The following is a 144,179-nucleotide window of genomic DNA, read 5'->3' as shown; positions in this document are numbered from 1 at the left end:
CTGGAAAAGCACTCTTTTCACAGATGGCCCAAGTCCACTACACTAGATTAGAAGAGGAATTTAAGAACTAGAGAGGGAGGCATGACCACAGGGAAAGATAATTCCATCATGATGTTGTCTGTGCGGGTCGACTTCACTTTTCATTCAACAGATATTAATAAGGATCTTGTTAGGAAATATAGAAAGTGCAAAGGGAACAGGTCACATCTGTGCTCAGGTGGGCTTGCTTGGTTAACAATGCCCTTTATCATCATGAATGTGATTGTAGTTGGAGGTTATAATGAAGAACATCTTGTTCTTGCATGAACGCATTTTCCCAGAGTCCAGTGAATTCTTTATAACACAAGATCCCATTGTTATTATGTCATGTTAGAGATATTTACTTTGGGAGGTGTTTAGCATCTTTGGAGCCATCAGAATGTTTGGGGAGTGGTTTCTTCAAGTGCCTAAGCATTAGGATCCATTTCAGGAAAGGGTAAGAGTTCGGGGTGTTTTATTTATTTATATGCTCAAACTTGGCAATTTATTTCTATCCTAAGGCTTTTTGTTAATATGGTATTTTCCCAGATCATTTTAGAAATTTCTATGAGGCATGCCCATTAAAACTGAATCTTACTTCCTCGGCGGCTAGATAAAGTATTAAGTTTAAGTATCAGTTACTTGGGTTTACCAAATGACACTCCTGGCAATGCAGGAGATGTAAGAGATGTAAATTCAAACCCTAGGTCAAGAAGATCCCCTGGAGAAGGGAATGGCTACCCACTCCAGTATTCTTGTCTGGAGAACTCCAGGGACAGGAGAGTCTGATGGTCTACAGCCAATGGGGTCACAAAGGGTTGGACATGACTAAAGTGACTTGGTGTGCATGCCTGTCAGTTACTTTTACAGCCTTCTCAGCTTTTATTCTAATGTAATCTTAAAATGAACATGGATTCAGAAGCTCATAGGCTAAAGTAACTGACAAAGAGAAATTGCAGGATGGTCTGCATAGACCATTTGTGGGTTTTCAGAAGAACTGGATGTTAATCACTTCACAAGTTGACCTGAAAGAGAAAACATCAGCAAATGTGCATACAAAGCATTTTGGGGGTCTTTTTCTATTTTATTTATTTTTTAGGTTTATTTTTGGCTGTTTCACATGGCATGTGGGATCTTAGTTCCCTGACCAGGGATTGAATCTGTCCCCCTGCAATGGATGTGTCTTAACCACTGGGCTGCCAAGGAAGTCCCACTTTGCTATTTTAAATAATTCTCTGAAAAATTATTCTAGGCTTCCTAATGACAAGTGGTCTTTATCAGTCTTGACTGTATTTTTCAATTATTTGGCATTTTGAACAAATACCTCACTTTCCATTATGTTATATTTGTTTAATTTAATTCAATAAACATTTTAAACTTCTACTTGTACCCTTTTTAACTGAGAATGTTATCCCAAGGGCCGTGTGCTGGAAAGTCTAACTAGCTAAAAAGCAAAAACTGCAAGGCAGTTTCTAGAGTCTAAATTTTACACAGGAGTCAGTTTAAACATTTTTTTGGGGTGAAAATTACTAATATTATATGATAGATTTGAATGTAAAATTTACTTAAATTTTTAAGATAAAGCACAGCTTCAAAGAAATTTTATCCTAAAGCAATATGGAGGCACATACTCCTTTGCTCTGAGTAATACCTGGGGGGAAATGTGAGAATGTTCTATGCAAGACAAGGAATTAGTCCCATAGCCCTGAGAAGTGCAAAGAGTCATTTTCCTTTTATTCATGGAGCTTATCATTAGGAGGCAGAAAATACATTCACAGTGAACACAAACAAACTGTAAAAAGACATGAGGGAAGACCAATATAAGTGCCATGTAGGTATGAAAGTTTGAAAAGGCCTGGAAATTCTAACAGAATTCCAACAGGTAGAATGTTGTTGCTGCTCAGTTGCTCAGTTGCGTTTGACTCTTTGAGACCCCGTGGGCTGCAGCACACCAGGCTTCCCTGTCCTCCACTGTCTCCTGGAATTTGCTCAAGCTCACGTCCATTGAGTCAATGATGCCATCCAACCATCTCATCCTCTGTGGCCCCCTTCTCCTCCTGCCCTTAATCTTTCCCAGCATCAGGGTCTTTTCCAATGAGTCAGCTCTTTGAATCAGATGGCCCAAGTATTGGTAGAATGTGGGGGAGGCGGGGGGGGGGCATTCCCAGTGAAGGGATCAGCCTGTGCAAAGGCCCAGAGGCATGAACCAGGATGGCAGATTTAGGAACAAGAAAATGTGTCACTCAGCTGGAATGTAAGTACAGGACACAGGAAAGAAGGTGTATTTAAACTTATGCTTAAGTGTATTTTTTCTGTGTTATTTCAGATAAACTAACATCCAGTCTTTAAAGGACTCTTCCTGGGAAGAAATAACTTTGTAAAGGAAAAATAATGACCCCCCATGTACCTGCAAAATGATTGGCTTTTTATTGTATTATTATTATTATTATTATTGCCCATGCCACATCCCAGCATGTGGGATCTTAGTTCCCTAATCAGGGATCGAACCCTCAACCCTTACCTTGGAGGCTCAGAGTCCTAAACACTGGACCACCAGGGTAGCCTCTGGATTTTTTAATTCATTTAGATAGGGTACAGCTGCATATTATCACTTTTATGACAGGGTAGGTGAGCATGTTTGTTTTTTTCATTTACCCACAGAAGGATTTTTCTTTTTGATTTCTGAATACAATGATATAGTGCCTACCATTGCCATGCGGAGTGCTAGAGCTAACTGCAAAGGATGTCTCTTTCCTCTAAAAAACAAAAAAATAGAAAACCTTCTCTGAAAGAAGACTGAGCAAGTCTGCTATCTTCCTTTTTACCAATACATCTCATCATTAAGTGCACAGGAAAACCTAGTTACCATGGGGCCACCAATGACAGACAATAGTTTCCAATATTCTCACAAACTTGGAAAAAAGCAAATAAATCACACTATTTAACTCAATATCCATGTTTCTTCCCAAGAGTTGGAGGATTCCCCGAGTGGCCTTCCCTTCCTTTTGCCCTCACTCAGAAATGTAACCTTTGTTTCCTACAAATAATATTGAGAAAGTTTATACATTGTGAAAAGCCAGGAATAATGGTCACATTTAAAACTTCTCTTCAGAGTGAAAAGAACAGCTGCTGAGATGGAAAATTATTTCAGTGTTGAGAAGAATATTAACACTGACCCATAGTAAGGTCATAGAATGACATAGAAAGCAAAATAAATTGGGACCTTGTCAGAAGAATTCCATGCTGCCTGAGACAGATTGAGAGGGATGAGGTACAAAAACTGACCAGGCCAGAGGACAGTGTGTATGAAGTGTGATGTGTCCTTGTTATGGTCACCATGGCCAACAGCTATGTCGTACCAGCTCCCTGGGGTCAGGAACTGAATTTTTCCAATGCTCTCAGAAATATCAGGCTCGAGTGATATGAAAAACAAAAAGCCAAGGAAATCCTTTTAAGTGACAATGTCAATTTGTTAGTCCAGAGAACCATGGTCAGGACAATCCCTGGTCCTACATTTCTGCCACAGGAGCACCCCCTTTGCCACCAGGATCTGGGGAGGATCAGAAGGCTACTTGGTGAGCATAGGACTGGAACAAAGGAAGGTGGCAGTCAGAAGGCGGAGTTGCTCAGGTCTCAGCACAGCCTCACAGAGGAAATGGTCTCTGCTGCTTGGGAGGAAGTGCCATAGTGATGGGTGGATGGACTGGGGAGTCAGATCTGGGTTTCGGCTCAGCCCAGCCATTTACCAACAATCGCCCCTGGAGAGTTAGGCAGCCTCTTTATTATTCTAGTTTATTTATGCTTAATTGGAGTCAGTCAGTTCAGTTCAGTCTCTCAGTCGTGTCTGACTCTTTGTGACCCCATGAATCGCAGCACGCCAGGCCTCCCTGTCCATCACCAACTCCCGGAGTCCACCCAAACCCATGTCCATCGAGTCGGTGATGCCATCCAGCCATCTCATCCTCTGTCGTCCCCTTCTCCTCCTGCCCCCAATCCCTCCCAGCATCAGGGTCTTTTCCAATGAGTCAGCTCTTCGCATGAGGTGGCCATAATTGCTTTATAATATTGTGTTAGTTTCTGCTGTACAATGAACTGAATCAGCTATACATATAAATATATTCCTTCCCTCTGGACTTCCATCCCTCCCATCTAAGTCATCACAGAGCAATAAGCTGAGCTTCCTGTGCTTCATAGCATATATTAATACAATAGCCAAGACAAGGGAGCAATGTAAATATCCATCGACAGATGAATGAATAAAGAAGATGTGATATATTCATCACTTCAGTTCAGTCTCTCAGTCGGGTCTGACTCTTTGTGACCCCATGGACAGGCAGCATGCCAGGCTTCCCTGTCTATCAGCAACTCCTAGAGCTTGCTCAAACTCATGTCCATTGAGTCGGTGATGCCATCCAACCATCTCATCCTCTGTCGTCCCCTTCTCCTCCTGCCTTCAGTCTTTCCCAGCATCAGGGCCTTTTCCAATGAGTCAGTTCTTCACATCAGGTGGCCAAATTATCACAGTTTCAGCTTCAGCATCAGTCCTGATATATTCATACAATGGAATATTACTTAGCCATAAAAAGGAATAAAATTGGGTCATTTGTAGAGACATGGATGGGCCTAGAGTCTGTCATATAGAGTGAAGTTAAGTCAGAAAGAAAAAAACAAATATTGCTTATTAATACATATATGTGGAATCTACAAAAATGGTACAAATGAACATATTTCCAGGGCAGGAATAATTAAGTAGATGTAGAGAATGAACATGTGGCCACAGGGGGAGAAGAAAGGGTGGGATGAACTGGGAGATTAAGATTGACATATATACACCACCATGTATAAAATAGATAGTTAGGCAGCTTCTCTTAAAGCTGCAGTTTCATCTGTGAAATGTTACATAGATAGTAGTGATTGATATTAATAACTCTTAGTGAGCACTCTGGATCTGGCTGTGTGCCCACCGCTCTGCAGACTTCTCTCAACCAACAACAAGCCTCAGAGGTGACTGATGAGGAAACCAAGGCCCTGCTGCTCCCTGCAGACACAGTGACAGGCCAGCCCCACTGTGACAGCTTTTAGAATTGTCACATTTCATGGTGAAGGGCTTGCTACTTCTGCAGGTTTCTCCTGGCTCCCAGGGGAGAAGTGGGTAAACTTCCCTCTGTTCCCTCTGATCCCTTGACTCCTGGGGGCCCCTGGGGTCTAGAAGGGAAGCAGGAATCCTAGTTATGTGATGCCAAGGGAGGAGGGGGGCCAGTGGGATCTTCCAATCTAGCTTGGGCTCCTTGTCTCCTAAAATATCAAAAATCAAACATTCATCACACCGACACATACAATTTTTTTTCTGTCCCACCCTTCAAGTCTCCATGTTGCCCATGAGAATGGTTTATATTTCTCTCTCTTTTTTTAATTGGAGAATAATTGCTTTACAGGGGCTTTCCTGGTGGCTGAGACAGTAAAGAATCTGCCTGCAATGCAGGAGACCCAGGTTTGATCCCTGGATCTGAAAGATCCCCTGGAGAAGGAAATGGTGACCCACGCCAGTATTCTTCCCTGGGAAATTCCAAGGACAGAGGAGCCTGGTGGGCTACAGTCCATGAAGTTGTAAAGTGTTGGACACTACTGAGCGACAACTAACACTTTTTTTTTGCTTTACAATGTTGTATCGGTTCCTGCCGTACAAAAACATGAATCAGCCTGAAATATCCATATACCCACTCCGTCCTGAACCTCCATCCGCTCCCCCACCCCTCCCCATAGGCCGTCACGGAGCACTGGGTTGAGCTCCTTATGTTATGCAGCAACTTCCCACTAGCTATTTTACATATGGTAATGTATGTGTTTTATTGTTGGTCTCTCAATTCATTGAACCCTCTTCTTCCCCCACTGTGTCCTCAAGTCTGTTCTCTATGCCTGTGTCTCTATTTCCACCCTGGAAATCAGTCTATCAGTATCATTTTTCTAAATTTCATCATATATGCATTAATATATGACATCTGTTTTTCTCTGCCTGACTTACTTCACTCTGTATAACAGGATATATATTCACCAATCTCAGTTCAACTGACTTGAATTTCATTCCACTCAGATTGTTACTGATATTACTCATGGCTGAGTAATATTCTAATATACACATATACATGTATGTATATACCACATATATATATATACCACAAATTGTTTATTCATTCATCTGTTGATGGACATATAGGCTGCTTCCTTGTCCTGGATGTTTTAAATAGTGCTTCAATGAAAACTGGGCACCTGTGTCTTTGAATTATGCTTTTCTCAGGGTATATGCCCAATAGTGGAATTGCTGGGTCATATGGCAGTTTTATTCCTAGTTTTTTTTAAAGAATCTCCATCCTGTTCTCCATAGTCACTGTACCAATTTACATTCCCACCAACAGTGCAGGAGGTTTCCCAAAGCAAGGGATTAATCTCCAAAATGTACAAGCAGCTCATGCAGCTCAATATTAGAAAAACAAACAACACAATCAAAAAATGGGCAGAAGACCTAAACAGATATTTCTCCAAAGAAGACATCCAGATGACCAATAAACACATGAAAAGATGCTCAATATCACTCATTAATAGAGAAATGCAAATCAAAACTACAATGAGACAAAAAAATAAATAAATAAACTATAATGAGATATCACCTCACACCAGCCAGAATGGCCATCATCAGAAAATCTACAAACAATAAATGCTGTAGAAGATGTGGAGAAAAGAGAACCCTTATATTTCTTATATTTAAATAATTTTACCCTTAGTTTGTGTAATACTTTTGACTTTGATTTGTTGACTGCATTCGTTCCTTCCTCCCCTCAGGTGCATTCTTATGCGTCCACTCACTGGCCAGCCCTGAATGGGGTTGTGCCCCAAGCACCCTTCTTCTTTGCTTCCTCCCCTGGCTACAGAAGACACTTGAATACAATTATATTTCATCCACTTCACCCAACCCACAGGAATTCTTTACTGAGTGGCCAGAATAACTGCATTTGCCAGATCACGTGTTTTTCTTCTATGGGCAGGGTGGAAAGAACACTGTCAAGGTCTTTAGAAATGTGTATCACACATCCAGAGAAGGGTATACCTGGCCAAGCTGGCATTCAGTCAAGCGAGCTTCTGACCTGGCCTTCCCACCTAGGGTACCAGAATCTGAAGGGTAATTATCACTCATTATAGAATACAGGTTTGATTATCATTCAGATATGGCAAGGTCAGCAGATTGAGACAAGTGCCATGGAAGAGAGAGTTTGTTAAACTCATAGACTCTAAGAGGAGAGGACATGCCATGTCATGAGGGGTCGCACGGGAATGCACCAGGTTAAATCAGGAGAAGCGGGTGCCAGGGGAAATGTGGGCAAGAGCCTTTATTTTAGTTCCTATGAGAAGAAACTGGTGAGGCGAGCTGAACTGGCTTAGGATTCACTAGTTGGGATATCAGCAGACTCTGGGGGTATAGGGGTCATCTCGGGTTGTCTGTCACCTGACCATGAGGTGATTAAGGCAGGTGGATAGTGGCCCAGAGTGTGAGACCCTGATAAAAGAGGTACTTGAAGGGCATGGGCTCTGGATTGGCTGGTTTCCTTAGGAAAGGTGCATTCATTCACAAGTGAGTTGTTTGCTATCTCTGAGCAGTCCCAGCAGGGTCAGCAAGGTCTCAAGATGTCAAAGCATCAGGAAAGCAAAGGTCTGGTTAATACACCTACTGAGATCAGTCAGATATAGACTTTGGTACTAGAGATGCTCATTAACGCAACCCTGCATGGAGATGACAAAAGGAGTAATTGAGGATAACTTACTGAAGACCATATGGAATAAGAAGTATAAACACATTACTCTGAATTAGCTTGGGCATGATTCTTCACTACAAACGGTAAGCACTGTGCACAGTGGTATTTATAATAACTTCCAGCGTGGTCTCATGGAGAATTCCTAGAACCCTTAGGGGCATGGCTAGAGGAGGTGTTCAGCCTTCTGTCTGATTTACCTCAGTCCTGATATTTCTTCATCTGCTGACCCTCTCTTTTATGACTCTCACTGTCCTGTGGGAATGCTCATTTTTTAATATTCTTCATAGCTAATTTCACAACTCTTTATTCTCTTGATCTGTAACCATTGAAAATTTAGATTTTAGGAAGGCAAATTTTCTCCAGTTGTATTTCTACAACTTTGTCAATCTGTCATTAACTAAAAAATTTTCTTTCAGGACTCTCTCATGAAAGGCCCATTGACAGTTGCTTACATGAGAATCATGCGGATATGCAGTTAGAATTTCATTGGTTTTTTTGCTAAGAGATTTTTCATCTAATATTTGATCATGAAATGAAGTAACACTTTCTTCATAATTGAGTGCATCTGTTCATTCATTGTCCCTTCAAGTTTTCTGTCTCATGTTTAGGTTTAATCCATTTGAAGTCCACCCTGACTGGGTTTCTCCCCAAAGTTCCATTCAGACTATCTGGTTTGGAATTTTTTTGGGTTTCCTGCATCTGAAAATTTGAGTCTTTCCACAATTTTGAAAATTTTGAGTATCTTTTTGGATATTTCCTTTCCTCTATGATATTCTCTTTTTCTAAAACTCTGGATTGAATATAGTTAAAACTTCTTACTAGAGATCTTCTTTTCATATCTATTGATCTTGCTAATTTAATTGAGTAACTTCTTCAGATCTATTTAGCTTCCAGTTCATAAATCTCCTTTATCTGTGGAGTTTCTCATTTCAATAATTATATATTTCTTTATTTTCCAAAAATTTTTTTTTTTTTTTACCCTACCCAGTCATTTTGTAAGTCTCTTTGTCCCACTCATGTTCTCAATACTTTTCACTTTACTTTAAGCATAGTAATATTTTATTTTACATTCCAGTATCAAATATCTCCAATACCAAACCTCTACTTCTGCAGTTTGCTGTTTCTGCTAAATCTTGATTATGGTAGCTTATTTCTTCTTGCATTTTAGAGTTTTTTTAATGAACCCATGTTTCCTGGAATGGCTTCCGAAAGGATTTTTGTGTGTGTTGGGTTTGCAGCTCTTGCAGTAGAGAACAATACCATCTCCCACTATTGTGACCTTGTTTGGACCGGCTGGTCAGAGCTAATGCTCACCTCTGGACTGGTTCACAGTCCCTCTGCACACCTCTATTCCATGAAGGTTATCTGGTCACAGCATCCCTGGGAGAGATAACTTTCAATGTGGCACCTCCGCAGTGACTGAAATCTCAACGGCCAAGGAGGAAAATCGAGGAAAAGGGAATTAACATTTGTTAGGAGATTATTGTATGACAAGATCCAAATTGGGTAGTTTTTTATTTAAAGCTTTTTTGTTGTTGCTGTGGACCACTTTTAAAGTCTTTATTGCATTTGTTACAATATTGCTATTGTTGTCTTTTATGTTCTGGTTTTTGGGCTTCAGTGTTTATGAAGTCTTAGCTCCCGGACCAGGAATTAAACACACACCCTTTGTGTTGGAGGTCTTAACACTGCCTGCGTGCATGCTGTGCTTCGTCTTTTTGACCTCATGGACTGTAGCCCGCCAGGCTCCTCTGTCCATGGGATTCTCCAGGCAAGAATATTGGAGTGGGTTGCCATGCCCTCCTCCAGGGGATCTTCATGACCCAGGGATTGAACCCATGTCTCCTGTGGCTCTTGCATTGCAAGTGGATTCTTTACCACTGAGCCACCTGGGAAGCCTTGTCTTAACCACTGGACCACCCCAAATTGGTTGCCTATGTTTAATCTGTCTTACAATCTGGAAAATAGCTACCAATATCTCACATTTTGAACCCTATACTCCTAGCACTTGCTAAGTGACTCAAACAACCAGGAAAGACTAGAGATAACTGGTCTCCTGAAAACGCTGGCCCTCTTAGGTACCATCTTGTTTTGATTCATAATTTTGGAATGAATTCCTACACAAATTTAGTCTCTAGGGTTATAAACCCAAGCTTCTCCTAAATCCATGTGGATCTGAATACTACCCTCTCTAGCAGAATGTTCCAAGTGATGTGGTAACATAGATTCCAGCTTTGCTATAGAACACAGGTTTATTATATCCTTGGGATGGTGCCAAAAGTTTGGCTTCACTTCCAAAGGGACTGTGTTTATCTACAGTGATTAAAAAGTATTCCTTGATATTTTTGAGAAATGTCCTAGCACTATTTCAAAACCTTCCTAATCCAGGTAGATCAATCCTCCTGTGTACAAACTATCGATATTTCCATAGGATAGTTTCCATATGGATCGTCCGCACATTAACATATTAAAGCAGTATTTAAAATGAAATATTTTGCTTAAACGGAGAGGTGTTAAAAACAAAGACCAGCTGTTGTGCCTATGAACTTGGTAAAGAAACAGCTGGAATCAATATAGCATTTGGACACATGGCTGAAGATGTGTTCTGTGTGAGGAATACGCCCTTGGGGGGAAAAAGCCTTTGCCTTTGTGTGCAACTGAAGTAGAAAATAGAACAGAACCTTGAAAGCCAGGGACTTTCTTCAGTTACATGACAGAAGTGAAGAGTGAAAGCTTTAAACATTATTGATTACAAGGCAGCCATGATAAACCATGGAGTTTTAATTAAATCTTGCTCACTGGCAGTGAAAGCCCAGTCCCAGATTTGTGCTAAGTTTTAGGAACTGAGTATTAATAGAGTCTCGAAGGGAACCTTAGTGGCCTGCACATAGTAGATTTGTGCTGTTCAGGTTGATAGCAGTTGCCACGTGTGGCTGTTGACATTTAACTTAATTTAAATGAAATACAGTTTAATGTTCAGTTCCTTGGTCTTTCTAGACACTTTCAAGTGCTCAGTAGTCACAGGTGGCCACTACGTTGAGCGGTGAACATTTTCCTCATGATGGAAAGTTTCTTTAGACCGAACTGTATTAGGCATTCAAGAAATAAATTAAATTTGATACACAAATTGAATGAGCAAATGAATGCCCAGAGTTCAAGAGGGGAAAAAAGGTACCACTTTGGTAAAAAGTTGAACCGGTCCTCTTGTGTGCTGTATGTGTTCAGTCATATCTGACTCTTTGCAGCCCCACGGACTGTAGCCCGCCAGGCTCCTCTGTCCATGGAATTCTCCCGGCAAGAACACAGAAGTGGTTGCCATGTCCTCCTCTAAGGGATCTTCCCGACCCAGGGATCGAAACTGTGTGGATTGCCTCTCTTGCCTTGGAAGGTGGATTCTTTACCACTAGTGCCCCCTGGGAAGTTCCCAGTCTTCTTAAATTTTTATTTTAAAATATTTATTGGGGGTGTGGGTGGGAAGAGAACTCTGGTGAAGTGATAGAACAACCTTTAAAGAGTATAATTGGGGCTTCCCTGGAGGTCCAATGGGTATGGCTCTGTGCTTCCAATGCAAGGGATGCAGGTTGGATCCCTGGCTGGGTAACTAAGATGTACATGGCTCAAAAAATATTTTTTTTAAAGTATAGTGTCATCATCCCATTAGATATAGCTTAGGCTTGTGGCAAATTTCTCCTCTGAAATCTTCAGTAAAGTCTGTTTTGTTCAAGGCCTCTGCGGGTGGGGACTGTTTTGAGTTGCTCAGTAAAGGGGCTCTATTTCATAGGAGGGTCAGCAGGGTGTAGAATAGAAGCTCGAAATGAGGAAGGAGGAGCCAAGAGGTTTGAGGGAGTCTTGTATTCACCAAGAATAGACGGGAATCTTAGGGACAGATCTGAAATTCCACAAGCCGAAACTGGGTTCAAGCCAATCTTGCCTGTAACTAAATTACCCTGACTGATGTCTAAGCTGCACTTTGATATACTGTATCGGGATTGACAAGCCCAGTCTGACCCACCATCTGTATCTGTAAAGCCCGCCAGCTAAGAAGCTTTTTTTATACTTTTTAATGATTATAAACAAAAAAAGGATATTTTATCACACATGAGAATAGTGTGTAATTCAAATTCCCAAGTTCATAAAAAGTTTTGTTGAAGCACAGCCATGTCATTTGTTTACATATATATTGTCTATTGCTGATTTCATGCTCCAGTGGCAGAGTTGAGTGGTCTCAATTGAGACCACAGGGCATGCAAAGCTTAAAATACTTGTGCCCTGGCCCTTTATAGAAAAAGTTAGTCAACCTCGTCCTGTATGATCAATAGTGAGAAAAGGGATCTGTCTACCAGACCTCGCAAAACGCGGAGGCCAGGAATGGGTGTCACCAAAACATGGCTGTCTCATGGGGAACCTGAATGAAAGAGAAGTTTTTAAAAGATTAGAAATGGTGAGAGGCGTAGAGAGTTACTGAACTGGGAAAAAACTCTCCATCAAATGTAAACTGCTGGACTTTTATTGATAAGGATAGCAGGAAACTAGGCACATAAAGAGAAGACTGTGACCAATGAATCGGCTAGCCTTTCTGAGGCCCAGTTCAACAGCAGGCAAATATCCATCTATGAGACAGTAGAGTCCAGCACCAGAGGCTGCCACTTGTTTGGTCAAGAGGTGCCTCTCTAGTGCCTCCCATGGTAAGGCCCTGTGCTAAAGTCAACAGGGAGGAAGGATAGGAAGCCTGAATGTTGGCCCCTGTTCCCCCCCAAAATATGTAATCTCCTTGGGGAGATAAGAAAATATATTGGATTATTGCTGATAATCAAGTGACAAATGAGAAATTTGGGAAACAAATGACGGAACCATTCAGAAAGCAATGAGCTACAGATCAGCAGGAGTAGTCAAGAAAGCCCTCCTAGAGAATTCTCTGAGGGTCTGGTGGTAAGGAATCTATTTTGCAAAGCAGGGGACAAGGGTTTGACCCCTGGATAGGGAACTAAGATCTCACAAGCCATGGAGCAACTAACCCCAAGCACCACAACTAGAGAGCCTGTGTGTCGCATAGGAAGATCCCTCATGATGCAACTAAGACCAAAAAGCAGTCAGATAAATAAATAGATTAAAAAAGAAAAAGCCCTTCTAAAGAAGGAAGGAAGGAACTAGGTTGGAGCTTGAAGGCTGGTTAGGCGGAGGGGAGGGGAACAAATTCTGGACGGGGAAATTGATGAGCAATGGCTTGGCATTGTGGGGAGAAAGGCACCCTTCCCCAAATGGGGAGATCAACCAGGCTGAAGCACATCAGTCTGATGGGGAGAAGCCAGAGACAGGGGAGTAGGGTAGGGACTGGGGTTTGGGAAAGTTTTCGAAAGCCAGGATGAAGGGTTTCCCAGATTGATAATGGAGAAACCTAGTTTGTCTAAGTAAAAAGGAAGAAAAAGAAACTAGCATTCTTCAAAGCTATAGCACAGAGAAGAGTTATATAAACATAAAGAAAACAGACAAGTCTAGTAGGCTAGATATTCTAGTAGATATTCTAGAATATCTAGTAGAAGAGAGATGAGTGGTAAACAAGACTGTGTGTCTCAGGTTTTACAAGCTGGGAAAGTGTCCTAATGGACACAACATCTAGAGCTTCTGAAGACAAAATATAACAGGAGTCCATGAATAGGGACTTCCCTGGTTGATCCAGGGATTAAGAATCTGCCTTGCAACGCAGGGCACGCTGGTTCGATCCCTGGTTGGGAAACTAAGATCCCACACACCACAGAGCAACTAAGCCCACACGCCACAACTACTGAGCCCCTGCACTCTGGAGCTCAAGCATCACAACTAGAGAGTCCTTGCACCCCAGCAAAGATCCCATTTGCAGCACTAAGAAATGACGCAGCCAAATAAATAAGTCAACATTTAAAAAAAAAAAAAAGACAACTTCGTCTGCCGCCTCAGTGAGCCCTGATTTGAGCAGTTCAGACAGGCTTGGGATGAATGACCCAAAAGTCATGTTCGTCTGACATGGAGGTTCTTGCCAACACTGGCCATAAATGCACTTATTGTTTGTATGAGAACAAAGGCAAAAGAGTTTGCATGAGACTAAGAAAAAGAATACCATAAATAAAAATTATTTATTCCATGATTAAGATGGCTCCTTATAGATATGAAATGGAAGGTAATCAGTTATCAGATTGACCTTGTATACTTGAGGAAACTGGCTTGGAGAAAATTTAAAACTTTAGACTACTATTTTTTGATGAACAGAATTAATTATTTCTATGTAAAAGTAGATTTAATGTGATAGTGAGAAAACATAAACTATCCAGTTTTATATTTAAAAAGGTGTCCAAAACATCTAAATCTTCTGTTAATTAATTCACAACTATATAAGTAACTAGAATGGACAGGAATTGACAGGACTGATATTGAAACATGTTTCTAGCTAGACTAATTTCTGTAAAATAGGTTGATTATATTGTGAAATGAACTAAATTATATTAAGAATTAAAGGGTATCATGATCTAATTTTGCATGATTTATGTCTACCAACAGGGAAGATAAAGAGTTAAACCTGAAAATAAAATGTAACTGGTTTATCGTAAAAGCTTTTACATTTTTCCATTTAAAAAATAACTTCTGGATTAAATTCTTCCTTTTACATTGTAATGTGATTCTTTAGGCAATTAGAATTAGATTTTAAAGCTCGAGGAAATGCTTCCAAAAGGAAAGGAAAAACAAAACTTCAAAAGACAAATTGCCAGCTCAGAAAAAAATCATGTGTGTACCTTTTAAATGAAAATAAAGCACATTTCAATGTCTGGTTTCTTAAAAGGTTATTTTAAAAATCTTGAAGTTCAGGTCAGTTCCTGTCATGAATACTAATGAATGGTGAAAACTTATTTCAGATGCTCTCTCCAACTCCATAAATTTAACAATGGTGCAACGTCAAAATAAAAGAATATTTTTCTCATCTGCTGGGAGAACTACCTCCTGAACCTTAATTAGAGGGTGATGCATAAAACATTTTGCTAACATATTTGGAGCTGAGATACTGTCCAGGGAACATACATTAAAATAAAGGGAGAACTTATTTTGTGTAATGATTACTCTTGATTATTACATGTCTTTTTCTTCTTTGCTTAAAAGTGAATTGCTTTGAGGAAAATATATGTATGTTTTTTCACTTAAAAAAATTTTTATTTTGTATTGGAGTACATTGTTGTTGTTCAGTCACTAAGTCGTGTCCAACTCTTTGTGACCCCATGGGCTGTACCAGGCCAGGATTTCTGCCCTTCTCTAACTCCCGGAGCTTGCTCAAACTCATGTCCATCAAGTCAGTGATGCCATCCAGCCATCTTATCCTCTGTCATCACCTTCACTTCTTGCCCTCAATCTTTCCCAGCACTGGGGTCTTTTCCAATGAATCAGCTCTTCACATCAGGTGGTCAAAGTACTGGAGCTTCAGCTTCAGCATCAGTCCTTCCAATGAGTATTCAGGGTTGATTTCCTTTAAGATTGACTGATTTGATTTCCTCACAGTCCAAGGGACTCTTAAGAGTCTTCTCCAGCACTGTAATTCCAAAATCTAATTCTTGGACACTCAGCCTTTCCTATGGTCCAAATCTCACATCCACACATGACTACTGGAAAAACCATAGCCTTGACTATACGGACTTTTGTCTGCAAAGTGATGTCTCCGCTTTTTAATACGCCGCCTAGGTTTGTCATATCTTTCCTTCCAAGGAGCAAGTGTCTTTTAATTTCATGGCTGCAGTCACACTGTAGTGGATGTACAACATTGTGCTAGTTTCAGATGTACAGCAAATGATTTAGTTATTCATTTTCATCATAAAGAAATGTTTATTTTAAAGAGTAAATTAGGAGACTTAAGGTAAATACAACCAAGTTCACTGTTTATGGGGCAAAGATGTACTTAGAGATGAAATTTAAATGTAAAACACATAGATAACTTATCTAAGACTCACTTTTTTGCTATGGAAAAAAAAAAAAAAAGAATAAAGATGTCCCATCTTTGTTTTCAAGTAAATACTCTTTGGAACCCAAATTAAGGAGTACAGAGGTAGAAACCAGGGCATTTGGCACAACTGGCTGACACGACCTAGCTCAGCGCAGAGCAGGGGTGGCCCCTGAGACAGCTGACTGTGAACTTGTGTCAGGGAGGTTCCACTTACACTGACAGAATGCAGAATTCAACAGACTAGAACTGTCCCTATCAGAGACTTGAACAATCTCTAGACTAGTAACAAAATAAGGGTTTCCAGTAGATAGGCCATCCGCAGATAATATAACACACAGTCCACACAGCCTGGGAGTCTTGCCTTCTCCAGCGACAGCTCTTGTAAACAAGTGTCTGCAGGTTCAGAGCACCATCTTGGACCCTCAGCCTCACAGCGATATAGCATAACAGGAAGCTGTTGTTCTTCTGGGACAACAGGCTAATCTTATCAGGCTGAACTGATGGGGATTTTCTTCTAGTGTTCAGAGGTGCATTCAAATTTTATGGAGTTTTTATAAGATTAGGTATGAAAATAAACATTGGTTAGGGTGAGGAAAGGGGCTTCCCAGGTGGCACTAGTGGTAAAGAACCTGCCTGCCAGTGCAGGAGATGGAAGAGACACAGGTTCAATTCCTTGGTTGGGAAGATCCCCTGGAGGAGGGCATGGCCACCCACTCCAGTATTCTTGCCTGGAGAATCCCATGGACAAGGGGAGCCTGGTGGGCTATAGTCTGTAGGGTTGCACAGAGTCAGACTGAAGTGACTTGGCATGCAGAGTGAGGAAAGATAACACCTAAAATTATGAAATAAAAAAGACTGACAAGTACCAACATTCCCAAATGCAAAAAGAAGCATGTCTCTTATAATTAAGTCCCTAATATATCTAGCATTTTTTACTATATATTCCTTGATCACTTCATAAGAAAAGTAAAATTATTTTTATATCCAGTTTTCTGGAGACAAAACCATTCATTCTTCCCTCTGACAGACTTGATTGAACTTTTAAGAAATTGTTGATGGCTTAGGGAAGTTTATTGGAACTTCACATCTCATTATTGTTAATGGATTGTATGTTTTTAGGGAATTCCTTCCATGTATGTATTGTAAGATTTCAGGGCATTTCAATTTTTTTTTAATACAGTGAATAATCTTAAATACTATTTGAAATAAAAGTGTCAATTGGGGAACAGATAAAGCTATAGAATTACTAAGTTGGAAAAGGCATATTCTTGACCAAAGCAGAAAACATTGTGGGACTTCCCTGGTGGTCCAGTGGTTAGGAATTTGCCTGCCAATGCAGGGGACACAGGCTGGATCCCTGATCCACGAAGATCCCACATGCCTTGAAGCAGCTAAGCCTGGGAGCCACAACTACTGAGCCCGAGCTCTAGAGCCTGCGCTTGGCAAGGAAAATGTTGTGACATTCTGCACTGTTTCTGAGCAGTTATTTCACAAAGTGCCTGTAGCTTTCACATGAGAAAGAAACTTCCACGCCATTCAAACCACTGTAACCAGGGCTTTGTCTATTAGTTGCAGCCCAAACTATCCTTAACTGAGAGAGGGGAGTATCAGGATCCCCTGGAGAGGTTTCCAAGTGACTCCTCCTCCGTTCTGCTGTCCTCCTATGCTGGGAGGGGCAGAGTGTGAGGCCTTCTGCTGGAGAGAAGGAGAAGGAGAGAGAAGACTTGGTGTATTTCAGCTGTCTACTGCACTGGAACAGGCCACACTAAAGCTTAGTGGATTAAAATAGTCATTTCTTACTTTCTGTGATGGTGTGAGACAGATTGGCTTGGCTGCCCACATAGTGATTATATGGGTAAGATGCATTTAACCAGGCCCTTAGCTCAAACTGGAACACCCAAGATGTCTTTACTCGTGTCTGGACCTCAGGTGGTGCTGGCTGGTTCTCACCACGTGGTCTGCCATTATTCAGTAACTTAGACTAAGCTTCCAGCTTCCCAGGTGTCTCAGTGGTAAAGAACCCGCCTGCCAATGCAGGAGACACGGGTCTGATCCCTGGGTCGGGAAGATCCCCTGGAGAAGGAAATGGCCACCCACTCCATTATTCTTGGCTGGGAAATCCCATGGACAGCGCCTGGTGGTCTATAGTCAATGGGGTTGCAGAGTCAGACATGACTTAGTGACCAAATAACAACAGAGTAAGCTTCTTTACACAAGAGCTAGAGCCCACAAGAGCAAAAGCAGACTTTGGAAAACCTGGGATTAAAGCAGCATCACTCCCACCACGTTGTGATGGTCGAAGCAACTCACTGAGCCTGCCTGGATTCCAAGGCTGGGGAAACGGGCTCTGCCTCTTGGTGGGGCAAGAGGTCTGCAGGTACAAGAGCAGAAAATGTGTTAGCAGCCATCTTTGTAGACAGCCTATGTGCAAAGAGATGGGTAAAGAAGTAAAATGATTTCTAAGAGGACCAAAAAGTAGGATGGAATGGAACCTATCCTCTTGGTACCAAGAATGCAACACCTCTGTCAGATTTCAGCCATTCGGTCATTTTAGCTATCAATCACTTGTCCCTACCGAAAATGGATAGTGCTTGGAAAAGGTATGCTGCTTGCTTTCCTGGGTGGACCACCCAGGATGGAGTAACCGCTGGGACGATATTCCAAGGTCTAGTTTCAAACTAAAGCTTTTCAAACACATCACACACAAATACACACACACACACACACACAGATTGCAAAACTCAGATTGCCAACTTATTAACTTGAAATTAGAAAACAGCTGCTAAGTAATTTAGCATATTGTGTTTTGTGATCAGGAAATTTTTCTTAAGAAGTTGGACAATCTACTTGAAAATATAAATTCTTTCCAGAGGTTGTAAAAAGAGAACTGAAGTCAGAATGGAGGAATTAGATTGTCTTACTATGGTATCTGCTTCTATAAGGCTTGAAGGAAGTACCTGCCAAGTGGGCAATTGCCTAGATCTCCGCTGGTTAAATTCAACCTGTGGTCTGTTTGTGTATGAACTTTGAGCTAAGAATGAAAGTGTTATAAAGAAAAACAGAGAAAAATACAACAGAGACCACATGTGACCAGTGAAGCTTAAGATACATTTTCTGTGGTCCTCTACAGAGACAGCACACCAAGCCCTGAGCTGGACAGTTATTTGACAAAAGAAACCCTCTGTTTCTCCTTGAACAGTTTAGGAACTGGATGTCACAACCCAATAATGGGCTGAAATTAAGTTACTGAGTAGATATCAGGGCTGAATGCAATAGACTTGTGGTATGTTTTGAATATTTTAGTTTAAATCTAATAGCTAAGTAGAAGTTTTCTGTTTTTTTTTTTTATTGCAATGTTTGAGACTGAGATGAATACAATTCTTTGTTACAAAATAGCATTCCACTCATGCTCCATTTTAATTTCCCAACTTCTGTTGATGCTAACATATCTAGATGAAGCAATGATGGTGATGATGATATACTATTTGTATGCTAAAGAATGAAAATGTAAAATGTCACACTTAAGAGCTTTATGACCCAGTCATTCAGAGAGACCATCCCTGAACTGGTTATTTGTCAAGATGGAACAAAGTGATCTCAAGCTCGAAAAAAAAGAAATCAGGGCTGAAATGTTATGGATGGGATGAATTGTGTCCTCCAAATTTATATGTTGGGGTCCTAACCCCTAGGACCGCAGAATGTGACTGTGTTTGGACACAGGTCTTTAAAGAGGGAATTAAGCTAAAATGAGGCCATTCTGGTGGGTCCCAATCCAATATGACTGATGTCTTTATAAGAAAAGGGAATTTGAATACAGACACATACAGAGAAAAGGCCATGTGAGGACACAAGGAAAAGACAGCTACCTATTAGCCAAGCAGAGAGGCCTCGGAAGAAACCAACCCTACTGACACCTTGATCTTGGACATTTAGACTTCAGCACTGTGAGAAAATAGATTTCCATTGTTCAAGCCATGCAGTGTGTGATATACTGTGTTATAGCAGCCCCGGAAAACAAATACAGAGAACTTTAGGAATATGCAATAGATTGCATGGAAAATCTTAGGGAACCTCTCTATATTGAACGTGTTGTTGTTGTTTAGTCGCTAAGTCATGTCTAACTCTTTGCAATCCCATGGACTGCAGCCCACCGGGCTCCTCTATCCACGGGATTTCCCAGGCAAGAATACTGGAGTGGGTTGCTATTTCCTCCTCCAGGGGAATCTTCCTGACCAGGGACTGAACCTGTTTCTCCTGAATTGCAGGTAGATTCTTTACCACTTGGTCAACTGAGAAGCCGACTGAAAGAGTAAATATTGTTTAATATAGCTATGGGGAGTGAGTGGCGAGAGCCACAGATTGGACACCCCAGTCCTGGGGTTCTATACAAGAGAGAAGAGCCCCCCTGGGTGGTTGGAGGACCACGGGGACTAATAGGAGGAGTGAGGAGAGCCTGGAGTCTGCTAGTGAGGAGCACCGGTGTGCTGGCCTGCCTCCAGGCAGGGTGAAGAGAGGTCTGCTCCAGGGTTGCTGTGTCTCCTGTGACCACCTCGGCGAGTACCCCCAGCCCAAGCCAAGCAAACACTCCAGCCCCGCTCACCCTCTGCCACACTGTTGCCCCCGTGCTGGGATGGCCACAACCAGGAGAAAACTCAAACAAATACAGAAGCAACTTGGTCCCGGGGCAGAGCCTGGGTGGGGCGGTGGTGGCCACTGTTGGCCCTTACTCAAGCAGCTCCTCAGAAGCCCAGATCTCCGACAGTGTCTGCTCTATCACAGCTCATCTCCTCAAAGAGGCCGGAAGTCTATGCGGGCCCCTCCTGTCGTGGCTTGAGGCTTCACAATAGGGCTGGAGAGGCAGGGGATGGTGGTCTCCGTGAGGGATAAAGGGGACTTGAACCCAAGCTGCATCTGAGCAGAGTGAGGGACACAGTCGCAGGTGAATGCACAGGCAGCTCACCAGAGACAGCCTGGACCTCCGTCTGCGGCTGACACGGGCCAAGAGCTCGCTCAGGCCCCACTTGCTTCAGCGCTCTGGAGTAGGGGTCCCAGTGTGGGCAGAGAAGAAAACACACACTTAAAAGCAAATAAAGCCAGCTTGGGCCTGACCTTCAGGGCTTCTGCTCCAGTAAGGTGGGATCAGCTCCTGCCTCTATTGAGGCAGTGACAGCAACTGAGCAGATGGAATGTCCCACCTCATATCCAGCTCCAGCTCAAGCACCTCCATCTCCAAGCTCATCCCCTCCCAAGGAGATGGCTGCCAGCAACCCCCCGACAAAAAGACACGCCCTGGCATTTAAGTCAGAGTAAGCTCCCCTCTCCCAATAGCACTGGGCATGTGCAGTCTGTGTAAGGATGTTCCCACATAAGAACACTCCCTCCTGACTATAATACGTGACTGTTTCACCTAAATGCCTAGAGGCAGAGAAAGTTAAGCAAAATGAAAAGGCAAGGGAACTACTCTGAACTGAATGAGCAAGAGAAAAATCCCTGAAAAAAATAAATAATGATCTAGAAATAAACAGTTCGCCAGATCAAGAATTCAAAGTATTGGTAGTAAAAATATCACTACCAATATTTTTTGGGAAAAGAGTAGATGTACACAATGAAAATTGTAATAAGGAACTAGAAAATATAAAAGAGACCCAATCATAAGTGAAGAATTCAATAGCTGATATCAAAATCACTAGAAGGACTATCTAGCAGAATGAGTGATAGAGAAAAATGCTTAACTGACCTAGAAAACACAGTAATGGAATTCGTCAAATCAGAACACCAAAAAGAAAAACAAATTTTTAAAAAATTAAAGTAGTTTATTAAGAGATCTCTGGAATAATACTAAGTGTATCAACATTCACCCATGGGGTCGCAAAGAGACAGTCACAACTGAGCACACACACAGACACATCAACATTCACATTATAGGGGTCCCAGAAGGAGAAGAGAGAGAAGAGGATTGAAAATGTATTTGAGGAAACTATGGTTTCCCAACAGAGAAGGCAATGGCACCCCACTCCAGTACTCTTGCCTGGAAAATCCCATGGATGGAGGAGCCTGGTGGGCTGCAGCCCATGGGGTCGCTAAGAGTCGGACACGACTGGGTGACTTCACTTTCACTTTTCACTTTCACACATTGGAGAAGGAAATGGCAACCCACTCCAGTGTTCTTGCCTAGAGAATCCCAGGGATGGGGGAGCCTGGTGGGCTGCCATCTATGGGGTCGCACAGAGTCAGACACGACCGAAGTGACTTAGCAGCAGCAGCAGCAGCGTGGCTTCCCAAACCTGAAGAAGGAAATGGACATTCAGGTACAGGAAGCACAGAGTCCCAAACAAGATGAACCCAAATAGAGCCACACCAAGACATATCATAATTAAAACAGCAAAGGTTAAAGAAAAAGAGAAGATTCTAAAGGAAGCAAGAGAAAAACAAAAGGCTTATACAATGGAATCCCCATAAGTCTATCAGCTGATTTCTCTACAGAAAAACCTACAATCTAGGATACTGTATCCAGCAAGATTATCATTTAGAATAGAAGAAATAAAGAATTTTACAGATAAGCAAAAACTAAGAGTTCATCAATACTAAACCAACACTAAAAGAAATGTTAAAGGTCTTCTCTAAGTGGAAAAGAAGTAAGAATTCATATAAAGGGAAAAATCCAAAAAAAAAGACAAAAATATAATAAGGACTGAAAATCAACCACTTACATAAGCCAATATGAAGCTTAAAAGACAAAAACTTGTAAAAATAACTATAATAAACAAGGGATAAACATGAAGATGCAACATACAACATCAAAAATACAAAATGTGGGAGGGGGAGTAAAAATGTAGCTCTTTTAGAATGTATCTGAACTTAAATGACTACCAGTTTAAAACAAGTGGGTACAGTTATCAGTTCAGTTCAGTTCAGTTCAGTTGCTCAGTCATGTCCGACTCTTTGCAACCCCATGAACCACAGCACACTAGGCCTCCCTGTCCATCACCAACTCCCGGAGTCCACCCAAACCCATGTCCATCTAGTCTATGATGCCATCCAACCATATCATCCTCTGTCATCCCCTTCTCCTCCTGCCTTCAATCTTTCCCAGCATCAGGGTCTTTTCCAATGAGTCAGCTCTTCGCATCAGGTGGCCAAAGTATTGGAGTTTCAGCTTCAACATCAGTCCTTCCAATGAACACCCAGGACTGATATCCTTTAGGATGGACTGGCTGGATCTCCTTGCAGTCCAAGGGACTCTCAAGAGTCTTCTCCAACAGGTACAGTTATAAGTCAGCATATATGAACCTCATGGGAAATATGTATCAAAAACCCATAATAGACACACAAAGATAGAGAGAAAGGAACACATTGTGTAGCATAAACAGCCAATGGGGAAGCTATTAGTTAAATAGGACAGTGGCAGGCCTATTTCCATAACATTGTGCTATTGATGAAATAGCACAAAATTGAAGAAAGTCTTAATAACCACAGTTTAAAAGAGTCACCCATCTTGACTGCTTATTTCCAACACTCTTCTCTGCTTTCTTTCTGTAAAGATCATCACAGAGCCTCTGATCCCTCTGATTTCCATTTTCTCCATTTTTCTTCTCATCTCTGGGCTCTCCATGCTTCAGTTGGCTCTTACAAGAATTTTGCTGAGGCACCCCGCTTTTCAAGTGGCTTGTCTGTCTCCACAAGAGTCCTTAAAATCATACCTGCTATGACAAGTCCCCTTGCCCTAAATTAGATTTTTTCAGTGACTTCCCTCTATGCATCCTATTTCATTTCTGTTCACTTTCCCCTAATTTCAGCAATTCATTCCCACATTTTTTTGGCATATAAATAATTAAGAAGCTCACCGAAATTTCCAAAATGTCAAATCTAAAGGATACTTGAGTGTTTGTCTGATCTGACTTTTCCTATTGAATCCTTTCTCCTGGCTTTCCTACTTCCCCGGGTGATCCTTTGTTTTCGGTTCTCCAGGATTTTCTAAACATCACAGACACTGTGTTGTCTGATGGTGAATTTAAGCAATTGAGTGTTTCACCTCCTTCTCAGATTCACAGTCGCCAAAGGCAGCACCACTGTCTCCCCTGTTTTAACTGCCTCCACCAATCAAGTCAGAAAATGTGGGTATCACCATCTCTCTCCCCAACAGCTAATAAGACATCTACGTGGCCATGGCCCTTGCCCAAGCCCTTATGATCCCTGAGTTACCTTTCTCCCAGCCTCTATTCTTTCCAACATCACCTCTCCCTTCACTCCATCTTCTCCTCTCACTGCCAGCTCTATGGTTTTCTGAAAATGTAAATATGATTCTTTGACATTCTTGCTTTCAACCCTTCAATGTCTTCAGATCTCTACAGCAGTGCTTCTCAAACATCAGTATGACTCAGTCACCCAGGAGCTTGTTAAAATGTGACTTTGATGGGGTGGGGACATAGCCGGCTTCCTGCGCTGCTATAGCTCCTTGGATTACACTTTGAGTAGAAAGAGTTCCAAGTTCATGTCCAAATCCCATAGCCCCTTCAGTCTGGTTCCTGCTTGACATGACATCTGTGACTCCTGACGTTGCCCAGGAACTACCTGTCAAACCTTAGTCACTTCAAACCTTCATTCCACCTCGATCCAGGGACCCTCAGAGTTTCTAGATACATTTCCCATTTCTTTTGTCAGCCAGTGAAATAAGCACCAGCTGGGGATTAGTCCATATTCAAAAGATAAAAATCAGATAAAATTTCCATAATAGCAGGGCAATACATGTTTTACAAGCTCTTTAGTGTGAAATGGTTCAATAATATCACATTTGTTTCAAATTTCTTAGCAATTCACCTTTGGGTCTTTACCACAGTAATCTTTTTTTTTTCTTAATGAAAATCTCACTAAAATTTTCATGAGGCTAGTGGTAAGAGAACAGAACTATATTGAATCTTATGAAAAATATATTATACATCTTCCTCTAGATATTGTCTTTAATATTTTCGTGAGATGATCAATTGCTTATCTTCATTCTAGCTTTATAGCTTCTTTTGCTTTTATCATTAAAAGTGTCTAATAAAAAGGTAGATTAAAATACATTCGGCTGCTTGACCAGAGTTGAACATACTTTCCTAACACCGTGAATGTTGGGAAGCAACGTTTTTTTAAAGTTTTTATTGGAGTATAGTTGATTTACATTGTTGTGTTAGGTTCAAGTGTATAGCAAAGTGATTCAGTTATATATTCATACATATATATATATACATATATACACACATGTGCATGTGAGTGCTAAGTCACTTCAATTGTGTCTTACTCCGTGCGACCCTATGAACTGTAGCCTGCCAGGCTTCTCTGTCCATGGGATTCTTCAGACAAGAATACTAGAGTGGGTTGCCATGCCCTCCCCCAGGGGATCTTCGACCCAGGGACTGAACCTTATGTCTCCTGCATTGGCAGACAGGTTCTTTACCACAAGCGCCACCTGGGAAGCTTATATTCTTTTTCATTATAAGTTATTATAAGATATTGAGTGTAGTTCCCTGTGCATTACAGTATGTCCTTATTAGTTATCTATTTTATATATAGTAGTGTATATGTGTTAATCCCAACCTCCTAATTTATGTGAGAAAAAATGAACTTCCTTGTTCCTTGAGCCCAGAACAGAACCTACCATAGGAAAAAAATCTCACATCACCTAGTTGAGCCGTTAGGTTCAGCCTCATCTCTTCCCAAGTCCAGCAACACAACCCAACACTTTATTAGTTGTGAAAACTGCTGAGCTGTCTTTACACTCATCTGTACTTTTGCATATGCTATTTGATCTGCTTAAAATTCCCTTTCTCACTTCTGTAGCTAACTCATCCTGATCTTTCAGAACAAGGTCAAATGTCACTCGGATCAGGAAGCTTGAGCTGCTGGCCTTAGCTGAGCTAGCTTCTTACTGAGTTACCTATGAGGACCACCATTTGTCATGTGGAAAATCTGATGTGTCTGCATGATCCCAGTCCCCACTCCATTAGAGGCAGAGACCTCAGATCTCCTGCCTCTGCTGGCGGTGTTGAATCACATGGTGCTTGTGGTAGACAGAAGAATGCCCTCTCCTCTCAGAGAGAGATATTCATATCTTTATCTCTTGCACCAGCTTTCCATTGATTAAAGGGACTTTGCAAATGGAATTCATGATCTTGAAATGGAGTTTTTCCTAGACTATTATCTGCATGGGTCCAATGTAGCCGCAAGGATCCTTCTAAGAGGAAAGATGTGTCAGAGTCAGAGAAAGAGACATGAGGTTGAGTGATGCAGCCTGGAGCTAAGGCCTGTGCAAGCTGAAAAAAGCAAAAAAAAATCTCCAAAAGCCAACAGAAAGGAATGCCAACACCTAGATTTTGGTGGGTGAGACCCGTTTTGGATTTCTGACCTTCTGAACTCTAATACGAACTTCCCAGGTTGTGCTAGTGGTAAAGAACCTGCCTGCCAATGCAGAAGACTCACGAGACATAGGTTCGACCCCTGGGTTGGGAAGGTTCTCTGGAGGAAGGCATGGCAACACATTCTGGTATTCTTGCCTGGAGAATCCCTGGACAGAGGAGCCTGATGGGCTACAGTCCAGATCGCAAAGAGTCAGACATGACTGAAGCTGCTTAGCACACATGCATGAACTTTTTGAAAATCAGATTTTCAACATTATAGATGGTGGTCCTCATAGGTAACTCAGTAAGAAGCTAGCCCAGCTAAGAGTCTGATTTGGTCATCAGACTTTCCGGGCAGCCCAATGGTTAAGACTCTGTGCTTCCAATACAAAGCAAGGGGCACAGGTTCAATTTCTAATTAGGGAACTAAGATCCTACATGCTGCTCCCATATGCCAGCACAGTGCTGCCAAAAAAAAAAAAAAAAGTGTTTGTGTTATTTTAAGCCACTACATTTGGGTGATTTGCTAGAGCAGCAAAAGGAAACTAATACAGTGCTCAATTAATGTTCTTTCACAGAATGCAGGAATAGAAAAATGCCTCTGGGCTCATCTCCTCTCTCTGTGCTCTTTCTGTCTCCTCTTTCTCCCTGAGCTGCAGGTAAAGCTGTAGATGATGGCTCTAGGACCTTAGCAAGATACCTTTCATATGCATAGGTTTACTGCACCCTCCTATCACTATCCCCTCCCCCATCCCTGGCCCCGCACCCACCGAGTTCTGTTGGTCCAGCTGGGGCAGGGCTGGGAGGGGAATAATGAAGGGCTTAGGTAACACACTGTCACTCCACCAGAATGCAAAGTCCCGCTTCATTAAATATTTTCTGTCACCTAGTGGTGCAGGGCGCTGTGGTTAGTGCTGTAGAAAATCTTTGTTTTCTAGTTTAAGATTCTCCAGCACTCCTTGAGAACTGCAACAAGGTAAATTCAATCACATCACTACTGTTGATCCTTCGCCCTCCACCGGGTCTCTCCTGGCTCCCCTTCTTCCCCAGGATCACAGGACAGCTTACCTCCTTGGAGAACCTAGGTTTCTCTACCTACTTAGGTTAATCTTCTGAAATACTGCAAAAATTATCCCCCCTTAGACCTTTATTTCCAATGTAAGGCATGTAAATATATACTGAAAAAGACCTTTTTTGAAAGGTAGCTTTCCTTTTCACAGCTATCTTCATAAATCTTAATTGCAATGGTGATGCTTCAAATCAACAGCGACGAAGTCCACTCTGTAACTTGCATTCAGCCATCAGGCCTCTAGGTGTCGCCACCACCCAAGTCCTGTTAGAGGGCGCTGGCCCTGCACAGAGGAGCTCAGCGTTCAGTATCATTTCGAAATTATTCAGGAAAAAAAAAATGCATAAAATATACATTATATATACTATACATACAATGTGTGGGTTTCCCTGGTGGCTCAGATGGTAAAGAATCTGCCTGCAACATGGGAGACCTGGGTTAGACCCCTGGGTTGGGAAGATCCCCTAGAGATGGGAATGGCACCCACTCCAGTATTCTTGCCTGGAGGATTCCAGAGAAGCCTGGCGGGCTACAGTCCATGGAGCCACAAAGAGTCGGACATAACTGAGCAACTAACACTTTCAATATACAATGTATATGTTTGCACCTATATCATACATATAGCATATTTTTTTGGCCTAGATCTTATGTACATTTAAAGAACATTGGCATTTTCCTCCACCCCATTCCAGCTAGTTTTCTGAGCAAAATTCAAATAAGAGAATAAAAGTGGTACAGTGGTAAAGAATCCATCTGCCAATGCAGGAGACTCAAGAGACACGGGTTTGATCCCTGGGTCAGGAAGATCCCCTGGAGGAGAAAATGGCAACCCGCTCTAGTATTCTTGCCTGGAGAATGCCATGGACAGAGGAGCCTGGCAGGCTGCAGTCCATGGGGTCGCAAAGAGTTGGACATGACTGAGCACATACACACACAAGAAAGTAAATGATGTACCTGGCTACTTTTAAATTTTATTCTTTTGTTCTGTCTTCCACATGAGCACTGGAACATCCTGGATTTTGTTTGACTATCAAAATATTCATTAAAGATCCACCCAGTTCTACAGATACACACAAAAATTTGTTCATTTCATATAACACGGTCAGCATTTTCCCTTCCTTTGGATTCTCATCTGTTTTCGGAGACTACTTGTGAGCTGGTTTTCAGAGCAAGTGTAAAACAGCAAATGTGAAAGAAGGGAGGCACTTAGAGTTCTAAAAATACTCCACAATGTCACGAGTTAATCATTAATGTTCGGTTCTTTCCCAATCTGAAATTTTAAGCTTATAAATGTATGTACATGGTATGTGGAATCTGAAATAAGAATGCTGGGTGGGTGAATTCAGAAGGGTTCAGAAGAGTTGCAAGTCTGCCTTCCAATTCTGCTCTTCTGTGATCTTAAGAAGGTTTTCTCTAAGTAGCCACTTCAATTTGAAAACATATGACAAACTTTCACAAAAATGATCAGTTCAGTTTTTCTACTTTCCCTCTTTATGCTAAACTTGCCTCCTTTGTTCCCGAGTCTTTATTTACACCATGGCAGGGCTATGGCTTATGTGGTTTTGCTGGTCACTCTCACCCTAGGATTTCTCTTGCTCCTGACTCTGTAATTATTGCATTTTTTTTCTAATAGCTGATGTAGGTCACATTTCATAGGCTAGGCCAAGACAAATAATTAGAAAGAACATTGTGTTTAAAGATATTTCTTGCCTATCCTTTTTTTTTAAAACTAAGTTTTGGTAGAACTAAAAACTGAGACAAACCTCCATCAAGACATGTATGTATGTATGTGTATACATGTGCACACGCACACACATGCACGCATGTGCATGCACATAGACATAAATAAATCCACATCTTACATTTCAGATTTAGACAGCCATTTTCTGAGAACTTTGAATATAACCAAAGCTATTGTTAGGCAAAGAACTTCGACTGTAATCAAGGTTATTGTAAGACAAGAGAACATGCTGTTTTTATCATCCACCTCCTTGTTCTACCCAAGAAAAATACTGAACAGCAGTGAGCTCATATTAAGGCCTCTGTCTAGTTACGGCTCAACTGGCAGATTTCTGTCAGGCTTCTAAAAGCAATTCACATTGATTTCTGACTTTGGAGCTAAAATTAATAAGGAGCCCAGGAAGGCCAGGGTTTTTCCTTGAACAGAGAAACAACCCAAAGGCTATGTTGGTGAATGAATTGGCTGTGCTCATGAAGTCTTGTTGTTTTAAAGTGTGTATATAAAAGAATAGCAACCAAATTGAAAAGGTGGGGGCAAACTACTACATATAGAATAGATAAGCAACAAAGTCCCACTGTGTAACACAGGGAGTTCAATATCCTGTGACAACCCATAGTGGAAAAGAAAATGAAAAAAGAGTGTATGCATATCTATAACCAAATCAGTTTGCTGCACAGCAGAAATTAACACAACACTGTAAATCAGCTAAACCTCAATAAAATAAATATTTTTAAAAATTGAGAAAGTGAATAATTACACAATGAAAGGATCAAATTTGGGTCTGCTTCCATTGTGAGTCAACAGTAACTCTTCTACTTGACTTCTGGGGAAATTAGAATGTTCACTTAACTAATACTTTTGTAAAGTAATAAGGTTTCAAACCTCCCTGGCATACCTAATAACAGCTGACAAGTCTGGGCTTGTGAGTAAAGGAAATTAATTCCCGGAACTAACACCAATGTTACCACTGATTTACTGACATCTATGAAATCTACACCATAGAACCTAAGAATTAAGAGTGCAGAGGCTGCCCAGGGCAGCTCCTCAGCACCCCAGAAATCTTTTCTACAGGTCGGCTTTGTACACCAACAGTGACATCAACATGGTAAGCTCCTAAGACAACAGAGCCACACCGGAAGTTACTTTGCTATTCCCAACAAAGTCCAGAACGGTGCTGGTACTCTGAATATCTGTTACTCCTGATTTAGTAAATATGGCTTGATGGCACACAAACCCCTCCAATACAGTTGAGAAACTGAATCCAAAGACAAGCATTCCAGCAGCAAGCTGAGAAAGGCACAGGGAAGGAACAGAGAATCCTGGACAGGTCATCTCGTGAAGCCAATTACTTTCTCAGTAAAATTAATTTTTCTCTCACTTCAGGCTCACTTAAAAGTTAATAAAGGAAGGCTATCTGGCAGGATAATCTATCTTTCCTTTACCCATCCGCTTAATCACTAGCCACCACGGACTGCAAGTCTGGGAAAGCGCCTAATCATTGGATTTAATTGGACCTGGCACCTACCGTTTCCTAATAACTTTTTCTGCCTTGTCTTCCATTAGAGGTAGATCTTTTAGCGTGAGTAAATAGGTCAGACTTTACAGAGAGTCTTTCAATTTTCTGTTCACCACAGGAGTAAATTAAAAACAAAAAAAGAAAGAGCCATAAGCTGTGTCCTTTATGCAAGTATTGGGTTCTTGGTATTTATTGTTAGGGAATTCAAGAGAAATTCTAGTGCTAGGCCAAGATCAATGCTCTAAAAATAGGTTGATGTATATCCTCTAAAGAACTGATTACATGAAGAGTCACTTCTAGAAACTTTAAATATATTCCTCAGCATGTTTTTTTTCTTTTAAATTAAATTTCAACAGCTTTATAAAACTGAGAACCACAAAGTAAGGATGACTGGAAATCAAGGTCACATCCTGAGCTTCACATCTTCCTGTAACATTTGTGCTTGTGACAAGACGCTCACCAGCTTAATTAGCAACTGAGTGGCCAGCTTTCCAAATCTGACAGCCAGGCCTCAAGTACTGTTTGGGATGCAAATTTCCACTTAAATTACCAAATTACTTCACAAAACACGGATCGTCCTTTGTTCTTAACGAACATGTGTAATTCCAGATGAGATGTTATGACAAAGAGAATCCTTTTATGATATGTGCCAGCCATCACTGTATTGTGGCTTAGCTCCAGATTCACCTGCCAACACACGTTCTGTAAGGATGGACAGAACTCCTGTAAGCATCTTCCCATACAGTGAGCACGATGTTCCACTTGTTCAGACAGAAGGTGCTGGAGGGACAGTGCAGGAGGAAGGGGGTGCCCCTGTGAGGCTGCAACATGGTGGGTCAGTGGGCTGGGTCTGATGGTGCTGCTTTAACTCCGGGTCCTAGGACATGTGGTGTCTCAGGGAACTGGTAGTTCTGGCCTGGCCATGCTCACCTGGCACCCCCACCCCCATCCCAGCCCCACGCAGATGGAGGTGTTTGCTTCCTGTTGCCAAGCAACTGTAGGTCTGTCCTGCCCAGGGAAACCTGTTAACTTCTCTGCCAACCGGTAGACTGTAAATATAACTTTTCCAACAAACTCTGAAGCCCGACCTCCCTTCCTCCGAAGTTTGTCCTTCCTTGGGCGTTCTCCCTCAGCCACAGGGTAAAATGCAGTTTTCTCATATCTGAGAGTCACCCTTTCATCAAAGTGTAATAATTCTTGACGTTTAACTTCCCTTGCTTAAATCACCATGTGGTGTGTATCTTCTGATTGGCCACAGTCTGATACAACACATTTCCCACTTCACAACCAGTAATTGTCAGCAGAAAAGACACAAGGCATCAAAGTTACTAGTGACACAGTAAGGAAAAAATTCAACTTTTCAGTACATGGTCATACACTTAATTATCAAATACACCATTAACACAAGCTAATAAGCCATGTATTTCATGTGACTGTAGGGTAAACTATTACATAACAAATTTACTATATACAAGTAAAAAAGAGGATATATATGTAATTCCTCTCTCTTAATACAAAGCTGACCCAGATCAAATAATATAAGACAAAAAAAAATGAAAAAAGCAGCTTTTGAGATACTAAAAAGTACACATTTGTGCTCCTAGATAAGGTACAAAGAGCGCTGTGCTGTGCTGAGTCGTGTCCGACTCTTAGCGACCCCGTGGACCATAGCCCACCAGGCTCCTCAGTCCAAGGATTCTCCAGGCAAGAATATAGGAGTGGGTTGCCACTTCCTCTTCCAGGATATCTTCCCAACCCATGGATCAAACCCACATCTCCTGCATTGCAGGCAGATTCTTTACTGCTGAGCGACCAGGGAAGCCGGTACGAAGAGCACTATATCATACAAATGTAAATATCTATACAGGTACCAGTGTAGGTATCAACAAACTCCACGTGATAGTTTTAATACAAACGATATGGATCTGGTTTAATAACATCATGTTTCAGTTTGACTGGTGATCATGCCATTTCTGAAATAGGATAGGGCATATTCTGTCCTTTCTCAGATGTTGACGAGGAAAAAGATACAGAGGAGCCTGGCAGGCTACAGTCCATAGGGTCATAAAGAGTCAGACAGGACTGAAGCAACTTAGCAGGCATGCAAAGGGCTATTTGCAATGAGAATGACTAATACACAATTTTCAGTAACACTGGAGAAAACTTAAAATCCATTGTCTGTTAAAATGACCCATATTTAGGAAGATAGCCCTCTCCCCGGACAGACACTGGTACCACTGAAATTCCCCTCATTCACTTGTCATTCTGCCTGCACTACCTGATTGCAGCAATAGCTGCCTATTCTCACTGCAGATGTAACTGTTTATGCTTTGTGACTCGAGTAAAGCTGTCCCTAGAGGACTGGGTCACTCTGGAATGGTCTCACTAAGAGGCCGCCTGTTCACTGAATGAGTCCATGATAGGAAAAAGGTTGGGCTTCCCTGGTAGCTCAGTGGTAAAGAATCTGTCTGCAATGCAGGAGATGCAGGAAATGTGGGTTTGATTCCTGGGTCAGAAACATCCCCTGGAGGGCATGGCAACCCACTCCAGTATTCTTGCTGAGAAAAATCCCATGGACAGAGGAGCCTGGCGGGCTACAGCCCATGGGGTCACAAAGAGTCGGACAAGACTGAGCATGCAAGCACAGGAAAGAGGTTGCTTGCTGTCATTATTCAGAAACGACCCACCAGTCTGAACGCTATAGTCATTTTACCTGGTGAACACGTAACCGTAACATTCTCTGTGCCCAGTCATTTTACAACTAGGATGGAGATCCCGTCATATCTGATTTCTCACTTATGACTGGGATACAGTAGAATAAATATTTCTTAGGCATGTAAAACAGTACAGGAAGGGAAGCAGCTGTCTGAGTCCTTCCTTCTGGTTGCCAATCTGGGGAGTAAAAATATTGCTGTTGTCATCACTTCTGTTCCCTGTACGTGTTGGTTAGGATGTGGCTAGGAACGGATTGTTTAAGACTGGTTTACCATAAAGACAGGCAGGGAGAGAGAAAAAGACAAGTCTGAGCAAGGGGAAGAGAGTCAGTGCTGAAACGCTGGTCTTCCTGCCCCAGTTCTGTAGCTCAGAGTGCTCTCTGAACCTAACCGTGGGCTGTCCTGGAGCCCAGGATCTTTATTTCAACCTCGTGGTACTATTAACACAAGACATGAAATGGTTTGACAGGGAGACAATTAAGAGAAAAATATGATCTCAGCTGAACAGATGGGACAACAGTACCAATAAGCTAAATAAAATCAGCATGAAAAATGTGTCTATCATTTATCTCAGACAAGTTGTTCCAGCCATTTGTGCTCAGTCCTTCAGTCATGTGCGACTCTTTGTGACCCCATGGACTGTAGCCCACCAGGCTCCACTGTCCATGGGATTTCCCAGGTAAGAACACTGGAGGGGGTTGCCATGCCCTTCTCCAGGGGATCTTCCCGACCCAGGAATCGAACCCTTGTCTCTTGCATCTCCTACATTGGCGGGTTGGTTCTTTACCACTTCGCCACCAGGGAAGCCCAGAGACTAAATCCTAAGTGAGGTAGCTCATTAGAATGGCAAACCAAGAGCCCCAGAGCAGCACGGATGTATGGCATCTCTTGGCTGGCAAGGACTATATTACAATCTTTCCCTTAGTTCAGAGAAGGGTCCTAAACAAAATAATCTGAAGAAACATTCTTCCACGTAATGAGTACTGTTACCATCAATTCTTTTCCCAACAAAAATAATACATGTTTTCCCCCAAACTATTTTGCTAGGAGAGCAACAACAACAACAACAAAAGGTTAAAAATTCTGGGCATGAAAAGGAAGCTATTCTCCCTTAATACTCACATTCTGTTTTAATCTTTGGCAATGAGATCAGAATGAAACGTTTAAAAAGCAGATGATCCATATATTCTTCTGAGCTCAAATAAGTTTTACAGATACAGAGAATATTTTAGGAAATCTAGGACAAAAATCCTATTAATATTCACCACTGTTCTGCAGATTATAGATGTGATCTGTGATTCATTAAATTCCCTCCTTTCAAAAAAAAAAAACAACACAAAAGTGCCACCATGACTTAGCTCATAGGCGTGAATTGATTCAACAGGGGACATCAACGTGATATAATAAAGGAAGAGGCTGGACACAGAGAGATGTCCATGTTGCAAGACACACACATTACTCTTTTGTTCTAGAAAAAAACCCAAAAACCTCTGCCTTGAATGGTTCAAGCTAGAGGGACAGAAAAACCAAATGAGAAAAGCATTTATCTTGGCAGCATATTAGAAAATTATATTCCAGAAGATGTTCACACTTCCTTTCATATTATAAATAAAGGAGATATTTTGCCAAAACTAAAAAACCCATTTAAGGTCTTTCTTTATTGTAAATTCAGGTAAAGAACAGTACTGTCCAAGAGAACTGTTAACAAGCCACATACGTAATTGAAAATTTTCTAGTGGCCACATTAAAAAAAGGTGAAATCAGTTTTTAACATTTAATTTAAACCAATATGTCCAAAATATTATCATTTAAAATGTAATCGATATAAAAATTAAGATATTTTATTTCTTCATAAGTCTTCAAAGTATGAACCATATTTTAAATTCACAGCACATAACAAAGTCAGCCAAGTACATTTCAAGTGCCCAATAATTCTATATGGCTTGCTGGAACCACACTGAGCCGCTGTTCTGTACTATTGAGCTTTCATTTCCATTACATTAATGATGATAGATATTTGCACTAGAACTTTTTCAGTGGAAAGTCTGGTGACAGTGAAGTTTATGATTATAGAACCCAAAAGGATGTATATTACAAGAGTGTGGACTGCTGTTTTAATAAAAAAAAAAAAAAGGTCTAAATCTTTGTGCCGTTCATTGTAAGCAGTACCAAGTTTTCGGTTAGTATGCTTTCAAATGCCAGGGTCCTTGGCCTAAGAAAAACACTGCCCCCTGATTAGCAGGGGCCTCAGAAGACTGCACTGTACTTTCTTGTTCTTATACCTGCCAACCAGATATGAAAACATTCACATCACTTTGCTGACAAAGGTCCATATAGTCAAAGCTATGGTTTTTCCAGTAGCCATGTACAGAGGTGAGAGTTGGACCACAGAGAAGGCCGAGTACAAAAGAACTGATGCTTTCAAACTCTGGTGCTGGAGAATATTCTTGACAGTCCCTTGGACTGCAAAGAGATCCAACCAGTCAATCGTAAAGGAAATCAGTCCTGAATATTCATTGGAAGGACTGATGCTGAAGTTCCAATACTTTGGCTCTCTGATGCAAAGAGCTGATTCATAGGAAAAGACCCTGATGCTAGGTTAAGATTGAGGGCAGGAGGAGAAGGGGGCAACAGAGAATGAGATGGTTGGATGGCATCACTGACACAATGGACATGAGTTTGAACAAACTCCGGGAGATAGTGAAGGACAGGGAAACCAGGCGTGCTGCAGTCCATGGAGTCACAGACTTGGACATGACTTAGTGACTGAACAATAACAATCACAACATACTGGGTTTATTCACACGATGGTGATATTTCATTCAGTTTAAGAACTATTTAATTATGAGTATAGGTTCAATACCATCTCCTTAAACTCAAAAAAATCATTCTGGTGGAGAAGGGGTGAAGAGGAAAAGAATAGCTTTACTCCTTTGCTGGGCAAAGAGGGTCTTAACAGGCTAATGTCTTCAAAACTGTGTGCCCCACAAAAAAATTATTTAAATGTCCTTTTAAGTATAACATCATTTTGGCCTATTGCTGTAAGCCTATTCTATATTGACATACAAAGGAATTGTGCATAAATAAACATGCAATGTACATAAAGGTTTTCTTTGGTTTTACTCTGCAGCAAGAAAACAAATCACATTAATTTCCTACCAAATAACTGGCATTGATGAGCCTTAAAATTACCTCAAAGAAGGAACACTTTGAGAGCATATTTGTGTGTGTGTGTGTGTGTGTGTGTGTGTGTGTGTGTGCGCTCACTTGTTAGGTCGTATCCAACTCTTTGTGACCCATTAGAGTGTAGCCCATCGGGCTCCTCTGTCCATGGGACTTTTCAGGCAAGAATACGGGAGTGGGTAACCATTTCCTCCTCCAGGACATAGAGAGGTTTCCAAGGTACATCTTCTCTAGGCTAAGATGCTGAGGAGGTGAAAATTAGCACATAACACATAATTTACACATTTAACTTTATTTCCTCCAAATAGAATAAAGGTTCACATGCTTTTTTCATAATTCTGGAAACAGTTTCAGAAGAATTTTTACTCTAAATATGGTTTCTACTTTAATAGTTAAGCATTTACCAATAAAACTAGAAAGAACTTTCAAAATTTAATTAAAGACACACACACACACACACACACACACACATGAAAAAAATGGTAGAAGACCTAAAAGGGATTCTCAGGAAGAAACAGGAATTTCCATAGTAAAACATATTTGTCATATTAGTAATCAAATAAATGAAACCACAAGATACCATTTTACACTCCTCAGCTTGGCAAAATGTTGAGTCTGATAATCGTAAACCCTGGTGAGATCGCGAGTACCAGAAATTCTAGTACTCCAGTAGGATTGCCAGTAGGTACCATTACTTTGGAAAACAACTTAGCCTTGTCTATTTAGGTTAATGATGCACTTTATGGCATGTGTAATATAGCAATTCCATTCAAGGTTTACATCTACATGTGTATGTGCCCCAGAAATCACAAGAATGTTCATAGCAACATTTCCTTTTCTATTTCAAAGAAAGGTGTTTCCACATGGAGAAGGGAAAAACTGTGATATATTTATACAGTGAACTAATACTTAGCAGTGAAAATAAACAAAATAGGGTACTTGCTCGGAGAAGGCAATGGCACCCACTCCAGTACTCTTGCCTGGAAAATCCCATGGATGGAGGAGCCTGGTGGGCTGCAGTCCATGGGGTCGCCAAGAGTCAGACACGACTGAGCGACCTCACTTTCACTTTTCACTTTCATGCATTGGAGAAGGAAATGGCAACCCACTCCAGTCTTCTTGCCTGGAGAATCCCAGGGACGGGGGAGCCTGGTGGGCTGCTGTCTATGGGGTCGCACAGAGTCGGACACGACTGAAGCGACTTAGCAGCAGCAGCAGGGTACTTGCTTCAAAATGATTATGCCCAAAAGCAATGAACATCAAAACGAAGGCGGCAGAAGAATACAGTTTAATTCCATTCATTCAAGATATGTACATTTAGGTATCTACACAAAGGTAAAATAAAAAAGAACAGAAAGGTTACGATCAGCACAGCATTCAGGATGGCCTCCCACTATTAAACGGGGATAGGACAGGGTCAGGGAAAAACCACAGGGTGCCACACAGGAATGGCAGGAAGCTGCTGGCAGACACTACCGGGTTTGTGTATTTTTCTTTATTTGTCAGCGTGTATATATCACACACGTGTGTGTGTGTGTGTGTGTGTGGGCGCGCGTGCATGCTGATTCCACTGCAGGTATGAGAGAACTTAAAAAACCAGAATGGCTGAAACATACAAAGAAAAAGACTATACACCACGTTTCAGACGAACCATCACCTAGAACCCTGAACTTACCTGTCTCCCGAATCACCACCCGCTGTCCTTGCTGTCCTCTGTTTCTCTCCTCCTGAGGCCTGAGACTATTGTCCTGCTCAAACAGTCCCCCTCAGGTTCTAGGGGCGCAACACATACTGATTAGCCAGATGACCAAACTAACCCGGCCTGCACCGCCAGAACACTAGCAAGTGTGAAAATCTGGGTTACAAGTAGGCGGGGATTTTACTTGGCTTCCCTGGTTTCACAATTTAGCACATTTCTGGAAACTGACGGCCTGTTCTCTTTATCTCCTCCTTTGCTGCCTCCCTCGTCTTGGTGTCTAAAGCTAGAAACAGTTCAGTGATGCGCTTAACTTCAGACGCTACCTTCAGAAATGTCTTCTGCCTTCAGAGGTGGCTGTAGCAAACGGAGTCCTGCTATTACAGGTTGTGGCTACACTACTTTTTCTTTTCTCTTTTTTTTTTTTTTGCACAGAATTAGGAAAGCGGTGGAGAAGGAATGGCAACCCACTCCAGTATTCTTGCCTGGAAAATCCCTGGACAGAGGAGCCTGGCGGGCTACAGTCCATGGGGTTGCAAGAGTTGGACATGACTTAGCGACTAAACCAACCAACCAACAGAAGAGAATGCACAGCCCAGCGCTTCAGCGTACTCAGGAAACCAGTGTCAGGTATTTGAACCAAGCAAGGGGTGAGTGATTTAACACCATTCTTGGTCCTGGTCACTGAGATGATTCTGCAGTCACCTCCAATACACACACACACACACACACACACACGATTCTGCAGTCACCTCCAATACACACACACACACACACACACACACACACACACACACACACACATGTAAGTGTCTCTCTGAGTGGTCAATGAGTCATATGCATTTTTACAACTAATCTACAGCTTTCAATACGGGTTGAGCAGCCCAATTAAATAGGAAGGTTCAAACAAACACAAAAGTAAAATTAGAAAAGGTATAAGACATGGTAGGGAATAAAAACTCCATTTTCAGACTGTGTGTTTTCTGGAATTTATTCCTCTTTAATGCTGAATATAAAATCTGAGATTTCACCAATGCCTTTAGAGACAAATGCATACAAATAGAAATCTAAAAACAATAATTTTGCAGATCAAAGTGGGTCTTGACACTTTAGAAAAGATATTAAATGAAAAGCATCTGTAGAAAAAGCAAAACCCTATATAGCGGAATCAAATTAAAAAAACAAACAAAACAAAACAGCAAGAGGTTTTGGTACCCTTTAACAACAGAGAACAAATAAGTTTAGTTCATTATTAAATTCATGTAATATAAAAACATCTACGTGGGAGTGTTGGATAAATCTATAAAACAGAAACAAATCTAAAATATATTAGAGCCTGAGAGAAAAAAAAAATCTTCCTTTTCTCCTCTTTGATTTTAATAGAACCAGAATCTGGAAAAACAAGTACTTCCCCAAATAAATTTTCTTCTGGTCTGCATATACCAAGCAGGATGGCACTCTGTATTTTGTCTAATTTTAAAAAGGCATAATCTGATTTTTAGCAGCACATTTCCTTTGCTCCAACAAGCCTGCTATAGGAAAGAAAAATTCTGTCTTGAAATGCTCCTGATATAATATCTATGTCTACAATTCCCATCCACTTCTTTCCTAGGTGATTATCCAGATCTAAAGGCAGCTAGATAAAGAAGGGATGAAGAAAATCATTATGTGTTTGGAATTCAGCTGGTAAAACACCACAAGTAAGGGCATGATATTATCTGAACACAGTGTGGCTCAGGTAAGCCCAGACAGCTACCATCTGGACTCCGCAGAGCCTGGATACCACGGGAAATACCACACAACGTGCTTCTAAGCTCACTCGTAACAAGCACAATACCAGCTCAAGCTGGTCTCTCCTATTTCTTTGCTGATCAAAGAAAAAAAAGTACAGGTGAGGGTAGATGGTGTGCAACTGTCATAATAATTTAGCTCTCCTATTCATCTAGTCTGCTTAGGAGAATCTACTACAATCAGAGTAATTCAAAGGTTTTGAGACAAACAAGTCTGAGTAGCTTTCTTGGTCTGGCAAGTATTGTATTGATCCTATGACCCCAGAATTTAACTCCCAAAGACTCACTCTTACCAAGTTGCTTCTTGGTACTCACTGGCAAGAGCAGACAAAATGTAAGTTAGATCACGGTAACATTAATGTTTTAAACTGCTGTATCTTAAAAAGAAATACTAAGTCTTATCAGACTTTAACACAATACCCAGTTCAAAAACAATTTCCTGGATAGTCCCTGGGATTTATCGAGTGGAATGTGACCTGGATTGTATTTAATGCCAACTAAGCAGTCATACTCATGATTTCACAGAGAGAAAACTGTGGATTATGTGTCTGTTCCAGTCAAGTAGGAATCAGTGGAATGCGTTCCTTCTGGTTGTAGTTCTGGACTGCAAACCTCAGGCTGGGGATGTCAGCTTTAGCATTCAACAGGTTCTTAAGAAGAGTCCACATTTAGCAAGTTGGAGGGAGAGAGAACACAGGTGATAGGAATGCAATTCTTTTGTTCTTTTCCTTTCTTACAAACTTCCTGCTCACAATCTAAAGGGCAGGTCCACCATCAGGATGCTGAGAATAGCAGAATATCTTACACAGTCCTCTGAGAGCTTATCCTATGCAAGACTATTCCTGGGTTTGGCAACTAAAAACTCTTAAGAAGTGTGAGCAGGGACAAGGATGCAGTAAAAGGAACCTCTGCCTTCATGAAGCAGACAGGTTCAGTATTCATCTGCATCCACTTCAAAGGGAGCAGAGACTTCACATGCTGTGTACTATCCAGAGTGAATCTCTGACAGCCTCTTTCTTGTACATACTCTGTTCTGAAAAATCACTGGTGCTCATACATGGAATAAGAACATGTACCTACATTACTCTGAAAATCTGGGACTGAGCACTGGCCAGAAATATGAGTTGGCAGAGTGAGAGGACCAGTGAAAAGTAACACAGGAAAAAAAAATTAAAATGTATAGCAATATTAGTTATTTTTTTAATATGCTTCATCAAGGGTTCCCAAAATACATCTAACCAAGATCTTCCTTTCTCAAAAAATATAATCCTTTCACAAAATATATAAGCAGCTACTAGTTAGGGGAGCTGCATTCAAAAATATATGTGCACTTATGCATACTAAGTTGCTAGAGCTGAAATACCTTCAGATATGAGTCAAGATAATGTCCCCTATAAATTTACTATCTAATTAGTGCACCTCTTGAAATATACCTTTTATGCAATCTTATGCATTAAGTGAGACTTGCCCCTTGCAAGAGATAAAGAAGCATGTATTTTTCAAAATAGCAATTCTTTTCATCCCTATAACTCGGTTCTGATCATATACGGTAATCAAGTATGATTTCTGGACACATCAGGAGGAGCTTGGAGGATTTAGAGGGGTAAGAATTCCCATCACCAAAAGGAGGCTAGAGCATCTAACTTTTTCTACAGTTATGACAAAGCACTGGAATATTTGTGATTCTGCAGCCAAGACCTTCAGCCCTTTGTCAACCAACATTGCTATTTTTCTTTCTGATCAAAATATTCTAAAAGCCTGGCAGACTAATTCCAAGGATTTCACCTAGGTAGTTAGAAGAGAAGCAGGTTTGAGCAATCCTGGCATCAACTACAAACCAGGGCAGACCCAGTATTTTCTCTCTGATGGTGCCACCCGCTTATCACTCAGTCATTCAGGAAGCACACCTCGAACAGGTGACAGTTCCTCTGGGTAAACTGAGGCAACTGCAGGTAACTCTGAAAATAAGGAAAAAACCCACCACAGTCCTGATTTGGTTTAAAGCAATCATGCAATCCCATTAGACACAAGTCTTCCCCAAACACCTTTTCCATGGCAAGCAAAGTTACTGATAACGCATGTGGCTTCTGTCACAGTGATGCATTAGGTAAGCAGGTGTGCGCCAAGTACCAGAGGGGACTCTGAAATGCATCTCCATCTCTTCCACTTGTCTTCGCTAAGGTTCTGCCTATTTATTTTAAAAAAAAAGAAAGAAAGAAAGCTAGTTATTGTATTACATGGACAAGAAAATTTACCCTGGCAAGTGATCTATATTATTTATTCATTTAATTTATTTATTGGCCGCACCATGCAGCACGTGGGATCTTAGTTCCCCAACCAGGGGTTGAACCCCCAGCCCCTGCACTGGGAGCATGGAGTCTTAACCACTGGACCCTGGCAGTGATATCTGAAATGTCAGGGAACAGAGGGGCTGGGAATCACAATAAATCACCCTCATGTGATGGGTAAGAGTGAATCCTAGGTTTCAGGATCAGAGCCCAGATTTACGTCACATGCACCTGACCTGCCAAATAGAAAAGGGGAAAGGAAGCCACCTGTTTTCAACACTGATGAAACACCTCTTGCACCTGGGTGAGTGGGGTGGGGGGCAGTTACCGCCTCACTCAGGGGCCCCGCAGAGGATAACCCGAGGGGAACATCACCACACCTATTGGTGAACAGCTGATACTCGGTCCCCCAAGAGCCACCATGACCCAACCGCTGGGGGCTGACCCCCGGTGTGGGCAGGGGGAGGGAGCTCTGAGAGGAGCCCTGTGTTGGTTCAGTGCCCAGGGTTTACGTGGTTACATGTTTTCAGTATCAGCCCTGAATTGGGGAGATCCAAAAGCAGAAACTTCCATTTCCGGCTCTGTTTTGAGTCTATTATGAGAATGAGGTTGATGATTTCCTTTGAAAATTATTCATGAAAAGGTCTTTTCTTGTAGGGAGGTACCACAGTGAGCTCCAGACATCCATAGGAGGGTGTGCCTCCACTCCCCCACTCCCAACCAGGGTTTGGACAATTCAAGGACTAGAGAAATGTGGGAAATCAGTATTTTAAGTATCAGCAATTCACCTGAATTCTTTAAAAACGTACATGCAGCAGAGTGTCAGTAGATATAAGGATGTTTCTGGGCACTACTAAGAATACAAAAAGTTGGAAGCAAACTTGGTGTTCAACGTATTCATTATTATGCAGGGCACATTGGCTCCGGATGTGTCTGTCCTGCGTGGATGTTTTTTTTCTTTAATGTAATTAAATTTTATTCTGAAGCATGACTATATATCATCCCATTATACACACACACACGTATCATACAGGATGGTGCAGGCCACCATTCTGTGACCTTCTACCGTCCTGTATCCCGTCCACTCTGAACACGGACCAGTGTCTACATCTGGGTGCTGAATGTTCTTTTCCTATTGAGCGTCTCTCCCCTCACTGTTCCACAGAGCAATCAGATGCTAATGGAGTCTTTATGTCCCCCCGGCTGGGCTAGCTCGCCCTGTCTTTCATGTGCTTGTGCTGCAGAGAGGGTAGGAAAGAAGATAGGAAAGGAGGCTCCATCGTATAGCATATTACACCCATGAAGGCTCCATCTAGGCCTTAAGAGTGTAGACTGTATAATGAATTACTACCAAGGTACAAAATAAATGCGGATTCCCAAGTGGCTCAGTAGTAAACAATCCGCCAGCCAACGCAGGGGACACGGGTTTGATCCTGCGTCAGGAAGATCCCCTGGAGGAGAAAATGGCAACCCACTCCAGCATTCTTGCCAGAAAAGTCCCAAGGACAGGAGCATGGAGGGCTACAGTCCTTGGGATCGCAGAGAGGGGCATGACTGAGCACACATAAAATAAATAACTAGAAAGGGGGGAGATGCTGATTTGCTCTTAAAGACACTTGTACCTCTCTCCTACAAAACTGAAGTGTGAGTTGCTATTAACGCTTAAGGCTTTGAATGGTTCATGAGGGTAGCACGTACACTGCACCACAGGCTTCCGCCTGGGCTCCACGGCCTCTTGCTCACGTGTGACTCACTCAGGAGTCTGAAAATGGGGGTCGGAATGGGTGGGGATGCCCAGAGCCCTCACTGCTGATGGGATGGTCTCCTGAAATCAAGCAAACCTCAGTGGCATCAAAACCAACCTTGGGACTTCCCTAGTGGTCCCAGTGGTTAAGACGCCAAGCTCCCAATGCAGGGGGCACGGGTGTGATCCCTGGTTAGGAACAGAGATCCCACATGCTGAGCAGCCAAAAATAAACAAATGAACTCTATGCCTGTGGTAATAGTTACACAGCCCTGTAAATATACCAAAAATCGCTGAATTCTGAAAACAAGTGAAATGTACGGTATGCAAATTATAAATCCATTAAAACATTTAAAACATAAGACCAACTTTAATCCCATGACCACAAGTTATGGGAGAAGGCATATTTTACAGATCATAGGTTTCCTAAAAAATTTCTAAGAGAATATAAAGATTTTCAAAGAGTAAAAAAAGTCAGCCCGCAGAATCTCAAAGGAATCTACATCTTCGGGGAAAATGAGAACAAAGATGGCAAGCACACAGTATTTTTCAAAGATGTTTGCACAGACACTGTCCACGGGATTTATGCATCCATGAGACTGCTCTTATCCCAGTTTTTTCCAGTTCTTTGAAGATAAATCTGGATTGTTTAATATCTTTGTATGAAACACATTATAAAAATACTTTCATTTTCCCAAGTATTCCAGTGTTCCATCTTTATAAAAATAGTTTTAAGAGCCTTTAAATATTTCATGTGTGGGTTTTGCCTCTGTTTAAAACATGTGCACATAAACCACCCACCACCATCTGTGGACTTACTGATGTATAACAAAGCACAATTTCACATTGGCGAGCAACTACAGGTGCTGCGGTGTAATTTATATTATTGATAGTCTCTGCCTTCCTCCCACAGGTGTTCCAGAAATGGTACAGATCCCGGGTGGCCTCAAAAGACCTATTACTTATAGACATCAAAGTTCCCAGTAATGCTGCTTCATTTCAACTCAGTGTTAAAAATAGAGGCTTTAGAATTCAGTCTCAATTTGAAATACAGTCAAAACCTCCATTGCCATGTACATAAAGACTGCAAGGACATACATCAAAAATGTTTATGTGGTCTTCTCTGGTGACTTTTTATTTTCTATTTTATACATTTGCATTTTCCCAATTTTTTAAAATGAGTCTAGGCTATTTTCATAATCAGAAAAAAAAGTATTTTTTAAAGGGGAAATAACACTAAAAAAATTACCTCATTTAACAAAGAAACGGTATTTTTTATTTTGAAAATGAATTTATGTGCTTTACAAAGTTACAATAATATATATCATCTATAGTTCTAAATGTTAGAAAAGCTTGAGGCTTTTACATTTTCTAAAAGACATTTGACACAATAAAGTGGCTTCAAAAACACTTGAACTAGTTTAGGAATTACCCTTTTTCAACGTTGACCATTTGTTACTGCAAATCATGCCCCTTCCAATGTAAATGACTTAAATAGGAGAAGACCTGAAAAGCATGGCTTTGATTCTTTTTCAAAAAAGGTAAAGTAATGTGAGCTTGCACTTTAAAGTAAGAAGCACCTATGATTTTTTGCTACCTTAAGTTTTTCTTAGAAGAAAGAAGTCCAAATTATGAATAAATTGAATTTTAAATAAAGATAAATTCTAATGTACAGCAACAGTTAAAAATGAGAAAGAAAGAAAGCCACATCTTTATGTGGCTTTACCCTGGGCAGTCCTAACTGCACCAAGAAAGCAAAAGCTGAAAATCTGGAGGACTAGCTGCACACTCCTTTCCCCTCAATCCCTAAGAACAACTCAAGAAAGATACATTTTAAAACAAGAGAAGATTAACCTACCTTTGACGCCAACTGTGATTTCAGGCCTAAGAATGAAAAGACTGTGTTGCTCTCCTTGGATTCAAAAAAACTGTCATAATCCTAGAAAAAGGAGAAGGAGAAAATAAACAAAGCAAACGATCATATTTGTACTTGGTGCTTTTGACAAAGTCTTTATGTCAATAAAAAATGTACCGCTGTTCCATCCAGGCCAGGGAAAAACTACATAAATCTACTGGATTTGCTCTGTTTGAGTCTCAACGTATGAGCATCATGATGAAGGCAACACATTTTTAATCCAAAGCCTGTGACAGGAATTAAAATGTAAACCATCGACAACAGAAAGGAAGTCAGAACATGCTCACTCGCGTGTCAAACTAACATTTATTTGTGTGGAGTCACTCTGACCCAAGATTTTTACTTAAGCATTTCAATCTGGAAAGCAGCCTCCCAATTCCACTCTTGCTATTTTCTTATCTGGGGCTTAAAAAAAAAAAATCACTGTGTAAACAGAAAAGTTGTAAAGGTTGCCGTGTGTCAATGTGTGTGCTTCTATTCTGCTTTTGAAGTTTCTCCACATTCTTTGAGACTATGTCTTCAGAGAGAGAAAAAAAAAAGATCAAGTAAAACCTCAAGGAGGAAATATTCTCTCTAACATTTATCTTTGCCTCAGACACAGAATCACTTTTCTCTTCCCACTTTTGAGAGAGAGGCCATCAAGGGGTTCTGGCCAAAGTTTTCATCACTTGTTTTCTTTTCCAAAGTCTGCGTGTATAATAAATACTACACAGTTGCTAAGCGGATGTGAAGGGGTGGCGGGGGGGGGGGGTCTTAAAATCTGACAGAAGTCCCTTGGGTCACTTTACGCAGAGGATAAACATCGCAAGCAGACAACGATGAGCATCAGTGGTAGGCATGTGCTTTGGGTTCACTGTCTTATCATCAGCACATCATTCAAAGGTGATTTCATAATTTTTAATGGGAGAGGTTTTTGCAAAATTATTTATTTCATTTTCAGTTGTGCTGGGTCTTTCCTGCTGCACACGGGCTTCTTTCTCTAGTAGCAGCATGCGAGGGCTCCTCTTTGTTGCGGTGCACAGCTTTCTCATTGCAGAACACAGACTCTAGGTCGCTTGGACTTCAATAGCTGTGGTGCATGTGCTTAGCTGCTCCACCGCACGTGGCATCTTCCTGGAATGGAGAGGGAACTCGTCCTCCCCAACCCCACTGCATTCTGCGCCCCCCCCACTGCCCCGCAACCTGCGCCCCACACTGGCGAGGATTCTTAACCACCGGACCACCAGGGAAGTCCAGCATATCACTTAATCCCACCACCAGGTTAGAAACTGGCTCAGAGCAAAGAATTACGGTACCCAAGCTCGACAGCTGATGCGTAAGAGGACTGAGATTTGGGCCCAAGTTTCATTGCTGCTGAAATCAATGCTTTTTGTATTCTACGAGGCTTCTTGCCCAAGAAGAAACCAGGTAAGGGGCACCCTGTATATGAGTCACTGAGCCCTAATGAAGTCACTGCTGAGCTGGGTCAATGGCATTACAAATACTTCTGAAACCTGTCTAGGAATCTAAATGAGAGTCGATGACTCAAGAGTTGAGATCTGCTTCTTGCAAAGCAGGCCTCGGTGGATGAAAAATCTTTTAAATGACTTGCCTTTGCATAGAGACTCTGTTGTCCAAGTGTTTTAGTAAGTTGCGTCTCGTCTGGCTTGAAGGCAGCTTGATTTTTTTGTGCCCAGTCATCCCAGCCCCAGGGATGCGTGCACAGCTCCTTCTGTAGTTCTTGGAGAGCAGTCACTCCTGCTGTCATTTCGGATCAGCCCTGAGGCTAGTCACCCCCAAAGAGCGGCCTTCCCTGACCATGCCAAGAAGGAGCAACACTTCTGAAGAGGGAGACTCTTCAGCAAATACTTCTTCAGCAAACACTTCCTTGGAAAGTGGAGTTTTAAGCTGAAATTTTTTTAGAATGAATAGGACTAGATAAGAGAAGGGCTGGGATAGGAGCCTTTGGGACAGGAAATAACACCAGGGAAGAGCAAAGCTGGCAGATATGACCGGGGTCAGCATGTGCCAGACTTTGGAATGCAAGAGAAAGATTCTGAATTTTACCTTAAGTACAAAAGGAAATCATGTGCAGGTTCTAAGCAAGGGAGCAAGCAGAATGATCTACATAGTTGAAGCTCCCTACAAACAAAACTTCAAGCTGTGAACTTTCAAAGATGTGAATGTATGCTTGCATGTCCAATCATGTAAGTTCACACGTCTGGTGTACACTGTCCTGAGTGTGCATTCTCTCCAACTGGCTGAGCTTTTGTGTACTCACGTGTGCTTTTGCGTACAGAGTACAGTAAGGACAGTATCTTTATTCCAAGCACAGGATGCTGGAAGCAAGCATAAAGGCAGCGGTACACAGCTGACTGTCTTAGCTGGGTACCTAGGCTAACTTCGTTGGATTCATGAACAAAATGGACTTACGAACGTGCTCTCAGAACAGAACTTGTTCATATGTAGGGGACTTACTGTATTTCCTTTAAGAAAACCCCCGTGTCAAGCCTGTGGAGAGTGGCTCAGAGGGAGGGAGGGAAGCAGGGAGAAGTGAGGCGCTCACTGTGGGGATTCAGGTAAGAGACGGAGGCAGTCTGAACCAGAACAATCGTAACAGGGATGGACAAAGTGGAAGGAGGAGACAGGGAGGAGGAATGGATTGTGCTCAATTGGGGAACTGGCGTAGGGGTTTAGGGAGAATTATGAATTAAAGCAGCTCTCGTACAACTGATCAAACAAACAATCTGGTTAAAAAATGGGCAGAAGACCTGAACAAACGTTTTTCCAAAGACATAACAGATGGCCAACAGATACCTGAAAAGGTGCTCAACACTGATCATCATCAGGGAAATGTGAATCAAAACTACATGAGATATCACCTCACACCCATCAGAATGGCTATTATCAAAAAGACCACAAACAAAAAGCGTTGTCTAGGATGTGGAAAGAAAGGGAACCCTCGAATACTACTGTGGAGAATGTAAAATGGAGCAAGCACCATGGAAAACAGGATGAAGATTCCTCAAAAAATTAAAAATACAACTACCATATGATCCAGCAATTCTACTCTCAGGTATATATTCGAAGAAGACAAAGACTTTAACTCAAAAAGATTTATACATCTCCATGTCCACTGCAGCACTATTTACAATAGTCAAGATTTAACAGCAACTTAAGTGGCCATCAACAGATGAATGAATAAAGAAGATGTGGTACATATATACAATGGAATAGCACTTAGTCATAAAAAAGGAAGAAATTTTCTTCATTGGACTTGGAGGGTATTATGTCTAGTGAAATAAGACAGAGCAAGACAAATACTGTTCGATATCACTTACATATGGAATCTGAAAAATAAAACAGACTGTGAAGTGTGAAAGTCATTCAATCATATCCAACTCTCTGTGAACCCGTGGACTGTAACCCACCAGGCTTCTCTGTTCATGGGATTCTCCAGGAAAGAATACTGGAGTGAGTTGCCATTCCCTTCTCTAGGGGGTCTTCTTGACCGAGGGATTGAACCTAGGTCTCCTGCATTGCAGGAAGATTCTTAACTGTCTGAGCCACCAAGGAAGCCCAAAACAGACTAGTGATTGTAACAAAAAAGAAAGACTCACAGATATAGAGACAAAAACCAGTGGGAGAGAAAGGAGAGACAAGATATGGGTAGGGGATAGAGGGGTACAAAATACTATGTATGAAATAAATGAGCTATAAGGATATATCGTATACCACAGGAAATAGAGCCAATATTTTATAATAACTGTAAATGAAGTACAGATATTACTTTGCCAACAAAGGTTCATTTAGTCAAGGTCATGGTTTTTCCAGTAGTCATGTATGGATGTGAGAGTTGGACTATAAAGAAAGCTGAGCACCAAAGAATTGATGCTTTTGAACTGTGGTGTTGGAGAAGACTCTTGAGAGTCCCTTGGACTGCAAGGAGATCCAACCAGGCCATCCTAAAGGAAATCAGTCCTGGGTGTTCATTGGAAGGACTGATGTTGAAGCTGAAACTGCAATACTTTGGCCACCGGATGCAAAGAGCTGACTCATTTGAAAAGACCCTGATGCTGGGAAAGACTGAGGGCTGGAGGAGAAGGGGACGACAGAGGATGAGATGTTTGGATGGCATCAATGACTCAATGGACATGACTTTGGGTAATCTCCGGGAGTTGGAGAGGCCTCAGGGAGGCCTAGCGTGCTGCAGTCCATGGGGTCATAAAGAGTCGGATAAGACTAAGCGACTAAATTGACTGAACTGATAAATGGAGTAGAACCTTTAAAAATTGTGAATCACGGTTGTATGCCTGAAACATACAATATTGTAAAACCCATACCTCAATAAAAAACAATTTTTTTGAAAAAAAGAAGGTCTGACCTTTGTGACTTAAGGGGAAAGACCAGAGGAAAAAAAGCAGGTTTGGGGATAAGGTTGAAGTTGACTTTCAAAATGTTAAATTTGAGAAACTGTATGAGACACTGAGTAAAGAAGATCTCGGTGGAGCACTGGGAAGTTTCAAATGACTCTAGGTATTACAGATTTCATAGAATTTTTTTTTCATGGAAAACTTTTAATAAATATTATATCTCAATTTGATGTAGAATTTACACAAAATTCTATGAAGTGAAAATGTTGTTACTGATATTCTTTGTAACAAAGTAGGTCTAAATAGTTGAGTAGCATTTCATTGGCCCTGGTTCAGGAAATAATCCTGTTTGACACATACTTTCTCTACCTGATCATGTGTCGCTTATATTCAGTGTGGTAACAGGAGGACGAGAGCTAACCTACATCCAGCTTGTCGCATCCTTTTAAATATCTACCATGTGAAAACTGGTGGACTCGTTTCTCTCCACACCATATTCTGTCACTACTTGATCTAAATTCTTTTCCTTATGGAACCTCACTCAAAGCCATGGTTCTAATTAAATTGAGATTCCCTAGCTCTGATTCTCCTCTCCGTTCTGATTCCAAGTAAGCAACTGTTCAAAGACTCTTTAAAAAAAATTTTTTTAATTTAAAATATACTTATTTATTATAAATTAGATTATTTATTTTATAAAATAAATATATTTTATTAAAATACATTTATAAATTTATTTATAGAAATAAATTTTGGGGTCTTGGTTGTGTGGGCTCTAGTTGTAGTGTGTAAGTGTCTTGTTACAGAGCATGGACTCCAAAGCACAGGTTTGAATAGTCGTGGCTCATGGGCTGAGCCACACTGTGGCATGTGTTGTCTTCCCAAACCACGGATCAAACTGGTGTCCCCTGCATCGCAAGGCAGATTCTTAACCACTGGACCAGCGGGGAAGCCCTGTTCATAGACTCTTAGACATAATGGTTCTAAACAGCATGCTCTTCAAGCTCTTCCTTCCATCCCACAAGCCGCATCTCTCAGAAGAGTGGCATCGCCATCTAACAGGCTCTACCAGTCAGAAATCAAGGCGTCAGAGAGCTCCGCTCTTCCCTCAACCAATAACTATCTTACATATCCTTTCAACCTCTCTATTTTTCTACATCAGTCTCATTGCCCTAAGTCAAGCTAGACATCTGCAACAGCACCTCAACACACCAACCGTCCTCTAGTCTAACCTATCCTCCCAGTCATTCTCAAGTGAGGATGCACTCATCCTTTAAAACTGTAAGCCGGCGCTCAGCTCAGCGCTCTGTGGTAACCTAGCGGGGTGTGATGGGGTGGGTGGAGGGGAGGGAGGTTCATGAGGGAGGGTATATATGTAGACATGGAGCTGATTCACTTCACTGTACAACAGAAACCAACACAATCTTGTAAAGCAACTATACCCCCGATTAAAAGGGGAAAACCGCAAACAAACAAGCAAATGCCAATTTGATCATACCACCCTCCACTTAAGTCCTCTCCTTCAAGACTTATTGCTCCTTGGGGAGACGAGGGGATTGTATGCGAGTTGTGTGACAGCTGTTTTAATTCTTAACTCTCCCTAACCTTCTACATCAGTTCCACAATTGAGTATGATCAACTCTTCCTCCAAAATGTATCTCCAGTCTATCCATTCCTGTCTTCATTACAACGGCTCTGGTTCTACCTGCACCAAAGCAACGTCTGTCACACCTTCGTTTCTGGGAAATTGAGTGGTACATACAATCAGACAACCTACTATCTTAAGTCATGACCACGACCAACTCATTTAACTTCCTCAGACGGCTTCTTACTTCTGTATCAGACACGACCAAAGCCCCTTGAAGCTTCAGAACTCGATAAAATGATGGCACATTCAGTGAAGCTGCTCTTAAAAGGGCTGTTAGCTGTTGTCCAGATGTGAAGTCTAATCCATGTACTCCAGTTCCTAGAGATACCTGTTTGAAGAGTTACCCCTCTCTGAACAGGAAACAGATTTAATAGAACAGGTAAGGGAAAGGCCAAAAGTGAGAGAGAGAGAAAAGAATTGAGGACTAGTGACTTTGTTATCAAAATGTTATCCCTGCTCTTGAATTCACAAAGACCTTTTTACCTGGTTCTACCTAATGAATAATCTCTGATGTCAGTGTGAAAACAGAGGAATGAAGAAAAACTAATAATATAAAAAATGAAAAATGAGAAACAGTACCTGACTCAATCTCTACAGATGTAGTGTGAATTTTCTTTAAAGACCAAAGTGCTAACATGAAAATATAGTGCATGCAAAAGCTTATTAAAAGGCAAGTTACAACAAGACTTAATGTTTAATTCAGGTTTCAGTGTTTATATTAAAAACCTTATTCTTAAAATGATTCCAGTTCTCCACATCACAAAACTGGAAATAAAGTCAACTCTCACAAGCGAGTTTCATACATAATAAAACAAGACAGACTATGTACACAGAGAAAAATATGTAACATTATAAACAACCCATTTAACCACACTGAACCAAAACTATTCTTAACAGGAGGTGATCTTAAAATTTCTAATACTATTTTACTCTTAAAAATTAGATCAGTCATCAACAAAGAACAGTCATCAACCAAAGTTACTTAGAAATGTCAGACATTTAGAAATCTCAGAAAGGCAACATTACTTATCTATATAAAAAATTCTCTTAAACTGTATTTCTGTTATAAAAGTTACAACCATTACTTTTAGTTTATGAACCTTTAACATATCACACTCTGGCCAGAGGGCTTCTGACCTGAATATTAAATCGAATGCTCCCAACAGTTTAGAAATTGTCACCTAAGGTAATTAATTCCTTCTGGCGTGATGAATACAAAATTTGGCAAATAACTTTAAAAGCAAAATAATCCAAAGGAAACTATTTATAAAAGTCAATGTGAGAACAGTACCTGACACACACCAGGCAAAGAGGGTGATGAGCTGTGTCTGTTAATAAATGACCAACAGATCATGTTTTAGGTAATCTCATGCTAGTAATGTAATTTGAGTAAGTTCTATTTCTATTCTAAGTTACTTATAGATTTTAAATCATTATGTAAAAAATGTATCTCCTGACATATAAAAGCTTTTGAGTACTCTGATGAATCTCAAATTGTAAGAAGTTATTTTCTCTGTCATGTTGAGACAAAGAGTAAGTGATTGATAATTTAAAATCTAGACCTTCTTAATACCTTCTTTTAGAGATAATAAACTAAACAGTATGATCTAATTTGAGTAAAACAGTATTAGAAATTTTAAAATCACCTCCTACTAAGATAGAAGTTCTTATATTATGGCCTTAGGCATTCCCCAATAAAAGAGAAAGATTGGCTTTCTTAACAAAATTCATTTCTATTTAAAAGAAAACACACTAGGGCATATGCTGCAAAAGTTAAAAGCACCGCATTTTTAAAACTCACTATAAAGTTTCTAAATGGGCTTGCTGAATTTCTTATACTCAAAAACACTCTCTATAAAGTGTTTGTAAATACACATCTGCAAACTGCACATTATAAGACAATCCCTGTGACTAAAGAATATAATAATCAGTTAATATCACCTCTGGAGAAAAACACAAGTACATAAAGCATATACAAGGGAAAAAAACCCATTCAGTTTCAGAAGCTGGTACATTTAAAACAAAGGCTGAAAAATTCACTCTGCTTCTAGTGCCAGCTACTCAGGAAAAGAAAAAAATTCTGGGCTATAAAGATATCAGCATAACTGAGCACTGTTACAAATGGGATATTTATCTAAACGGTGCAATTTTAAGAATAGAGCTTAAACAGCTGTTAAGAAAAAGGGGGGGGGGGAAGCTTCCATTACCTATACTTGGGTTTGCTTTTCAAGTGAAAACCAATGTTAGAGACATTTATAAGCTCATGATAAAATCTACAACAGGTAGAGCTCACAATAGTTTCATTCATCCACAGAGCTTACTTAAGAACATTACCCGTTCACCATGGTTAGACTATTATGGACTGGACAAGCATTTGAGACAAAGGCCTTAAAGTTCTTTGCCCTTTAAGCGTTCCCTAAGAGCATGGCCAGGAAAACCCGCAGCAGCCACTCTGCAAAGCGGTATCGCTTCCCACGCTAAGTCGATGACAATTTTGTGACAAACCCATATTATTTCTACACGCCAAGGGCCTCTCCAAACAGATGACCACAGGGAACAGAAACAACACGTGGCCCGCAAGCAAACAGTGGCAGCAACCACCTCTAAATGAGCCAAAGAGAATGTGGTTTACCCCAAAGAAGAAATTCTTTTAAAACATTCTTGCTAAGACGACAAGAGTTACTGCTGCTGCAAATGCACACAGACTCCTTCCTGAAATTTCTTTCAAGTCTGAGAGTAGCCTCTGAGCAGAATGTCTTCATTCAGTGGTGAAGGACCATTAATGCTATAGTCTATTTTGCGAAATCTTGATATAGAAGGAAAAAAATAGTTGGCGGCTCCAATCCCGGTAGGACAGGCAAGATGCAATTGTCTAAAATAGCTTTACTCAACAACTTAGGCCAAATACCAAAAATATGAATAAGTCCAAAGCTGAAGATTTAAGATTCCTAACTTATGTTTAACATTTCTGACCGCTCTGATACAAGAGGGCAGAGCAAGCAAATACATCTACCCAAGTGCCCACTGAAACTGGGTGGGAAAAAACTTTGTGCTAAACATAGCAAAGGCAACCGGCAATAAAAGTTTAATAAATACCCAGGGGAGTCAGTGCAAAGGCTAAAGTCAGTTATGAGAATCTCTCATTAATAAAGTCATTCCTCTTTAAGCCTCAGGAATTTAATAAAATAGGATTATATACCCTCCACTACAACTGCTCACACAACTAAACAGTTCCGTAGAGAATAATATGTCTAAAACAGTGTAAATGTGACATATTTACATAGTATAGAATAGTTATCACAGGTATAGAAGACAATGTCACTGTTCCAAACTTAAGCAATGCCATATGTGTGTACCCACACGTGTGTGTATGTGTGTGCATGCGTTTGTAAATCAAAATGGGGGAGAAATGAGAGAAGCTATATGAATTCCAATTTCTCATCCTCTAAAGAAAAAAGCAAATACTGTCCAATTTAAAATCAAGAATACTAGTATCTCTACTATCTAGAACATAGGGAGAAACATATGAGAGAAACACATGAGACAAACATATTTCCATGTTTCTCTATATCTCTCTGTTTTCAGAGAGGTGATAACTTCAAATCACAAAGCAGCACATCTCATAAAAGAGGCTCTATCTTGGGAATCTGGGGGAGACTGACCTTTCACCATGGACCCTCCTGTTGACAGACTTTATTATCTTAACACTGATATTAACATGGTCTTAGTGCTTTACAGTTTTGTTTTCATTAACTTCGTAGGCTCAGAAAAGAGGAAAAATTTAACAAAAGGAAAACCGCCAGTTTGGATATCTATTAAGATACACTGCTATGCATACAACTGGGGTGCCCCGAATGGATGGAGATGTTCAACATTCAGAGCACAAGCCATCATTCTCATGAAAGACACGTCCCAGGGATGTGTCACTGTAGAATATTGAGACGAACATCTCAGTGAGGTGAAAATGGGAGATTAAACATTTATAGAGAGAATAAAACACAGGGTTATACAGAAGAGATAAAACTGCAAAGAATATCTAATTAAAATGCTATGTTTCTGGGCATCCAGTAATAAAGAGGGATTGATGTCACCCTTTCCCACCACCCTCTGGTATCTGTGAGGATGTTGCATTAGATCATTTACAGTAGAACATTTGAAGAAGATTCCCCTCGATTAGATCTCTGATCTTTTAGACAGAAAACCTTGGAATACAATTTTCAAATTCAGATTGAAAGGTTTCTAAGAAAATTCTACCTGCGGGGCAGGTGAGCTTCTAACAGAGGTGATTTCCCCAATAGAGTTCATTGTAAAATTTATAAGATGGTTCAATAAACTTGCTTTTGAGATATCTGGCTTTGAGTTTTATTAATAAACAGGAATGCAAAATGCTCAGGACCTTGACAAGGTTAGCAACAGACTGGGTTAGCTACCTGCTTGAGTGAAAACATCTGTGGAGCTATTCACCCATTTCTAGAACCAACTTTTGTTAAAATGTTCTATGTTCCTAGTGTTCTTGTAGGTACCAGGTACTAAGATAAAATATGCCATGGAGTCTGCTGAGGGTGAGCACAAGGAACTCAGAGACCGGTTGAAGGCAAGTCATGAAAAAAAATTCTACGAGCTGAAGGTCACATTGAGAGTAATGAGGCAGGTTTGGGCACGACGCGGGGGATAGGGAATAACCAGCGTCCTAGTTAATTAGAGAGAGTCAACAAGGCCCATCTGAACTGAGCTTTGAAAGAGAAACAGGACAGAATTTTGTAGGAGGTAAAAATCACAGAACTTGTTAATTAAAAGAGTATAGAGATGAGGAAAATGGGTGTGGGGTGACTTTGAGGGCTTTGCCTAGGACCTAGATAAATAACATCCATGGATGTTGTAGCCCTGAACCTATATAAACAACATCCATACTTTATAGAGACAGACCCCATCTCTTGTGGATGATGAAAACTGGACTTTAACTTTCCTTTTTATTTTTCTTACTAACTCTAACAAAAATCCTATTAACTCATAGTTACTGCAGACAATTGGACTTCAACAGGGGCCAAGCTGCTCTCCATCACCATGTTCTACGCCATTCTGCCAGACAGTATGCTTAATTTTCCTGAAGGAGACTTGAAAAGCTAATTCTCTGTTTCTCCAACGAGACCAGGACTGAACTCTAGGAAGCACAGGGAAATGTGAGTGGGTCATGGAGGGGCCCAGGAGCTAGGAGACCAGTATGGTCGGCCAGTTACAGACTGTTGTTTCAAGTGGCTGGAAGCAAACTGAACACCCCGTGGCAGGTGGGAGGACAGGTGACGACTAACTAAGTTCTAATAACCCTTCTAATAATCTTCCCAACCCAGGGATCGAACCGGGGTCTCTTGCATTATAGGCAGATTCTTCATCGTCTGAGCCACCAGTGAAGCCCTCTAATAATCCATACAAGGAAATAATATGCAACATCTAAAAAACTAAGTTTGCAATGACATGGAAGCTCTTTTTGTTGGAGAAACAAAGCAGCGCACAGAATGCTCATTCACGGTCCTGGACCCACTTCCCTGCAGATGCCAGTTCAGTTCAATCGCTCAGTCAATGGCAACCCCACGGACTGCAACACGCCAGGCCTCCCTGTCCATCACCAACTCCTGGAGTCTACTCAAACTCATGTCCATTGAGTCGGTGATGCCATCCAGCCATCTCATCCTCTGTCATCCCCTTCTCCTCCTGCCCCCAATCCCTCCCAGCATCAGGGTCTTTTTCAATGAGTCAACTCTTCACATGAGGTGGCCCAAAGTATTGGAGTTTCAGCTTCAGCATCAGTCCTTCCAATGAACACCCAGGACTGATCTCCTTTAGGATGGACTGGTTGGATCGCCTTGCAGTCCAAGGGACTCTCAAAAGTCTTCTCCAACACCACAGTTTAAAAGCATCAATTCTTTAGTGCTCAGCCTTCTTTATAGTCCAACTCTCACATCCATACATGACCACTGGAAAAACCACAGCCTTGACTAGACAGACCTTTGTTGGCAAAGTAATGTCTCTGCCTTTTTAATATGCTGTCTAGATTGGTCAGGGATGACTATATATATGTACGTGTGTAATCTTTTTTAAAATAAAATTACAGGTATGAGGTAGGGATTTGTAAAACTAATAATTAAAGGAGTTGATTCTTCAGTTTGAGAAAAGATTCTAAAACACACTTAAAATATATCACCCAGAGACGATCTTTTCAAAAGTTACACAAACACTGCACTTGGGAACGATACAGCTGTGTACATTTAGGTATTCTAGTGTGCTTCTGAGCCTTTACCCATAGTTAGAAAATGCTGACATATCTCGTTTCCTTTCACACCTAACACAGAAAAGGGTAGGAGATGCCACAGAGAACCACTGCTGGTCATTTAGCATTTCTGTGCCTCCTGAAGTCTATCCTAGCTGTCCTCTACTTTCAGACTCCAAGTAACCAAGGTCATATGGGGAAAGGCAGTCATAGCTGTCCCTCAAATCATTACTTAAAACTAGTCAATAGCATTAATGTAATCTTATTTGGTGAGCAATACACCCAATGCTTAGGTACAAATTTAATATTTTCCAAGTAAGATCTAAAAGTGCAAAAAAAGTAATTCAATAGTTTTAAAATAATAGATAATTTTATAGGTTGCCTCACAGAAATTAATCAAAAGTTAATTTTTCTATAAAAGTCTGCTATCTGTCTCTTAGCTGAACTGCCCTCTCTTCATTAGACAGGACACTACATGAGTAGTTCCAGCCACAGATTCCACGTCATTTCATCTTCACCCCACTTCACCCACAACCCAATTCTAAGTACTGGCATCCTTAGCCAAACACATAGGAGAAAGCAATGGCAACCCACTCCAGTACTCTTGCCTAGAAAATCCCATGGGCAGAGGAGCCTGGTGGGCTGCAGTCCATGGGGTCGCCAAGAGTCGGACATGACTGAGTGACTTCACTTTCACTTTTCACTTTCATGCATTGGAGAAGGAAATGGCAACCCACTCCAGTCTTCTTGCCTGGAGCATCCCAGGGACGGGGGAGCCTGGTGGGCTGCCGTCTAAGGGGTTGCACAGAGTCGGACACGACTGAAGCGACTTAGCAGCAGCAGCAACAGCAGCAGCCAAACACATATCTGCTCATCTCAATTACATGAATGGTCATTGTATCTTTCCCCGCTAGATGGCGAATCCACAAACTGGTTAACATGACCCCAAGTCAAATAAAATTTGGCTACATTCCCATTTCAAACTCCCAACTTTTTAATAAAATGAAAGAATTAATAAACTTATTTAGCAAAGTTGCAGGACAAAAAAGAAAACAACATATAAAATTCACTTGTGTCTCGACACACTAATAATCAACAATTGGAAAAGGGTGTTAAGAAAATAATCCTATTTATAATAGCACTAAAAAAAAACCCACTTAGGAATTAACCTAACCAAGAGGTAAGAGACTTGAACACTAAAAACTACAAAACATTGCTTAAAGAAATGAACAGAGACATGTAAAATGGAATCCCATGTGCATAGATTGAAAGACTTATTATTATCAAGATGTCAGTGCTGCCCAAAGCAATCTAAAGATCCAACATTTCCATATCAAAATTCTAATGGCTTTTTTTTGCAGAAATAAGAAAAAAATTCTAAAATTCATACAGAATCTCAAGCCAAAATAAGTTTGAAGACAAAGTTAAAGAAATCACACTTCCCAATTTCAAGACATATCACAAAGTTACAGTAATCAAAACAGTGTGGTACTTGCATAAAGACAGACATATAGACCAGTGAAACAGAATAAAATCCAAAATATAAATAAATAAATAAGCCCTCACATATACAGTCAAATGATCTTGAACAAAAGCATCAAGATCACTCCATGGGAAAAGCACAGTGTCATCAATAAATGGTATTAGGAAAACTAGATAATAACATGCAAAAGAATGAAGCTAGACCCTTATCTTATACCATATAAAAAAATCAGCAGGAAAAAAAAAAAAGAATTACAGACCTAAACATAAGACCCCCAAACTACAAAATTTCTAAAAGAAAAAATACTGAAAAAGCTTCATAACACTGCATTTGGCAAGTAATGGTTTCCTGAGTATGACTCCAAAAGCCCAGGCAACAGAAACAAAAACAGACAAATGAGTCAATATCAAACAAAAGTTTGTTCATCAAAAGATACAATCAAGAAAAGTGAAAGACAACCTAAGAATGGGAGAAAATTTTTGCAGATTATATATCTGATAGGAGGTTAATATTCAGAATATACAAAGAATTTCTACACAGTGACAAAAAGTCAAATAACCCAATTAAAAACTGGGCAAAGGACTTGAATAGACATTTCTCCAAAGACAATATACAAACAGAAAACAAAAGTATTGGAGACGTTCAACATCACTAATCATCAAAGAAATGCAAATCAAAACCACAATGAGGTATCACCTCACACCCATTGGGATGGCTACTCTCAACAACAACAAAAAAGAACACCAAAAATCCAAAGAACAGAAAATAGCAAGTGTTGATGGGGATATGGAAAAGTTAGAACTTTTGTGCACTACTGATGGGATTATAATATAAAATGGTCCAACCACTGTGAAAAACAGTTTGGCAGTTCCTCAAAAAATTAAAAACAGAATTAGCATATGATATGCAGCAATTCCACTTTTATGTATGTATCCCGAAGAACTGAAAACAGTACCTTGAAGAGATATTGCAAACCCATGTTCATGCAGCACTATTCACAACAGCCAAGAGGTAGAAGCAACCCAATGTTCATCATGGATGAGTAGAAAAGCAAAATGTGATATACACGTACAGTAGAAGCCCCTCAAAATTCATACATTAGGTGTGTAGAGCCCTCTTGGATGAGATTACAGCTCCATTAACCCCTTCACTACAAGACGATACTATAGTAAGTTGGCAATCTGCAACCCAGAAGAGGGCCTTCACCAAAACCCAACCCCAGTGTAACCCTGATCTTCCAACATCCAAAACTCTGGGAAATAAATTTCTGTTGTTAGTAAGCTACCCAGTCTGTTGTATTTTGTTACAGCAGTCTTAATGGATGAAGACATAGATGGTGGATGAACCGTGAGGACACTGTGCTCTGTCCTCTGACATAGCAGAAAGGACCCACACTGTATGATTTCACTTCCGGAGGTCTCTAAGGTGGTCGAATTCAATAGATATATAAAGTAGAACGATGGTTATCAGGGGCTACGGGAGGGGACAAACAGGTGTATTTAATGGGTATAAGAATCTCAGTTCTGCCAGATGAAAAATCCTGGGGACCTGTTTCATAGCATTGTGAATATACATAATATTACTCAACTGTACCCTTAAAAGTGGTTAAGACAGTAAATTTGGGGGTCTTCCTGGTGGTCCAGTGGTGAACACTTTGTGCATCCACTGCAGGAGGCGAAGGTTCAGTCCCTGGTTGGGGAACTAAAATCCCACATGCCGAGTGGAGCAACCAAAAAAAAAGTATATTTAATGATAAATATTTTTAAGAAAAAAAAATATATAAAGAAATCCCAATCTTTTATTATTATTTTTTTCTTCCTTCTAAATAGGGAGGGAGAAAAGAAATGGGAGGAAATGTTTTCATTGTGTGCAGATGTGTGCATTTTCATTTCTGGTGCATTCCACACATGCCGGTTCCACAGACGGAGAACAGAATTTAAACCTTGAACATGAGGATCTGAGATTTCTAAAATGAGAAAAGCCTACATGTCAGGATGTTGACCTTTAGGATTTCATTTCCAGAGAAGAATCCTGCTCATGGTAGGACATTTCACGGAAATAGCAAGAGCAATCAATCTGGGTTAATAAGTGCTCTTGCCCACAAACAACTGAAATAGACACTGGCAACTTAAAAGGAAAGAAATGTACAAAGGTATGGGGGGAACTCACAGAATCCATATTAGGGCTGGAGATCCAGTTTAGAAAAGAGGAGGAATTTCCATGTCTGGGAAGCCAACACCACATCCAGGCCACACCCCGGGATCAGCTTCCTTAAGACGCCAAACATACAGTGTCCAGCCACCAGCCTACACCTGGCCCCGTCACTCCCTGCTACTGAGCCACCTCCAACTGCTGCTATTTCTGCATCATTTCCTTGATGTCCAAATCCAGGGCGCTTTCATTTGGTGGGAAATCTCAAATGCTAAAGGCAGGATTTTCAAAAACTAAAGGAGAGAGAGGGCAATTGTCCACACTGGTGAGCAAACAGCTTAGCAGCTATGAATGTCTCACAGGCCTAGCTCGTCCAGTTTAAAACAAAGTAGTAAAATTTCCAGCCAATTCAGGAAACAGGAGAATCTTGGTGCTTACTGGATCCTGTCATTTGCAATACAGCAGGTTTCCACAGGTTATCCACCCAGATAAGACCACTCATAAACTGTCCCTGGGCAAAGAAAGGGGCACAGAAGCAGGTGGTTTGAATGAAGCCATGGTTCACCGCCCCCTGATTCTTTTGTTTTTGTCAAAGTTGAATTTACTGGACCTTGATAAAAGCAGACACTGTCTTCAAAACTGCTGCCAGAACTGACTATAAAGACAGAACGCACACACAACATTGCTGTCACCACCACTGTGGGAATGACTCTGCTCAAGCAGAGAAGATGCCATTCATCCGGCACAGTTAATAAATATGGAAGCCTCTAGCCAGCTGCCAGCCTACCTGAAAAAAAATTCCATAAACTCCATAGGGCAAAGGTATACAGAGATTTAGAAAGTCATAAAGAAGTGAAGATAAAGAAAAGAAATTAACTTTATTTCACTTCCCATTCCTTTTTATTCTTTAAACACATTCCTCTACGCAAAAGGGCCCTGAAGACTTTGGCTTTTATGGTGACAAAGCAAAGATGTCTCTACCTCCCTCCTCTTAATAGGGCTATGAAACAACAAGGATTAAAAACAGCTCCACTTTTAAAATAAAACTAGGAGACGCTGATAGTCCTGAACCACATAAGCAGCAAGTGGGTAGAGAAATGCAGAGACAAGTAGAGAGCAGAGGATGGTCACACTTCAGGGTCTGAAGAGGCAACATCAACAAGAAGTAAGCTGCATTATTATATAAGAATAGAGGTTACTATTTTTGTGGATTTTTTTGTGTCATGATCACATATTTTATTAGGGGAAGTATATGGTAACCAAGGGTGTATCCCACTCACGATTACAGAGTCTAGAAAATGGATCAATAATTTTGTGCCTGCAGACCACAATGAGATAAGTTGAAAATCTGTAAACTGTACAATTCAAAATAAAACTGCTAGGGACTTCCCTGGTAATGCAGTGGCTAAGACTCATACTCTGATGCAGGGGGCCCAGGTTTGATCCTTGGTCAGGGAACTAGATCCCACATACATGCCACAACTAAGAGTTTCCACATGCCACACATACCATAACGAAGATGGAAGATCTCGCATGTGGCAACTGAGACCCAGTGCAGCCAAATTTATAAGTAAATATTAAAAAATAAAAGAAAGCTATTAGTTAAATAGTGCAAGAAAACTTAAAACAAAAATCCAGTGGTTTTGCTGAATTCTGTTCCTCAGATTCTATTCCTCAGATTCTGCAGCTGTTAAAATGCCTTTATTCTAGTCTTGTAATTGAGTGGTAATTTGGCTGGGTATAAAATTTTAGGAGTACTTTAGAAACAGTCACAAATATCCTGGGAAGTAAAATAGATACTATCATCCTTTGTGTAAAGATGAGAAAATTGAGGTATAAAGAGATGTGACTTTCAAAGGCGTCAAGCCAACACAAAGCGGTTCTAGAACTCAAATCAGTGTCTAGCACCAGGTTCAATTCTCTCTTCATGACATGCAAAGATGCCGGGCACAATCTTTATGGCTTTATGTTTCAACATTTCATTCTCTCTCATGTTCATGGACACCCATTTCCTTTTGAGCCACCAAAAGCACTGTTACCCCGTTTCTCCATTCTAGTGACAACCCAGTTCTTTATTTCACCTTAAGTACCTCCACACTGTAGCCCCTCCTCCTTCTCCAAGCCATCCTTAAAGAAGTGCAATGCAGGTCTCAAAATAAACACTGACTTACATACTTAGAGCTCTGGCAGAAAGCAAATCCTAACTACTCATTAGAGAAATTTCTCAAAAAATTTTTTTAACCTAAGGAATAAGAAGGAAAATAGACAATTAGTCGAAAACGCCTTCATTTTCTCAATGCCACATACAGCAAGAAGGCATCTGATATATTTTAGCTGTTCATAATGACCCAGAAGAGCCTAGCAGGCTCTTGGGGTCGCAAGAGTCGGACATGACTTAGCGGCTGAACCACCATCACCAATGATCCATCTGGTTCATGATAATCAAAAAGCAAAACGCTGACTTATAATCAGGTATTAACAGTTTTAGAGAAATAAATATTTAAGAACATACCCTTTTCATTCTGTCCCCAAAAATGTATGAATCAAAAAATATGCTTTAAAATGTAGAACACAATAAACACGCATATACACAGCTTCTCTTCCCATCCCCTTGTCTCAAAGCAAACAGGAAGACATAGTCTGTGACCTTGGACTCACACGCCCACTTAACTTCACTATTAGTTTTGTGGACCTGAATAGGTACTAGGTGAGGAGGTCACAGTCTGCACTGAAAAACCCCAACTGCACCCCAGGCAAAGAAATGATGTGGTAACAATCTAGCTACTTACTCCACAGTATTGGTCATCATTAAATATCTGAGGTGGCAGAGGGTTGCCCTGAGCAGGCTTCTTCTCCGGGGGGATGTTCTTATACATCCATTGCCTCTGCTCTTCTGACATTGTGATGTCCACCTCCTCAAACTCTATCTTGTTGGCTTCCAGAAATCTAACCACATCCTGCTGTTTCTTCTTTATCTGCAGAGAGAAGACAAATACATAAGGAGAAACGCTTCTCTGAAACCATATGTACAAGTTTCCCATATGAACTAGATTTGATTGCTCACTGCCAAAGGCCACCTAGCCACCCCTCCCAAAAACAGAGTTGATTTTTGCAGACCCCACACACCACCCACTCCCTGGTTATCAAAAGGATGGCTAAGCAAGCCCTGACACAGTGATTTCTACACAGAATTCTGGGGCACATCTCAGACGGTCTGGGAGGGACAGACTAGGTCTGAGGTGCGAGATTCACTTAGCTTTCTGGGAGCCATAACCACTCCCCCTCCCACCCCTCGAAGTTGACAGGTACAGTCACAAAGACTCCCTGTGCCCCCAACCATTTGAAAACCACATATAGCCCATCTGAGATGTTGACACTTCACTGATTCCTGGGAGCGGCCACATTTTTATTCCCCTCAGCAGCCTCTTTCAGATATTCCACAGCTGTAGCCACTGTCATGAAAGCATCCTTTCATCAAATCACAAGAGGAGAAATGTTCTCCACTTCTAAGGTGAGAGTCAACACCAAGGAACACCTTACTTTGAACTCCCTTTCTTAACCCTTCTTGTTTCTCTGACCTTTATGTTTCCTTCCAGTCACTAGGGGTCAGGTATGCCCTTGAAGAGCTGCAAACACCTGTGCAGGTTTTCCAACTGTTACAAATCTTTGTCATTTAAGGTATGTATTAACTAAGATGGGGTAACAATATTCAGTATCTTCAACACAGCATATAAGACATGAGCAAACAGACGTGCTTTTTCCAAATGATTCTGGGAAATATGCACAAAAAACAAACAAGGGGATTCCCGAGCAGTCCAGTGGTTAGGACTCCATGTCCTCACTGCTGAGGATGCAGGTTTGATCCCTGGTTGGGGAACTAAGATCCTGCAAAGCTGAGATGCAGCCTTAAAAAAAAAGAAAAAAAAGAAAAAAAAAAAACACCTTAAGAGGTGAAGTAAATGTTATAATGGCTAAAGGAAAGAATCATTTTTGAGAAGTTAAGCAGCTAGAAAGACCTCTCAACACACAAAAAATAAAATGCTGAAGAACAAACCTTCACATACCGATAGCCCCCACCAATCCCTCCCCAGCCCTATCCCACCAATCCAACTCCTCCCCCAAGGCTTCGGTGACATGTTTCTCTGAGGTGGAGGTCTGTTAAATGCCAGGAGGACAGAGGCATTGGGAGGCCCATACCTTATATACGGAAACCCAGATCACTGGGTTCAAGTCTATGAATGAATAAGGAGATGGCATAATTAGTACAGACAGAGATCAAAGGCTGACAAAATATGACGTCTCTAAGCTCAATATTATAAAAGGAGAGAATTACCATGTGGTTGTAAATCCAAGTTGAAAATGCCATTATCTCAATTTCTTGAATTAAGCCATTTCTCAAGTCTGAAAAAGTTAACTTTTCCTCCTCACTCATACTATTTCAGAATATATGTTACTTTGTAACTCCAATGTGCAAAACGTTATCAGCCATCCTACTTAATTTTCCCTTACAACCCTACCAGGTAGAGTTCATCATCCCTGAGGTTGAAAGTGTTCACCTATTTTGATCAAAGTCCTAGTGGGTGTTCTCAAGACAATCATGTCATTGTCCTAAAATCCTTGTTCAGTGGACCCCCACTGATCTTTGTAGAACAAACAAAAAGTTACCTACAATTCTACTATCCAACAGTCACTGCCAAAATCTAAACAGAGAAATGGGTCTGGATTTAACGCCCCTGTTTGGAGCTCCTGCTGCTGCTGCTAAGTCACTTCAGTTGTGTCCGACTCTGTGCAACCCCATAGACGGCAGCCCACCAGGCTCCCCCGTCCCTGGGATTCTCGGGGCAAGAACACTGGCGTGGGTTGCCATTTCCTTCTCCAATGCATGAAAGTGAAAAGTGAAAGTGAAGTTGCTCAGTCGTGTCCGACTCTTCACGACCCCATGGACTGCAGCCTACCAGGCTCCTCCACCCATGGCATTTTCCAGGCAAGAGTACTGGAGTGGGTCGCCACTGCCTCCTCCGTCAATCACTCATAAGTGTGATCAAAAATGAAACTTATCTTGGTTTTCCATATACATGATACGGGCTTCCCTGGTGGCTCAGATGGTAAAGAAACTGCCTGCAATGCAGGAGACCTGGGTTCGATTCCTGGCTCGGGAAAATCCTCTGGAGGAGAAAATGGCGACCCACTCCAGTATTCTCACCTGGAGAATCCCATGGACAGAGAAGCCTGGCGGGCTACAGTCCATGGGATCACAAGAGTCAGACACAACTTAGCAACTAAGCCACCACCACCTCAATACTATTTTAGGACAAAGCCCTATGAATGAAAGCCAGGTGAAAGGGTAAAGACGTTTTTCAGATTCCTGAAGGACTCAAGCTAAAAATGTCTTTCAACACAGTCATCTCAATTTACATTCCTCAAATTACATTCTTCAATGTACATTAGCAATGTCTAGGAGTGTCCATGTCTCAACATCCCTCTTCCTTAAAACCAGGATCTGCAAGCTGTATTGAGGAATACTAAAATTCAGATGGCACGGGGTGATGGATGTTAACTAAACTTACTGTGGTGATCAACTCGCAGTGTATACATACATCAAACCATTATGCTATACACCTTAAGCTTATACAGTGTGGTATGTCAATTATACCTTAATAAAACTGGTGGGAAAATGGTCATTACTCTAAGAAGAAAATTCAGATGCATCATTATATCCTATCAACCTTCAGGAAGCAAAGGACGGGTCATCACTCACACTGGCAATGGCTGATGGTAGCACCAGGAGCTAACTGCAATTATATCTGTATTTTAAGAGAAAATCAGGAGAGGCATGACCAGGTTAATGTGCAAAGAGACCACTTTAACACTATGCATCTTAGAAAGAAATAAGGAGGGACTTTCCTTGCGGTCTAGTGGTTAAGACTCCACACTCCCAATGCAAGGGGCATGGGTTCTATCCCTGGTTAGGGAACTAAGATCCTGCATGCCATATGGTGCCACCAAATCATAAAACACCTGGATACTTTCTAAACCATTTTTTTAATCAATAAAAAAAGAGGAGAAATTCTGTATGTACTATTGACACTGCTACGAAAAGTTTCCCAAGATTTATAAGTGAAAAAAAAAAAAAAGCAGATTTGTTTGTACACTAAGCACTTTTTTAAAAAATAGAAAAAAAATAGGAACGTATCTATATTTACTTGTATTTTCATTTCTTAGAAAAATGGCTGAAGGTTATATAAGAAACGAACAAAAGTGGTGACCCAGGGAGCAGGGCATGAAAGAGGGGGAGACTGAGAGCAAGAGTTAGCCCTCCATGGATGTACATTTCTTTGAAAAATGTGAATGCATCTATATTCACAAGATTAAATACAACAAATTAATTTGAGAGCGAAAGAACGTCCCATAGAAAACAACCTGAAGGGGGATGGTAGTCCAGGTCCATAGAGAACTGGGGCACTTTACATAAATCATGCTTCCTAACAGGGTGTGAAGCCGGACTCTGAGCATTTTGTTGCTTGCTGGCCTCCTTGACTCTTTATATGTATTAAAAAAAAGGAGGAAAAAAAAGAGCTCTAAATCCTGGTTTCTTCATTTACTGGGTGAGTTTGAGCCAAGTTACCTCTCTATGCCTCAGTTTTTCCATCTTTAAAATGGGAATAATAGTATTACCTACTTCACTGGATCACTGTAAGGGTTATACTTAAATGATGTATAGATTACAATACTGCCTGGCACATAACGTCTAATGTTCCCAATTATTATTGTTGAGTTTGCTATTTGACATCACATAAAAAAAAATCTTTTAGAATGCAGTATCAGTTTTTAAAAAGTTCACTTTTTTGAGACAAGGTGAATCGAAATCTATTTTGCTTTAACAAAATTTTAAAAAAGAACTAAGGTCACAGAAAACTGATACGATAGCAAATCAACCAAATAAACAAAAGGGAGAGACTTACCCCAGAGAAGGAAGTTTCAAGGGGATGTTTGATTATAATATTAGCCGCAGGAAGGAAGATGAGTCACGGCATTAGGGCTGATTTTGAGATTTATCAGGTGAATGTGGTGGGAACAGTGGGAGGCTAGGGATGAGCGGCAGGGACGGGCAGGACCCGGGAGAGGCTGGGGTACCAGGTAATGGAAAGGCTGTTCCCACAAGGCAACAGGAAGCCATCAAGGGCACTGTACATACTGGCATAAACCCAGGGTTCAGATAACAATAACACACACCATCACTTCCTTGACAAAGAGCTTTCTTCTTTACTTCAACTGTCCTGGAACAAAATACACCTTACAATTAATATTAAATGAAACTGGGGAGGGAAACTTGTGAAAGAGAACAAGTAAATTGTGGGGCGTCTGTCACTTCCTTCACCCCCGTGTCAATTTAGCCTTGTAGCTGTTTTTGTTTTTTTAACAAAAACACAAGCCATGGCAGATAATGCTAGTTATTTACCCAGTAGCTAATCTCCCATTCTTTCTTAATAACCAAAGACTGATTTTATTTAAGAAAGCAATGTGGGGAAAAAAAAAAAAGAAAGAAAGCAATGTGCTCAGCTACAAAAACTTGTTGACTCCAACTCCTCCGTAGCTAGGGGCAATCACAGAACACAGTGCTGCCCAGGGAGATGTGAGGTGGCCACTCCTTGGAAAGGCTCCACTTAATGAATGAAAAGACCAAGCCCATTTTGCACCTATTCATTGGAAGGACTGTTGCTGAAGCAGAAGCTCCAATACTTTGGCCACCTGATGCGAACCAACTCACTGGAAAAGACCCTGATGCTGGGAAAAGAGTGAAGGCAAAAGGAGAGGGGGTAGCAGAAGATAAGATGGTTACATAGCATCACTGACTCAGTGGACATGAACATGAGCTAGCCCTGGGAGATACTGGAGGACGGAGGAGCCTGTAGAGCTACAGTCCATGGGGTTGCAAAGAGTTGGACGACTTAGTGACTGAACAACAACAACTTCTTTCTCTCCTGCAGAAATGCACCCGTGGTGCCTGGAGGTACAGAAACTATTTGGCAAATGTGAAAACCAATGCCTTATGCAAAAATGGTGGTGGTCAAGCAGAAGAACAGAAACCTGAGTCCTTGGTATTTTACAGCTGCCACACTAGTCTTATGCAGCCCAAGCTAACCTTTCACTATTAGACAAATAAATCCATAATTAGTTAAGCCACTCTGTAACAACTTTTCTACAGCTTGCATCCCAGTGCAATGCTGTTTGGTAAAACTCTTAATTGCTCCATAAAATGTCTTCGGCAATACTGTGGTATGATGGGTTGAAAATAAAAGTTACTATTGCAGAGCAGAGTCTAGAAATAACAGCTGTAAGGCATAAATTTCACATAAGTGAAATGAGTATCTGTCACTAGATGAATGGATGAATTTTCCTTTTCTTCATAAAGCAACAACAAAGCTGTTGGACCTAAAATAGCAAGATATCTACAGAAGCAGGAAAGTTGCATTTCACCTTATCATTAACCAAACACCATCACATGTCATCCAAAGCAATGAAAGGGAAGTTGTTCTTGTTCAGCCACTCAGTCATGTCCGACACTTTGTGACCCCATGGACTGCAGCACACCAGGCTTCCCTGTCCATCACCAACTCCTGGAGCTTGCTCAAACGCATGTTCATTTAGTCGGTGATGCCATCCAACCATCTTATCCTCTGTTGTCCCCTTCTCCTGCCTCAATCTTTCCCAGAATCAGGGTCTTTTCTAATGAGCTGGCTCTTCGTATCACGTGGGCAAATTACACTGTTAAATCTCTCAGGCTTTAACATAGGGAAGCCCTCAGGCCAATTCTAGCCCACAAAAACAATCTTTTAAGTGGTTGAAAAAAAGCCAAAAGAATAATGGTATTTCATGACATGTGAAAATTCTATGAGATACCAATTTCAGTGTCTATAAATATAGTTGTAGGCACCTTCCTGGGGGTCCTGTGGTTAAAACTCCACACTTCCAGGTCAGGGGCCGCAGGTTTGATCCCTGGTTGGGAGCTAAGATCCTACACGCCCTGAAGTATGACCAAAAAAAAAAAAAAAAAGTAAAAAAAAAAAAAATTGTATCGGAAGACAACTACATCCATTCATTTACATACTCTCCAAGGCTGCTTTCCACCCTAGAAAAATTAACATAGTTGAGCTTTAAAAACAGAGGCTGTATGTATGGTTCCCAGGTGGCTAGGTGGTAAAGAAGCCACCTGCCAATGTAGGAAATGCAAGTTCGATCCCTGGGTTGGAAAGATGCCCCCTCGAGAAGGAAATGGCAATGCTCTCCAGTGTTCTTGCCTGGAAAATTCCATGGACAGAAGCACCTAGTGGGCTACAGTCCACTAGGGTCACAAAGAGTCAGACACAGCTGAGCACGTGGGCACATCGTGTGGTTCCCAAAGCCTGAGGTATTTCCCAACTGCCCTTTTCAGAAAAAGTCTGCCAGCTCTGCACTAGGTCACAGATCCTCATTTCTGGTGCAAAGCTCACTTTCTCGGGGAGGCCTTCCCTGACCACGTTGATTTTGTATTTTCCCCAGCCCCCACCGTGCCCCCACCGTGCCCCCACCAACCCCACAACCCCCTACTCTTCCTTCAATGCTTTATTTTTCACCATAGCACTTAGCATCTGATGTATCAGTCCATTTTACACATGTGTTTGTCTACCTCTTCCTATCAGAATACACATTCCACCGGGTCAGGGTGTTTTGCCTGCTGTTGCGTTCACTGCTGTATCCCCAGGTCTAGAATGTTATCTGGCACAGAGAAGACACTCGTTAAGTGGTTAATGGACAGCCAGGACTTTCACTGATTCATTCATCATGAGGATGAGATACCTCAGGTACCACCCTCTTTGGAGAGCCCTCTCCAGCTTCCTCAGCTGAAGTTTTATTAGTTACATTTATTACAGTTTTATTTATCTGTTTACTTGTTTTTATGCTCACTTCTCCCTCCACAGTGTCAGCTCTCTTTAAGCACACGGCCTGGTGCACAGGAGGCGCTCAGAAAATATTAACTGAGTGGATGATTAAAGAGTTATTGCCCCAGTGCTGAACGTCAAAGCTTTTCAGGTGACATTCAAGAGATCACAATGAATTGATAATTTAATCTAGGAACAAATGGAATTGAAGTTTAACCAAACAGGAATGTAGATCAAACACCAATATTTTTCAATGAAAAATATTTTTCAATTCAGCTAAAGCTGAATGACTTTTAAAAGGTCTCCCATGCTACTTGGAAATGGAAACAGTCTAAATAATTCAGAAGAATCTCTGGACCCTGAATGTGAAAAAGGCGTCCCTTCTAATGTTGACACTGACCTTGAAGAAGGAAGTTGGATGTGATTCTATGTTTAAATAAATGCTACAGTCAGTTAATTTTAAAAACTGCAAGTGCATTATGTATCATAGTATTTTGTTTCACCCAAATGTTTTTTTGTTGTTGTTGTTATATAAGATTGCTGATAGATTCTTCCCTGCTGGTCCAGCGGTTAAGAATCCACCTTGCCAATGCAGGGTATACAGGTTCGATCCCTGGGCCGGAAAGTCTGCATATGCTGCTGAGCAGCTAAGTCCAAGCACCACATCTACTGAGCCCACAATAGATGGGCTTACAATTACTGAAGCCTGCATGCCTAGAGCCTATACGCCACAGCAAAAGTCACTACAACGAGAAGCCCGCACACTGACGCCAGAGAGCAGCTCCCACTCGACGCAACTAGAGAAAGTCCATGCACAGCAACAAAGACCCAGAGCAGCCAAAAATAAACAAACATATTTTTTTCTTTATATATATATTTATGTGTATTTTATTGAAGTACAGCTGACTTACAATGTCCCAGGTGCACAGCTAGGTGATTCAGTTATACAAATACACATATATTATTTTTGAAATTATTTTCCATCATCAGTTATTACAAGACATTGACTATAGTTCCCTGTGCTATACAGTAAACCTTTGCTGCTTGTTGCATATCTATTTTTTTAATTAAAATTTTAGCACTCTATTCATATTAAGTCAAACAAATGAATCAAAATGTCATAAATTTTTTAGTTAGGCAAAAATTTGTAAGTTTTAAAAAATATATATACTATACATATTATATATATATATATATATATATATACACACACACACACACACACAAAAGCTTTTCTATTACGGTTGATAAAGGCTTGAGAAAGAACATTAAAAAAAAATGAAGAGATGGAGAAACTGGAAAACATAAACTAAATGAAATGGGAGCACTGAACATGAAATAGAAGTAGTGAAACCAACTAGATAAAAGTGAAACATCATCATATAGTCCAGTTGTTTTTATTTTTATTTTATTTTTTTTATCAGGCAGTTGTTTTTAAACACAACTGCTCACTAGAAGCATATCTGGAGCTCTGGAGAACATTTTTTAAAAGGTGTGTTGGTGTTATCTGCTAGTTGATGGCAACTGAAAACTAACCAATATGTGGGTATTTCCCTGACCCTGCTTCCAACTACCACCATAGAATTCTATCAATAGCACCCCCCCAACCCCTTTCCCCCACGTGTCTCCCGGAACTCTGAAGCGAGCTCCTCTCTGTTTCAAAGCAGCCTTCTTGGCCACTGCATTGGTAAGTGCTGCGCCCTGAAGGTGTCACCCCCAAACTCCTATGTTGAAACCTCACCCCTAAAGATGACAGCATCGGAAGATGAGGTTCACGGGAGGTAACCAAGTGATGAGGATGGAGTGCTCTTATCGAGGAGGCCCGGGAGCTCTCCTGCCCCTGGCCAAATGTGAGGACACAGCCAAGACGACAGTCTGCTCCCTGGAATTGGGATTCCCCAGCAGCCAACCATGCTGACACCCTGTTCTTAGACTCCCAGCCTCCAGACAGTGAGAAACTTCTGTTGGTGAGGAGGCACCCAGTCTGTGGTATTTTCTTAGAGTAGCCTGGATGGACTAAGACAAGAAACCTTTCACCCTTTCAACTCCGGAGCCCCGCAGGACCCAGAATCTCAAGCTCTCAAGTCCTGACGACCCACCCCTGGTGATACGGTGTCTGGGCTGGGGCTGCTGAATCTGCTGACGTGGCATGAATGCTCAATGACTCGTGGACATCCTAGTGAAGATGCTGGTAGCTTCCACTGGCAACCTCCTGACTCCAGGATCCCTAGGGTTAGGATCAGAGGCCAGGCTCAATAAATAACACCGCATTTGACTTACACTTAGCCCTCTTCTGAGGCACTGGCTTGTAAGTAAACTTGCACTCCTCCACTCTCTCTTCGTGTAGAATTAGTTCCCTCCCAGAAGGCTGCCAGTTAACTTACATAATTAAGCAGCCCCTGCCAGATTCCTTCCAGACGTGCCTAGTCATGTTTGAATTCCAGGCTGAACACAGCCAAGGCTATATGCTGGGATCTTGGGAGTCTACTAGTAAATAAAGATATTATCAATTAGAATAAGATAGGGCTTTTTGTTTCTTGGGGTTTTTTTTTTTGGTTTTTTTTTTTTTGCTTTTTAACTAAGATTTAATGTGAGCAACTGTGGGAAAGCAAGTTTACAGAAAAAGCACACACATATGAAATAACGCCATCTGCAACAACATGGATGGACCCAGAGACTGTCATTCTGAGTGAAGTCAGACGGAAAGAAACAAATATTTTATAACACTTACATGTAGAATCTAAAAAAAAAAGGTACAAATGAGCTCACTTATAAAACAGAAAGACTCACAGACATAGAAAACAAACATTCCCCAAAGGGGAAGAGGGCGGGAGATAAACTAGGAATTTGGAAGGAACATAGACACACTACTATACATAAAATACATAAACAACAAATACCTACTTTATAGCATAGGGAATACTCAATATTTTGTAATAATCTATAAGGGAAAAGGGGCCTCTCTGGTGGCTCAAGACAGTAAAGAATCTGCCTGCAATGCAGGAGACCTGGGTTCGATCCCTGGGTCGGAAAGATCCCCTGGAGAAGGGAATGTCAACCCATTCCAGTACCCTTGCCTGGAGAAGTCCATGGACAGAGGAGCCTGTGGGCTACAGTCCACGGGGTCACAGAGAGTTGGACACAACTGAGCAACTGACATACATACACACATACGGGAGAGGAATTTGAAAAAGAACACGTGTATTTATACACATCTCAATCACTTTGCCTACACTTGAAACTAACACAACACTGTAAATCAAATATACTTCAATGAAGAAATTAAAAAAGAAAAAAGACAAAGCACAGATGGAAGACAAGGAAAAACTCGAGGAAAAATAAGTATTTTAGAGTTAGACTGTCCTGGTTTTAACCCTGCCCCTGTCAGCTGAGGAGCCTTGCTGATATTATTAAGCTTCTCTTTCAGCCCTAGTTTTCATATCTGTCAAATAGACTCAGTATCTTTTTTCATAGGTTTATTGGGAGGATTAAGTAAGAAAAGAGCTAAACAGTATTTTTGCCTGAGACATCCCATGGACTGGGGAGCCTGGTGGGTGATGGTCCACAGGGTCTCCAAGAGTGGGACAGGACTGGAGCAACTTAGCGTGCAAACAGTAACAGGCACTCCTCAATTATTTCATTCATTCAAGCATATTAACTTTTCTTCCTTTACCCTAGATACAGCCTTTGGCAAAAAATACAAAGTAACTTCTGAGAACTTTCAAAGGGTTTAGGAATCCGATGCAACAGTTCTTCATTTCACCTCCTTCTGTACTTCAAATACACAGATTTCTTTCTTTTGACTTGAGGCAGATGTAAGGCTGGTTAGGGCCTTTCATGTCTCTCACGAGGAAAAAGTCAAACGCAGGCAGAGGAAGGACAGAGAAGACATACTTACCTATAACTTGATGAGACCTACAGAGACGGGGCTGGACTAAACTAGGAAGCAGAGGGGGCATGAAGACAACTCCTCCTTCCAATCAAAAAGGCAGGAATGGGCTGATGATCCTTCCCTGGTCAGAGACCCAGGAACTTTCCTGGGATTAAGTAGGGTGCCTCAAAGATCAATCATTTCGTGGCAAATTCTTTAACTAATACCACACCCTGGGACTCACTAGGCACTATGTTCCCATAAGGAGGATGCAAATGGCAGACGCTAGTTACCCCAAAGCTATCCTCTACTTCTCCCATGAAGCCTGGAAAGTGAAACCCCGGGTTCCCAGTCATCCTTGCAGCTGGGCAGCCACAGGACCCAGAGGCCACAGCTGAGCAGGGGCCGAAGTCCACGGGGCAGGGCTTCTGAACAAGGCTCTGCTTTCCTGCTGTAGCTGCCCTTCCTTCCTCTTCTTGCTCAAAACCACGGCCTGAGGGCTGGAAGTGCAGGGGCCACCTTCCCACTGTAGGGCAACAGGCGTCAGGAAAATGCCAAGAGAATCCCAGAAACACAGGTCTGAACAAATCAGTCTCCTGATTTATCAACAGAGACCAAAACACCTGCTCATTTAAGCTCGCGTTACTCAGGTTTTACCTTCAGACACACATACTCCTTCCTAAAACAGCCACTGGTACGTTTCCTTCATGGAGAGCAGGGCAGGGGTGCAGACTACACCCCAACAAGCCATCAACTCACTGGCAACATGCAAATGCTATTTAACTCCACATGCGATTACACATGAATGGCTGTGTCTCTGGTGTCTATTTCAGTCTGTCTTACTAGAAAGCAAATACCAGGTCACCACGCCAGAGATAACGAGAGAGGCTGTCCTGCAAGAGATTGAAACTTGAGTTTCAGGGAATCAGAGTGTCAGAAAGGGGAACTGTGAACCACAGGGCAATTTTTGAAAGAATCACTATTATATGTTGTAAATTAAAGCAACACATTTTCAATGATGGAAAAGATCATGCTTTTTCATCGTGTATCATTAGCAAACTCCCTGGTACTTACTTATGAGGCACTCCATATGTTTGCATTAAACAAATAAACATTACTGAGCTTGAATAAATACTGTTAACATACTTTCTTTTTAACCAGTAAATATTTTGGATCCTGTTTCCTTGCATTGGCTTCTTTCCCCCATGTTTATAATGTTAAGTCATCTTTTTAATTAAAAAAAAAAAAAAAAATCCATAGTATCATCCTGAAGTAATTATTTTTCATGTTACTTTCCAAGGATTCAACATTCATAAATAGACTTTATATGACTGCCCTAATAACATATATACTTGGGGTAGAATGTTTCAGATGTATTACAAAAATTTTCTGCTTTTATAATCTTCACAGTTGTCTTACTGCATGATGGATTCTATTATTTACTCTAATATTTAGAATATTATCCTACCATTGGAAATTTAAGTATATACTAGAGATATTTTTCTTTTATATGAAAAAAATGTTCTAAATGGGCTGACATTTTTCATGGTGATAATGATATCAACAGTAAGCTACCTAACATATTAAACCACAAGAGTCATTCAGACGTACAAACAGACCCTCTTCTTTCTTTATTTGTTCCTTCAAAGTAAAGATGATACTTTTATCAAGTAACTGTTTCACAAAATGGATTTTAGGAAATGTTTGATATTTTTATTTTGTTACTGTAAACAAAGCTTGTCATCTATAAAAACAGTCACTATGAAAACCTAGAAACATAACTTTCTAATCTACTAAGTCTTTCAAATGAAACATTTCAGTGCTTTTTTAAGTGTAGAAATTTAACAATATCTTTCAATTAGTTTTCAGGAACAACTAAAAGATATCAGGGAAGACAGTAAGATTTTAATGAGAAAATGTTTACCACTTCTGCACTACTGATGGATGGGATCAGAAAAATGATCATCACTGTCCTTTAATTCTAATGATGCTTATCCTCCATTTGCATCAACATATTTTTAGGAGTTACAATTGCTGGACTTCCCTGGTGGTCCAGTGGTTAAGAATTCACTTGCCAATGCAGGGGACATGAGTGCGATCCCGGGTTCGGGGAGATCCCACATGTCTCAGGGCAACTAAGCCGGTACCACAGCTACGGAGCTGGCGCTCTAAAGCTTGCGTTCCGCAGCAAGAGAAGCCACTGCAATGAGAAGCCCATGCACCACAACCAGAGAAAGTCCTTGCACAGGAATGAAGACTCAGCCAAAAATAAATAGCTAATTTAAAAAAAAAAGTGACAACTGTTAAAAGCAGACTTTCAAATTGTAGTACTGATCTTTAGTTCTCTCATTAAGAAAAAAAATTTTTGATGAAAGATTTTTATCATTAAAAATAAAATTAAGAATGCGATTTTAACTATATCCCATTATTCTATAACTATAGTCGCTTTAACTGACACTTAAAAATGCATGTACTTTATTAGTATAGTAATGTACACATAAAATTCATTTAAAATACATACATATTGGGCAAATACGCTCAAAGAATTTTTTATCATTTGGATATGTGATCAAAAAACTTTGCAGACCACTGTACTAGAGAACCGTGGGGACCACGAGAAACGTGAGTGTGCAAAATCAGAGGATATTACATTATTTTCTTTTGTACTATAAAATAATATGTCTAAACAGCTTCCAAGTCAGAAAGCAAATCTCTTTTCCAAACATTTGATAAACATTAAATTATATTATGCTAATTTTTTAGGGTCTTATTTCTTAAACTATGTTTGAAGGTCAGCTTATAAATTTCTATCTAGCAAAACCAGCAAAAATGGAGGGAGGTGAATCCTACCATATTCTCTAAAAGTTCAGAAAACTAACCAGAGTTTCATTGTAAACATATAAATATACTATCCTGCTAATATATTTTCTGTTAAGACAACTGAGACATGATAATAAATCTAGAGGCAGGAAAGACAGGAATATAAGCACATACTAATATAGCTGAATCAGGCAATACATGCTTGAATCATCACAACGTCTTACAATGTCCTTTATAATCTACTTGCTCTTTACACTACTATTTTGAAGACATCAAACATTTCCACAACTTCAACTAGCCCCTCTATGGAAACCACATCTAAAATCTGCATTTCAAAATCGGCTTTTCATGATGGCCAACCCACAGTTCCAAAGCCTTTCTCAAAATGTATACTTACAACAAAGATGATAAAACCTTGTTGTCACAAGATTTACCTACCAATCTACCTCCTCCTAACTTCTTTCTGTTTAGGATAGGTCACTGTGCTGATGACTTGGCATGATCAAAGACCTGCTTGTCAGTCCGACACTTAAATTAACTACCTTCCTAAATGACAGCCTCTCTCACACTCTCTCCTCTCTTTATTTTTATTGAAATATAGTTGCTTTACAACATTGTGTTATTTTCTGCTGTATAGCAGAGTGAATCTGTTATATGTATACACATATCCACTCTTTTTTAGATTTCCTTCCCACTTAGGTCACCAGAGAGCAGTGAGCAGACTTCTCTGTGCGATACGGCTGGTTCTCAACAGTTTTCTATTTTACATTAATACACAGCAGCGTGTGTATGTCGATCCCCGTCTCCCAACTGGTCCCATCACCCCCCTCCTCCCCTTGGCATCCGTAAGTTTGTTCTCTACATCTGTGTCTCCATTTCTGTTTTGCAAATAGGTTCCTATGTACTATTTTTCTAGATTCCACATACAAACGACGTTACACAGTATTTGTTTTTCTCTTTCTAGGAAGAGTATCTCCGAGTTCAGTGTGGCAGTAATAGAATAGGAATGGCGTAGAAAAGGTACTGGAAGAGTGCCTCTGAGGGGTCCTGGTTCATCTGTGACTTCTTCCTTGAGGGTTAGAACATCTGATGATGATGTCAAGGGCAGTGGCCTGATCCTCACTTGGGCCACTTAACTTTGATTTATGTTCTAGTTCTGGATAACCAGCAAGGGATTGGATCTGTGTCACCTTGAGCAAGTTACTTCTTCTATCAAAGCCTCCGTTTCCTTATTGGTAAAATGCAGATCAAAATTTAGGGCACACAGTGGCAATGAAAATTTAAATGATGCAATCAATACTCACAGTTCTTAAGCCATAGCAGGCACCCACTGAAAAACCTCAGCACACTTAGTTACTATTATTGCTGCTCTTTTTTTAAGGCTATTTTGCTTTATCTATTTATTTTGGCTGTGCCCTGTGGCAGGTGCGATCTTAGCTCCCTGACCTGGGATCGAACCCGTGCTCCCTGCATGGGCAGCGCAGTCTCAATCACTGAACTGCTAGGGCCAAGGCCACAAACCCCATTAGCTGTTCTGTTCTTCGGTAAGTGTACGCTCTCACTAGTTACTGAGGACACAACACCATTCATTCAGTGAGTCCCTCATCTGTTCCTTCCAGAAGGGCATTCTGAGGGTTGAGCAGGTGCGAGGCACTTTACTAGGCTTACGGGGGACGCACCTGCCTCTGCCTTCCTTCAGCTCGCCCCCCAAGGAAGCTGGGACTTACAGGGAGTCACCAGTCAGAGCGCTGACGGTGCCTGAACCATAAAACTACGTAATGCAGAGAGGACTGATGACAGGAATGTTCATGTCTGAGAGACAGGGAAGTCACTGTGGCTTATCCATGAGTTAACTTGAATTTCATGCTAACTGAAACAGCCTGTTTATGGTCTATCAAATATACACTGTACATCTGCTCTAATTATTCAGAGAAAAGGACATACTGACCAAAAGTAAAGACTGCCCGTGTTAAAAATAAAGATTAAATGCCTCTCTTCCTGGGATGACAATGCTGGTCCTCCGTGGAGGATAAGACTCCCTTCCCAGGGACCAAGGCCATGCTGACTTGCGGTAAACTTGTTGGACTGTTCTTTTTTTGAAACCTTGAAGAAATGTATCCCTGACTTGTTTAATGTTCTTTGTTTTGACAGGAAATAAAACTGCGCTGAAAACCCTGCTTCTCTGGAGCAGTTTAGCAGAATCGCCTGGGAAGCAGGCTTCTAGGCTAGTCCTCAGTTCGGCTCAAATAAAACTGCTTTCTAGTCTTACAGTTGATTCTTATATTGATTATTTCTGTCAACAGGATCCACTCCCTGGGAATATGAAGTGAAGTGAAGTCGCTCAGTCGTGTTTGACTCTGTGAGACCCCATGGACTGTAGCCTACAAGGCTCCTCTGCCCACGGGATTTTCCAGGCAAGAGTACTGGCGTGGGTTGCCATTTCCTTCTCCAGGGGATCTTTCCAGCCCAGGGATCGAACCCGGGTCTCCCGCATTGAATATACCCACTGGTAAAAATGCGTTTCTCTTTAGATGCAAGCGTGCCTGTTGTCACACTAGCATAGATTCTGTGAGGCTGTATTCTCTTGCTGACACATGCTCCCATCCCGGGAAGCAGGCTAGGGCCGCGTGAAGGTGATGAGGGCAGGAAGGGGTCTCCTTGGGCGTCCCTGCCCAGAGCTCATCACAGCAGAATGCGGCTCAACTGCCCTGGCCAGACTCACCAAACCCAGGAACAGGCAGGTGCCATTCCTTGTTGTCTGCTCACAGGAAAACCCTTTTTGACTTTCCCATCTCTACTGCATACAGGGACTGAGAAAACAGAATGCGAGAATTAAAACTAGAAAGTGGGGGCGGGAGGAGAGGGAAGGATTGGGAACTTGGGGTCAGGAGATGCGAACTATCATATAGAGAGTGGATTAACAACAAGGTCCCACTACGTAGCACTGGGAACTATATTCAATATCCTGTGATAAAGCAGAATGAAAAAGAATGTAAAAAAGAACGTGTAAGTATACGTATAACTGAATCACTTGGCTATATAGCAGAAATTACCACAACACTGTAAATTAACTAGACTTAAAAAAAATAAACTAAAAAAAAAAAAAACGAGAAAGTGGAATGGAGAGAACCACAAATATCAGACAGGTAAAGAGTCATCAACAAATGTCTCCAGAGCTGTCCTCTAAGACTAAAAGTCCATCCTGGCACATTTTTAAACTGATAACCAATATCAATTTAAACACCTGCTTATCTGGAGTCATACTCAGTTTTAGGAATGAAGATTAAGATCAAGAAGTTAAGATGAAATTAAATCCAATCACTTCATTTAGTTGCCTGACTGAAACTTTGGCGGGTGTTGGAGTTTATGGTCTACAGTTCTTCAGTTTAAAGAAATATTTCAAAGAGAGGTTCCTGCTGCCCTGAGGCTGGCAAAATGACTGTTCCCATGAACTTGAATCTAATCTGTCACTAATGAAAATTTATGTATTTTCTGATTGGGAACTGGTATTCTCAGAATAGCTTTGTTGTTGTTCAGTTGCTAAGCCGTGTCCAACTCTGTGACCCCATGGACTGCAGCCTGCCAGGCTCCTCTGTCCATGGGACTTCCCAGGCAAGAATACTGGAGTGGGTGGCCATTTCAGAATAGCTTGGGCAAGTCCTTTCACACTCCACATCATAGGTTACTGAAACAACATTTGCTTCTAATTCTTGGTATAATTTTAAAAGATAGACTAGTAGGATCATGTGAAAACCAAATTATAATGGAAAAGGTAAAGGAGTCAATAAAATCTGCTACCTCAACTTTTAAAGATCTTATGTTTCAAAACCACACTTTATTTAATTCCATGTGAGCACTCATTCGTGTTAAAAGACAATCACTGTCTGTCTCAGCCTTCCTCTCTCAGTCCTCCATCACAAGTTATGATGGACATAAGATCTTTCAGCCTCCTAGAAACCATGAAGTCACCTCCTTCTTCTCTTTGCTTGTTCCTTTGCTTTTTCTTACAGCTGCTGAAGACTCTACCACTCCCTTCATCTTGTCGATTTCCCCCACTTCCACAGTGCTTAAGTTGCTCTCAGCCTCATCCCTGGGGTTTTACTGTCTTACCCACGCCCATCCAAAAGCCCCTGAGAATGTTCTTCTCAAGCACATATTACCACCTCTCCAGACTTCACAATTTCTCACTGGCTCTTGACTTAAAATAAATTTTCAGACAGTTCTACTGTCTCCTGCCCCTAGATTCCCTGGCCTCTCAGCAGCCATGCCCTGTTTGCATCTCACCTTCAGAATCCTGGATCACATCCCTAACAGCTAAACACCTCATCTCATCCCAGAGGCTCTTCCAGAATTGACCAGAACCTCAGATCTCTTCTCTCCACTCCTCAGACACTCCGATCTCTTCTCTCTAAACTGTGGAAATTCACCTCGTATGCTTGCAAAGACACACACCTGAGTCCAAACACCATGGTTACACCTTTATTTTCTAACTTCTCAGATATTATTTTCATATATATACACAATAGTATTAATATTATGGTTCTAGATGTGTAGGCGTGTCTCCCAAGAGTATTTTCTGCATAGTATGCACTCAGATGTCATCTGATACATTGTCCCCAAGGGTTGCTTGAAAGAGTAGATTCCAGGGGGAGGAAAGGAAACTAAGATTTACCCACATATTAGAAAACTAGAAAATTCAGAACATCCAGTGATGGTACCAACACCCACACATCTGCCCAACCCAGAACCTGGATTCTATCTTTGACTCTACCCCGATGATACAATTAATCATCAAGTTTCTGCTTTCGAATTTTTTCTTGAATCCATCCATGTTTCTCCATTTTCACCCCCACTTGTCCACACCAAGCTATCATCTCTGGTCTTCCTATATCTTCTTGTAGCCAGATTTCCCCCGAAGCTACTTTTTACACAGGAGCTAAAATGAGACTTTAAAATTTTTTATTTATTTTTTAAAAATGTTTTGTTTTTATATAATTTAAAAGGTTACTTTCCATTTACAGTTACTACAAAATACTGGCTATATTGCCCATTTTGTACAAATAATGTATAGAGTTAGTTGCTTAGTTGTGCCCAACTCTACAACTCCACGGACTACAACATGCCAGGTTCCTCTGTCCATGGAATTCTCCAGGCAAGAATGTTGCCAAACATCCTTTTTAAAATGAAATTTTTTAAAAAGCATAAACCTAATGGCTTTATACCTGTGTTTAAGAACCTTCCAGAAACTTCCCATTATCCTTGAGATGAAGGTAGAAATCTCTGCCCAGGCCCACAAGGCCCACCTCTCTAGCTCCCCCACCCCTCGGGAGCCCTGGCTCTCCAACCCTAGGTACGCTTGAGTCACCTGGAGGGTTTGTCCTGGAAGACTGCAAAGTTTCTGATTTGTTAACACTTGGGTGGGGCTCAATAATTTGCATTTCAGAGACCTCCCTGATGATCCAGTGGCTAAGATACTCCCAATGCAGGAAGTCCAGAGTTCAAATCCTGGTCAGGGAATTCTACTCCACATGCTGCAACTAAGATCCTGCATGCTGCAATTAAGACCCAGTAGAGCCAAAGAAATAAATATTTTTTAAAAAAGAATTTGCACTTCATATCCATCAATGAACGAAGTATTGATACTCACCACAACATTGAAGAACCTTGAAAACATTATGCTAAAGTAAAAAAAAAAAAAAGCTAGTCATAAAGGATCATATATTGTATGAAGTGAAGTGAAGTCGCTCAGTCGTGTCTGACTCTTTGCGACCCCATGGACTGTAGCCTACCAGGATCCTCAGTCCATGGGATTTTCCAGGCAAGAATACTGGAGTGGGTTGCCATTTCCTTCTCCATATATTGTATAACTCCATTTAAATAAAATGTCCAGAGAAACAGACTAATCTATGGACAGAAAGTAAATGAGTGGTTGTCCAGGGCTGGAGTGAGGAGGATGAGGACATGGCAGGTGTGGGTAAGGGGTGTGGGACTGGCATTCGTGGTCCCAACTTCTCCATGCAATCAATCACCTCATCTTTCCTACACTTACATCCTCACCACACTGATAACCCTTGCTTCCCATACCTGGAATGCCCTCTTACCTTCTCAACAGTGAATTCCTATCCCCTACAAAGCTCTACTGCAAGCCCACCTCTCTCACACAGTCCACCCCAGTCCAGAATATTCTCCACTTACTTCCCCTGAACTTCCAGAGAACATGACCCACATTCATTGTGTGTCTAAGAGCTACTGGGTCCTGTCGAGTCAAGGAACGTTCAATCCTGGAGGGGAGGGAACTTATGCTACGTCTCTTTGACTTTAAAGTACCTTGCACGCTGCCTCGGTAAATGGTGAAGTTGCAGAAACAATGGACGTGAAATTGCCAACGCCTAGATGACTGTGATCCTGAAATGAGTCATTTACTCTACACCTATTCAATGACCCGTCAACCTACGTTTTTGATGAAATAATTAAACAGAAACACAGGTTAGTTAAGTAATTTACCCAGTAGACAGGGCCAGAATCCACATCTCCTAATAAGCAGCCCCACATCCATTTCCCCACTCTGGCAAGTGATTTTTGTTGTGTAGTTGCCAAGTTGTGTCTGACTCTTTTGCGGCCCCATGGACTGTAGCCTGCTGGGCTCCTCTGTCCATGGAATTCTCCAGGCAAGAATACTGGAGCAGGTTACCATTTTCTTCTCCAGGGGATCTACCCAACCTGTAGATCAAACGCCCGTCTCCCACAAGGCAGGTGGATTCTTCACTGCTGAGCCACCAGGAAGTCCTGCCAAGTAACTTATGTCCAGGAATTGGGAAACTGAGAATTCTTGTCCCAGACTATTATCCCAAATGAAAATACAAAGCCTTGAGCTCAATGCATTATTTCAAGCAACTAGTTTCAAGTAAGGAAGCAGTTAATATTAAAAAATTATGCATTCTGGAAACACACAATGCACCATGAGTCAGGGATGCAAAATAAAGAAGGGAAGAAAAAAAAACCCATGAACACTTTAGATCTTAAAATTATCAGATATGGAATATAAGTAAGTGCAATATGTTCAAAGAAATAAAAGAGGGGTAATTTAAAAGTAAGTGGCAGAAGGGGGTGGGGTGGGGGAAGGAAGGATTGGGAGTCTGGGATTAGCAAATGCAAACTATTATATATAGACTCTGGATAAACAACAAGGTACTACTATATAGCCCAGCGAACCATATTGAATATCCTATGATTAACCATAATGGGAAAGAATATGAAAAAGAATTTATATATATATATATATAACTGAATCACTACTGGGCAGCAGTAACACATTGTAGATCAACTACACTTCAATAAAACTTAAGAAAAAAAGTTCAAGCAGCAGGTGGAATTTCAAAGCAAACTAAAGTTCTTCAAAGCTTCTTGGGAAGACATAAGCAAAGGACCACAGCCATAGGCTAAACAATCAGCCTTCACAACCCCACACCCACACCCTCCACGTGTCTAAACAGGAATCCAAATTACGAGCAGAGAGGCACATACCCACCAACACCACTATTAAAACAGCGCCAAGGGCACAGACCTTTCTCCACTCACAGAAAATGCACATTCGCCAAAACAACATTCTCCTTTCTTTCCTTAAGGAATGGCCTTAAGCAGTGGCTGCTGCTGCTGCTAAGTCACTTCAGTCGTGTCCGACTCTGTGCGACCCCATAGACGGCAGCCCACCAGGCTCCCCCATCCCTGGGATTCTCCAGGCAAGAGTACTGCAGTGGGTTGCTATTGCCTTCTCCGTAAGCACTGGCAAATTATCACAAAAAATACTTTGTGCCAAAGACACTAAATTGTTTACAAATCCCAAGAGGGAAAGACACACAAAAGGTGAACACCAAATCTAAAATATATCAATGAAAGTTTCAAAATCATGGTCCCAGGGCGAGCAACTAGAAAAGGTTTCTAAGTGGGAATCATCAGATGACTGAAGACTAAACCCAGAGACAGGCCAAATGACAAACACCCTCCTAAACATCACTCCTGTCTCAAAAATATCCACTGGTTCCCTCCGCCGAGATCCACTGCACTTGGGGTGGAGGCTTTCCAGGCATTCATTCATTCAGTCATCCTGAAAATACTGAGTTATCAGGTCTAAGATGTGGCAAGCACCCTGTGAGGGCTCAGGAACCAGTCCAACTCCATGGTCCACATGGGCCGAATCTAGCCCATCTTATTTCACACTGTGCATCCTAAGTCCAGTCTGGTCAGAGTCACGATGCTTCTAGAGCGTCAGCGGTCAAGGACCACTCTGCTATTGTTCTTACTGTTTTACTGTTCCCATACTTCAACCTTCCAATGTTTTTTAATGTTCTGAAATTGTCAAAAAGTGAATTTCTAGAAAAATGAAATGATTTAAAAAAATACAAAACAGAAGCCTAAAGTTTTCGTGATTATATTCAAAAAACCATAAAGTTAATTCTGTAAACTTGCCACAGAGGTTGCTAAATATTTACCCTTGACCGCAGTACTTATATCAGGAGTAAGGTCCAATCCACAGATGCTACTCTGAGCAGGTTGCTCCAAGACTGACTGGGTTTGGGGGTGGGGGGATGGGGTTGAGGGAGAAATAAATTAGGAGTTCTGGATTAACATATACACACTGTTACATACAAAACAGATAAGCAACAAGGACCTACTGCACAGCATGAGACACTAGCCTCGATATCTTGCAATAATCTATAATGGAAAAGAATCTGAAAAAAATAATATATATACATATATATAAACTAAATCATTTTGTTGTACACTTGAAACTAACACAATATTTTAAATTCACTATACTCAAATAAATAAATCAAAACAAAAAATTGACTGGCTCTTTCATAATGGCACGTGGTAACTAAATCATCTCCCAGTAGTCCACAGTTCTTATCCAAGTTCTATTTATTCTTCAAGATTCAGCCCTAAACCCACACTGCGCTCAACTATGCCTACCCAGTGGCTCAAAGCTGGGGCAACTCTGTCCCCCAGGAAACAGTGGTCAGTATCTGCAGACGTTTCTGGTTGTCACAACTAAGGGATACAACTGGCATTTGGGAGGCAAAGGCCAGGGGTGCTACTAAACATCCTCTGATGTACGGGACAGCCCCCCAAAATATCAACAGTGATGACGCTGAGGAATCTGACTGCCCTCCCAGATCGTCTCCTAACCAAACTCCCATTGTACCCACGGTCACCAGCAACCTAGAATTTAATGATATACAGCCTGGCACTGTTTATAACAGCTGTGTGTGTGTGTCTCTTCCCCTAACTTTACTGTAAATTCCTCTGGAGGATGAAGACCATGTGTGTATCGCATCTGCGTCCCCCATAGGACTCAGGAGAATGACGCCAGTGAGCTGCTCATCACATACCTGTTAGCTGATCTGTCTCCTTTCCCACCTGCTTGATGCAATATATATGGCTCTAACTAATTTCTTAATTTCTCTATCAACTCATACATTAAACTACTTTTACTCTGCATTTTAGCAAAAAAACAAAAACAAAAAACAAAAAACTTGTGTTACTTAGCAATGTGAAACCATAAAAAACATGAGCAAAAACCTGGACTGAAAGATGTGGGTGGTTTGATGCTATTGTTTTTACATTCCCTGTCAAGATTACATGTTTATTTCCTCAAAGGAAAAAGTCAGCCAAGTACAAAATACCAACTTAGAATGCCACTATTTTGCAAGAGTTATCTACAAAAATTATATACTACTGTCCTCACACACATTTCCTGTTAATTAGAGGATACTTTGTAGAAAAAGCTGCTCCAGCAGAACTTGCTATAATAGTCCAAATCCTCTGCAGTAAGGAGGAAATCCTGCTGACGATGGTATTTTCCACCAAGTATGACAGAGCTGCAGCCAAAAGCCAAGCCTTTGTCAATGGCCAGGGTACTACACTGCAACAGTGTTTTTGCGACACGGTCTTCCCATTTCTATGTCAGTCTATCCTCAGATGTGCATACAGAGATCCTAAGAGGTAATCTAGAAATGACAACTATTCACATTTGACAAAGAGTATGGGGACAGTAGACTGTTCTCACAATTACATTTTATGGGAGATCACACAATGAGCTCACATTTCCATAGTGGGCACACACTGATGCCCCAGAGACATTCTGCGCATTCTCACCCACATCCCATGGGCCAGGTCCCATCAGCATTCTCCTCCCTCGGTGGGCTACTAAGCCATGCCAAGGCACCCTCTCTGCTGAAAACTCCAACTATCAAACTTCATTCACGGGTTTCCTGGGTGGGTGGCTCAATCAGTAAACAACTGGCTTGCAATGCAAGAGACCTGGGTTCGATCCCTGGGTCGGGAAGATCCTCGGGAGAAGGAAATGACAACCTACTCCAGTATTGCCTGGAGAATCCCATGGACAGTGGAGCCTGGCAGGCTACCATCCATGGGGTTGAAAGAGCTGGACATGACTTAGCGATTAAACCACCACCAATTTCATTCAGTTGGACACTCTGTTCTGTTTAGATCCCCAAAAAACCACGAGGAGCTTTTGAAGTCTGCTCGAATCTCTAGAGGCACTCCACCCTTCCCACAGATGACCCTGATTCCTGCAGCCTAGATGAGATAAAGTCTGTCTGGAAGAATGTCTCCAAATTCTTAAAGAATGTCCTCAAATTTCTATCTTCAACCACATCATTTCTGAATTCTGTCTTGACTCCAAAGAGTCAGTGGAAGAAATTAACAAAGAACTAGAAATTAACACAACCTTGTAAATCAACTACGAAAGTGAAAAGGCAAAGTGTTAGTCTCTTCATGATGTCGGACTTCTTGCAGCCCCATGAACTATACCCCGCCAGTCTCCTCTGTCCATGGAATTTCCCAGGCAAGAAAACTGGGGTGGGTTGCCATTCCTTTATTCAGGGGATCTTCCTCACTCAGGGATCGAATCCAGACCTCCTGCATTATGGGTAGACTCTTTCCATCGGAGCCATCAGGGAAGCTCAAGTAAAAAAATATTATAACTGAAAAAAAAAAAATTTAGTGAGAGGGCAGAGGATTGCAGCACAAAGGAAAACCACATTCTCTAAAAGGTCAAGGGGCCATAGTTCACTGGACAGGCTTTACAAGACCTTGTGCAGACTTGGCAAGGTTATAAACGTTGCCATGGGAACTAGGATAGCACAGGTGACAAAACAAGACCTCCAATTTGATGCGGTGCATAGTCACTGGGGTGAGAGGAGAGAGTCAGGGCTTGTCAACAAGCAACTTCTTTACGAAACTAGCAGTAACACAGGGGTGCCCACAGGGTCAGGACAGCCGAAAGGCAGGTGCTCCGTGGGCAAAGTACTGGGGATGAACTGGCATACTACAGCTAATGTGTGGATGGGTACAAAAGCGCAGCATGAGAACTACAAAAAAGAAGGAATATAAAATAAATGGCTCCAAGGATGATAAGGAAAAAGAGTCAACGTCTATAATATTGAAAGACAGAAAAGTGGGAGGCAAAGAGCAGGTGCCATATGGGTACAGAGTCAACAGTAAGCAAGTCACCTTCTCTTGGGATTGGAGAGTGAGGTTTTCTGTATAAGTGAAACTCAGCCCCTTAAGCACAAATGTATAACTATCTTTTTCCAAGTGTGCAAGTACTAAGGTGCTTCAGTCATGTCTGACTCTTTGAGACTCCATGGACTGTAGCCCACCAGGCTCCTCTGTCCATGGGATTCTCCAGGCAAGAATACTGGAGTGGGTTGCCATTTCCTACTTCAGGGGATCTTCCTGACCCAGGGATCAAACCCGGGTCTCCTGCATTGCAGGCAGATTCTTTACCATCTGAGCTACAAGGGAAGCAGTAAAGAATCCAGCTGCAATGCAGGAGATGCAAGTTCAATTGCTGGGCAGGAAGATCCCCTGGAAAAGGAAACAGCAACCCACTCCAGGATTCTTACCTGGTAATAATCATGGACAGAGGAATCTGCCAGGCTACAGTCCACTGGGTCGCAAAGAGTCAGGCACGACTTAGCGACTAAACAACAACCAAAGTTACTTTCTCCTGGGATTGGAGCCTGAGGGTTTCTATATAACTGAAACTCGGCTCTTTAAGCACAAATTTATTACTATCTTAAGCCACTTTTATTTTAGACATCTTTCTGAAATGCACCACACGCGTTCCTGCCTTGTTCAGCAGGATACATCAAGTCAAAATATGCCAACTCCGATTTGATCTCTCCTGGACTGAGCGTTATCCTGCTGACCCATTTTTGTCCTTTGATGTGGTGCGCTGACATCTGCCGAGCCTACTTACATGTCAGAGCCTGCTGGCTTATTTTATGCCAAACAGAACCCAAAGCTGTGCTTCTGGAATTGTCCATGTCTGGCCTTCAGAAGGTGACTCCCCTTCTCAGAGCTTCCCCTGGTGAACCCCGCCCCCGACCCCGAGGGGCCAGGACTGCAGGACCCCAATGCATTCCCAGTCGTCTGGGAGAGGGCAGCCCCCCAACCGGCGGATTGGAGACCAGCCAACTGCCTCTCAGAGGTCTCCCTGCTTCCTCCCGAATGCAGATTCCAGAATCCTGGTATTGGGATAAGAGAAGTAATACTGTAATAAAATTATCCCTAATGACGTGGATTCTTCACTCCATCTATTTAAGAAGCAGTGAAATGAATCACACCCCCTCGCAGCCTTTCTGTTTTCCAACCAGACTTTCATCTACCTACTCCACGCCAGACCCCCACTGGCAAGGTCACCAACTCTTATTAGCTTTCCTGTCTGATGTGGAAGCTACAGAAACAATATTTCTTGCCCATGTTGTTCAATAAATACAACATGCCAAGTTCTCTGACAGGAAACGTGTGTGTGCACACTCAGTCATGTCCAACTCTGCAAGCCCACGGATTGTAAGACAAGAATACTGGAGTGGGTAGCCATGCCCTCCTCCAGGGAATCTTCCTGATCCAGGGACTGAACCCGAGTCTCTTAAGTCTCCTGCATTGGGAGGTGAGTTCTTTGCCACTAGCGCTACCTGGGAAGCTATGACAGGAAGTGTGGGGGGAATAAAAAGATGACTAGAAAACCGCACATGAGAAGGAAGGAGACATATGGGAAATCTCTACTTGCTATTCACTTTTGCTGCAAATCTAAAATTGCTCTTAAGAAAATAACGCTATAAAAGCACTTGTAAAACATAAATATTTTCCTTAAAAAAAAAAAATGAGTAGAACCTGACCTCAGCGAATTTAGAACTTAAGAGTTCAAATCTGGGTACAAATTCATCTGGGTACAAAACCACTGTAACCAAATGTGAAATGGGCTTCCCGGTGGTGCAAGCAGTAAACAATCTGCCTGCCAATACAGGAGATGCAAGAGTCTAGGATTCGATCCCTGGGTTGGGAAGATCCCCTGAAGTGGGAAATGGCTACTAGTACTGGCTCTAGTATTCTTGCCCAGAAAATTCCGTGGACAGAGGAGCCTGGCGGGCCACAGTCCACGGGGTCACAAAGAGTTGGACACGACTGAGCACCCATGCACACGGGTTACACGTGTGGAGGCCGCAGGAGAGCAGTTCCCCAGGTTGGACTCGGGGGGGGCTGGGGAAGCAACATCCTCCTGATTTGGAAGGTGAAGAAGGGAGACAGGGTGGGTTGGGAGGTGGATGTAATGGGAAAGGTTATTGGCACGGGCTTCAAAGAAGGAAGCAGACTAGTCCCAGTGCAAGGTCAGCACAATCAAGGGAAAGAAAGCGGCATGACAAAAGGCCCAGAGGGAAAGGATTAAAAACGCCTGGTGTGGGGACTTTCCTGGTGGTCCAGTGGCTAAGAGTCCTATTCCCAATGCAGGGGGCCTGAGTTCGATCCCTGGCCAGGGAACTAGATCTCACATGCCACAACTAAGAGCCCGTGTAGCCTCTAATAAAGAGAAAAGCCTGGTATGTGTATATAGTTGGAGAAGGAAATGGCAATCCACTCCAGTATTCTTGCCTGGAGGATCCCTTGGACAGAGGAGCCTGTCGGGCTACAGTTTATAGGGTTGCGAGGAATCAGACACGGCTAAAGCCACTTAGCACATATGCATGCCAACAAAGGTCCGTCCAGTCAAAAGCTATGGTTTTTCCAGTAGTCATGTATGGATGCTGGAGAAGGCACTGGCGCCCCACTCCAGTACTCTTGCCTGGAAAATCCCATGGATCGGGGAGCGTGGTGGGCTGCCGTCTATGGGGTCGCACAGAGTCGGACATGAATGAAGCAACTTAGCAGCAGCAGCATGTATGGATGTGAGAGTTGGACAATAAAGAAAGCTGAGCGCCAAAGAATTGATGCTTTCGAACTGTGGTGTTGGAGAAGGCTGTTGAGAGTCTCTTGGACAGCAAGATCCAAGCAGTCCATCCTAAAGGAGATCAGTCCTGAATATTCATTAGAAGGACTGATGCCGAAGCTGAAACTCCAATACTTTGGCCACCTGATGCGAAGAACTGACTCATTTGAAAAGACCCTGATGCTGAGAAAGATTGAAGGTGGGAGGAAAAGGGGACGATAGAGGATGAGATGGTTGGATGGCATCACCGACTCAATGGACATGAGTTAGAGTAAATTCCAGGAGTTGGTGATGGACAGGGAGGCCTGGTGTGCCGCAGTCCACGGGGATGCAAAGAGTCAGACACGACTGAGCGACTGAACTGAACCGACGTATATAGTAGAAAAAACCCTGCAGAGGTAGGTCAGGATTGGATCAGAGGGCTCAAGGTGCCAGGCCAAGAAGTGAGGCTCTGAAGGGAGCAGGTGTCAGCAGACCATGAGGTTTTCCTACACTCTCTGAACTGAACACAGACTTCATCCTGTTAGAAGGACAATGCTTAGCTTCCCATTTTTAATGGAAAAGGAATTTAAAACAGTGAAGTGTTAATCTCATCTCTGTTAATCATTAGAACCAAGCTCACCATTTAAATATTACTGCGGACTCACTACAGCGTATGTGTGTGTCATGCTCTCACTCCACAAGTGAGAAATGCATGCCAGTGGAAAAGGAATCATCTAGTCTAAGACAACGGCAGCATGGTACACAATCCAATCCATTTCTTTGACAAAAAGAGAATAGGAAAGGTGATATCTGTTCCAGTTCACAAGCTCGCACAAAATATTTTGGGAAAAAAAATCTCTCAATTTTCCACCTTTTATTTAAGTAACACTTTCTAGAATCTTAAAAGTAGTCATCTCCCCAGCTGAAGAGACTCTATCTTTCTGTCTATTCAGAATATGGCTTTCTTTGCCCTCATCCAGATAAATCTACCTGCCCTGGAGACTTACCGACAGGACAGATCATTCTAGCATTATATTCCCTAGGGCTCTGTTTTCTGTGCTCATCTTTGCTGCTCAATCAGATGACCAGCTATCTGGAGGAAAGGATCATGCCATGTATTCATGCTGTGTCCTGAACATGGGTGAACACAGGGCAACAAAAAGTACTCATGAACGGATGGGAACGGATTAACTCAATTAATTTTAAATCTATATCTTCCCTACCCATGGATCAAACGTGCGTCTCTGGTGTCTTCTACATTGGCAGGTGGGTTCTTTATCACTAGCGTTACCAGGAAGCCTATATATATAAGTAGAGAGAGAGAGATCCCTTAAAGACTCAATTCTGTCATATTGGTCTAAATGTGGAATAAAAGAAAAAAAAAAGTGAAAGTGTTACTCCCTCAGTCGCGTCTGATTCTCTGCAACCCCATGGACAGAGGATCTGGCAGACTAGCCAGGCTCCTCTGTCCATAGAATTCTCCACGCAAGAATATTGGAGTAGGTAGCCATTCCCCTTGCCAGGGGATCTTCCCAACCCAGGGATTGATCCCGGGTCTTCTGCATCACAGGCAGATTCTTTAATATCTGAATTAAAAAGTTAGAGTTAGCTCTGGGAAAAAAAGATCTAAACCAGTTCTTAAGAAATAATAGCAACAGTATTGGTTGCGAGGGACATGCAAATCAAAACCATAGCAAGATTCCACCACATACCCACCGCCCACAAACACCTAATAACCATTTAGGACTATTATGTCCTTCCTTCCTCAAAAAAGACGTTCACTAGCTCCATTCCTCAGGAAACACATTTAACCCTCTCAATAGACTCTCAACCTTACTTATTTTGATAGTCATGGATGCCAAGAAATATGTTCTAGTATAAGAAAAAGAGATGCTTGGATGGCATCACCAATTGAATGGACGTGAACTTGGGCAAAATCCAGGAGATGGTGAGGGACAGGGAGTCCTGGCGTGCTGCAGCCCTTGGGGTTGCAGAGAGTTGGATACGACTTGGGGACTGAACAATAATAAATATGAAAAAGAACAGCATGAGCTCAAGAACAAATGGCTCAGAGCTGGAAAGACGGCGCGAATGATGGGGAGCTTTGGAGACCCCAGGGGTATATGCCCTGAAGAAGGTGCCACCACTAGCCAGCTTCAGTGGATCCTTGCCTTGATGGAGGTCACAAAATCTTCAGATGTCTCAAGGAGAATGGGAAATCCAGATCATGTGTGGGGATAAGAAAGATATCTCCCAGGATTTAAAATCTTTGCTCAAAAAAATTTAAACACTGTTAAGTCAAAAACAAAGGGGTTCTCTTTTATGTCTGAGTAATACTCCATTGTATATACACACGACAACTTCTTTATCCATTCATCTGTTGATGGACATCTAGGTTGCTTCCATGTAAATAGTGCTGCAATAAATATTGGGGTACATGTATCTCTCTCAATTATGGTTTTCTCAGGGTACACGCCCAGTAGTGGGATTGTTGAGTCATATGGTAGTTCTACGATCAAAGCTAGTAGGGGTGATGGAATACCATCTGAGCTATCTCAAAACCTAAAAGATGATGTTGTGAAAGTGCTGCACTCAATATGCCAGCAAATTTGGAAAACTCGGCAGTGGCCACAGGACTGGAAAAGGTCAGTTTTTATTCCAATCCCAAAGAAGAACAATGCCAAAGAATGTTCAAACTACCACACAATTGCACTCATTTCACACAGGAACAAAGTAATGCTCAAAATTCTCCAAGCCAGGCTTCAACAGTATGTGAACAGAGAACGTCCAGATGTTCAAGCTGAATGCGGAAAAGGCAGAGGAATGAGAGATCAAATTGCCAACATCTGCTTGATCACAGAAAAAGCGAAAGAATTCCAGAAAAAGATCTACTTCTGCATTACTGACTACACCAAAGCCTTTGACTGTGTGGATCACAACAAACTCTGGAAAATTCTGAAAAAGATGGGAATACCAGACCACCTTACCTGCCTCCTGAGAAACCTGTATGCAGGTCAAAAAGCAACAGCTAGAACTGGACATGGAATAATGGACTGGTTCCAAATTGGGAAAGGAGTACATCAAGGCTGTATATTGTCACCCTGCTTACTTAACTTATATGTAAAGTACATCATGCGAGATGCCGAGCTGGATGAGCACAAGCTGGAATCAAGATTGCCAGGAGAAATATCCATAACCTCAGACATGCAGATGACACCACCCTTATGGCAGAAAGCAAAGAGGAACTAAAGAGCCTCTTGATGAAGGTGAAAGAGGAGAGTGAAAAAGTTGGCTTAAAACTCAACATTCAGAAAACTAAGATCATGGCATCCAGTCCCATCACTTCCCAGATGGGGAAACAATGAAAACAGTGACAGACTTTATTTTCTTGGGCTCCAAAATCCGCTGCAGATGGTGACTGCAGTCATGAAATTAAAAGATGCTTCCTCCTTGGAAGAAAAGTTATGACAAACCTAAACAGCATATTAAAAAGCAGAGAAATTACTTTCCCAACAAAGGTCCGTATAATCAAAGCTATGGTTTTTTTCAATAGTCACATATAGAATGTGAGAGTTGGACCATAAAGAAGGCTAAAGGCCGAAGAACTGATGCTTTTGAACTGTGATGTTGGAGAAGACTCTTGAGAGCCCCTTGGACTGCAAGGAGATTAAACCAGTCAATCCTAAAGGAAATCAATCCTGAATATTCATTAGAAGGACTGATGGTGAAGCTGAGGCGCCAATCCTTTGGCCACCTGATGCGAAGAGCTGACTCACTGGAAAAGACCCTGATGCTGGGAAAGGTTGAAGTCGGGAGGAGAAGGGAACAACAGAGGACAAGATGGTTGGATGGCATCACCGACTCAGTGGACTTGAGTTTGAGCAAGCTCCAGGAGATGGGGAAGGGCAGGGAAGCCTGCCATGCTGCAGTCAATGAAGTCAACAAAGAGTCAGACACGACTGAGCAACTGAGCAGCAGCAACAACGTGGTAGTTCTATTCCCAGTTTTTAGAGCCTGTTATGTAGAGTGAAGTCAGTCAGAAAATGAAAAACAAATATTGTATTTTAACGCATATACACATGGAATCTAGAAAGATGGTACTGAGGTACCTATTTGCAGGGCAGCAATGAAGACGCACACAGGTGGACAGAGAACAGACTTGGGGACACAGTTGGGGAAGGAGAGAGTGGGATAAATTGAGACAGCAGCATAGCAATATACAAATTACCATATTTAAAATAGATAGCCAGTGCCAATTTGCTTTCTGATGCAGGGAGCTCAAATCGGGTGCTCTGTGACAACCTAGAGGTGTGACAGGTGGGAGGAAGGTTTAAGAGGGAGGAGACATATGTATACTTATGGCTGATTCATGTTGATGTATGACAGCAACCAACACAATATTGTGAAGCAATTATTCTCCAATTAAAAATTTTTTTTAAAAAGGGGGTTCCAGCCTCTGCAAACAGGCCATGAGGTAGCACACATTAACCCCAATAACCAATGTCAATTTCAGATCTTCCTAGGAATGTGTTCCTTTGAATACAGGACTTACTGTTTGGTTATAAAAACAATTCCTTTTCCTTAGTTAAATTTTAATAGTTCACGTGAAGTTGAAAATTTACCAAAGACCAGAGAATTATTGTTAACTTAAATTTAAATGAACTCATAATATTACTGATAGCTGCCATTTCTTGAAACTCCCAACAACTTTACAAATGGGAACACTGAGGTCCACAGGAAAAAAAAGATTTGCTAAACTATCCTGCTAAACTCTCCTGCCAGTTGGGGAACCAGAAGCATCATCTGAACCCAGGTCTTTCTGCGCTGAAAATCCATTCTCTCCACTTCCAATGGCTACCAGGCCAAGTTACTTTAAGGAATACAAATAACAAACACAAAGCCCTGAGTACTTCCTGCACATGCTGTGAATGATAGTTATTATGATGAAAGATTAGCTTTCCATGTCAACCATACTTTAAAAATATTTTTTTTATTTTAAAAACTTATTTTTATTTTGGCTGTGCTGGACCTTCATTGTGGTGCAAGGGCTGAGTTGCCCTGTGACATGTGAGATCTTAGTTCCCTGCCAGGGATCAAACCCACATCCCCTAAATTAGAAGGCAGATTCTTTACAACTGGACCATCAGGGAAGTCCCTCAATCCACAGCATTCCTGATAGCTTTTGTCAGTCTCTAAAAAAGCAAAGCCATTGTTTCCACAAGCCCTGAGGACACTATGCCTAAAATGACCTGCTCGACAGCTGAGTGGGGGCCCCTGGAATGGCTCTGTGAAGTCCTGCCCCTCCCAGTTTATTAGCCTGGGCTCACACACTGTTATCCTGGCAAGTTTTCTGGGTCACTCGTCTCCAATCGGGCTTTTCTGGTGGGCAACAAAAAATGGACTAGACACAAAACCAGAAGACATGGGTTTCACTGAGCTAAATGATGCTGGGCATGTGACTTAACCACTGTGCCCCCCAATATTCTCATCTGCAAAATGGGTATGATAGTCTGCAGTCTGTAGGGTGACTGTAAGGATTCAATTACCTGCAGGAAAAAATCATCCAAGACTGCTGGGCATGGGTAGACACTCATCATTCACCCGATCTTTCCATGTTCAAGGCTCGGCAGGGTGCGCAGGCTGATCCTCGTCTATCCCGGGGCTTTTCTCCCTCTCCTGTCTCCACCACCTTGTTCCACAAAGCCCCTGCTCTCTTTGACCACCATCCCTCCAGATGCGAAAGAACCCTGCCTACCTTTCACCACATCAAGGTTTGGTGTTCAGTTTCACAGTCAGAATAATCATGATGGTCTTTTCTGGAAAGTATCACTCACCTTCATTAAACACAGAGATCCTGATCTTTCTCTGCTGCCACCCCCTGATTTAAGGGTAGATGTTTGCAAAGGATACAACCCATCAATTCAATCCACTGTCGAATATTTCTATTCCCTCTTGCTCACAGACTGAAAACATCCTACATTCAGTTACATGAATCTGAAATGTGCACAGAGTCAGAGACAGGGCTGCCAAGTACATGGACGAGCCCTGAGCCGCCTCCTCTGCTGCCAGAGCACACATCAACAATCAGTCACACTGCATGGTTCCCAGCTGATCCCAGACAAGGCTCCCAAACCCCTCTCCCGGCTCTCCAGGCAGCCACTATCCATCAGACAGGGCTGTCATTTGGGATGAAATCTACTTGCCAAGTTTAGGAAGCCTTAAATCGGATGAGGACTCTACAATCACATACTATGTACAGCAAAGGACAGTGCCCATTTGCATCATAGTAAGCACTTCGTAGGCTGTGAATAAACACGGCTTAATGACTCGGGCAGAGCATGCTGTGTCCCTATATGGTGTTCACACGTTACAGAAGAACTCTAATTAAGTGATTTGCTTGGGGAATGACCTCAAATAATAATGTCCTTAAATTTCAGTCAAAAACTGAACTTAAATTTACTAAAAGCTCTCTAAAAATTATACCAGTATGCACCCTTGGTTTAGTAAAGTATTATGTACTGAACACAATATTTTTTATGATTAAAGATCTTGTACGATCCAGGGTTATAATTTTTCATGTTTTTATCACTGCTGTTATCACTACTGCTGCTGTTAATGATGATACAATGAAAATAACAGATAACAGGCATTGAACACTTCCTGTCCTGAGTACCTGGCACTCTATATGGAATACTTCACTGAAGAAATCTTTGATGCTCACAGCAATCCTAGACGGAAGGTACCACTCCAGTCCCATTTTCACAAATGAAGAGGCTGAGACTCCTTGCCTCAGGCCACATCCCTCACCAACGGCAGACTAGGATTTGGACCAAGCCCCGCCTTAACCATGAGACTACGCCAATGTAGCCAATGTGCTTGCACTGGTGATATCTACCCAACAGTAGATAATCCAAAGGCGAGGCAGAAGTAGGCACTTGAGTTGAATGTAAACTGACTCCAGAATTAAATAAATCAGCAGATATTCAATGCAAAGATCTACTTTGGCAAATATGTTGTTTTGTCATAAAGGGATAGTGCAACCCAAACCTCCTGTCAAGGGGGGGAATCCAGGCTTATGGAAATGGCCAATTCTCAGGCAAAGGATCTGTCCTAAGGAACATGATTACTAAAGCAGAGAAGCTGAAAGTGTCAATCTATGTGGGAATGTCATGAATGGAGACATACTCCCATTCTTCGTACAACCCACAGAAGGAAAATAAATTGACTCAAAAGCTATGTTGGTTGTGTTGCTTTGAGGGTTTTTGTTTTGCTTTGTTGTCTTGTTTTTCATTTGAACATGTTCTATTTGAAATCGGATGGTATTCATAAACCGATTTAAATCAGATAGTCACAAATTGTTTCCCAACTTAACATGCACAACAGGTGGTGTATTTTTTTTAATTTACTTTTTCTCTCTTTTAATTGAAGTACAGTTGATTTACAATGCTGTGCTAGCTTCAGATGTAAAGCAAAGTGATTCCGTTACACACATATACATATATCTCTATTCTTTTTTCAGATTCTTTTCCCTTATAGGTTATCACAAGACATTGATACAGTTCCCTGTGCTATACAGGGAACTATACAAGCTATACAGGGTGCTATACAAGCAACCTTGTAGGTTGCTTTGGTTTTAATACTAGATTGGTATGTAGCAATAGCTACTGACTTTAACTCCATGTATTTGCATTTACCAAACACCACTGAACTGACCTGTCAGGCAAGTCACCTCTTACTCTTAGCCTTCCACTCCCAAAGGCACTAGAGCCAAGGTGACAAGAAGCCATTTCCAGATACGGGCTACTCATCACCAGCAGGAAGTGGAAAATGCATCCTCTCTGCCCATAGTCAGAGCCAAGTTCTGGCTTCAAGAGCTCGGCTGTTATGTTGGCACGGGGCCCACAGAGGTCCCACAGCAAGGCAGACACACCCCGACACACACCACTCCTATCCTTCCACTGTCAGGGGTCAGCTCCAGGAAACTCCCTTTGGGGTTCTGCCAGTTACAAAGGAGTCAGGTCCTCTCAGGAATAAATAAGCTGTCAGAGCTAACATAAAGGATCAGATCTAGGAGAACAATTAAACTGCTCCAGCGCCTCCCAGGGGCCATACCAGCCTAAAGGCCCTGGGGTTACAGGTGGGGTGGGGGGGGGTGCCCTTTACCAGTATCTAGTTCAGCTGTCCAGTTTACACAAAGCTGTCGAGTCTGGAAGGGAAACATTCAATGAAGTACTTTTCCTAGGTTGATTTCTCTTTTAGCATTTGTGGGGGAAAAAAACCAATCAAACGTAAAAGAAATAACAGCACTAACTTTAAATTGTTAGAGTTCTGGGACTTCTCTGAGGGTCCAATAAGACTTCCTGTTCCCACTGTAGGGGGTGTGGGTTTGACCCCCCACCCCCACCTCCCCGTTTGGGGAACTAATATCCCACATGCTGCATGGCCAAAAAAAAAAATATTTGCCACAGTGCTGGTCCTGAGGGACTAGCCTGTACTGGCAGATAAACCCAGATAAGCCTCTGAAGAGGACAGAAGGTAAACCACTGCTTTAAACTAGACGCTTAGCTGCAGCAGGTGTCAATTTCCAATCTCGGACACCCCCGACCCTTGCCCCCGCCCCAGCCATCCCAACCACCAATCAGAAACTTGGCAGCGGTAAGTACTGATCCCTATTGGTTTTAAAAACACCAAACAGAAAAAGAAGAGTTCAATGACTTGTTAAGCTACAATAATAGGACCCCAAAAGACAAGTGTACATCATCAGAGGCAGAGGATTTCCCTCACAGGTTAGCAAACCATTCACCATTTCACAGAAGGAAAAAATTTTCAATAAATTTCTAATTTGGAAAGCTAAGCTCCTTCCCTGCAAAATGGATAAACAAATAATATAAAGCTGACCACAGAAAAATAATGAATACAGGGATGTGATTTAAATGATAACGTTTCTAACTAACCCTGCAGCTAAACTAACACCCATTATTAAGCAATCTGTACCAAAAAACATAAAACCTAAAAGGGTCTCCTTCTGAGTTTAGAGTCTGGGGGGGGAAATTTTTAAAAAAACATTTGGCAGCTAAACTAATAATTTCTAAACTAAAAAATGATCCCATTTTTTCCCCCAAATATGCATTTCAAATAAGTGTTTCAAACTTTCACATATAACAATCATTAAATCATGCTAAATTTTATGTTAAAAGCAGCACAGTGGATAGGAATTAGAAGCCCACACACCTCAATGAAGAGCAGCCCCCGCTCACTGCAACTTAACAAAGTTGTGCAAAAGCAGCGAAGACCCAGTGCAGCAAAAAATAACTTTTTTCTTAAAACAACACATTCACTAAGAATCTTGCTGCTGTTCAGTCATCGTGTCTGCCTCTTTGCGACCCCATGGACTGCAGCACGCCAGGCTTCCCTATCCTTCCCCATCTCCCGGATCTTGCTCAAAGTCACATCCATTGACTTGATGATGCCATCTACCCATCTCATCCTCTGCTGCCCCCTTCTCTTCCTGCACTCAGTCTTTCCCAGCATCAGGGTCTTTTCCAATGAGTTGGCTTTTCACATCAAGTGGCCAAAGTACTGGAGCTTCTACTTCAGGGTCACTCCTTCCAATGAACAAATTCAGGGCTGATTTCCTTTAGGATTGAGTGGTTTCATCTCCTTGATGTTCAAAGGACTCTCAAGACTCCTCTCCACCACAGTTCTAATGCATTAATTCTTTGGTACTCAGCCTTCTTTATGGTCCAACTCACATCCATATATGACTACTGGAAAAGCCACAGCTTTGACTATACGGACCTTTGTTGGCAAAGTGACGTCTCTTCTTTTTAATAGGCTGTCTAGGTTTGTCATAGCTAGTTTAGATTTTTTTCTATTCTGTCATCCATTTCTAACTTTACTGACAAAAGAAAAGCATGCAATTCATTTTAGAACTTTTTAAACATGAAAAAATCTGAGGAAGAAATGTTCTTTAGTGGTAGTGTCTCACTGCTTCCTGCAGAACTGTTGGGGTTTGTTTCAGAATAGTTATTCTCTGGTTTTGATCAAAAAATTGAAAAACACAGAAAAAAGCAAGACAACTAGACTTACATTCCTGCAACATGGAAACCACCTCATACTTTTATAAACAGCTGTCAAAATTTAGTTTCCTCAAACAGAATGGAATATTTATTTAAAGTGTCCTAATGCAAACAGATTTTTAAAAGTCCCTAATTTCGTAAAGGAGTCCATGCCCTTGATTATATTTACAAATTTAAAATACCACAGAACGGAAAAAAGATGTCAAATTTGGGAAACATTAGAATGAACTAGAAAAACTGAGGTCAGGTCTTCACTTGGGATGATGAAAAATCTCCCTCGCTAGCAATGGACCTTAGCGTATACAATGACTAAAATTTCATACCCTGCTGCTGACTTTAGGATTCAGGAAATTCGCCCATGGTCTTTTCAATTAAAGGCAGGAAGTGCCATCAATTAGTACTTCTATTCAACCCTCAACTTGCATGCTGTTATGGGAACTGGGTTGTGTCCCCCCAAAAGATGCTTAAGTCCTAGCCCATAGTACCTGTGAATGTGACCCTATTTTGCAAATGATCAAGTCAAAATTAGGTCAAAAGGGTAGGCTGAAGTCAATATAAAAAGAGGAAATGTAGACAAAGACATACACACAAGGGGAATGCCATGTAGACATGAAGACAGATATAAAGGATAATCTACATGCCAAGGAATATCAAAGACTTCCAGCAAGCCATCAGAAGGTAGGCGAGAACCATGGCGCAGTCTCCTTCACAGCCCTTGGAAGGAAGCAACCAGACCAACAGCCTGATCTTGACTTTCAGCTTCCAGCACTTTGAGACAAATGTCTGCTGTCTAAGCCCCACAGTTCTTGGTACTTTGGTGATGGCAGCCGTAGAAAACCAACACACAAGTCTTCCCAGCCTGACATTCTCTTTCAACTTTGTCCCTGTGTCCCCACCTTATTCCTGGTTCTTCTAATCATTTCTTATATGCTCCCACCAATTCCCTAAAGTCATTCCACAGCGCCCCCCAACCCCGCCATCAAAGCCCTTCAGGAATAGTTCTTGCCGGGTACCCCTGGCATTTTGCACGTGGCAGCTCTTTCAGGCGACTGTCCAGGACACTGCAGGATGTCGAGCATCCCCTGGCACTTCCATTTCATCAAGGACATGACAGTGCCCACAGTGCAGAAACTCGGCTCCAGAAGCTGTAGAGCCACCTGCCAGCCAGACTCTGACTCAAGGTCCCACCATCAACTGCAAATGGTCTCAATCAGGTCAGTTACCTTCAGCCTCTCCATCTGTAAGATGGGAATCAACACTGCCATGTGGCTCAGGATTGAATTAAAGATCCTAGCAAGCCCAGGCTTACCCTCACCACCTCTTCCTGGGATTAGAGTCACTTCCAGATGTTCAAGCTGGTTTTAGAAAAGGCAGAGAAAACAGAGATCAAATTGCCAATATCCACTGGATCATCGAAAAAGCAAGAGAGTTCCAGAAAAACATCTATTTCTGCTTTATTGACTATGCCAAAGCCTTCAACTGTGTGGATCACAATAAACTGTGGAAAATTCTGAAAGAGATGGGAATACCAGATCACCTGACCCGCCTCTTGAGAAACCTGTATGCAGGTCAGGGAGCAACAGTTAGAACTGGACATGGAATAACAGACTGGTTCCAAATAGGAAAAGGAGTACGTCAAGGCTATATATTGTCACCCTGCTTATTTAACCTATATGCAGAGTACATCATGAGAAACGCAGGGCTGGAATAAGCACAAGCTGGAATGAAGGTTACCGGGAGAAACATCAATAACCTCAGATATGCAGATGACACCACCCTTATGGCAGAAAGTGAAGAGGAACTAAAAAGCCTCTTGATGAAAGTGAAAGAGGAGAGTGAAAAAGTTGGCTTAAAGCTCAACATTCAGAAAACTAATGGCATCTGGTCCCATCTGGTCCCATCACCTCATGGGAAATAAATGGGGAGACAGTGGAAACAGTGTCAGACTTCATTTTTGGGGGCTCCAAAATCATTGCAGATGGTGATTGCAGCCATGAAATTAAAAGACACTTACTCCTTGGAAGGAAAGTTATGACCAACCTAGATAGCATATTAAAAAGCAGAGATATTACTTTGCCAACAAAGGTCTGTCTGGTCAAGGCTATTGTTTTTCCAGTGGTCATATATGGATGTGAGAGTTAGACTGTGAAGAAAGCTGAGCGCCAAAAAATTGATGCTTTTGAACTGTGGTGTTGGAGAAGACTCTTGAGAGTCTCTTGAACTGCCAGGAGATCCAACCAGTTCATGTTCAAGGAGATCAGTCCTGGGTATTCATTGGAAGGACTGATGCTGAAGCTGAAACTCCAATACTTTGGCCACCTCATGTGAAGAGCTGACTCATTGGAAAAGACCCTGATGCTGGGAGGGATTGGGGGCAGGAGGAGAAGGGGACGACAGAGGATGAGATGGCTGGATGGCATCACCAACTCGATGGGCATGAGTCTGAGTAAACTCTGGGAGTTGGTGATGGACAGGGAAGCCTGGCGTGCTACAATTCATGGGGTTGCAAAGAATCGGACACGACTAAGTGACTGAACTGAACTGAACTGAAGATTTAATACTCAGTCTGTTTTACATGGTCACATCCTGATTTACATTGGAACTCCTTTCAGAGGTTCCCTTACACAAATAAAGCTTCATGATACATCCTGTGGAGATGGAACAGATCACTGCCTGTTTCAAATAGTTATAACTCAGGCAAAACAAAATGCCTTTCTAAGCTCAAAAGAACAAGAGAACTCTGAGCACAGTTCCTATGTTTCCCCTCCACTCCCACCCTCACTTGAAAACAGGGCTGCAGCTGTGGGCAAAGGTCCACGTCTTCCAACTCTGCTTTCCATTTCTCTGTACCTTTTCCTCCCACTGACTGTCCCCTCCAACATGCAGCGACATACTACTGCTGTCAGGCTCATTTCACCTTGTCCCATGGAAACACCCCCCAGGCCAGCAGCAGCTCTGTATTCTCCTTGGAGAAATGGTTTACAGTCCAAGTCTCCAAGTGGTGGGGCGTCAGCACTGATCTATGCCGTTGGGCAGTCTGTGTTCTCCTGACCGTGGTATACACCTAGCACATAACAGCACCTCACAGAGCCTCGTTGTTGTTCAGTCGCTCAGTCGTGTCTGACTCTGCAACCCCACGGACTGCAGCACGCCAGGCTTTCCTGTCCTTCACCATCTCCCAGAGTTTGCTCAAACTCATGTCCATTAAGTTGGTGATGCCATCCAACCATCTCATCCTCTGTCGTCCCCTTCTCCTCCTGCCTGCAATCTTTACCAGCATCAGGGTCTTTTCCAACGAGTCGGCTCTTTGCATCAGTGGCCAAAGTATTGGAGCTTCAGCATCAGTCCTTCCAATGAATATTCAGGGTTGATTTCCCTTAAAATTGACCGATTTGATCTCCTTGCAGTCCAAGGGACACTCAAGAGTCTTTTCCAACACCACAGTTCAAAAGCATCAATTCTTTAGCGCTCAGCCTTCTTTATGGTCCAACTGTCACATCCATACCTGACTACTATACAGACCTTTGTGGGACAGAGCCTCCTACTCAGTTGGTTTTCAGTGATTAACATATGAATGAGTCCATCAAGGCACAAATACACGCTGGGCCAGAATGAACACATTCAGGAGTCAGGTGACCGGGACTCATTTAACCCTCAGCTCGGCTCTGACTGACACAAATGACCTCAGACAGGTCACATATTCTCTCAGCCCATATTCCTTCTCTGTAACATGAGGCGATTGGACTTCATGAGAAAATCTCTCTCAGTATTCTGCCAGCCCCAACACTGGAGCCCAAGGACTTTAACAAAGAGTGAAAAGCTTTCCCTCCTTTTGGAGAAATTTCAGTCAAGACAGGCAGGAAGGTAAAGAACCTGAAATCATATCCAGGGGTTCTTCCCCATCAGATCACACCTTCCTCCCTGGGGACAAAGGGTCCAGACATCAGCTGCAGATTTTGAAGACACCTCTGAGACGCTAAGCACTCTGGACGTTGTTATCATGGGTTTCCCTGGTGGCTTAGGCATAAAGATCTGCCTGCAATGCACGAGACCCAGGTTTGATCCCAGGGTAGGAAGATCCCCTGAAGAAAGGAATGGTTACCCACTCCCGTATTCTTGCCTGGAGAATCCCATGGACAGAGGAGCCTGGTGGGCTACAGTCCATGGGGTCACAGAGTCAGACAGGACCGAGCGACTAACATGTCACGGACTCAGAGTCTGCCCTGTCCTCAAGAGAGGACCACAGGGAGCCCTGAAGCCTGCCCCCTCTCATCTAAGGCTCCCCCTCTCCAGCCTGAACAAGGTGGGCTTGGGCACTCTCCCCTCCCTTCCAAATCCAAGTCAGTTCCTCTCTCGCCATCTGCCTGAGGCTCCCACATGCATATTTGATGGCTTCTGGCACATCTCCTCCTTATCTGACATCCTGCAACGCATCCCTCTGTCGCCTATATTATTTCTATCTCTGTTAAGAATGTTCCCGAAAGAGGCCTGTGTCCTTGGGTTGTACTTTATTAGTGGTGGTTTCACCTTTCCTATCTTATCTCCTGGGCGTGATCCCCATCTGAATTCTTTGAGGACACAGAAACCACACCTTCTGCTCTCCTCCAATTCCCAAAAGAATTTCCTAGGCCAGGCAATTCTTGTCCTTACAGAGCTGGGCAAGCAGCAGACACTAAGAAAATGCTTGCTGAATGAATAAAATAATGAATATGAAATAACTGGCTGATTTCAATGCTTTTCAATAAAAGACACATGTATATGTATGGCTGAGTCCCTTTGCCATCCACTTTGCCGTCCATAGTTTTTGTGTGAAAACTATATGAAACTATCACAGCATTGTTAATTGTCTACACTCCAATACAAAATAAAGTTTTTTAAAATGTCATATTAATAATACATTTCCTGGATAAAGGTACCAAGATCACCCCTGCTGGGTATACAACCAAAATAAATCAAAACGTCTTAAAACAGCACTTCTATGACTACAGTATTTTCTTAGGACTGAAATAAAATGCCCTTCTCTACGATATGAATGACAGCTGGAACAGAAATCTGATTTTCAGGTAGCCACAGCATAATAATGTGGCATTGCTTTTATTTCCTATAAAAGCAGATTTTACACTGAGCTGAGGAAGAGAAAAGGGCAATCACCTTTTGGGGTTAATTATTCCAATTACCACTGTTAGGTGTTGAAGCTGGAGAGCTCAGGGAAATCAGAACAAGATATGAGGGTTTTCCCTAAACAGTTTATTTAAATCTACTGTGGATTGGGGCAGAGCATCTTTTTGGGAACTCCTGGGACTTACTTAGCCAAGTCTACTTCCAGTCACGTTACTTCCGTGTGGTTTAATCAACTTCAGCTAAAACCAAACTGACTTAGGAATCAAACTATTCTTTCTCCCATGCACTAGCTGGTCACGGTTGGCCACTGGATAAAACAGAGCAATGGTCAGTTCAACACTGCTGGAGGGAAAACCCTGCTATGCCCTCCCAGCTCAATACAGCATAATGCCATAAGCCCCAGGGAGCCTCTACTGCTCAGCAGCTGACCTAAACAACCTCATTATCTCTTAGAAATTACTATTCTTGCATATAAGCAGAAACTTCTCATTACCAAAAGTATCGATGGCATATTAATTACACAAAAACTGTGCAGGGATAGAGGAGATAATATTACAAGTGGAGAGATTCAGTGACTGAGGATTGTCTGAGACCCAAAAAGATCAGGTATATTAAAATAGATAATTAGTGTTCATGGGCTGTACATATGCTACGTGATAACAGAGTATGTCTTCCAGCTCAAACCTTATCTTGTTAGAACACAAACTGGGTGGGGCAGTGAAGGGATCCCAGTAAAACACCAAAGGGAAAAAAATTCACTTTGATACTAGCATGTATATTGTCAATGTGAAAGAAGCTGTTATGACGATTTATCCGCATTTATACAACTAATTAAATCAAAGCACTTTAAAGCTAGAGTGGAATGCTGAGTTTTTCATCACAACTCTTCATTCCATCAATGAGAAACTCAGGCAGAGATGAGGTACTTCAACCAAGCTCACTCCGCTCATCAGAGCCTGCCAGGGTTCTCAGGTCTAGCTTCATGTGCAAAACACCCATCATTAAATTTAAAAATTAAAAAGGCACATAGCAGACAGGCAATAAATATCTGTTAATGGAAATAAGCAAATAGAGATGCAGGGTTCCAGAACTCTCTTGATATACTACCTACTGAAGGATAAGCCAAGTAATGACCTCAGAATTTTGACTCTGACTTGTCCAACATAGATAACATTGGCTTCTTAATATCAATACTATAAAGCATCCCTTCCCAGTCAATGAAATACTACTGCAGTAAGTATGGGAGCATGCAAGTTGATGGTGAAACCAAAAGCTTTGTAGTACTCTTATGAAGGAGTGACTGTGAAAAAAATCTATCCACAAAACTCTATGGGTTTCCAAACACATGAAGTGTAGCTTCGGTGGAGCAGTGGAGGGATCTATAAGAGGCAGGTATGACTAAGCAGCCCCAGAGAGCAAGCAACACCAAAACTATCAGGAGTCTGGGGACCGGAACACCCCTGCATATAAAGATAAGCTGGAGTTTCCCATCTCCTGTTACTAATACAAAAGGGGGCCTTTTTTTCTACAAGTTAATTGTTTTTAAAATAAAAAACTTCAGTGTTATGTTGCAAATGACATTTTCTTCGATTCTCCATTGAACCTGCCTTCTGAAACAAATTTGGGGAAAACCTAGTTGACTCTCCGGGCAGGCAACCAACTGGCCGGACTAAATTTGAAACAATCAATACCGCACTTTTTGGTGTATTTAACTCTATATCTCACTTGACAGCCCCTGACATCTACAGCTTAACGCAGCTAAAGGTAACCAAATCTTAATAATCATGGAAAACATACTGCTAGATGTCTTACTCAGTGAGCTATTATTACTGAATTTTTCCTTAAAGTCTGACATCTAGCTATGTAACTTCTCCCTTAAAAAAAAAAAAGAAAAGAAAGAAAATTCGAGAACATCGGACCAAACCAAATAGCTTAAAATAATTGAAGAGACCACAATTGACACCCCCAAGATGAAATTGAGCGCAGCACTATAGGGGAAAATGAACCAGCCACACCATATTTACATACAGATGCAAACATACTTATAGCACCTTAGGCAAGAAGAAAACAAAAGACCCTGGCACAACAGGACAAACCTGGTTTACCATTCTGTCCGCGCAGGTATAAAGCTGAAGTAACGTGCTTGGCGGCGGGGCACAGAGGGTGGAGAGCAAGTTCCACTTAAACTTGTTCCATTCAGGAGCTAGGTGAGCAAACCAAGCAGCTTAACAAGCTCCCGTACCAAACGGAACCAGGCTGAATGTCCCAAATCGGTCAAGCCCAATCAAGGAAAGTGGGACCCCCCCCCCCCCCGTCCCCCGTCCCCCGCCCGAAGCTCTCTGACCACCCCTCTCCAAATCCACGAGCCTCCCGACTAGAGCCGGGGGCTTCCCGCCGAATCCACTTCCCGGTCTCCCTCTCGGACCGTGCAAGGTGGGCATGTGGGGTGAGTCCGGGGTCCCCCCCAACACACACCCACCCTGCCTCCCCGCCCCGTTCATTGTCGTCCGAGGCAGATGGATCACCTGCCGGGCGCGGGCTCCCGCCGCCCGCCGCGCCGAGACGCACAGGGGCGAGCGCCGCCCGCCTCCCGCGGGACCCGCACCCCCTTGCCCCGCGGGACCCGACCCCGGCCCGCGGCCGGTTCCCTACGTGCTCACCGCCACGAAGCCCGAGGAGGAGGCGAGGAACACGCGGATGACCATCCTCTCGCCGGGTCGGGACGGACCTTCTGCGCCCCCCGCAGGCTCCGGGGCTGGCGGGGACGCGGAGGCAGAACTCGGCTGGGAGCCGCCGCCTTCGCCGCTGCCCCGCACAGCGCTCGCGTCTGGGGAGACGGCAGGGACCCGGAGCCCGCCCGGCCGACCGGTCTGCAGATAAAAGCTCGGCGCTGCCCGACCGCCGGCCGAGGTAGGGAGGCGGGGCCGGGCCGGGGAGGGAGCCGGCTGCGGGGCGTGATGGGAGTTGTAGTCCGGGCCGCTCCCCAGAGTGGCAGCCGCCGGGCTCCTTCCCGCCGCCTCGTCCCTGAGCCTGCGTCCCGGGCGCGCGCAGGTGCCGGGAGGGCCACCCGAGGCCGCGGGGAGACGCTGTGCCAGGGCTGGCAAGGATCCTGGCGGGACGAGGCCGGGGAGAAAAGAAAGCTAACGATGATAGCTTGGTTCGGTGTCCGTGCTGGGGTTCTGTGTGTGGTGGTTTACTGGGTTGGAGCATTCCCCACACCTAGAAACGTCAACAGACAACAGTGATGCCTCGGAGACCCATCGTCTCCGGGTCGCGCGTGGGGTGGGCTGGGCGGCTGGGAGGTGGCCGCGGTGGGGACCGGGTCGGGGGGCGCGGTGGGGCTGTGCGCTCCTATTTTCCCAGCGGCTCAGCAGATTGCAGAAGGGTAATTCTTGGGGAATAAATACGAGGTTTTCTTTCTCGGTAGACGCTGAAAATGAGAAACCCAGGTGAGAGCACAACCGATATTTTATTTTCCCAGCGAAGCTGTAATTGCCGTAGGAAAAAAAAAAATAATAAGCCCCAAGCGAAATTAGAATCCTACTAATCAACATCGATTTTCAGGACCCCGCCCGCCCCACCCCGCTTCCCTACACAATGGCTCCGGCTCAGTGCACCTAGTATTTACAGATTTGAGCCAAATCTGTGCCGTTTTCAGACCTGCTGCACATTCCAGCGCAGTCTCCCAGGAGGATGCTGTTAAAATAAAAGAGCTTTTAGGTAGTTTCTAGCAGTTTAGGAATAGTTCTTCAGCAAGTGTGTTCTGTTTCACAAAAGCGCAAGCCTCTCACAGTTCCTGAAGAATGAACCAGTTTTCTTTGCAGTACTGTATTTACTGCCTTCCTTTCAGCAGGGGAGTTTTAGCAGAGTTCTGGGAACAATGTTAATTAATAGTTCTAGGAAGAAAGAGATTAGATGATGAAGTCTCTGGCTCTTTGGTAAAATTCTTGAAGAAACATTAATGGTTTTGGAGCATTTGTTTTTTAGAGCGATTTTGATTACTTCACGTGTATAACCCTCCCTATTTATCAGAAGTCATGTGTGTAGTATACAGTTTTTTATTTAGTACGGTAACAGAAAAGACAATTTTAATGGGACTTTATTTCTTCTATTAGACAATTTTAAATATACATTTTGTTGGCTGTAAATAATCTTTCTCTGTACATGTACTTTAATTTGGCTACCCTAAATGTGGAAATGAATGTTTATATCTTGAAACATAATTTTCTTCAAGGTAGATACCATATTTCCTGTATCGATGCAACTTCATAAAGTCTAAATTTCTTCTGTTTGGAATTATTCAGCTTTGAGGATATGGTTAAACTCAACAAATGAGAACTCCAAGCCTGTGCTCTGACAGGTACCAGAGTGCATGAAATGCTGAATAAGTCCTTTGCTCAGTCAGCAGAGCATCTATTGACTGCAAAACAAAAAAGTCAGATACAGAAATAGCAATGAGACAAGACACACTGTACCAATAGAGTTGTGTGGATATTAAAAAAAAAAGAGAGGGCAAAAGACGGCCTTCTAGAAGAGACTTTAAAGATGAGTAGAATGTCTGCTAGCAGATGGAAGGGATACAGGATGGAATATTGGAGAAGGAAATGGCAACTCCCTCTAGTATTCTTGCTTGGAAGATCCTGTGGACCAGGGTGCCTGGCCAGCTGCAGTCTATGAGGTCACAAAGAGCGGGAGGCGACTGAGTTCACACATCCAGGATGGAATATGCAGGGTCCACAGGAACAGCAAGGGGTTCGTTTTACTTCAAGAAGGGGACAATGCTGAAAATACAGCTTTGGATGAATGCAGACAGGGACTCTCACTGACTTGTCTGCCCAACTCCTTGCCCTTTTCTGGAATCTGTTCTTCTGCTTTGATCTAAGAGATTTTGGGGGTGGGGTTCCCAACACCCTCCTGGTTCATAAAGCAAGACCCAAACTCCTGGCCACAGCTGATTAGTCTCAGGGTAAGTATCTGACTCAAGAAAGGCCTGGCCACATCTCTGCCCGAGGAATTTAGAATGAGGACTAAGAAAGAGAGCAAGAACACTTGACCTGGAAGTGTTTTGTGACCTGGAAGCTCAGTGCTTTTGGAAGCCATTTTCCAACATGAAAACCAGAGACGCTAAGGATGGTAGTTGGCAGGAAGAGAACAACAAAGCAGGTATGTGGAAGATGACAGAGATGTTTCAGTGAGTTCTGATAATGCTTGAGCCCAGGGACCCTAAAACTCTGGCCTCTGTGTCAAATCCAGCTGGTTGTCTATTTTGTAAATAAAGTTTTATTAGAACACACTACTTTTCCTATTGTCTCTGGCAAAGTGTCAGAAACCAGATAACTTGCAAAACCTAGTATGTTTACTCCATAGTCCTTTACAGAGAAAGTTTGCCAGTCTCTGTTTATGGTTCAGCCTTTTCCTGATCTTTGCTCTGGAGGCCTGTGTAGTATTCCTGTATCCATGTCATAAATCTGACCTGAGTCATCCCAAGTAGGGTTCTGTTTTTTTACAACCCTATCTGCCTTAACTGAGAAGTTTGTAGTTAATTTGTAAGCATTCTGAGGAAGAGAAGGATCCAATCAGAACTATACTTTGAGAAGATTACTCTGGTCAGAGCTCACTCTGTTTTTGAACACCCTAGGTAAAAAGGTTGTCTCCAGAGCTTGTATGCAGGACAAAGTGTCAGCAGTCCAGCAACCCCCAGCAGCCAGGATGGAGCTGAGACCCAGAGAGTGACAGAGAAGGTAAAAAGCAACCTGGGGTATAATTTAAATGTCCAGGATCAGCCTCACGGTATCATAGCACAGAGAACATTCAGTGCCGATCTGACAAGGCAGGTCTGCAAATAGAGCAGGTGGCTGAAACTTAACGACAGCTCAGAAAATGGAGTGGGCCATTGGACATCACAGAAGGTGCTCCTGCCTTGTCTAGGACTTGATGGTTTTTACAAGTCATGATAGACCATCTGGTGAATGTGGGTTTTTTCCTTAGTTTTATTGACATATAACATTCTGTAAGTTTAAGGTGTATAATATCTCTTTTCCTGGCAGCTACACAGTCCCGACCAGATTATCCACATAGGACATGGAGAGTAAATACTGCTCATATAGGGAGTCAGGCACGTGACATAAATAAGAGTGGTGGGATAGATCCAAGTGTACATATATTCACCGTGAGGACTGTAGCAAACTGGACAGCATCTCTCATAATACAGACTTTTGTCTGAGATATTCTGATCTTTTATTTATTTTTTGATCTTTTAATACTGACTTGATTTATAAAAATTGAGCCAACCAAGCCAAAACCATCTGTAAGTCCAGTACAGCCGTAAGGTTCTCCTGGTTTTTCCAGTGTAAAGAAAGCTCCAAGCATGGGGTTTGGAGCCCAGTTAATCCACAGGAACCACTGGGTATTATTATAATGATGGTCTGTTATCATTGCTGACCTTTGGGAGAGCGCTTCCAGCAGGAGGGTGGAGGCAGAAGTCACGTGGCAGAGGCCGGAGCCCTGATGGCTAATGAGGCAGTAGAGGCAGCGATCTAGGTCTTTTCTAATTGGAGGATGAGGAGTAATAGGGGATGAGTGAGGACAGAAGCTTGCAGGGGAGCCAGGGAGCAGAAACACTCTTCATTAAGGTTTCCCTACAGATTAAATGAAGAGCTCTTTGAAACAGTCTGGAGTCCCAACTGTCCAGATTTTATTTTTAGAGTAGAATTGCGTCTGATTGATAATTCTGTGTTGTCAGGGCTGCCCTGTTTTTTTTTTTTTTGGCCGCACCATGTGGAATCTTAGTTCCCTGACCAAGGATCAAATCCACATCCTCTGCATTAGAATCACAGAGTCTTAACCACTGGATCGCCAGGGAAGTCGAGGATTGCCCTATTTTTAACAGCACTTAATACTATCTGGCTACCCAAGAATTTCACTTTTTAAGGAAGGTCGGTCTCCACACCATGCCTACCACAATCCGTGCCCCGCTGCAGGCAGCAGCTGCTGTGAAAGGCGAGTGAGCGTATTTGGCTGTTAGTAGGCCATAGATTTGTGGGAGAGGAGGTTATAAGCCAAAGGGCAGGAGTAGGTCAGAGTGGTTAAAGAACCGGTCTGGCCTCTGAATCTGACCTGGATTGGTGTCACAGCTAGATGATCTTCCTAAGGACCTTCCTAATGCAGGAGACCTGGGTTAGATCCTTGCCTGGAGAATTCCATGGACAGGGAAGCCTGGGGGCTACAGTCCATAGGGTTGCAAAGAGTCAGACATGACTGAGTGACTAATAACTAACTAAGGAAGGTTTATGTAACTTGCCAGTGTCTCCCCTTCCTCATTGTTGTTAGGGGACTTCATGGAGAAGATTAAGGAAAGTGCTTTTCACACAATGCCTGGGACATAGTTAGGAGTCAGGAAGTGTTAGCTATTATGAATCATACAAAGTAAATCAAGGAATGGCCTGTATTTGCATAAAGCGTGTGAGTCCTATAAATATTTCTGTCTTAAGTCTGTGATTTGAACTTGCTAAATAACAAGAATCTGGTTCTTATAAGCCTCTTTGTACAGTGCCATGTTCTGTTAAAGTACTTAACAAAATCTTTTTGATGTTAATGAAGTTAGGGAACATACTTAAGATAAAAGGAATATTAGAGAAATGAAGCAGGCATAAAGTCAAATCAGGCAGCTTGGATTTCAGGAGAGAGTTCATCCGGTGCTTTTATGTGGCTTCATCAGACCCATTCTGTCTATTCTTAATAAAATAAAATCTTAATTAACAGAGTCATACTAAGCAATCCCTGAGTTGGATGGAAGTTTCAGCCCTCATGTTTAGGAACTGGAGGTAAATCACAAAGCAAGGAATTAGGCTTGAAACCAACATTTAGGACATATTCTTTTTTTTTTTAATTGAAGTACAGTTGATTTACAATGTGCTAGTTTCAGTGATTCTGTTATTTATATATATATATATGTATGTGTATATATATATATAACTTTTATACATATATATATATACATATGCACATATATTCTTTTTCAGATTCTCTTCTCTTAGAGGCTATTACAAAATATTGAGTATAGTTCCCTGTGCCATACAGTAGGTCCTTGTAGGTTTATCTGTTTCATATATATATATATATATTTATATATATATATATATATATATATATATATATATATAAACATATATATATGTAACAGTGGGTATATGTTAATCCCAAACTCCTAATTTGTCCCTCCCCCACCCCTTTCCCCTTTGGTAACTGTAAGTTTGTTTACTATGTCTATGAGTCTCTGTTTTGTGAATAAGTTTGTTTGTATGTTTTGGGTTTTTTTTTTAGATTTCACATATAAATGATATCATATGATATTTGTCTGTCTCTTCTGGCTTACTTCACTTAGTATGATAATCTCTGGGTCCATCCATGTTGCTGCAAATGGCATTATTTCATTCTTTTTTATGACTGAGTAATATTCCATTCCATATGTGTGCGTGTGTGTGCACGTGTGTGCACCACATCTTCTTTATCCACTCATCTGTCAATGGACAGTTAGTTTGCTTCCACATCCTGGCTGTTATAAATAGTGCTGCTATGAAAATTAGGGTGCATATATCTTTTTGAATCATAGTTTTCTCCAGGTATATGCCCAGGAGTTGTATTGCTAGGTCATATAGTAATTCTAGTTTTAGTTTTTTAAGGACCCTCCATCATGGTGCCTATTCCAATTCACTTTCCCACCAACAGTATTAGAGTCTTCCTTTTCCTCCACACCAGGACTTGTTCTCGAATCAGTTAATATTCAACCAAATCAATAGGGTTCCCCAGCCTCTCTAACAGGAGAAAACACTTCCATTTCCCCAATACCTTATTCCCACTAGAATCTGAAAAAAGTTAGGAGAAGAGAGGTGAATGGCACAAGCCACCATCTTGGGCACTATTAGAATTATACCAAGGAAGCTTAAGGTCTGCTGGTAACCACAGGAAGGACTGAAAACCTTGCGTGCGGTTCATTTCTTTCAGCAGGAGTCATTCAGTATGTGTCAGATGCTGTGCTATCTGCTGAGGATTCAGCAGTGGATCAAACAGTCCCTACCCTCGTGGAGATTATGGCTAATCAGGAAGATGAAAAGTGAGCAAGAGTATGCTAGGACTTGATGAAAAGAATCTTTTTATTGTGTTTTGTTTTTTAATCTTATAAGACTCTCCTAATCAACTTTTTTAATGATATGTATATACATATATCGGAGAAGGCAACGGCACCCCACTCCAGTACTCTTGCCTGGAAAATCCCATGGATGGAGGAGCCTGGTAGGCTGCAGTCCATGGGGTCGAGAAGAGTCAGACATGACTGAGCGACTTCACTTTCACTTTTCACTTTTATGCATTGGAGAAGGAAATGGCAACCCACTCCAGTGTTCTTGCCTGGAGGATCCCAGGGACGGGGTCACACAGAGTCAGACGTGACTGAAGTGACTTAGCAGCAGTAGCATATACATATATGGCTTCCCTGGCAGCTCAGACAGTAAAGAATCTGCCTGTAATGCAGGAGACCTGGGTTAGATTCCTGGGTCGGGAAGATCCCTTGGAGAAGGGAATGGCTACTCACTCCAGTATTCTTGCCTGGAGAATTCCATGGATAGAGGAGTCTGGCAGCCTACAGTCCATGGAGTCACAAAGAGTCGGATACCCACTGAGCGATTAACACTTTCACTTTCACATAGATATATATACACACACACCCCAACCCCACCACACCCCTCAAGATTACATTCCAGATCAGGAGACAATATCACCATAACAAAATAAAGGTTAAAGTTAATGTTGCTTAAGTAATTCTAGGCAGCACTGTTAGAGGAACTCCCAACACACTAGTGTTTTGGTTATTAGCTCACTACTTTATAAATGAATACCATACTGTAATAAACAAAAATTTACATGTAGGTTGTTGTTGAATTCTGAAATTATTTTGATTCCTCATGAATACATTGCTAATGAGTTTTCAGTTCATTACAATTTCTCATTATGGTAGGCTTAAAGGCCATTTAGAATAATTGCAACAGAGCAAGTATAAGAAAATGTTTATATATAGCTATAATTAGAGAAAATGAAAAAGTCAGCTTAAACAAATATAAAGTGGTGTTGTAGCAATTGGTATTTTTTTATTATTACTTTCCCTAGGATTCTAAAGGGTCTACTGAATGGAAATGATTAACATTTGTTTGTAGTACTTTTAAATACCTTGAGCCATAATGATTTTAAAAAGAACAATGAGGTCTTTACCTTTAAATTTTGCAACTGTTTCCTGAAAGTAAAATGAAAGAGCAACAAAAAATATAGATTCCTTTATTAGATTACCATTTCTTTTCCCCAGTTCTTTGCATCCATCTCGAGTTAGTTTATTTAGAAGCAATTTAAGTTGCAGGCATCACTCTACCTTGATCTCCACTGAGATGAGAGCCATTGGTTTTAAATAGCATCTTTGAGAAGGAAGGCATTTTTTGCATTAAGTGGAATTCCATTTAACAACGAGGTCAGGAAACTAGACTTCCCTGTGAGTGCACTCACTGTACTGGGAAGCTGTGATCTGGCCCAGGTATCACTAAGTTTATGACAAAATGAAGCACTTAATGATGTACTGAAGCTCTACTCCTTCTAGTGTTAATTGCTTTCTGGTTATAAGCCAAACATATTTGAAAAATCCTTTAAATTCTTCTCGCCCTGAGAACAATGTGGTGGAAAAGCCTGATTTTACTTGAACCAAATTTATACTTCCCAGAGCATGTGGCTTTTTATTTTTTTATTAAAAAAAAAATGTTATTGGGGTATAATTGATTTACAATGCTGTGTTAGTTTTAGGTATACAGCAAAGTGATTCAGTTATACATACACATATATTCATTCTTTTTGAGATTTCTTTCCCATATAGATTATTAAAGAATATTGAGTAGAGACCCTTGTCATATATAGTAGGTCCTTATTATCTATTTTATATATAATACATAATATATATATATGTAGTACATAATACATACACATAATATATATATGTCAATCTCAAGCTCCTGATTTATCCCCCCCACTTTATTCCCCTTTGGTAAGTTTGTTTGTGATAGCTGTGAGTCTGTTTCTGTTTTGTAATTAATTTATTAGATTCCACATGTGAGTGATATCTTATGATATTTATCTTTCTCTGTCTGACTTGCTTTACTTATAGTTTGATAATCTCTAGATCTATCTTGTGTTGCTACAAATGGCATTATTTTGTTCTTTTATATGGCCAAGTAATCCATTGTATGTATGTACTGTTCTTCTTTATTCGTTTCTCTGTTGGTGGCATTTCATGTCTTGGTCATTGTAAATAGTGTTGCAATGAACATGGGGAGCCTGTATCTTTTTGAATTAGTTTTCTCCAGATATATGCCCAGGAATAGAATTGCAGGATCATATGGTTAACATGTAGCTTTTTAAAAGCCCATCTGTTTAGTTTATTTGTTGAGCACTTCAGCATTGGCTGTCTATTAGCAACTTATCAAACTTCCCCTCCTCAGCAATTTGAATTTCTTTAAATGTTTCATAATTCTAAGAAATCATCTCAGGACCTGGAAAATATTAATCTATCTGTAATTCTTGAGATGCAGGTGACTTTGATAAGTGTTCAGTAGAGGATATAATGCAACTTTACTTCCATAGCATTGGTATTTATCAAAACCCTAGTAGACACCAGGCACTCTACTAGATGCTGGGAATATAAGGATTCATAAAACAAAGCATGTGTGTTAGGGACAGAAAGAAACAGTTTTAGCACAAACTAAAGTCCTAGATGGCTCAGTGGTAAAGACCTCACCTATACTGTGCAGGATACCCAGGTTTGATCCCTGGGTAGTGAAAATCCACTGAAGAAGGAAATGGCAACCCACTCCAGTATTCTTACCTGGCAAACCTCAGGGACAGAGGAGCCTAGTAGGCTACAGTTCACAGGGTTGTAAAAGAGTTGGATGCAAGTTAACAACCAAACAACAAAGTCCTAGATAGAAGCACAACTGTGAGCATGGGTAAGCCTGTGGCTCTCTGTGAACAATGCAGAGACAAAGACCATGGGTCCTTGGAAAGACTCTCTGTAGTATGAACTGAAGTTTACTTGCAATATGTATCCTTATTGTTCTGGTTTTAGTAGAATAAATTTTCCGTAGTTCAAATTCGCATCAGTATGTAGGTTCCTACAATTTGCCTCATTTTGCCTTTGTCCCTCACTTAGGAATAACAACCGGGTATATGAAGTCAAGGTTGAGGGTAGGAAGTGCTGCTGGAGACAGAATTCTGGGATACTGAATAGCAAACTATCAGCCTAAAATAGAAACAGGCTTCCTATGTCCAAAATCCTCTTCAGTTCCTTAACAGTGGATATACATGCAACTGTAGGTTTGGCTAAATGTAACAAATTTCCAGCAGCAATAGTTTACATTTGATGTGAAATATCACATAAGAAGAAGAAGACAGGGTGGTGAATCCAGGTTTATCCTAACAGTCTAGCAGTATCCTCAAACTGCAGGACACATTCCACTTCTCAGTCTACCATCCTCAGTGTAGCCATGTTTGTCCTTGGGCTTGTTGCCTCATGGTTGCAGGCTGGCTGCCTGAACCAGAAGGATGACACTGTCATTGATTATCATCCCAAGGAGGAAGAAGGCAGGCAGAAAAAATGCTTTCTTCTATCACAGAGGAGGGCTTCCCAGGTGGCGTTAGTGGTATGGAACCTGCCTGCCAAAGCAGGAGACCTCAGTGCCACGGGTTCAGTCCCTGGGTTGAGAAGATCCCCTGGAGGAGGGCATGCAACCCACTCCGGCATTCTTGCCTGGAGAGTCCCATGTCCAGAGGAGCCTGGTGGCCTACAGTCCACAGGGTCGCAGAGAGTGGGACACGACTGAAGTGACTTAGCACGCACGCACATCACAGAGGAAAAGCTTTCTCAGAAGCCCTCCAGTGGACTTCTGTCTAAACCTATTTGATCAGAACTGGGTCACATGGCCAACTACAAGGGAGACTGGGGAAGTGTATACCAGGAAGGAGCATGCCAGAGGCAAGGTGGGTGTAGGTCTTTTTTCCCCAGGGACTGAGGTGGAGTGCGGGCCTATAGTCATCCCAAAGTACTGGGGTTCTGCTAGCAAAGAAGACAGTGGTGGTGGGAGGGGGTCCTGACAGCAGTGACTGTCATTTGCTCAGTGTGACCTTGGGTAGGTTAATTAGCATCCTTGCCTCAGTAGTAAAATTGAGGTATTTATAAAGCCTAATTCCTAGGCTTGGGGTAAGGATTAAATGGCATAACCCATGCTAAGTGCTTGAATAAGTATGTAGTAAGCACTCGTAAATATTAGCTACTTAAAAAAAAGAGGTGCTGTGTTTCCCAAAGTGCTCTATGTACAAGCCAGTTCTTCAGCCATGTGCATAAGATACCAAACTGGAAAACATGGTTTCCAACCCTCAGAGGAGAATTCTTTCCACCAGAAAGATGTCTGTTGGCCAAAAAGTTGGCCATGTTGGGTTGGCCAAGAAGTTTGTTTGTGTTTTTCAGTACATTGTTTCAGAAAACGTCAAACATTTTTGCCAGCCCAGTAATTTAGATGCTTTGTGCTCTTGCCTGCAGTAACCCCCATTTCTCTTCTTTTTCCCCTTCCGTCCCTCTCTCTTTCTTCCCTCCTTGCCCTCACATCTACTCTTCCATCTTTTCCCACTCACGCCCTTTTCTCCCTTCTCTTCCTTTCAGGCCAGGAAGTAATCATTGCTTTGCCCCTGCTCCTGACTGCAAGGCTGAAAAGGATGTTGACCCTCAGCCAGGGCTTCAGATTCCTATAAGACAGTTATCCTTCAAGGACTAAATAGGTGATCTCTTCAGAGCTTGATTAATTTATTCTGTGTGTGCTAGAGTACAAGTAATTCACAAGCCAGGCAACAGTCATGCATCTGGCATGGGTAGATTAGATGATAAGCACACTGTATTGCATTAGTTTCTTTCTTTTTTTTTTTTTTTGCATTAGTTTCTTTTTGCCATATCACTCAAAGGTCAGAAGAAAATCATTGCAGGGAAAGGCAAAAAGCTTTTAATTTCACCAAAATGGTCTTTCCATCTTTTGTTTTATTGAGAGGGGCAGAAATGAAACAAATGACTTAAGAAATGAATTTTGAAAGAATATACCTGCAAAAGAATTACCCAGCAAAAAAAAAAAAAAAAAAAAAGAATTACCCAGCAAAAAGAAAATAAGAGAATGTGTGTATTATGAGCTTTGAAGATGAGCATAGAAAAAATTCTGCATTAAGAGAACTTGCATACTGAATGTTTGAAGTTATTCTGAGAAATCTAAGACATGAATTTTGAAGATGAAAGCTCCAACTCCAGTGTGCAGTAAAATCTTTCTTCAATCAAATGATGTGTCTTTTGAATGTTAGTAAAATCTTGTGTTCTGTTTTCTTTCTTTTTTTAATTGCCTATAAGTTAGCACAAGAGGAAAATGATTCCAATTTGTACATAGTAGAGAAGGGAAAGGGAAGGGAAAAAAAGAAAACAGGGCAGTTAATTCCAAGCTGTATTAAATAGCACCCTCCCCTTGGTCATTAACCCCCAGCTCTCCATGGAAACAGGAAAAAGTCCAGGGTGCCTGGGGTTGGATCTGAGGGAAAACAGCCAAGTTAGGTTCCTCATTACCCTTATCTCCACCAAAGGCAATTAATGGGATAAATCTGGGAATTGACTGTACTTGGGTTCCCTGCTTCTGTCCCACTGGAAAGCTTTAGCAGAGGTCAAGACCTCAAATGCCTGTGAGGACCAGAAGAGCATGAACAAAGGCAAAAAGAGCCACTAAGTAATAATACAATCAAAACTGCTTGAGACCAAATAGCAACAAAAGTGTAGGACCACTGAATAAAGGATGCAGTAACAAAAAGCAATGAGGAAGATATGTAGGAACTAGATGGATTCTCAGCACGCATTGTTAATATTGTTAGGAGGAAAACAAGGCACAGAGCAGTAAATGTAGATTGCTTTCTTTTGTTTAAATGGGAGAGGAAATCACACAGACACACACAAAGTGTCAAACCAACAGAAATGAAAGTTTAGTTACCTGGCTGTAGGGAGGAAGTGGGGGCAGGTGGAGGGGATATGGATGAAAAAATTTGATTTCTTTAACTATATTTTTATGTAATTTTGAATTTGAGCCACAGAAATGCTCAAACTCATTTTACCTGTTCAAAACTAAAATTTACTCACAAAGAAAATAAAAGCAAACCAAATTTGAAATCAAACCAAACCAAGTTACTCTAACTATTTACCAAGTCCAAGATCCTTCTGCTCCCTGCATGATAGGCCAATAAATCTAGGAGACAAGGTGTTGAGGCAAGGAATATGACTTTGTTTGGAAAGCTGGAGGACCGAGAAGATGGCGGACTAATGTCTCAAAATAACCATCATATTGGGGCATGGATGCCCGGTTCTTTTATGAATCAGAGATGGAGAAATGTAAAGAAACAAGGTAAAAAGACCATTTAATTGTTGCAAATAACTCCTAGAATGGCAAGCTTCAGGCAGGGGGATGTGTTAATTTCTTTCTTCCTGCCATCTGCAGGTGGACAAGGTTACCAACAAAGGCACTTCAGTTTAACAGGCAGAGGAGGGCAAGGTTCCCTAAGGCAAGCCATTATCTATGCTTATAATAACAAAAGCAGCAAAACTTAAAGCCAGAGGAACAGATTTGGCATGGAGTCAAAATTAACCCTTCCTGGTTACATACGGATAAGATAGTAAATATAGAAAATAGTTCTTTCAAGTGATTTTGGAACACTATACTCTTACTGTTCACCTTTTTCCTTTTTTGCTATGCTGGTCTTCATTGTTGCGAGCAAGCTTTCTCTGGTTTCAGCGAGTGGTGCATGGCCATCTCATTGCGGTGGCTTCTCGTGGTTTGGAGCCCAGGCTGCAGGGTGAGTGGGCTTCAGTAGTTGCCGCATGTGGGCTCAGTAGTTGTGGCTCTTGGGACGTGGAATCTTACTAGATCAGGGATTGAACCCGTGACCCCTGCATTGCCAGGTGGATTCTTAACCCTTGGACCACTGGGAAAACCCTTACTATTCATCTTTAATTGAGTATATTCTAAGAACAAAAAGAAATACCCTCTTAAAAAATCTAAACTTCCACCATTCTGGTTTATCTCTTTTATAAACTAAAGAAAATTAGTAAATATTTTAGTGTCATTAGAAGCTGCATACACACACACAGCAACTGATATGAGAGAGGAGGTGCCATATAAAATTTTAAAAGTTGAACTCATGATTTAAATACATTTCTTAGCTTTAACCACGAAGAGAGCTTACAGGCAATAACACTCCAATGACAATGAACTCTCAGAGATTTGGGATTTTAGATACTATTCTCCAGTAAAAGATCTCAAGGCTCCTTGATTCTGGACCTGGGGTGTGGAAAATGCAAGATGAGCCCAGGACATTTTCTTGTGCTAAAAAGCAAGAAAGTGCTCAAAGAATCATGGGGACATCTCAAAGGACACAAGATCCAGCCTAATTGAAGGAACTCCCTCTGGCCAAATTTGGGGCAGTGTGAACCAAAAATGATTGCAATTGACTATAAAAATTGAATCAATAAAAAGCCACGAGTCCATATCACTGTTAAAGAGAGACAGAAAAAACCTCAGTTTACCAGCATTGAAAATGACTATGATTATGACTATTCCTTATTCTGAAAGTTAGCAAAGGGAGCACTTACCCTGCCTTTTAAAAAGGAATTCATTCCCAATACGTAAGGAAAAGCTCTTTTTTTGTTGTTTTACAAAGATATGCCTGCAAATAAAGGAAGAAGAAATGAAAATTTAGAAAATCACCATTTTGTAACTATCAGTTAAACAATATATACAATTGAATAACAATGGGTATGTTTTCTATCAAGTACAGAATGGGTGATCTACACTCTGCCATAGAGATTTTCAAGAGAATCCCACCTTTACAATGGAAAGACCAAGTGATCATACTTAACATCATTTAACATCCTGGCATTGTATCTCTTGACTGAGGTGATTGAAGTACAATCACCTGTGAAGTATCCCCATCTAACATGTTTAACATAATTCCAATCCAGTCTTTAGACCTAACCTCCAGTTTATAGGAAAAATCAGGAGGAAAAGTTAAGTAACACCACAAGGAAACAATCAGAGAAATCCAGAATAGGGGTTATTCTACCAAACTTTGACCTGTGCTCTTCTAAAAGTCAACATCATAAAACAAACAGCAGAGTTTGAAGAGCTGTTCTTGTTTACCTTGTTTAGCCAAATACTGTGAGTCAAGCTTGATTGAATATTGGTTCAAAAACGCAGGTAAAATCTACAAATGCAATAGGGCACAAGGAAATTTTAATCTGGACTGTCTGTTAAACTTGGATATAAATAGGAAACTATTGTTAAATTTCTGAGGTGTGATAATGGTGCTTTATGCTTACGTAAGAAAATATCCCTATTCTTAAGGAGATACAGAATGAAATATTTAGGGGCAAAATCTTGAGATGTTCACCCATTACTTTGTTTCAAAAATTCTTATAGTTGATAGATTATAGATGTAGGGTAAGGGAGTTGAAACTCCAATACTTTGGCCACCTCATGTGAAGAGTTGACTCACTGGAAAAGACCCTGATGCTGGGAGGGATTGGGGGCAGGAGGAGAAGGGGACGACAGAGGATGAGATGGCTGGATGGCATCACCGACTCGATGGACATGAGTTTGAGTAAACTCCGGGAGTTGGTGATGGACAGGGAGGCCTGGCGTGCTGCGATTCATGGGGTCGCAAAGAGTCAGACACGACTGAGCGACTGAACTGAACTGAAGGGAGTTAGAGAAGGCAAGGTTCGGAAAAAGGAGACGGCACTTTACGGGAACAGATCACCTTTAATGAAGCGAGAGGGGGCAGCAGTCAGATTAGTGAGCCGCCGCACTAACCCAAGAAAAGAGTAAGTATATACAGACATATATGTGGAAAGCTACTGTCTTAAGAGGTCTTGTTCTTCAAGGTTGTTTCGGATTAGTTATCTCTTAAAAGGCTGGGGCAAGGAATTCTGGAGATCGGCCAGAGGCTGGACCGGCTGGGAGCTGGACGTAATCAACCTTAACGTCCATTTTTTTCCCTTGGGGTGAGAGAGTTCTTTGTTTTGCATAGAATGGTGGGGAGGACCTAGAGGGGAGTTTTAACTCCAGGCTATTTTGAGTCTTGTAACTTTCCTTCAATAGATGGTAGATAGAGAGGTATGGAAGAACCAAATATGGCAAAATTTTAATAACTGCTGAATCAAGGTTTTGATATTTTTAAAATATTTATTTATTTTTCTATTTGACTGCATTGGATCTTAGTTGCCGCATGTGAGATCGTCTCTGCAGTGCACGGACTCACTAGCTATGGAGCATGGGCTCCGGAGTGCTCAGGCTCAGTAGTCGTGGCTTGCGAGCTTTGTTGCCCTGCAGCATGTGTGATTTTAGTCCCCCGACCAAGGATCGAACGCCTGTCCCTTGCATTGCAAGGCAGATTCTTAACCATAGGATCACCAGGAAAGTCCTAAGATTTTGATAGTTTTCATCATTTATATACAAATTAAACAGAGAGACAATATCTGGCACTTAACAAATAGATACTCCGTGCATTTTGTCTTTGCTTCCCTGGATCGCTGAGCAGAGCTTCCCAAAGTGACAGGGGCAGCATGTGAGAGGTGGAAAGGACTATGGAGATCACCTGTCCAACCCCTTAATGTGGCTGCCAGGAGTCCCTGAGCTCAGCGATCCTTGCAGGTTTAGGACCAGCCTCCCTGAGGCTTTGCTGTTCTTCCAGTGAAAGAATGAGCCCTGGAATCAGGAAGATGTGATGCAAAGCCCCTGTGTGATCTCAGGCAAGTCATTTGATGTCCCTGAGATTTATCTGCCTCCCATATCCTCCTCACAGGATAATCATCTCGTCTCATAATCATTATGAGGATGAAGTGAGAAACATATGCGCAAAGAGCCTCAGGCAGAACTGCCAAGGAGCCAAGAATCCCAGGCAATGCTGGTTCTTATTACTCCTGCCCCCACCTCCTCAGCGCCCTGTTTCTCCTTCCCTGGGCCTTTCCTACAGTCACCCCCTTCAGCATCCATCTCCTTGGGCTCCTACGAGCAAGGCCAGGGGCAGGGTCACAGTACAGATGGGCTTCCGTGTGTCCTTCTGGCTGTGCCTGCCCCCATCTGTGTTGAGGAACTGTCTTGAAAAGCCCTTAGGGCCACCTGCTCACAAACCTGGCCAAACAAGGTGGCTCCAGTCCACTCTCTTATAAAATAAAACTGTGAAGAAATCAGGGGTGCCTTTAAATGGATTTTATACAAAATAACATAAAACATGAAGAAAAATATAAATCCAGAAACCGTTTGACGGGGACAGTTTGCTGTGTGCCTTGACTCATAGACAGGAGGAGACATTGGCTTTTTTAATTATCTTGACTCTTCATGATTTATTTTCGGGTATGTTTTTTAGAAAGCTACTCTTTCCCTCCAGTCATTCATAATTCTCCTGAAGAGTAGAACACAGAGCAGACAGCATTTAGTTTTCTATTTATTGTAAGAAAATGTACATATGTTTACAGTCAGAAATAGCATTGACATATCTATTTTAAAACTTATAAAAAATTTATAGTGCTAAAGCATGCCAGACTTTTCAAAATGCTCGTGATATTGACTTATGATATCTTATGATATTTACATTCATATCATTCTCAAGAAATGCTTTGCAAATGCACATCCAAGTAAGCATGCACTTTGAAGAAATGTGAATGGAACACTCCTGTCTCTTATTTAGCAAGATAACTACCATGTTTGGAAGCACCCCCAATTAAATCCACACAAGAGAAAGGCTATTATTGTTGAAGCAAAATTGTCCTGCCACCCTAGACAAGAACAAAATAACAAACTTTTTGCTGACAAAGTTAAGTTACCTGCCACCTGAATACAATCACCCAATCCATACTTTTTTTTAAGACAATGAGTCTTGAAGTAAAAATTGACATTACGTTCCTTTCAGTGGCTGAGTAATATTCCATTGTCTATATTAATACGTACCACGTCTTTATCCAGCATCTGTCATTGAACATGTAGGTTGTTGCCGTGTCCTGGCTATTGTAAAGAGTGCTGCAGTGAGTGAAATACGGTCATTTGTAGAGATGTGGCTGGAGCTAGAGGCTGTCGTACAGAGGGAAGTAAATCAGAAAGAGAAAAACAAATATCGTATATTAACACATATATGTGGAATCTAGGAAAATGGTACAGATGAACCTATTTGCAGGGCAGGAATAGAGACACCGACGTAGAGGATGGACATGTGGACACAGTGGGCGAGGGGAAGGTGGGACAAATTGGGAGATGAGGATTGACATATATACACTATCATGTATAAAACAGCTCCCTAATGGGAAGCTGCTGTGTCACCCAGGGAGCTCGGCTCGGTGCTCTGCGATGACCTCGAGGGGTGGGTGAGGCTCAAGAGGGAGGGGACAGATGTATGCATATGACTGAGTCACTTTGTTGAAATTAACACAACATTTAAAGCAATTATATTCCAAAAAATAATAATAATAACCACAACTTATGGAATTTTTAATAAGGATCAGTTACTGCACTTGACATTTTATAAGTATGCTTATACTTAATCCTCGTGGCAACTCTTTAAGAGAGATGTTATTGTCCTTTCACAGACGAGGACCTGGAGGCTCAGAGAGGTGAAGTGGTTTGTCTTGTAAGCTGCAGAGCCTCATTTGCATCTGGGCCCCGCTCCAAAGCCTGTACTTTCATTCACCAGTAAACTACACCAGCTGCAGGGTTATCCTGCCCCGAAGTAGCCTCATGGAGGTCACTGTGGTGATAAGGTCCATCGACTGGACTCTTAACCGCTGTTTTTTTCTGACCACATCAGTCAGGCAGTATAATCCAGGTGTCAACTCATCACCTAGTTGGTCCAGCCCTGCTGGCTGGTTGTCTGAAACTGCGGCTGTGCTTGAACCTCGCTCTCCCCAACCAGGAGCACGTGATCCCCACCCTGAGGCTCCCAAACCTACGGCATCCGTGGGCCTCATGGCCTCCCAAGCAGAGGTGGCGCCCAGCCAACCCAAGAATGTCTGAGCTCTGGTGCTGAGCCCACCGTCCCCCGCTGACGTTACTGATGAGCCCTCTGGGCCGCCCCTGCCCATCCCTGTCCAGGCAGTCTTTAGGCTGAGCCCTCAGAGGGGACCAGGAGTGGCTTTCTTGGACTGAAACCCCCTCCCAGGGAATAAACTTCCAGGTCATCTTGGGTCACTTCTGTGGCACTTTCTGTTTCTGCTCCCAGACTTCCACCACATCAGGAAGTGACTTTAGCCTTCTCTGCTCCATGGACTTGCCTGCTGTCTGTCATGGCTTATAGCCTAGCCCTTCCTAAAGCCCCCTTTCCCTCTCCTGTGACCTCTGACCTCCAAGAAACCCATACTTCATTTCCATCAAGAGAGCTGAGTCAGGCTTTTTCTCAGTTTGAATCAGAGGCTCTTTTGTGTGTGTCAGATAGGTGCTCAAAAGCTCCCCTGAATCTTTCCTAGAACTAGTTGGATGAGGAAGTAAGTGTCTACTACGTGCAGAGCTCTAGTTTAGTTTCAGGGAGGGACGCTTAAGAGCCTGCAGAGGACGAGACAAGACAGATGCCGCGATGGTGTGAGGCCCAGTGCAGATGCTGTAGGAACAAGCATAGGAAAACAGTAGAAGGAGGAAAACCACTGGGCCTCAGGCATAAAGGAAGATTTCAAAGAGGCCATACCATTTTCCAACATTTTGGAGCCCCAAACATTGGGTGCCAGGGAACAGAAAGAAATGAAACTCGTATCTCACCTACCTTATCTCTTGCTGTTCCCGTGCATGCATCCTATATTCCAGCCAAGATAAACTGATTGCTTTACCCATAACGTTGTCCATCATTTTTCACCTCCAACTCATTACTTTTTCTACATGGATCGCCTCCTTCCAATTCACAATCTCCAGCTGGCTAAATCTAATCACCTTTCAAGACTCATGTCAGGGGTCGCCTTCTCTGGGATATTCTCCGTGAGGTCCTCCCAGTTAGATTCCCACAGCAGCGTGTGTCTCTGTTCATCATTGATGGTTTTTAGCACGGCTTCTAAAGCCAGACTATCTGACTGTGAATCCTGGCTCTGACACCTGCCGGTCAAATTACCTTTACTTGTTTAAGACAACTGAGTTCGTATCCACATAGCACTTAGAATAATGCCTGGTCATAAGAAGCACCAAACAAGTGTTAGTTATGATTGTGAACTACTACCATTATTGCCACCACCAGCAGCATGGAGTATACCCACCCTGGATTTTAAGTCTGTCTTTCTATCCCCAGATTAGGGTCTTCCTGAGCACAGGATTGTGTATTACATGCCTTGGTATTTTTCCACCCTTCATGAATTTCCTGGAACATCAGTTCAGTTCAGTCGCTCAGTCGTGTCTGACTCTATGACCCCATGAATGGCAGCACGCCAGGCCTCCCTGTCCATCACCAACTCCCAGAGTTTACTCAAACTCATGCCCATCGAGTCGGTGATGCCATCCAGCCATCTCATCCTCTGTCGTCCCCTTCTCCTCCTGCCCCCAATCCCTCCCAGCATCAGGGTCTTTTCCAGTGAGTCAACTCTTAGCATGAGGTGGCCAAAGTATTGGAGTTTCAGCTTCAGCATCAGTCCTTCCAATGAATACCCAGGACTGATCTCCTTCAGGATGGACTGGTTGGATCTCCTTGCAGTCCAAGGGACTCTCAAGAGTCTTCTCCAACACCACAGTTCAAAAGCATCAATTTTTTGGTGCTCAGCTTTCTTCACAGTCCAACTCTCACAATCCATACATGACCACTGGAAAAACCATAGCCTTGACCAGACGGACCTTTGTTGGCAAAGTAATGTCTCTGCTCTTTAATATGCTATCTAGGTTGGTCATAACTTTCCTTCCAAGGAGTAAGCGTCTTTTGATTTCATGGCTGCAGTCACCATCTGCAGTGATTTTGGAGCCCAAAAAAATAAAGTCTGACACTGTTTCCACTGTCTCCCCATCTATTTCCCATGAGGTGATGGGACCAGATGTTTGCTGGAATTGAAGGTGGGTGGGTGGAATTGAAGGTGGGTGGGTGGAGATGAATCTGAGCAGTTCCATAGGATAAGATCTGAGAACAGTGTGCAGGGACAGTATGGTCTAAGTTGTAGTCTTGTTTGAAATGAGGAAGGTAGAATGGTGTCATCAGAGTCAAGGAAGCATAGAACTATGAATCCTGATGTTAGAGGCATCTGGGTGTGTTGTTTTTTTTTTTGGGGGGGTGGTGTTTTTAAATTACCAGGGCTGGTATCAGGAAGTGAAGACAGGAATCCCAGGGGTGAGATCCTTGTTGCAGATGGGAATGTGCCCAAGGGTTGGAAAGATGCTATTGCAAAGGACAAGAGAAGGAGAAGGCATAAGGAGAAGGAGGATTGCCTCGCCCCCACTACATCCTGAGTGCCCTGGCCACCAGAAGCTAGAAGCATGGCCCTGGTTGGTTAGCTGCCTGTTCAGAATCCTCCCCAAGCCCCACAGCTTGTGGAGTTTGTACGTGTGAGGACATATTTGTGAGCACACACAAAGCTTCATGTTGACTCACTGGCTTACGGACTTCTACTCCCTACTCCCTTATCTCACCAATCTCCCCTATATCCTGTTTCAGCCTTCTTGGCCTCAGAACCTGTTATTCTGTGTCTGTTGGCTATTTGACCTTGGACAAGTCACTTCATTTTTCTGGACTTTTGATTTTTTTCTCCACACAACATGGAGAAGTTGAACTGTGAGCTCCACTGCAGTATTTTTAAAACTTCACATCGTGATCAATTAATGGGTCAAGAAACCAATTTAATAGGTCAATGAGATGTTAAAATGTGAAATAGAATAGAATGTGTATGTGTGTGTGTCCTGAGTCATGTGTAAATGTGTTTCTTACTATGTGTTACGGTCAAAAAAGATTGAAAGCATGATTCTTTACATCCCTTTCCACTTTGAAATTTGAAACATGTAGAGTATTTCCAACCTTCCTCTGCAACTTTGAGGGTGGAAATGAGAAGAATTTCATTTTTTAAGGAAGAGATGCTCATGACAACAGTCAGCAGCTCTTGGTTGTGCTGGCAAGGCAGTTATCCTCTGCTTCTTCAGTTCAAGGAACTGTTGGTGATAATGGGATGGCAGGCACAAGATTGCTAGGGTAACATAGTATCTAGCTCAGAATGTCACACTGAGGGATAAGGAGGAAGTCCTCTGACTCCCCTTAGGCCACAGTTCCTCCTTGAACACAGAGTATCTGCCAAAGGAGGAAAGGCAGGAGAAGGACAGGAAGAGGAGGAGAAACGGGAGGAGGGGTTCACACTTCCTTCTCCCATATCATGCTACAGCTAAGTAAGACTTTGAAGGAAATGGCAACCCCCTCCGGTATTCTTGCCTGGAAAATTCCATAGATGGAGGAGCCTGGTAGGCTCTAGTCCATGGGGTTTCAAAGAGTCGGACACGACTGAGCAACTTCACTGGTTGACTGGTTCCCTCCTTGGTGCATCAAATCCCACCATTACCAGTCTAGTGCTGTGTGGCCATCACTCTCCCTCCTAGAGATCCCTCCCGAGAGGGTTCCATAATTCATAACATGACACATGAGAGTGAGCTCCGCAGAGCCTGGAGTCTTGTTAAGGTCTTTGAGTTTGATTTGCACAGGAAAGACAAATTCTGATCCCAGCTCTGACATTCGAGGTCTGGTCTCCTTTCTGTAAGTATCTTTTGAGCATCTATTAACTGCATAAATCTGTTTTTTCTTTCCTAATATAAAGAGGCTTAATTAGCCCTTCTCTGAGGTTCCTTCTGAATACACTACCTTCCGGCACTGAGATCCCACTGCACTAGAGGCTTTATACACTTTCTGTTTGTTTTTTTTTTCCACACGGTAACCCCATGACAGTCATATTTTCTTAATTTTTGAAGACTTTTACGTATTTATTTTTTATATTTTTGGCTGTGCCATGTCTTCGTTGTTGCCCAGGCTTTTCTCTAGTTGTGGCAAGTAGAGGCTACTCTCAAATCTCTGTGGGTGCATGGGCTTCTCATCATGGCAGCCCCTCTTGTTGGGAAGCACGGGCTCTAGGGCATGCGGGCTCCGCAGCTGGGGCCCGAGGGCGCTGGGGCCCAGACTCAGTAGTTGTGGCCCTTATTCTTAGTTGCTCTGCAGCATGTGGGATCTGCCCGGACCAGGGATCAAACCCTTGTCCCCTGAATTGGCAGGTGGATTCTTTACCACTAAGCCATCAGGAAAGCCCAGCAGAGGTGTTTTTATGCCGAGTTTTTGGATGTGGTCTGAAGAGTTGAGTGATAGGCCCCAGGTCACGTTACTTGAAGCCCACTCTGGTCTCCGCCTCCAAAGCTTTTGCTCTTCCCGTTATACTTCTGGTGTTTGAACACCAGTCCCCTCAGGCTTGCTTGGAGGTCAACAGCCCTGGCCCCATCCAGGCTTATTGACTTAGAACCCAGCAAGGTGGTTAGCTTCCGGGGCCATTCTGGTTTAGTCTCAAAGTTTGAGGACCATCAGTTCAGTTCAGTTGCTCAGTCATGTCCGACTCCTGCAATCCGTGGACTACAGCATGCCAGGCCTCCCTGTCCATCACCAACTCCTGGAGCTTACTCAAACTATCGGTGATGCCATCCAACCATCTCATCCTCTGTCATCCCCTTCTCCTCCTGCCTTCAATCTTTCCCAGCATCAGGGTCTTTTCAACTGAGTCAGTTCTTCACATGATGTGGCCAAAGTATTGGAGCTTCAGCTTCAGCATCAGTCCTTCCAATGAATATTCAGGACTGATTTCCTTTAGGGTAGACTGGTTGGACCTCCTTGCAGTCCAAGGGACTTTCAAGAGTCTTCTCCAACACCTCAGTTCATAAGTATCAATTCTTCAGCGCTCAGCTTTCTTTATAGTCCAACTCTCACATCCATACATGACTACTGGAAAAACCATGGCTTTAACTAGACGGACCTTTGTCAGCAAAGTAATGTCTCTGCTTTTTAGTATGCTGTCTAGGTTGGTCATAGCTTTTCTTCCGAGGGTCATATCATTAAACAAAAATGTACAGAAGCCTACAACAACAACAAAAAGTCTGATACACTTTAGTCCAGATGAGCTGATGAAAGGGCTTTCCTGAGAGACCACGTGTGCTGACACGTCCAGCACACTTTCTAACGGCCAGATGCTAGGCTAGGTTCTTTATGTGAGCCCGTTTCATTACAGTCAGGTTACAAAGTGAATGACTCCACATCTCCATGTTATAAAAGTGACAAGTCTGAGGTTGAGGAACTTACTGAGGTCATGCGGCTGGTAAGCAGCAAAACCTTGAACCAGGCAGTATGATTCCACTGTCCCCACCAGCAACAACCTGTTTCTCTGGCAAGAAAAGAAGCCAAATAGCACAAGAGAACAAGGAAGGAGGAAGACAGGACAAAGAGCAAGAAATGAGTCTGAGAAGGAAGCCCGGGGCTACTGACTACAAATATCCTTTTATTTTAGTGTTTTCTATCAAGAGCCTTCTTGAGAGAGTTCGAAGAACCAGACGCATTTACGTAATGTTTATTATGAAGCAAAATGAGGAACACAATATTTACATTTCCAATTTCTGGTTAAAAGAAGTCCCTCTGTCATCAAGGAAGAATTCAGAATTCAGAGTATGAAGCTGGGGCCTAAAACAAGGCATCACTGTGGAAACAACCTAGACTTTTGTGGAACTTCTGCAAGACGACAGGCAATGATCTGGGCGCTTCACCACGACCTCCTGCTCTAGCTCTCTGCTTTGGTTTTTCTTCTGTCTGCACTGGGTCTTTGTTGCAGCGTGTGGACTTTCCCCAGATGAGGGACATGGGCTTAGTTGTTCCGTGGCATGTAGGATCTTAGTTTCTGGACCAAGGATTGGACTCACATCCCATGCATTGGACGATGGATTCTTAACCACTGGACTACCAGGAAAGCCCTGTATTTCTTTATCTGTAAGACGTGTTACCAAACCCAGTCTGTATGTACAGTGAGGCCAAACAAACTGAAATGTCAGAGTCTGGAGCAGAGAAAGATTTGTAACATGTCCATGCAAGGAGATAGGTGACTCATGCCCCTCGAACCCTGAACTTTCCAAAGGGTTTCAGCAAAGCACTTTTGAAGGCAAGGTGAGGAAAGGGCATGGTTTATTGATGTCCAAATCCTTTGTTGTTGCAGCTGTCCATGTAGGTCAGTTCAGGGTGTTTCTGTAAATTTCCAACAAAAGAAATGTTTTTCTCCATTCTGTAACTTTTTATCTCTATGTGACTGGAAAAATGTCATCTTAAAGGTCAGAGCCTTGAGAATAGGCTATCCTGTATGTTTCAGGCTATAGGTAACATTCTTTTACAAAAGGTACAGAGTCAGCATGACTAAGTACACGTAACAGAGCACAAGCTTAGAGTAAAAAAAGCAGTTCTATTATGGAGTCAGGTTTGTTCTTCCCTATGCCAGAAGCACATAGCAGTACCTACTTCATAGAATTGCTAAAAGTATCAAACCCCACTGAATATTTGGACCTGCCACAAAGAGTCAGACACGACTGAGCGACTGAACTGAACTGACTGTGAACCATGAAACACTTGACAAATGTTCAAGGATGTGCTTATCACGGAGGAGTTTCTTTATCATACTTTATTTGCCAAGTACCCAGTGTTCACTCGGCGTTGACTAAACATGGGTAAAGAAACTAATTCATGGTGGCAAAGCCATGGAGACCAGGTGTGAAAGGGGCAGAGACTGGAGATCAGCGCCTCCCTTTGTGCATGGTCCTTGTCAGTTCAGTCAGTGTCTTCTCAGTATTGCAGATGAAGACATATATAGGGTTCATATAGACATATATGAAGACCCCTGGAGGGCTAGGGTGGTTAAATAAATTGCTGGACCTTGTCTGTCTTTTAAATGGCAAAAACAAAAAGCAGAAAAGCACTGGAGCATTGGCTCCAGGTGAATGTGACTTTTTTTTCTTTTTTTAGCAATGCAAAAGATAGGGTTCAGTTCAGTTCAGTTCAGTCGCTCAGTCGTGTCCTACTCTTTGCGACCCCATGAACCACAGCACACCAGGCCTTCCTGTCCATCACCAGCTCCCGGAGTCTACCGAAACCCATGTCCATTGAGTCGGTGATGCCATCCAACCATCTCATCCTCTGTCATCCCCTTCTCCTCCTGCCCTCAATCTTTCCCAGCATCAGGGTCTTTTCCAATGAGTCAGCTGTTCGCATCAGGTGGCCAAAGTATTAGAGTTTCAGCTTCAGCATCAGTCCATCCAATGAACACCCAGGACTGATCTCCTTTAGGATGGACTGGTTGGATCTCCTTGCAGTCCAAGAGACTCTCAAGAGTCTTCTCAACACCACAATTCAAAAGCATCAATACTTCTGCGCTCAGCTTTCTTTATAGTCTAACTCTCACATCCATAAAAGATAGGGTAGAACCCCATTTATTATTACTTCTGGTCAGTGAAAATCATAGGACTCTCAAAATTAAAATTCAGGATGGTTTGAAAATAGAAAGTCACTTAGTCTGTTTGTACTGCTCTAACAAAATCCCATAGTCTGGGTAGCTTATAAACAACAGAAATTTCTTTCTCACAGTGCTAGAGGCTGTGAGTATGAGATCAGGTGCCAGCAAGGTCAGGTGAGGACCCTCTTCTGGGCCACAGACGTTTCACTGTGTCCAGACATGGTGGCTAGGGAGACCTGGGGTGGGGATGGGGGTGTCTCTTTTATAGGAGTGCTGATCCTGTCTATGGCCTCTCTTCCTGTTCTTAAAAGGGCATTAGTCCCATTATGAGAGCACCAACTCACGACCCGCATGTTTGCTAAGTTGCTTCAATCATGTCTGACTCTTTGCAACCCCATGGACTGGAGCCCACCAGTCTCCTCTCTCCATGGGATTCTCCAGGCAAGAATAGTGGAGGGGGTGGCCATGTCCTCCTCCAGGGGATCTTCCCAACCCAGGGATCAAACCCATGTCTCTTAAGTCTCCTGCATTGGCAGGTGGGTTCTTTACCACTAGTGCCACCTGGGAAGCATAATTACCTCCCTCTGATGCCCTCCAGGGCTCTGCCTCTCCCTCAAACCTTGTGTCCTGTGTGTCTGGCTTTTGAAAAACAAGCCCTGGACTTTGTGTTCCCCATCTCGCCCAGTGTCAGGGAAAAGTGGGCAGAAGGAGAGAACGGAGAATGTTTATGGAGAAGAAAAACCTGAGTGACCTGCACAGGCTGTCACCCACCACAGTGGCATGAGAATCATGCATAGAGTGTCTTCTGGACCCTGAGGGGGCACACGTGACTTCTTCTGTCTCACTGCCTCGGCTTGGGACCGGGGCCAGACGCCCAGGTTCCAGCCGCCCTGTCTCACATCAGGTAATGCTCCAAACCCAGCTTCCTGAGGGAAGGTACAATAATGTCATGAAATGAATCAGGTCCAAATAATTTGCTTTCCAGGAGTAACTGAAGTAGAATGATCTACAGGTGGGGATGCCAAGGTTCATGCAAACATTGTTTACACAAAAGCTTTATCTCTAGAATACAAATACTGTCAGGTGGTAAAAAAAAAAAAAAAAGTATAACTCCTTCTCTACATTATTTTCCCCCACTATCCCCAGAAATTATGGATTATAATTTAATATACTACACACTAAAACTTTATTTTTAAAAAAACATACCCTTTTTAAAGAGTCAGTTTTGCTCACTGAGTGGCTCTTTATTTCTCTGGGTCGCTGCTTGCCTATTTCAAGCACTTTCAGGACCAAAGGCCTTCCTCTGGCACTTGAACAGCTGGGTTTAATTTGGGTTTTGATGCTGGAATAAAAATGGAGAGAGATGTCCTCGATTCTTTCCATTTCTGATTCTAAAAGAAGACAGTCTGGTTGATCTTTTATTAGCTATCGGCTAGACAGCACACTGCTTGGCTTTGGGTTAACAGCCCTGCAGGGGTGTCCCCACATCTGCCTCTCACATAAAGAAAGTGGGAACGTGTTAGTCGCTCAATCGTGTCCAACTCTTTGGGACCCCATGGACTGTGGCCTGCCAGACTCCTCTGTCCATGGAATTCTCCAGGCAAGAATATTGAAGTGGATTGCCATTTCCTTCTCCAGGGGATCTTCCTGATGCAAAAATCGAACCCCAGTCTCCTGAATTGCAGGCAGATTCTTTACCAACTGAACTGCTAAAGAAAGTCCCAGTATGATAACCCTATATGCAAAACAGAAAAAGAGACACAGATGTACAGAACAGACTTTTGGACTCTGTGGGAGAAGGCGAGGGTGGGATGTTTCGAGAGAACAGCATCAAAACATGTATATTATCTAGGGTGAAACAGATCACCAGCCCAGGTTGGATGCATGAGACAAGTGCTCGGGCCTGGTGCACTGGGAAGACCCAGAGGAATCGGGTGGAGAGGGAGGTGGGAGGGGGGATCGTGATGGGGAATACATGTAACTCCATGGCTGATTCATGTCAATGTATGAGAAAACCCACTACAATATTGTAAAATAATTAGCCTCCAACTAATAAAAATAAATGAAAAAAAAAAAAAGAAATTGAACAAATTTTAAAACAATTTAAAACTGTTAAAACAATTTGTTAAAACAAATTAAAACTGGACTTAAAATTTAAAAAAAAAAAGAAAGAAAGTCCCAGTATGTCTGGCCTTTGTCAGCAGAGTGCCTTAGATACCCTAGGTAAAGCTACTAACAGCAAGGACTGCAGTCGGATGTCCCGGAGGGCTGGCCCAGGCCCCAGATGGCCAGGAAGAACACAGGCACATTAGTGGGACTGGCCAGTGCTGGCTGAACTCATAGAGTCCATTCTCCATGCATTTCCCACTTGATGAATAGACAGTTTTTGGTTCTATGCATTTTTGTGGATTGCTGGAGGATTTCTGTAGCAAATATTTAACATGGAGCAAGCTGGGCTTCTCTGAAACCAAGTAGGTTTTTGAACTGCTTGTTTCAGTTGCTGTGAACTCAGGAAATGGCTGTTGGTTTTATCCCCAGCAGAACTTAATGAGAGAGGAAGTTTGTTGCCATAACATGCAAGCTTCATGTCAAGGTCAAATCAAAATTATTTTTTGTATTACTCACTGTTTGGGTTACTTATGTTTTCTGAGCTGGTATTTTAGTAGCCCAGTAACAGGGAGTAGGTGGCACTAGCTATCCTTATTGTTGGAACTGGTTAAATTTTGTCACCTACTTATTATCAGATCCTTGACAATAGTCTGGAAGTTTCCAGATAAGGTGGGGTGAGAGGACTAGAACCACCATGGGGAATGCTGGCAGAAATCATTGCAGGCTGCAGCAGGAAGAATGGAATTTAATAGACTACACTTATTTTCTCCCATGGACGGTAAAGTTGTTAAAAAAAAAAAAACCCAGCCCTGCCTCGCCTAACACAATAGACTTGTAATTACAGCTGGTATTTTTGAGCCACTCCTATGCCAGATTTTTTACATACAGTTAATCCTCACAGAAAACCAGCAAGAGAAGCATAATGATCCATATTTTACAGATGAGGAGACTGAGATTCTGAGTGGTTGAGTGACCTGTTTAAGGTTACAGAGCTAATAAGTGGCTGATTCTAGTAAGAATCTGGATTAGCCCAACACTGGAGTCCACGACTGACTGTTTTTAAAAAAATTATTTGGCTGCCTTAGATCTTGGTGCAGCATGTGGGATCTGGTTCCATGACCAAGAATCGAACCCAGGCCTCCAGCATTGAGGGTGTAGAGTCTTAGCCACTGAACCAGTAGGGAAGTCCCCATGACAGACTATTTTTAAAGTAGAGACTAGAGCTACACACTCTAGTTAATTTAAGGCCAGTTAATTTAGCAAGGGCTTCCCACGTGGCTCTAGTGGTAAAGAATCCACCTGGCAATGCAGGAGACATAAGAGATGTGGGTTTGATCCCTGATTTGGGAAGATCCCCTGGAGGAGGGCACAGCAACCCACTCCAGTATTCTTGCTTAGAGAATCCCATGGACAGAGGAGCCTGGTGGGCTATTGTCCACAGGGTCAAAAAGATTTGGACACGACTTGAATGACTGAACACACACACACAATTTAGCAAAGCTCTATTAACTGAAAGAGCAGAGGAAAAGTTGTTATTTAATCATGAAAATAGCAACAACTATCATTTGTTGGGCATGTGTCATGAATATTTCTAGGAACTTCATTCCTTTCATTCAAATCACAAAACAGCCCTAGGATTATTGCCCACCTTTGTAGATGACAACAGTGATACTCGCATCAGTTTACTAACGATCAGGCCTCATACAGGAAGATCAAGCTGTGGGTAGATAGGATATAAAATAATAAAATGATAGAATCTGAGAACCAAAAGGTATAATCATGGTGACCTTGTCCAACTCCTCTATTGCACATATGGGAACACTTAGGTTTAGATCCTTACTCCCATCACGTGATCTAGTTAGTTACAGATTCAAGACAAGAATACAGGCTCCATTCAGTGAATTCATTTTGATGTGCATGCCTACTATGTGCTATGCATGACCAGGTCTCCCATCTCCCAGACCCAGGACATTTCTGTCAGACCTTGTGTAGAAGCAGGACATGGGGCCCAAGATCATGAAGCTCACTCCTCCTCCTGCAGAGGAGGATCCTATGACCTGCAGAGTAAAGAAACAAGTGATGACAGGGGTTGAAGCAGGAACTGTGTCCATTCATTCACTCCTTCATACTATCCACCTCTGTTGGGGACCTACTTGTATACCAGGGACCAGTCCTTTCTTGAACCATGAAGTATGACAGACATGCACATAATTCCTGGCCACTGTCAGACCTTGTGTAGAAGATAGGATGTGTCAGACATTGTATAAGAAGGTTGTGTGTGGCCAAGACCTGAGCTCCAAATCATGGGACTGAGACATAATTGGTGAGAAAAATTTTCAACCTGCTGTGAAGCCAGAGGAGCTGCAGCATCAGGTATCACTTGATCCTAAGAGTGAATGTCAAAAATACCATCCCCAGTGACGTTTTTGGAGTGACTTGTCCTACACAACATGAAGTCCAAGCATTTTGACTGGAAGTTCATTGGATGATGTATTTCAATGCAGTTAATAAAGAAAAGCATCTTTTTTTTTTTTAAATAACAGGGCCATAGTCATCAAGTTCATGACTTGTGAACTGCTGGGAACATTTTTGAAGGTAAGAGTGGCCCCATCAAGGGCTTCCCTGGTGGCCCAGACAGTAAAGAATCTGACAGCAATGCAGGAGACCTGGGTTCAATCCCTGGGTCAGAAAGATCCCCTGGAGAAGGGCATGGAAACCCACTCCAGTATCCTTGCCTGGAGAATTCCATGGACAGAGGAGCCTGGCAGGCTACAGTCCATGGAGCTGCAGAGTCAGACATGACTGAGTGACTAACAGTTTCACTTTCACCAGGCGCGAGGCAGGCCAAGGGTGCAGTCTCCCCATTGACCTCAAGTGCATGAGATCCTCTCTGTCTTTTCATGCTGAAAGTGTGAACCTTTGAACCACTTTATTTATGAGATCTTTTGACTCTAAATATTTGCACATAATTTAAGAAACCTGTATTGAATGAAAAAAATGCATGACTGAGAAAGTCATGAGTCAATGAATCAGGTAACTATCCAAAGTTAAATAACTAGTTAGCAGCAAACTTGTATAATACGGAAGAACCTTTGTATTCTACTACAAGTTAATCACTAAAGGAATGTTGCCTGTAAGCCTAGATTATACTTAATGGCCCATCACTGTGAACCCTGCCTCCCAGGTAACCCTGCCTCCCAGGTAATAAGTATTAGGCTAATATACCCTTGTTTAGCTCATAGGAAACATCCTGACCAGGCTCACCTGTGAATGCCTGCAGGAAGGAAGAAATTAACGTATCCCTTCTAGAAACTGACCAGAACCAGGAAATGTTTGACTTTACTCCCTCCCTTTTAGTGTAAAACAAGTCTGAATTCTAACTCAGGCAGAATGGTTCTTTGGGACACTAGTCCATCATCTTCTCAGTCTATCCACTTTGCAAATAAAGTCGCTATCTGTTGACCTGATGCACTGATTTATTGACCTGTCATATTGTAAGCAGGATGAGCTTGGGCTTGGTAACACTTGGACTGGAGGCTTCCTTCCAATTTCTCTTTCATTCTCCCAGGTAGCTTCTTTGGACTCTTTCAACTCTATGAAAAACAGTAGTAATATTGTGCCCTCCTTTGCTCCAGAGTAAGAATGTCAGAAGAACGTCTTGCAATCCTTGAAGAAGCAGATGTAAAATTAGGGTTTAGAAAGGCAGGCATTAGCTCAGGCAGCATATCTCAAACTATTACAGGTTGCATAATGACATTTCTAAACTTCTCTAATTTGATATTGGAAATGTGCCTTCCTTGTGCAGAAATGCAGTTCCACTTGCTGGGTCACAGGAGAAATGAGACTTGATTGGCCTGCCTTTTTGGTTGGAAAAATGGATAATAAGATTCTCCCTAGACTCTTCTAACTCTGTGTTCACAAGCGTATTTGCTGCATTAGTGGAAAATAAGATTGTCTTCATAATAAAGGCTACCAGGCTGAGACAAGATTGAGTCAGTGTTTTAGAATCCTAACTGCTGATGGAAATACAGCCATATGACTGCTTAGATCAATATATTGGATCAATTGCGTATGAATGAATCATTAATAATCACCATAGAAAATGCATTGCCCCAACGCTGATGGCTCTGTTGACTTAACCATGCTATGGGGCCGGGGATGGACAGAAACATGAGGAATGAAAGAAAGACAGGTATCTCCTCTAAATGGAAGAGATGCCTGTCAGCAGGGAGATAGCAGGGTTGCGAGTCAGGACTCTGGGCCTGGAACTGCGGGCGTATTCTGAAAACAAAGGCAGTATGGGGTATGGCCATTCTTTGTCTCCTAGTCAGATTCATCTGGATGTGCCTAAGCAATGACCTTGGGCAAACAAAGACTTTTAAAATAGTACATGCTTCCTGCCCTTTATATACATTTTCTCCTCATAGAACTTATATTTTGCAGCCAACATGACCTCATTCCTTTGACTCTCAGCATAGCGGCTTCAAATACATCCTAATGTCCAACGTCATGAACTAGAAAGGTGCTTATTACACAAGAGACAATTCTGTTGCTTACCAACGAGGAGGCACCTCGAGGGCCAAGAGTACATGCGTATTTAGTATAAATGATCAACCTAAATCTCCACTCCTGCGTCTCTCAGCCCTGATAAGAAGCTAATGGTTAAGAGTGCTACACCCCAGCCTGCCCAGCAATTTTGCAGGGTGTGGAAGGTTTAGTACAAGGCTTGCATTTCAGCGTTCTCTGGGAGGAGTGGATCCAAACCTTGCCAGGCGTGAGACAGTTACCTGGGCAACTTAAATGCATGTTTTCCAAATGCATCCCACGTCTAAAGCCTCAGAATTGGTGGTAAGGGGAGTGGGGTTGGAACAAGGCAACTGTAGGGTCAAGGGGCACTCCAGGTGGTTCTGATCTACAGCCAGGGTGGGAAGACAGATTCCGAGGTTGAATTCTGGGGGAAAAAAGAAAAAGAAAGATACATAAAATAGATAACCAACAAGGGCCTGCTGTGTAGCACAAGAAACTGTAGTCAATATTTTGTGATAACCTGTAATGGAAAAGAATCTGAAAAAGAATATATATAATACCGAATCACTTCACTATACACCTGAAACTAATACAACATATATAAATCGACTACGATTTTTTTTAAAAAAGACAAAAAAAAAGGTAAAATGAAAAGAAAGATTTGGGGGACTTCCTTGGCAGTCCTGTGGTTAAAATTCTACATGCCCGGTGCAAGGGGTACAAGTTCGATCCCTGGTGGGTGAGCTAAGATCCCACATGCTGCACAGTACAGTCAAAAAAAAAAAAAAAGAAAGATATTGTAAGTCATAAGATTTTCACCCCTGAATAATAACTGCTTAGGCACTTTAGGAATCTTTACAAAATCTATTGTTGTGATGTCCCATGTGATTATGGTCCTGCCCTCAATTTATACTGTGATCTTTTCGGAGGAGGCTTTGGGTCCTGTGAAGTCAAACATTCTGAACAGTTACCATGTGCCAAGCCCTCTGGGCAACTCAATGGGTCAAACCTGTTTACTGTTCACAGGAAGCTGATACTGAATCTAGACTGTGGAAGATGAGACTCTTATACATGACTCATCAGATGATAAACTGCAGATCGGAAGAGCCAGAGGTACTGAGGGTCTGGTCCTGGCTCACTTTGATCCCGGTG

At 42.1% G+C, this 144,179-nt stretch overlaps 1 protein-coding gene across 1 annotated transcript; it reads right to left on the bottom strand.

Moving 5' to 3' along the window:
• Nucleotides 1–39,052: 39,052 nt before the first annotated feature.
• Nucleotides 39,053–111,004, bottom strand: SH3BGRL2 (SH3 domain binding glutamate rich protein like 2). The gene is made up of 5 exons (XM_061131541.1): nucleotides 110,455–111,004; nucleotides 109,891–109,997; nucleotides 64,498–64,683; nucleotides 45,756–45,836; nucleotides 39,053–42,053 (listed from the first exon to the last, which is right to left on the bottom strand). Exons 1-5 carry the CDS (start codon nucleotides 111,002–111,004, stop codon nucleotides 42,042–42,044), a joined length of 936 nt encoding a protein of 311 aa, XP_060987524.1. The 3' UTR covers nucleotides 39,053–42,041.
• Between the last annotated feature and the right edge of the window lie 33,175 nt (nucleotides 111,005–144,179).

This window comes from Dama dama, chromosome 28, assembly GCF_033118175.1.
Source record: "Dama dama isolate Ldn47 chromosome 28, ASM3311817v1, whole genome shotgun sequence".
Classification (NCBI taxonomy): Eukaryota; Metazoa; Chordata; class Mammalia; order Artiodactyla; family Cervidae; genus Dama; species Dama dama.
This window is presented reverse-complemented; position numbering and strand designations above follow the sequence as displayed.

What these genes read in the sequence shown, in the direction of transcription:
- SH3BGRL2 (XM_061131541.1), bottom strand. Translation starts at nt 111,004, where the DNA reads ATGCTCCAACCCAGTAAACCACCACACACAGAACCCCAGCACGGACAC. An exon ending in CGGACAGAATGGTAAACCAG is followed by an intron (nt 64,684 to 109,890) that starts GTTTGTCCTGTT and finishes TTCTCTCTGCAG; the next exon opens with ATAAAGAAGAAACAGCAGGA. An exon ending in ATGATGACCAATACTGTGGA is followed by an intron (nt 45,837 to 64,497) that starts GTAAGTAGCTAG and finishes TCCTTTTTCTAG; the next exon opens with GATTATGACAGTTTTTTTGA.